The 110228-nt window shown below is 41.3% G+C and overlaps 11 protein-coding genes across 15 annotated transcripts in view; 5 read left to right on the forward strand and 6 right to left on the reverse strand.

The window, feature by feature from the left end:
* aatka (apoptosis-associated tyrosine kinase a) overlaps positions 1 to 6691 on the reverse strand; it is a 39302-nt gene extending 32611 nt beyond the window's left edge. The window contains exon 1 of the mRNA XM_079366896.1: positions 6041 to 6691. Coding sequence (XP_079223022.1) covers positions 6041 to 6122 — 82 coding nt within the window. The 5' untranslated portion in view covers positions 6123 to 6691. The remainder of the gene's footprint in view (positions 1 to 6040) is intronic.
* Positions 6692 to 16819: 10128 nt separating this feature from the next.
* Positions 16820 to 19061, forward strand: LOC306838091 (immunoglobulin lambda-1 light chain-like). Its single transcript, XM_079366048.1, has 4 exons — positions 16820 to 16948; positions 17037 to 17365; positions 17669 to 17702; positions 18496 to 19061. The coding sequence occupies exons 1-4, from the start codon at positions 16909 to 16911 to the stop codon at positions 18822 to 18824; spliced, it is 732 nt and encodes a 243-aa protein (XP_079222174.1). The 5' UTR covers positions 16820 to 16908; the 3' UTR covers positions 18825 to 19061.
* A 2373-nt stretch (positions 19062 to 21434) lies between these two features.
* Positions 21435 to 27633, reverse strand: LOC306838682 (immunoglobulin lambda-1 light chain-like). The gene is made up of 4 exons (XM_079367002.1): positions 26937 to 27633; positions 26523 to 26844; positions 22795 to 22826; positions 21435 to 21997 (listed from the first exon to the last, which is right to left on the reverse strand). Exons 1-4 carry the CDS (start codon positions 26974 to 26976, stop codon positions 21669 to 21671), a joined length of 723 nt encoding a protein of 240 aa, XP_079223128.1. The 5' UTR covers positions 26977 to 27633; the 3' UTR covers positions 21435 to 21668.
* A 3120-nt stretch (positions 27634 to 30753) lies between these two features.
* LOC306838519 (immunoglobulin lambda-1 light chain-like) lies at positions 30754 to 41354 on the reverse strand. Of its 2 annotated transcripts, XM_079366726.1 has the most exons (5): positions 40646 to 41354; positions 40241 to 40557; positions 32410 to 32425; positions 32065 to 32094; positions 30754 to 31274 (listed from the first exon to the last, which is right to left on the reverse strand). In XM_079366726.1, exons 1-5 carry the CDS (start codon positions 40683 to 40685, stop codon positions 30946 to 30948), a joined length of 732 nt encoding a protein of 243 aa, XP_079222852.1. In that variant the 5' UTR covers positions 40686 to 41354; the 3' UTR covers positions 30754 to 30945. The 2 variants fall into 2 exon arrangements, with proteins under 2 accessions (XP_079222852.1, XP_079222853.1); XM_079366727.1 differs by lacking the exons at positions 32410 to 32425; positions 40241 to 40557; positions 40646 to 41354 and adding exons at positions 34687 to 35008; positions 35101 to 35731 and having other exon boundaries at positions 32065 to 32096.
* Positions 41355 to 42798: 1444 nt separating this feature from the next.
* Positions 42799 to 47689, reverse strand: LOC306838520 (immunoglobulin lambda-1 light chain-like). The gene is made up of 4 exons (XM_079366728.1): positions 46514 to 47689; positions 46103 to 46421; positions 44104 to 44135; positions 42799 to 43320 (listed from the first exon to the last, which is right to left on the reverse strand). The coding sequence occupies exons 1-4, from the start codon at positions 46551 to 46553 to the stop codon at positions 42992 to 42994; spliced, it is 720 nt and encodes a 239-aa protein (XP_079222854.1). The 5' UTR covers positions 46554 to 47689; the 3' UTR covers positions 42799 to 42991.
* A 6693-nt stretch (positions 47690 to 54382) lies between these two features.
* Positions 54383 to 56894, forward strand: LOC306838373 (tetraspanin-10-like). Of its 3 annotated transcripts, none has more exons than XM_079366509.1 (4): positions 54383 to 55033; positions 55143 to 55263; positions 55474 to 55735; positions 55816 to 56894. In XM_079366509.1, exons 1-4 carry the CDS (start codon positions 54944 to 54946, stop codon positions 56120 to 56122), a joined length of 780 nt encoding a protein of 259 aa, XP_079222635.1. In that variant the 5' UTR covers positions 54383 to 54943; the 3' UTR covers positions 56123 to 56894. The 3 variants fall into 3 exon arrangements, with proteins under 3 accessions (XP_079222635.1, XP_079222636.1, XP_079222634.1); XM_079366510.1 differs by having other exon boundaries at positions 55143 to 55245; XM_079366508.1 differs by having other exon boundaries at positions 55143 to 55735.
* A 47-nt stretch (positions 56895 to 56941) lies between these two features.
* Positions 56942 to 58820, reverse strand: LOC306838374 (retinal rod rhodopsin-sensitive cGMP 3',5'-cyclic phosphodiesterase subunit gamma-like). Its single transcript, XM_079366511.1, has 3 exons — positions 57535 to 58820; positions 57411 to 57451; positions 56942 to 57312 (listed from the first exon to the last, which is right to left on the reverse strand). The coding sequence occupies exons 1-3, from the start codon at positions 57681 to 57683 to the stop codon at positions 57236 to 57238; spliced, it is 267 nt and encodes an 88-aa protein (XP_079222637.1). The 5' UTR covers positions 57684 to 58820; the 3' UTR covers positions 56942 to 57235.
* Positions 58821 to 60233: 1413 nt separating this feature from the next.
* ccdc137 (coiled-coil domain containing 137) lies at positions 60234 to 62970 on the forward strand. The gene is made up of 6 exons (XM_079365985.1): positions 60234 to 60454; positions 60663 to 60808; positions 60906 to 61131; positions 61738 to 61820; positions 62175 to 62254; positions 62342 to 62970. The coding sequence occupies exons 1-6, from the start codon at positions 60384 to 60386 to the stop codon at positions 62537 to 62539; spliced, it is 804 nt and encodes a 267-aa protein (XP_079222111.1). The 5' UTR covers positions 60234 to 60383; the 3' UTR covers positions 62540 to 62970.
* Positions 62971 to 64689: 1719 nt separating this feature from the next.
* LOC306838879 (G-protein coupled receptor family C group 5 member C-like) lies at positions 64690 to 71179 on the reverse strand. Its single transcript, XM_079367282.1, has 4 exons — positions 70744 to 71179; positions 68556 to 69557; positions 66246 to 66349; positions 64690 to 66158 (listed from the first exon to the last, which is right to left on the reverse strand). Exons 2-4 carry the CDS (start codon positions 69526 to 69528, stop codon positions 66060 to 66062), a joined length of 1176 nt encoding a protein of 391 aa, XP_079223408.1. The 5' UTR covers positions 69529 to 69557; positions 70744 to 71179; the 3' UTR covers positions 64690 to 66059.
* btbd17b (BTB (POZ) domain containing 17b) lies at positions 70684 to 78117 on the forward strand. 2 transcript variants are annotated; one of them, XM_079367281.1, is made up of 3 exons: positions 70684 to 70767; positions 75881 to 76166; positions 76468 to 78117. In XM_079367281.1, the coding sequence occupies exons 1-3, from the start codon at positions 70752 to 70754 to the stop codon at positions 77540 to 77542; spliced, it is 1377 nt and encodes a 458-aa protein (XP_079223407.1). In that variant the 5' UTR covers positions 70684 to 70751; the 3' UTR covers positions 77543 to 78117. The 2 variants fall into 2 exon arrangements, with proteins under 2 accessions (XP_079223407.1, XP_079223406.1); XM_079367280.1 differs by lacking the exon at positions 70684 to 70767 and adding an exon at positions 74187 to 74495.
* A 291-nt stretch (positions 78118 to 78408) lies between these two features.
* Positions 78409 to 93458, forward strand: LOC306838092 (dual specificity mitogen-activated protein kinase kinase 6-like). Its single transcript, XM_079366049.1, is given in 13 exon segments — positions 78409 to 78699; positions 78702 to 78774; positions 83158 to 83227; positions 83979 to 84027; positions 84115 to 84228; positions 84394 to 84513; positions 84633 to 84749; positions 85923 to 85974; positions 86064 to 86191; positions 88776 to 88853; positions 90473 to 90612; positions 90882 to 90927; positions 91217 to 93458. Coding segments are annotated over 13 exon segments (1083 nt in total). The 5' UTR covers positions 78409 to 78681; the 3' UTR covers positions 91295 to 93458.
* Positions 93459 to 110228: the final 16770 nt, after the last annotated feature.

The following is a 110228-nucleotide window of genomic DNA, read 5'->3' on the forward strand; positions in this document are numbered from 1 at the left end:
CTAAGGTAAATGCTGCTAACCTCCCGGGATCTGGGTATTAAAGATGCTAGTTTAGGGATTACAAGAAACAATAATACTTTCAGACATTTTTATTAATGTGAGGGGTGTTAATGTTTGCAGCGGGGACTGACAGGCATCTGTTCCGTATTTCCATCGAGGGCTGTTTGGTTGAATTTCGAAGGAAATCTGCTGAACTGGGTGATTATTATGCAGCACAAAACGAACCCGAGCTGCTGTTCCTTCAGCAGAAATGGAACAAAAGCTGTTCACAGTTTATCACACTGGAAAACAGGCATCTGAATGAAAGAATGAATGGGATGGAAATGTGTTTATCCTCTTGAGTCGAGGAGGAGAGGGGACTTGACTGAGCACTCAAGGATTCTCTTTATTTATAAAAGATGTAAATTCTAAAGAGGACCGGCTGTAATAATCCTGAAGGCTATACTGTAAGTGATGAATACCTTTATAACCAGTTTGGGAGAAGCTGTTTTCAATTACATACAAATGAATTTAAAGGTCACATATTTTCGTTTCAACGTGTTTTAAATAAATCACAGAGTTCCCAAAACGATGGCTATTGGTGCAACACCTTGTTGGTTTGCCGAAACTGAGAGGCATCCAAAACAGTCATGAGGCAAGACTTAGACCCGCCCACTTTCTCTGGTAAAAATAAATAAATAAATACAGTCCTGGAATCAAAACTTAGAAGAAGGACAGACTGCACCACAGCAGGTTTTCTTAATGGTTGATGATATAGTAAGGTCTTCTTTCGACCAAACAAAGCGCTTTAAACTGTGCACGCTACTATCACCCTTATACAAGCTAAAGGGGGGGTTTCACACCAGGGACCCGGGCCTGGATCTGATTAAGTTTGGTCCATTTGATCAGTGCACACAAACATACTAAGGAACCGTTCCCGAAGTCCGCTATAAGAGTTTGACTTGAGTACAGTCCATGCTCAAACAAGGAAGTGGAACTCTCATGTCGCTTTAAAAACCATCAGCAGCACAGGCCTGTTTCGTCCTCTGAGCGGCACAGTAGATGTTGAAGCAGGAAGAGAGTTATTATTGGCTTCTCAGAAATAATAAAAACATCTAAAGTTAGCAGGATGGACTGCCAGTGGTTGCCATGGTTGCTTCTTCTTCAATCTGCTATTTGGCAGATATGCAAATCAACTGTGTGCATACTGCCACCTGCTGTATCGGACTATTTACATCCACAAGTGTACTTTTTACTGATGTGAACGTAGACCAGCAGGATAAAGGGGAGGGAGAGCAATCACGCTCGGGACGGTACGAAACAATCTCAGGCCATTTTGATGTGCACTTATAATGCACAATACCGTGATAACAATATACAGTGCAATAAATGATCAATTAATGTAAGAGTACATCGTTATTCACTATGACTCGGTGTCTTGATTTAGCATCTCTTCTTCATCTTGTGTAAAAAAACCTATCCATGTGAAAAATCTGTTCTGAATCCAAAATTAATCCACAGAGCAGTTTTTTTTTACACTTACTTGACTCTCATTAATCTTCTGTGTCATGATTAAAATAAAATAAATGCTCAGCGAGGAAGCAATGCAAATATTTCTTCTTATTTAATGTGATGAATTTTGGATTTTGTGACATGTAAATTCCTAATGCCAATATCGGGGGAACAATGAAATTGCAATTTTTCAGAGCAGCCCTCTTCTGGTTGTACAATTTGGGTTTTATTTTGACATGAGACTAGCAGCAGTAACAGATTAGCATACACACTGTAAAGTCTACTGATGCATTTATGAAGTTCAGCATATTCTAAACAGCCACATAACTCATTGATGTGATTGTTAACTTAGAGTAAGTAGGCAGACATCTTTGCTTACACATTTGGTTGCATGACAACATCGACAGACAATGGATGCTATTGATTTACTTCCCAACTGAACAATAAACGACCTTATAACAATTTGTTTGTACACACACAATGCTGCGTTGGCAGGATTTTTCTCGTTTATAGGAGAATATTTGTGTTGTTGTTTGGTGCTCGAGTGGAGACGATCTAAAAGTGCTCTCGATTTTAATTGTCTACTTAAAAAGAAACCAACCTTTTTATACAGTAAAAGATCAAAGAAGCAAATAGAATTGATTTCTATACAATAACACAAAGAGATGTGCCATACTTATCACGTCTCTCTGTCTTACAAAGATAAAGACTACATCAACACATCTGTTGCTACGACTTCTTTTATTTGCAGTCAACAAAAATCTGGATCGTAGAAAATAACCAAAAGTTGTTTTATTCCATTCCTGACAACATACTTGACGTGCACGTCTGCAGTCCTATTGCTGATAAAGACATCTGAGATGCATGTGCAAACCATATGCAGACATATAAACGATGACATTCAAGCCTGGGTCTCAGGAGGCTCACAATGACGCAGTGTGCGAACATATGTGTGGAGAATGTCAGTGAATTGTTCTGTGTGCAGAAAACACAATTGCACACAGACGTGAGGAAAATACTTAAGTGCTGCTATGTTGGTTACCCTGCACACATTTTCTATTCGATTTATCTTTGATTTCCTGATGCTGAGTGTAAACTCTTTCGCTCTGACACACAGTCTGTCACACGTTTTACAAATGTCTTTGGTGAACCAATCGGAAACACTTCCTTTTCAACATCAATTAATCTGCCATTTGCCATTAACAAAAAAAACTAATTTTTGATACATGCCTCGTGCCAACAAAATAACTCAATGCACCGATCTGTGTGAGTCAATGCTTTGTTGCTATCACTAAATAACTCCCGACTAAAGTGGTCCCAGACTGATAATCATATTAAACTTGATTGAAAACAAACAGCAGTGAATTTCTAGAGGGGAGTGCAAGTGTTTGGTATTAAAGTTAGCAGAAATACAGAGAATCATTCATTGAATGTGTTCTACGTGGCTAAATCTAATTCTGATCTGCCTGCATCAAAAGGGTGCAACACCAGTATACACAGTCCTCCATCCAATTCATCCATTGTTTTCTTCATCTATTGTGATGAATTCAGACTTCCATGATGCCTTTTTTTGAAATTGCTCGTTTTGTGACGATAAACTTGCAACCTCTTGTATCAATATTTCTGACATTTAACGTTTCTTATATCAGTCTGCAGCACCTTGCATCACAATTGGCACATCTTTCCACTTCCATTTACCAACATGGGTGGTGTTGCTAAATGTCACTCAGAGTTTAATTCCACAACTGGAAATGAAACATGGTGACAAGTTAAATACTGCAACGGGATAAAGTGTGTATGCAATTGCACACACACACACACACACACACACACACACACACACACACACACACACACACACACACACACAAACCTTTAACACAGTAGACTCAGAGAAAACCCACATCTCCCACATCATCACACAGAGCGCACACATAGAGGAGCCATAGATGGTTCCCCTTGACTGCTTGAGTCCACTTCATTCTTATTCTAGTTCCCCCGGAGGCAGAGTTATGTAACTAAAGTGCTCCGTATTACACATGGAGAGATAAATAATCAAACAGTCAGCGGTGGCTGTTTTGTACTGACCGAGTCAGTGGGAGGAGCTTTGAGAGCAAGTCAAGATAAAACTTTCAAGATCTTTCCCTCTGTTATATCAGTAGCAGCGCAATCGCAGCCTGCAGTGGCATACACGTGTGTAAGGGAGGACACGTGTAAGCTTCCCTGCATGTGCATTATGCATAATGCCAATGTGTGTGCAAGGGGCAGAAAATGTGTGCATGCATTGCATTTACATCCAGATATGGTGTGCTACATGCACACTAGCTGCTACCGCCACCTCCAGGCACCAGAGGAAGTTGCTAAAAGGCCGTCCCGCCACAGTGCTGCATTGTCACCTCGTTGGTTGGTATCAGTGTCGCGTTCCGGGTCAGCCTGTCTCCTTTTTGCCCTCACAGTCAAGTGATGCACATTAATTCTGCAAGCAGCCAGGTATTTTTATCCTTCTCAGAGACAAACACACCCATGCCTGCCCCCTCTCCTGATGGGAGAGCTGTCCATGGTGCTGAAGCAGTGGTAAACCAGGTGTAGGCTGCAGTTCCCTGGTGCAGGATGCCACACGTACTCGGCCAATACACACAAACCAAGCCCCAATAAAGGCATGAGAGGGTTGATAAAGGGATCTTTTTACCTTGTGCTCTCCCCTGCTGATGTCTTTTATAATTCTATGCAAATGTGTCAAGTGACCCAGCGCAATATTTTCCTCCGTCTGCTGTGTTCACAATTAGAGCACACTACAGTATTTTTTTTAACATGCAGTCCAACGAGGAGGAAGTGCAGCTATTAAGAAAAAAAAAAAAAAAGCTTAAAGGTCCTAGATTTCAAATGTTGGGTTTTTGGTAATCAAATGCAGCATATTCAGCCTACTCATCTGATTGAATGTCCTGTGTCCCTCCCCTTTAAGGGACTCTTGCATTTCTCTGTCCTTAGCACTGGCCATGAACATGATAGGTTCCTCCTCATCCGCCCACCTCCATCGCCTAGACAACATTGATTCTCAATGCAATTACCAGGAAAGAAGAGGGTCGCCTGTCAGGTGCTGCTTAAAAATGTATGATAAATGTAAATCATTATAAGAGCTAAGAAACTAGACCCCTCCCTGTTGATTTCATCCTGACCGTCACTGAGGCTTTTTTTTTTAATCAGCGACTGTCAGTCAAAGAAAGGGAATATGAATGTAGCGTTGCACATTCCTTACGGGAAACAGTCCTCCAGGGGGGAAAAAAAATACCAAGACAGTTAAATGAAATTAAGTAATGCCCCAGAAGAGCCACAGTAAGCAAGGCATTTTACCCGTAAGTCACCTGGGAACCATTTATCTGTCTTCAAATTAAAAGACTACACTCCTAGGTTTGTATCGTATTTCACTGCACAGAACAAGGTCTCGCCTGCTCAGCAACCTCTTCACACTGAAAAATGCTTTTGTCATGGGTTTTCCAAATATATGTGTTCCCCTTTGCATTACATACCTTAAATCAGAGTACAACATGTAAAGCATTATTTATAAAAAATGCCCTTTAGAGTTTTGCATAATACAAAAGCTATAATGTTGCACAATGTTGTTCCAACTCTGAGCACAGAAATGTCCCAAATCCACAGGGACAGCATGCATCTTATAAATAACCCATTTGGCTTTAAATGGAGGAGCCTTTTAGTGTCACACTCTGCTGAATGATAGAGAGGAGATATAGGAATGAGAAGTGGGGAACCAAAAGGAAGGTAAAAGAGGGTGGACTAATTGGACAAGGAGGGATAAAAAAAATCAGTGAGAGCGTGCGGTTTTGGGAGAACAAATAAGGCCCGAAACTTGAGAGTCACTCAGCTCGCCGGCATTTGTATGCTCAGCACACTGCGCTCAGTGCACGGACTCTCTCAGTCCTGTTTACACTTGCACACAGTTTATTTATTCTGCTCCACTTCAATCCCTCACACAGCAGCAGCAGCAGCAGCACATCCATGACTTTCTGCTCGGTGGTCCCGTAGCACTGCAGCAGCACCTGGGTCCTCATTTGCCAATCACTGGAAATGAATTAGACGCTGCATTCAAATTTAAGAGCCGCAACCTCAAGAAGCAGAGGCACACACCTCTGTCAGGAGGTCACCTCTGTCATGTTGTTGTCACTACACACACACACACACACACACACACACCTTCATAGAACAAACACACTTTCACAATCAGCTGCAGGGATGTAGGACTATGCAGAATCTATGCAGGCACTTTTAACCCTCTTGTCACCAAACTATGGGATTAAATGTACAAAATCAATGTCTAATCTGAGCCTTGTGTTTAGAGCACTGCTGTTGATGACGATGATACAATTATGCTGCTTTTGATGACTAAGAAAATCATGTATCACTAAAAGAGCACCACTACATCATGTATGGCCTTGCATCACATGCAGCAACCATTTATCCTGAGAGAACATACAAACACAAGATGTCCAGCAAAAGGCAAACCCCCCTCTCATTCATTCTGTTTGACCCTTACCTGTGTCAAAGTGGGAGCTGAAGGCAAAGCTGGGATTGAAAAACGCCGAAGACATGACAATCACATGAAGGGCAAAGACCATCCTCCTCGTTGCGTTGCAGAAGACAGCAGAAGCCTAAACAGCAAAAAGGTCGAGGATAAATCTCCGATTTCGGTGCGTCAAAGATTCAAGTAATCTGTCGTAGAAGCAGTAATGCGCAGCATTTTATTCCATCGCACTTCACAGAGAGACCCAAGGAAATCCTGCTCTTTCTTCGGCTCGAACGGATTCGGAGACAGATGTTGACATTTCACCTCATCTGTTTGTTGTCTCACAACTAAATCCCAACCTCGCGCCTCCTTTGTGCGACAGTTGATCTGACCAGGTTTAGTGTATACCTACTCGGTCACCCGGCGTTTCCCTTTTTTTTGGGGGGGGGGGACAGATTTTAGTCACTGTAAGATCTTGACTGCTGCAAATATTTGGCATCTCACATTTGACTTCCTTTCAGATTATTTATCTGGTAGCTCGTCGTCCCTTATCAGAAGTAATATGTTCGTTTTTTGAAGAGCAGCTGGTTGGTTTTAACAAGATGCGTCGGTAAAGCGATGCGCATTTGGGAATCGGCTTCTACACAGTGAGCGACATCTTGCAGCAGTGTAAAGACACCACGCACAGCATAGAAGTGCTTCCGGTTTCAAAATAAAACATACTAAATCCATCACAATACTTGTTATTTTTAAAGAAAAAAACAAACAAACAAATCATCCCGTGGTGTGTAGATGACTCCTGTTGTACAAACGCGCGGATGGAATTTGAAGATGGGAAATGTCCCAAAGAATCTTTGTTTAGTTTTTCATTAACTTTTATTTTTGACATTCTAACGAGAAAAAAAATAAACAGAGGACTGAACTTAACTGAATGCACCTGACCCTAATGGGCGCCAGCATAGAGACCACTTTGGGGACTGGAGAAACCAGGCCAGTAAAGCAGTCTGTTGAGACAGAAGTAGCAGGTTGTTCTGGTAATAACGTCGGAATTAGCTGGAGACCTACTTTGAGTTAGAACATTTGATTTGGAAGTCCAATTCAAGGTGTGACGTTCAGGGGCGTTTCTAGAGTTTGAGGAGATTAGGGGTTTAGCCCAGACATGGATTAATGTCCCTCGAATAAAAAACAAAACAAATACGATGCTATATTCTGATCGAGAGAGGGGAGGACACTTCATGAGTCATGATTCAGCATTAAACTATAGTCTGTCAAGTTAATAATTATTGTAAGTGCCGGAGCATTTAAGTTGAAGCACGATCTCTAATGTGAGGGTTTGTGAAGTCAGATCACCTGAAGAGACCCTGGATATGTTAAACTCACTTCTTAGTACAGGCCCCAGCTTCTCTCCTGTGTTGTTGTATCTTGTGTTCATCCTGTCATATATAACATCCAGCCTGTCCTCTGTTTTGAGCACATTGTTTCCTAACAAATACTGTATTAACTAAAATGGAGGCAGTGATGTGTTATTTTCAAAAAGTAGAAAATGCTAGACTTTTTTTTTTGTCTCTCAGATAAACAAAGATTATTTTTTGTTATTTGTATTTCAGCAAAATGCTGAAATTATATTTACTGACTTGTCATCAATCTGTAAAAACATTACTAAGATTAAAGCCTTACTATCTTAATTAGCATAAAACATGCATTTATAAATGTAATGAAAACTGAATCGTGAAGGCTTGAAGTAGAACTTATTACAGGTTGTAAAGTTAATCTTATATAAAAGAAACGCTGTTATATCTTCTTGATATGAAACGTTTTCAATGATCTTTCGGCTACCCAGTAGTTTAAAATTCAGATGGATTATTACACTTGTAATAGAGCATCTGCCTATTTTTAGGAGGAACAACTTCACAGTGCCTACACACTTTATGGTCAAATTAGTGAGTTTCAGCTTATTATTCATTATTATGAATATGTGATTTAGGTGAAAAATTCTGCTAAAATACAAAGGAAGGGTTAGGGTTAGGGTTAGGGTTAGGGTTAGACCTCTAGCTTAAATGCACCTCCATTCAAATCATCATAAAGACTGACAGTCGAATATGATTCTTCATATAATAATAATAATAATAATAATGATAATAATAATAATAATAATAATAATAACAATAATAATATATTTTATTTAATGGCGCCTTTCAAGCCACCCAAGGTCGCCTTACAGTGGATAAAAACAATACATTAGGTTAAAACCAAACAAAAGACAGGTGTAGTGTGGAGTGAACAGTTACAGTGAGTATGCCAGTTTAAACAGGTGGGTTTTGAGTTGGGATTTAAAGGTGGAGATGGACTCTGACTGTCGTATGTGGGGGGGGAGGGAGTTCCAAAGTCTGGGTGCCGAGCAGCTGAAGGCTCGGGCACCCATGGCACTGAGGCGTGGTGTGGGGATGACATATAAATCAACACTGAGACGTTACCACACAGGCTCACAGCTTTTGCTTACCGTTTCGTCTCTTTTGGAGAGATAATTGTTTTGCTTGTCCCCTGTCTGCGATCTCCAAAGCTTGTAAATGTAACCACCAGCTCCCGCTGAAATTTGAGTCGCCGTCTGATACGCTGGCGTAACGTTAATTGCTCAGTGCTGTCTGGATGAGCATGTGACTGGCCGAAGTGAGAACACAGGACAAGGCACCTTGTGGTCAGGTGAGGAAATAGCAGGCATGAAAATGCAATGGTTAGATTGGATTGGAAAAACTTTATTGTTCTCGAGGGGCAATTTGGTTTACAACAGAGGTCCATGTAGAGTCAATAGACATTCTTAGAGCAGCACAAAGACATAAATACAGACAAGACAAACTTTACTGCCATGGATTTCTTCATTGAGGACGTGAGAGGGATGAGGGACACAAAGACCTCCGGTCAACAGTAAAAGTGTACAGGCAAAGAATACCTAAAGTTTATTTAAAACCCAGCAGCTGAAGGGACAAACACTTTCAGATATCTGTTAGATGTGGCCCTCTTAGTGAACCTCATCCCTGTTGGCAAAAGTCTAAACTCTGGATGCAGAGGGCTGCTGAGGGTCCCAAGATGGCTTTAGACTTTTTAATGGCTCTTACTTGAAAGATATGGCCAAGATCATTCAAGTTAACTCAATAATCATGCAACGTTTTGATGGAAATGTTGTGCTGTTATTAAAAATGCAAAAACTGGAAATGAAAAAAAAAAAGTATGTGAATTCATTTCTAATGAGCATTTTGTGTTCATGCGAGCACAAAAGAACAAAACTCCTCATTTGGAAAGCATGATAAACCAGTATGCTAAACATTCAGGTAAGCATAAGGTAAAATGAGATTCATCCTTTTATCATGTACACAGTCATTTGGTTCAGATAATTATGCAATGCACATGCACCAGTTGTCAGATACATAGATGAATTATTATTGGAATCAAGTCAAAATTTCACAGCCGTTGTAGACATAATCACATTGAAGATGCCACATCTTACATCAAAACATTTAGACTTTTTCTTTCTCCTTTCTCTGTTTTACACACAGTGTGGTCTGCTATACTGTACGCCCTCTGCTGGCGGTCAGCATTAAATTAATGATTGCATTTCAAAGTAAAACTTTACATTTCTACATACCATCCATAATTTTCGAAAAGCATAACTATTTTCCCCATGTTTGTTTGACCCTTGTTAATGTACTGAGATGGTCTATTGATCTAAATTACACTTCTTTTGGTAAAAAGAGAGGTAATCACCAAGACAGCCAACAAATACAGTATCTGTGTCTTTTGAGAAACAACATATTTCATTAGGCAGGCTTCAAGTGAGAGATTAGAGAGGAATGGGTCAATCAAAAATTGACAGTATGGGGTGCCGGTGGCCTAGTGGCTAGTGTGCTCGCCTGATGCATGGAGGCCAAAGTGCCTCTAAACTGGCAGGTTCAAATCTGACCTGTGAATCTGTTCCCACACATCATTCTCTCTCTCTCTCTCTCTCTCTCTCTCCCTATTTCCCGACTCTGTCCACTGTGCTATCTCTAAAAGAAATGCAGAAAGACCAAAAAAAAACATTTAAAAAACCATTGTCATCATTTCCATATGGAAAAGCTCTAGTAAAATTCAGCAAGCATTGATGAATAAATCTGAACACTCAGTCATTCAAAAAGCAAAGTTACCAACTATTGATGCCTACGACTTTCTCGCTTTGTATAGTTGTATCGATATTGGTGTTGTTGAATTTTTGCTAGAAGTGAGTTAAAGTTTAACATTCTGCATCATGTCAACCTTAGATTAAAATCAATTGATCCCTCAGATTGTTGTCACCAGAGAGCATTCCCAGAAAAATCCTGAAAAAGAACCAGCAGCCTTGGCAGAAATATAGGATCAGCAATGAAGAGTATTGATTTAGATCATTGACTGCAGAGCCCTGACATGAAGTCAAATTACAGTATAGTGGGTTGTTATTCTGTTGATAGGCACTAGAGAGCAGCACTGGATGACAGTTGGAAAGACAAAGGGGGAACTGTTGATGATTTTTTTAAGAGAAACGCGCACGCACACACCAACACAGAAGCCAACCTTGGTTTCGACAGAAGCAAATTTACAGGATGCACCTGCATGCCTCTTGTCTTTAGTTAGAATCATGCAAATACTTTGGTTTAGTATCGTCTCTGTGCTTGACTGGAAGAAGGCAGATGGTTCATTGAAAATCATTTTTCAAACTTTTGGTTTTTGTCATTATACACGAGCCAAAATTTTATTAGATTATTTCCTATTTTTCTTTTTTAAACTACACCAAATTTAATAGAAAGTACAAATGTTTTTAAAAGTAATGACTTCATCTCATTAGAATGAATAGGATAATAAACCTGACCTGTAACCTCTCCCTTTTTTCATTTTGGGGCGGGGGGGGGGGGAATATGGCGAACCCTTCAGATTGAATCAAAGCTCCTCCTCCTGTCACTCACTCTCAGTCTCAGTGCTGTATTAAATGACTCCTCCAGCACCTCCTCTCCTCATCCTCCAAAGCCTCTAATCTGTCAGCAGTGAGCTCACTCTACAAGCTCCAAGAACATTCTCAGCACACACTGACAACATGCTGGGGACCCTGTGCACTCTCATCACTGCTCTGACATGTAAGGAGGCTGACTTACTGCAGCTTTCAGCTCATGTTGGATTCATCAGTCTGTGTGTTTCTCTTCACTCCATGTCATCTTGTTGTTTCCAGGTGTGAGTGCTGTGACGCTGGTGACACAGAAGCCTCCTGTTGTGACTGTGAGCAGAGGAGAGACAGCCACCATGGACTGTAACCTGGGGACTGTGACTAACTATGCTGTTGGTTGGTACAAACAGATTCCAGGAGGAGTTCCTCAGTATATTTTAATAAACTATCACAGCTATAGCTCTCCATACTATGGCTCTGGTTTCTCCTCTCCAAAGTTCACATCCACTCATCAGTCACAATCAGATTATCGTTTGATCATCAGCACTGTGGAGGAGAGAGACTCAGCAGTTTATTACTGTAAAACATGGGACAACTCTGTCAATGAGTACGTATCACAGTGATTTACACCGTGACAAAAACCTCCTCACTGAACACTTCTGCTTTTTGACTCTCTTTCACGTCTAACACTCCCTGTAACTGCTCCACTCAAGAAGTTGTATTAACATCCAACAAGCATCCTAAATGTATTCTTAAAGGGCAGAAACCTCATCACATTTGAGAAAAAAAACTTTGGTCAGTGTCTATAGTCATCTTTTCTGCAGTGTTGATAAAGACTGTTGGACTAAGCTCACTACAGAATCACCCCAGTGACTGATAAATAAAAAGAAACACAGATTCATTCTTTATCTCTGGAATCATTGAAAACCAAGAGGACCTTGCACTTGGAATATAAATCACATAAGTGAAGAGAAAAACTAACAAATCATCTTGTGATGTTGGTGCTTTGAAATCATGACAGACATGATCACCTCCAACTGAACGTGACATGAAGAGAATATTAGTGTGTTCTGAGTAAAGGGAACTCTAATACAATGTAGAAGAAGATCATGATTGTATCACTTTTTGAGTTTCTGTTGAGTTTTATGACTAAAAACAGAAATAACAGGACAGATTTACAGATGATAGAACAGATGAAACATTAAATCAGCTAAATGAACAAAGATTCAGTCATATTATTCATATGCTAAGAATGTGTCTTAAAGAGAAGACAGCTTTTGAAAGTGCAGCTAACACAAACATGAAGATACATTGAGCGTGTCATCATAATGACTTTACTTTTTATACCTCAACATTTGTTTGACCATCTGGTTATTTACTGAATTCAAAGAAGATCTTCAGAAATCCATTGATATGACAAACAGGAACAAACACACAGAAACCCTATCTCTTAAGAATGAAGGAAATCAGTGCTGAGTGTGTAAACTCCTCCTCCTCCTCTCCTCAGTGTCTTTATAAGCTTCAGTGTCTCTTCTCCTCACACTCCAACCCTGCTCACCTCTCAGCTGGACAGTGAGGGACGTTTACAGCACACACTGACAACATGCTGGGGACCCTGTGCACTCTCATCACTGCTCTAACATGTAAGGAGGCTGACTTACTGCAGCTTTCAGCTCATGTTGGATTCATCAGTCTGTGTGTTTCTCTTCACTCCATGTCATCTTGTTGTTTCCAGGTGTGAGTGCTGTGACACTGGTGACACAGAAGCCTCCTGTTGTGACTGTGAGCAGAGGAGAGACAGCCACCATGGACTGTAACCTGGGGACTGTGACTAGCTATGTTGTTGGTTGGTACAAACAGATTCCAGGAGGAGTTCCTCAGTATATTCTTAAGAACTATCACGGCTGGAGCTCTCCGAGCTATGGCTCTGGTTTCTCCTCTCCAAAGTTCACATCCACTCATCAGTCACAATCAGATTATCGTTTGAGCATCAGCACTGTGGAGGAGAGAGACTCAGCAGTTTATTACTGTAGCACATGGGACGGCTCTGCTTCTGAAGCTGTATCACAGTGATTTACACCGTGACAAAAACCTCCTCACTGAACACTTCTGCTTTTTGACTCTCTTTCACATTGAATAATGCTCTCTGTAAAGACACTACAGATGACGTGTCATTACTTTAAAACAGTGTCCTCAAAAGATTCTAAAAATGCCAATTTAATGGAAAGAAATACAAATGTGTCTCATGACCAAACATGAAGAAACCACTGACCAGTTTTTTTTTCATGTTCTTTTTCTTCTTCACATTTGGAACCTACAGCAATGTGTAACAAAGAAAAGTGAAGGACGAGCAAGGAGATGAATGCTTTACCGCTGGAAACATTATAAAACAGGTGCAGCTGGAATTTAGAGTATCAAGAACACAAGGAGAGATGAAAGGTGCACAAAGTCTTTCTATGATTATTTTCTATAAATTCATAAAGTTAATCAAAACAATTTGAACTGTCATGACTCCAAAATTCAATTAGAAATAAAGTTCACACTTCTGTCTTTGTGTGTCCAACGTTTAGATAAGTTCAATCAGATGAAACAGGAGATAACTCATTGTGTTGACATCATGTGCTGCTTATTATTTGATAGCCATGGCAGAGACCACAAGGCTGTTTATAGCTCAGAGAAGAGATTTCACATTGTTTGATTAGACTGATGAAATCCTGATTCTGTTTGATTCATCCTTCAGTCTCAGGTCAAATATTTGTCTGCAAACAGAACATCATGTCAAACTTCATTTTATGAAGAAAATAAAAAGAATCAAACTCTTCATGATGTTGGAAACATGTCACAGAATCCCATGAATGATGTGTTTACAATCATCTTAAGAGTCAATATCATAACAGAAGATGATTTATTAGAGAGATAACATTTCATGAGAAGTGTGATGAAAGTGAGAGAACCTGAGAAACATTTATCATCAACCTGTTTACTACATCAACTCAAACACACGTGTGAGAACACATCAAATCATGTTGACTTTATTAGATTATGAACACTGATCTCAAAGACATGAGGAGAACTCTAAAGACAACAGGAACAACAACATGACAAACTGGAACAAACACACAGAAACCCTGTCTGTTATGAATGAATGAAATCAGTGCTGAGTGTGTAAACTCCTCCTCCTCCTCTCCTCAGTGTCTTTATAAGCTTCAGTGTCTCTTCTCCTCACACTCCAACCCTGCTCACCTCTCAGCTGGACAGTGAGGGACGTTTACAGCACACACTGACAACATGCTGGGGACCCTGTGCACTCTCATCACTGCTCTAACATGTAAGGAGGCTGACTTACTGCAGCTTTCAGCTCATGTTGGATTCATCAGTCTGTGTGTTTCTCTTCACTTCATGTCATCTTATTGTTTCCAGGTGTGAGTGCTGTGACGCTGGTGACACAGAAGCCTCCTGTTGTGACTGTGAGCAGAGGAGAGACAGCCACCATGGACTGTAACCTGGGGACTGTGACTAATCACGCTGTTTTCTGGTACAAACAGATTCCAGGAGGAGTTCCTCAGTATATTCTTAAGAGCTATCACGGCTGGAGCTCTCCAGTCTATGGCTCTGGTTTCTCCTCTCCAAAGTTCACATCCACTCATCAGTCACAATCAGATTATCGTTTGATCATCAGCACTGTGGAGGAGAGAGACTCAGCAGTTTATTACTGTCAGACATTTGTCAGCTCTCCTGATGCGTGGGTGTCACAGTGATTTACAGCGTGACAAAAACCTCCTCACTGAACACTTCTGCTTTTATAACTGTTAACTTTGACCACAAATGAACCCACAAAAGAAATGATATACAGCTGCACACGATGTGGTCTATGAGTGCATACAACATCACACACTACAAACCATCAACATTTTCACTTTAAGTGAATGCATGAATCTAATCAACAAGTTACAGCTTTGAATCAAACTTATTAAGGAGATGCAAAACCTTATTTTATCTTCTGATGACAAAGAGTTCAGGGAGTGACTCAGCTCAGATGTTTTCATTATTTGGGTGTATTCTGCACTTTGAATGAGTCTATTTATAACCAATACTGAAATCTTGGACATTTCTGCTGTTAAGTGTAGAAACTTTAATTTTTGAAAAACGTAGTATCACTTGGAGGCCTCATTCCTCCTTTTTTACGCCATTTCCTTTCTCATGGACTCATACACACACTCTCTGTACATCTGAAGCTAAGTCAATAGTGGTTTAGTGTTCATGCTTCAGGGTTGAGATGGGATCTGGTCTCTGTGACTGAAGGAGCTCATTAGACATACTTGGTACACTATCGGGCCCAGGTGGAGAAGGCTTGGATTCCAGCGTTGGCCCTTTCTGAGAAGTGGAGTGCAGACTTTTCAGTCAGAGGTTTCAGCAGACTGAACCCTCATGGTCATTCAGTGGGCCCTTTTTGGGTCCACCTCAGTTCAATCAGGAGAGACAAGTGATACTAAGAATTAAGTGAAAGAGTGAATGACAGAATGAGATTTTACAGAAAGTTTTGGCGCTTGGACTCTATGGGGTGGAAGATGGGATTAAGTGATGACGTTCTGCTCGTCATTTGGATAGATCCCCCCATGGAGTCCAGACCCTGGTGGTGGAGGACTGATGATTTGATGAGACTGAGTGGGAGAAGAATTGATGGGATTTAACTCTGCTTCTGAATATGGCGGTGATGGAGAGGTCGAGGGGCGCAGGAAGCCAGCTTAAAGGAACTAGGGAAGAAAAAGGATCATATTTAAAACGAGAGCTGAACGATGATAGGCCGAAAATGAAGGAGGAACGCTGCGCCATTGGTTAGATGAGGTCCGGTGACAGAACAGCTGATTAACCCACAGACGGCCCAAACTGACAGCTCGAGAATGATAGCGGAAATGAGATGGCGTGGAAAAAAGGTGACTGAGAAGCCTGATTGTGGATCACTTAAGTCTTCCTTACTGAACTGTCGCTAAGCTTCATCAGAGTGAATATTTCAGCATGGATAGTAACTTCCAGGATGTGTGCAGTATGGTCTTGACACATCATTTCAGGAAATCAATTGTATTTGAACACCTAGAATGCTGTGCAAAATCAAATGTAAAAATTTCATGTGCGCCTCCAAACAAGGATGGAATCAGATTTGGGTAACCATAGTAACGTAGTAAACCATATTGCACATAACCTGGAAGTCAGCAGCTGCTTTTGCATGTAGAGTTCCCCTCGTGAGCCGCCTTCTTCATGAGCATGGAACGACCCCCGCGTGTGTCCTGTCTCTCTAAATGAAGAGGTTTGTGCGATCAAACACCGAGATAGATTACATATCTGCAACGCATCAACTCGTCTGCTTCAGTATAAGACCCCAGGTTCCTGTTCCACTAATAGACTGATAGGATGTTCCTTCAGTGAATTACATCTATATCTAAATTCTTCAGACTCCTTCACTCAGCTCCAACCAACCAGCCTGCCAGTCAGTCAGTCAGTCAGTCAGTCAGTCAGCCTTCTGCCCAAAAATAAATCTCCTTTAAACCTTCCAATTGCATCTGTCTACACTTCATGGTTCCTGTCAAACAATGAGATGTGTCATATTCTTGAAGAACTCCTCCGAGAGTTTTATTTATACCATGCAAGAATGAAAACTAAATTTGTACAATTTAACTAATCAATTTATCTATTTGATTGAGGGTAAATAAAATGGATAAAAGTAACATTTATCTTGCATCTTTTTAACAGTGAGGTAACTTAACGTGAATTAGTTGAGAAGAGGAACAACAACAGTGCACACTAGCTGATGAATGAACACAGTGCTGAGTGTGTAAACTCCTCCTCCTCCTCTCCTCAGGGTCTTTATAAGCTTCAGTGTCTCTTCTCCTCACACTCCAACCCTGCTCACCTCTCAGCTGGACAGTGAGGGACGTTTACAGCACACACTGACAACATGCTGGGGACCCTGTGCACTCTCATCACTGCTCTAACATGTAAGAGATTCTTCTCAGTCCTTTCACACACCATCATTTCACACACAAACCTTTCACTCATGTCTTTTTCTCTGTGTGTGTGTTACAGATGTTGATGCAGTGATAGTGCTGACCCAGACGCCTGCTGTCCACACAGTTTCTACAGGACAACAAGTTGTTCTTCAATGTAACATCCAGAGATATGATAGCAATTATGTCGGATGGTACAAACAGGTTCCTGGTGAAGCTCCTCAGTATGTTCTGAGATTTCACCACTCAAACGGCTACCCTGAGGATTTTGGATCAGGATTCTCCTCAGACAGATTCAACTGTAAATCCTCATCAAACGTAGATTACCAGTTCATCATAAAGAGAGCAGAGACAGGAGACTCTGCTCAGTATTACTGTAGCACATGGGACAGCTCTGCTTCTGAAGCTGTATCACAGTGATTCACACTGTGACAAAAAACTCAGTGACAGACTGACTGCATCATACATGAGATGTTGAGGAAGTCAATCCAAGAAAATCTGAATAAAGTGAACAAAACACGAAACTGATCTTCCCGGGTGAAAAGAGTTTGATACAAGTCCATCAGTGTTGTTGTAATGTGAGCAGACTGATGACAGAATGAGATGATGACAGTGAAAGTTGGTCTCGACAGGATGTTTCACTTCCACTCCCCTCATTAGTGAGAGTCAGGAGGTTTTTGTACAGCCATGTATACAAACTGAATCACTGTGGTATTCGGACAAGGCACCAAGCTGACTGTGACGAGTAAGTACTTTAAAACTCCTCCTGAAATCACACAGATTTGATCATTCTTATTCAAAATGATCATTTGTTATCATTTGTTATTGAACTCATTGTTCAATATATTTTTGTGTCAACAACAGACATTTATATGTCGCTCTCTTTCTGACACCAGACTATGTCTTGGAATGAAACAGAAAGATTTAAAAAAGATTTCAACATTTGGATGAAATAGTTTCTGTCAATTCTGAAGTTTGTTGATGTTTGAGGAATGTTGAAGAGTTCAGATCAAATTAGATGATGTGACACTTCATGTCCAAACATAAACTGCATGCTTTATCATTTCTAAACCTTTGTTGAATCGTCTTTAAAATGGATCTTACGATGGGCTATGCAGACTTCAAATTTATCAACTTCTTATGTTTCAAATGTTTCACCTTATTGATGGTTTATTTATTTCTTCAAGTAAAACATGCTCTGGATTATTTCCTCATTTCTAAGTGTTAGATAGTTGGTGAGAAAACAGTCTGAATTGAATTCTTCACTTCCACACAGTTGTTTCATATTTCACAAAGCATGTTTCATGGTACACAAAGTGTCTTTATGATGTTCCTGTCATCAAAAATGATCCTGATTGATGAAGGACTCATTATATTGATAATCATTTCATGATGTTTTTACATGTGATGAAAACATTCTTTACTGCAGCCTGTTTGTTCAACTGTGAACAAAACTAATGAGTTGATGGTCTCTGTCATACTTTGGATTGAAAGACTTCACTTGTCGTCATGTGTTGACTGTCCTGTGTGTGTTTCAGGCTCCAGCCTCCCTCCTCCTGTCCTCACAGTCTTCCCTCCGTCCAGTGCTGAGCTCCAGTCCAACAAAGCCTCTCTGGTCTGTCTGTCCTCTCAGTCTGTGCCTTTTGCAGATGTGAGCTGGTCTGCTGCTGGGAGTCCACTGAGCAGTGGGATCTCTACCAGCACGGCTGTTCAGCAAGCAGACCAGACTTTCCAAATCAGCAGCTATCTGTCCATCCAGACGTCAGACTGGAACATGGACAAGGTTTACACATGTCGAGTGTCTCTGGGCTCCCAGACTTCAGAGAAAACCATCAACAAGTCCCAGTGTCCCACTGAAGAGCAGTAGAGGAGCAGAGGGACCATTTCTAATCTGCTTCTTGACTCTTTGTGCTGTTTGCTCATTCCAAGGTTCACATGTTACTAAAGACGTCTGCATGCTTGTGATACATGTTGTGACCTCTAGGTGGAGGTGTTGGATCGGCTTTGCAACTGCTGCTTTACTCAAAAATCCAATACAAAATGTGATAAATGAAGAATTTTTATTATTTTAATGCATAAATAAAAAACCAAAAAACACGAAAAACTGTCACACTGGTTCTTTCCTCATGTTGAAAAAAAAAACAATTCAATTTATTGTACATTTGCCCAGTTTTATTTTCTTACATAAATGTTGATATTAGACTTATCTGATAAAACAAAATGAAACTGAGATTTCATCCTCCATCAGTGAAGCATCACCTCTCTGCTCCTTCCTCTCAGGATGCACCTGCAGGCCTCCCCTCCTTATTCATAGCTGCATGCAAATCAAGAGGTCAAGGGCCAGCTTCCTTTAAAATCATTAACATGTTAATACACACTGTTTATGAAGTGCAGTTCAAGAGTCAAACTGCATAACATGCAGCAGATATGTCTTAAAATATAGATGTAAGACATCTTGCTGTCCATTAATCCTTGTCATTGGCTCGGGGGAATTTTTTCCACATGTTAAGTTTCTCTGCTCCCACACCTCAGTCACATCTCTGACTGCAGCACAGACGATGAATTGATTGATCAACGTTTATTATGCATGTCTGCTGGTGTGAACACAGCTTTGCTTGATTGTGCATGGATTGTTTGAATAAATTGAGAAAATGCATTTGTTTATTTAGCCTGTTATAAAAAGTCATATGCATGTGTAAACTTGTCATCGTAAGTAGGAAAAGACGCACATGTAGTTCAAATAGAGCAGGTCTGCCCCAAAGACAAATCAGACTGTCTGATGAAAAAGCAGTCATGCTCAAAATGTCACCCTGGTGAAATATATTTCTGAATTTTAAACCCATTTTTGGTCTTCTACTTTTGTATAAAAATACATCAAATACAAAAATTTTGAAATCAACAATAATGAATCTTTAAGTTAATTGACAGCACTTTAACCGACTCTCTTCTTCATACATGAATGAGTCTGGCTCAGTGGATATACAAGGAGTTGTCTCCCCCTTGTGGTTGAAGTCAACATGAGATAGATAGATAGATACTTTATTGATCCCGAGGGAAATTCAGGGCATCCAGTAGCAGTATACAGACAGGCAGGACACAAGACATTGGTTACAATACACACCCGCAGTCCCCCCTCCCCTCTCTATACAATAATCCCCCAAACAAGGTTTAGCAGCCCCTATGTGACTGAGAGTAAAGGTTAAACCTGTGCAGTTAGCATTAAACTTAAAACTTATATAGCATAATGTACCTAACCCGTGAGGAGAGAAAAACATGTGTGATGTTTAAAGGAGACCTGTAGACAGTTAGAGAGCCTTGGAAAACAAGGGCTGACCTTCTAGAAACTAGTTACATGTGCATGTACAGAGGTCTTTGAGCTTATGCCAGAGGTGTGAGTACAGTCGTTAAGCAGTCAATGCAGGGAGCAATTGTGCTCAGCAACATACAGAAGCAGTGATTAGCATTAAGTGTCCATGACAATAAGGTGAAACCAGGAGTGATTAGGGTGATTGCCATTTAAGTACCCAACTATTGAGGAGCAGATTAGCATTAAGTGTTGAAGACAATAGAGTGAAACTTGACCTAGTTAGGGTGGTCATGTCAACCATTACAGATGTAGCATAACAATACAGTAGGATGAAACCAGACATGATTAGAGTGATTATCTTTAAAGTGACCTGTGCTCAGTAAGTGACTATCAACAGCATTAAAGTGTCCAACCGGGGGCTGACTCTGAGGTCAGCAGTGCAGATGAGGAGTGAGAAAAAAGAAAAGTGAAAAATAAGTCCAGGGTTCACCGTGTGCTTCTTCCCTGCCGTGACAGTGAAGTGTTGTACAGCCTTATGGCCAGGGGGACAAAAGAGTTCTTGAGTCTGTCCGTGGAGCACGACTGTGACAGCAGTCTGTCACTGAACATGCTCCTCTGCCCGGTGAAGGTGCTGTGCAGAGGGTGTTGTGTGTTGTCCATGATGGAGAGCATCTGGAGAACATAACATATACCCTGAGTTTTCCTTTCTTACATATTTTATGTTGAAGAAAACCAATCTGATGACAGAATGTGATGTATTGCAGTACCGGTCATGCACCTACTGTATGTCCATGCATATTTAAACCTATCCAACAAATATATTGTCAAAGTATTTTTCAGATTAACAGAGTGATCACGTATAAAATCAATGTCTTTAAGGTCAGAGACCACTTTTTAAGAAGCTGACCCTTGACCTCTTTGATTTGCATGCAGCTCTGCATAAGGAGGGGAGGCCTGCAGGTGCATCCTGAGGAGGAGGAGGAGGAGGAGGAGGAGGAGGAGAGGGAGGCTCAGAGAGCTGATGCTTCACTGATGATGGACAAAATCTCAGTTTCATTTTGATTTGCCAGATATTCTGACAAAATTTATGCAAGAAAATAAAACTTACCAAATATACAATAAACTGAAAACGCAACTTTTTGATGCATGAGGAAATAACCAGATACACTGTTTTTATTGTTTGTTTTTTTATTTATGCATTATAATGAAGAAAATTCATCATTAACCAAATTTTGTTTCGCATTATTGAGTAAAGCAGCAGTTGCAAAGCTGATCCAACACCTCCGCCTAGCGGTCACAGCATGTATTACAAGCATGCAGACATCTTTAGTAACATGTGAACCTTGGAATGAGCAAACAGCACAAAGAGTCAAGAAGCAGATTAGAAATGGTCCCTCTGCTCCTCTACTGCTCTTCAGTGGGACACTGGGACTTGTTGATGGTTTTCTCTGAAGTCTGGGAGCCCAGAGACACTCGACATGTGTAAACCTTGTCCATGTTCCAGTCTGACGTCTGGATGGACAGATAGCTGCTGATTTGGAAAGTCTGGTCTGCTTGCTGAACAGCCGTGCTGGTAGAGATCCCACTGCTCAGTGGACTCCCAGCAGCAGACCAGCTCACATCTGCAAAAGGCACAGACTGAGAGGACAGACAGACCAGAAAGGCTTTGTTGGACTGGAGCTCAGCACTGGACGGAGGGAAGACTGTGAGGACAGGAGGAGGGAGGCTGGAGCCTGAAACACACACAGGACAGTCAACGCATGACGACAAGTGAAGTCTTTCAATCCAAAGTATGACAGAGACCATCAACTCATTAGTTTTGTTCACAGTTGAACAAACAGACTGCAGTAAAGAATGTTTTCATCACATGTAAAAACATCATGAAATGATTATCAAAATAATGAGTCCTTCACAAATCAGGATCATTTTTGATGACAGGAACAACATCATAAAGACACTTTATGTACCATGAAAAATGCTTTGTGAAATATGAAACAACTGTGTGGAAATGACCATTCAATTCAGACTGTTTTCTCACCAACTATCTAACACTTAGAAATGAGGAAATTATCCAGAGCATGTTTTACTTGAAGAAATAAATAAACCATCAATAAGGTGAAACATCTGAAACATAAGAAGTTGAGAAATTTGATGTCTTCATATCACATTGTAAAGATCCATTTTAAAGACGATTCAACAAAGGTTTAGAAATGATAAAACATGCAGTTTATGTTTGGACATGAAGTGTCACATCTTCTAATTTGATCTGAACTCTTCAACATTCCTCAAACATCAACAAACTTCAGAATTGACAGAAACTATTTCATCCAAATGTTGAAATAATTTTAAAAGCTTTCTGTTTCATTCCAAGACATAGTCTGGTGTCAGAAAGACAACGACATATAAGTGTCTGTTGTTGACACACAAATATATTTGAACAATGAGTTCAATAACAAATGATAAAAAATGATCATTTTGGATAAGAATGATCAAATCTGTGTGATTTCAGGAGGAGTTTTAAAGTACTTACTCGTCACAGTCAGCTTGGTGCCTTGTCCGAATACCACAGTGATTCAGTTTGTATACATGGCTGTACAAAAACCTCCTGACTCTCACTAATGAGGGGAGTGGAAGTGAAACATCCTGTCGAGACCAACTTTCACTGTCATCATCTCATTCTGTCATCAGTCTGCTCACATTACAACAACACTGATGGACTGTTATCAAACTCTTTTCACCCGGAAGATGACTTTGTTTAGTATCCTTTCTTGTTGTGTTCAAGTTGTTCAGATTTTCTTGGATTGACTTCCTCAACATCTCCTGTATGCTGCAGTCAGTCTGTCACTGAGGTTTTTGTCATGGTGTGAATCACTGTGATACAGCTTCATCAGCAGTCGTCCCATGTCTGACAGAAATACTGAGCAGAGTCTCCTGTCTCTGCTCTCTTTATGATGAACTGGTAATCTACGTTTGATGAGGATTTAGAGTTGAATCTGTCTGAGGAGAATCCTGATCCAAATTCAAGTGTACTGCTCTTAAATTTCAGAACATACTGAGGAGCTTCACCGGGAACCTGTTTGTACCATCTGACAAAATTCCCATCATCTCTCTGGATGTTACATTGGAGAACAACTTGTTGTCCTGTAGAAACTGTGTGGACAGCAGGCGTCTGGGTCAGCACTATCACTGCATCAACACCTGTAACACACACACAGAGAAAAAGACATGAGTGAAAGGTTTGTGTGTGAAATAATGGTGTGTGAAAGGACTGAGAAGAATCTCTTACATGTTAGAGCAGTGATGAGAGTGCACAGGGTCCCCAGCATGTTGTCAGTGTGTGCTGTAAACGTCCCTCACTGTCCAGCTGAGAGGTGAGCAGGGTTGGAGTGTGAGGAGAAGAGACACTGAAGCTTATAAAGACCCTGAGGAGAGGAGGAGGAGGAGTTTACACACTCAGCACTGTGTTCATTCATCAGCTAGTGTGCACTGTTGTTGTTCCTCTTCTCAACTAATTCACGTCAAGTCACCTCACTGTTAAAAAGATGCAAGATAAATGTTTCTTTTATCCATTTTATTTACCCTCAATCAAATAAATAAATTGATTAGTTAAATTGTTCAAAGTTCTTTTTCATTCTTGCATGGTATAAATAAAACTCTAAGAGGAGTTCTTCAAGAATATGACACAGATCATTGTTTGATAGAAACCAAGAAGTGTACACAGATGCAATTGGAAGGTTTAAAGGAGATTTATTTTGGGCAGAAGGCTGACTGACTGACAGGCTGACAGGCTGACAGGCTGACAGGCTGGCTGACTGGCTGGTTGGTTGGTTGGAGCTAAGTGAAGGAGTCTGAAGAATTTAGATATAGATGTAATTCACTCAAGGAATATCCTATCAGTCTATTAGTGGAACAGGAACCTGGGGTCTTATACTGAAGCAGACGAGTTGATGCGTTGCAGATATGTAATCTATCTCGGTGCTTGATCGCACAAACCTCTTCATTTAGAGAGACAGGACACACGCGGGGGTCGTTCCATGCTCATGAAGAAGGCGGCTCACGAGGGGAACTCTACATGCAAAAGCAGCTGCTGACTTCCAGGTTATGTGCAATCTGGTTTACTACGTTACTATGGTTACCCAAATCTGATTCCATCCTTGTTTGGAGGCGCACATGAAATTTTTACATTTGATTTTGCACAGCATTCTAGGTGTTCAAATACAATTGATTTCCTGAAATGATGTGTCAAGACCATACTGCACACATCATCACATTTTTCTTCCCTAGTCCTTTCAAGCTGGCTTCCTGCGCCCCTCCACCTCCCCATCACCGCCATCTTCAGAAGCAGAGTAAAATCCCATCAATTCTTCTCCAACTCTGTCTCATCAAATCATCAGTCCTCCACCACCAGGGTCTGGACTCCATGGGGGGGATCTATCCAAATGACGAGCAGAACTTCGTCACTTAATCCCATCTTCCACCCCATAGAGTCCAAGCGCCAAAACTTTCTGTAAAATCTCTTTCACTGTAATAAATTCATTCTTAATATCACTTGTCTCTCCTGATTGAACTGAGGTGGACACAAAAAGGGCCCACTGAATGACCATGAGGGTTCAGTCTGCTGAAACCTCTGACTGAAAAGTCTGCACTCCACACTGAGCTTTGACTTCTCAGAAAGGGCCAACGCCTGCTGCTGCAGAGCTCCTCTGCTGTAATATTTAAATGAAACCTTCATTGTTCTGAGATCCTGTGGTCCCAGTCTGACTCACACAGACTTCATTCTTGTATACAGGATAACTGATGTCTAGGCTCTGTGCATCATGCAAGAAGCTGCAGTCTATACTGAGCAGTAAGCTGGATGTGATGAAGAGTACATTTGTTCAAATCGATGGCAAACTCCATTCATGTTGATGGACTGAAACTGACCCTGATCGTACCCAGACAGCAGACAGGATGGGCGAAAAGAAGAGATGACACCTCTTTAAAACAACATGTTCAGGAGGTGTTTGGTTCCTTTCATCAGTCTGCTCAGACTCAATCTAAGATCACTAAGTGGTATTACATTTTAATCAAGGCATACAATGACACTGAAACTCTTTTCTTTATGTTTCTGTTTCATGTAAAGCTTCTCTGTGAGGTCAGCTGGTGCGGGAGAAAGGGCCAGACAAGGTTCCAGACAGTCGGCGTGACAGATAGCAGAAGCACATTTGAAAAATTAATACAAAACACAGCACGTGTTCCTTTGAATCTATCTGCTTCGGGAACGTGGAAATGTGATGTTTTTGCCTTAGTTCTGGGCCCGTTGATGAACTTGTATGAGGTAGATCAAGAGCTGGAGACACAACATAATTTTTTACCAGAGAATATTTAACTCAAATTAAACAACTCAGACTAGATTAACCGTAACCATAATAAATATATGACATGGACGAGGTGTGGTGATAAAGGCATTCAGTGGTGGAGCGATTTCACATGTGATCAATGGGTGGGTGTAGGGCTTGGATTGTTGCTCAATTAGCATTACAGCAACAAGCAGAAGAAACAGTAAGCAAGAGAGGTCCTGCTGTCCGAGAGAGAGAGAGAGAGAGAGAGAGAGAGAGAGAGAGAGAGAGAGAGAGAGAGAGAAAGAGACTGCTGAAGGCTGGAATCCAAGCCTCCTCCACCTGGGCCCTATAGTGTACCAAGTTTGTCTAATGAGCTCCTTCAGTCACAGAGACCAGATCCCATCTCAACCCTGAAGCATGAACACTAAACCACTATTGACTTAGCTTCAGATGTACAGAGAGTGTGTGTATGAGTCCATGAGAAAGGAAATGGCGTAAAAAAGGAGGAATGAGGCCTCCAAGTGATACTACGTTTTTCAAAAATTTAAGTTTCTACACTTAACAGCAGAAATGTCCAAGATTTCAGTATTGGTTATAAATAGACTCATTCAAAGTGCAGAATACACCCAAATAATGAAAACATCTGAGCTGAGTCACTCCCTGAACTCTTTGTCATCAGAAGATAAAATAAGGTTTTGTTTCTCCTTAATAAGTTTGATTAAAAGCTGTAACTTGTTGATTAGATTTATGCATTCACTTAAAGTGAACATTTTGATGGTTTGTAGTGTGTGATGTTGTATGCACTCATAGACCACATCGTGTACAACTGTATTTCAATTCTTTTGTGGGTTCATTTGTGGTCAAAGTTAACAGTTATAAAAGCAGAAGTGTTCAGTGAGGAGGTTTTTGTCACGGTGTAAATCACTGTGATACCCACGCGTCAGGAGAGCTGACAAATGTTTGACAGTAATAAACTGCTGAGTCTCTCTCCTCCACAGTGCTGATGATCAAACGATAATCTGATTGTGACTGATGAGTGGATGTGAACTTTGGAGAGGAGAAACCAGAGCCATACTCTGGAGAGCTCCAGCTGTGATAGTTCCTCAGAATATACTGAGGAACTCCTCCTGGAATCTGTTTGTACCAGAAAGTGGCGTGATTAGTCACAGTCCCCAGGTTACAGTCCATGGTGGCTGTCTGTCCTCTGCTCACAGTCACAACAGGAGGCTTCTGTGTCACCAGCGTCACAGCACTCACACCTGGAAACAACAAGATGACATGGAGTGAAGAGAAACACACAGACTGATGAATCCAACATGAGCTGAAAGCTGCAGTAAGTCAGCCTCCTTACATGTTAGAGCAGTGATGAGAGTGCACAGGGTCCCCAGCATGTTGTCAGTGTGTGCTGTAAACGTCCCTCACTGTCCAGCTGAGAGGTGAGCAGGGTTGGAGTGTGAGGAGAAGAGACACTGAAGCTTATAAAGACACTGAGGAGAGGAGGAGGAGGAGTTTACACACTCAGCACTGATTTCATTCATTAATAATTACATCATGCAGATTTCTAACATCACCTTGGATCATCTCTTAAATACTTGTTCATATTGTTAACAAACCAACATGTTTTCATTTCACTACAGAAGTTTGCTGATGTCCTGATTGTGTCTGTCCATTTGCATTCATAGTTAACAATAAAAATGTTTAATTCTCTGTGACCTTAAATGTTAAATTGTTCCATTTCTTGTTTCCTTCTTCATATCAGTGTGTAAACACACTCAGAATACAACAAACACAGCATAAAATATATAACAGAAAACTATTTGAATGGTGGCTTCATGGTTTGTAAAATGACTTGTCAAGAAATTTAAAGAAAAGGAGTAAAAATGTTCTGTCCTCATGTTTAGTGATGATAAATAAATGGTAAGTAAAGGGTTTTTATGTAGAATACACTGAGGACACTGGCTGGTAGTTACAGGAAGCTTCAGTTCATGTGTCAGAGAGTCAAAAAGCAGAAGTGTTCAGTGAGGAGGTTTTTGTCATGGTATGAATCACTGTGATACCCACTCTTTAGCAGAGTCGTCCCATGTGCAACAGAAATAAACTGCTGAGTCTCTCTCCTCCACAGTGCTGAGGATCAAACGATAATCTGATTGTGACTGATGAGTGGATGTGAACTTTGGAGAGGAGAAACCAGAGCCATAATATGGAGAGCTATAGCTGTGATAGTTACTAAGAATAAACTGAGGAACTCCTCCTGGAATCTGTTTGTACCAACGAGCACCACTGTTTGTCACAGTCCCCAGGTTACAGTCCATGGTGGCTGTCTCTCCTCTGCTCACAGTCACAAAAGGAGGCTTCTGTGTCACCAGCGTCACAGCACTCACACCTGGAAACAGCAAGATGACATGGAGTGAAGAGAAACACACAGACTGATGAATCCAACATGAGCTGAAAGCTGCAGTAAGTCAGCCTCCTTACATGTTAGAGCAGTGATGAGAGTGCACAGGGTCCCCAGCATGTTGTCAGTGTGTGCTGTAAACGTCCCTCACTGTCCAGCTGAGAGGTGAGCAGGGTTGGAGTGTGAGGAGAAGAGACACTGAAGCTTATAAAGACACTGAGGAGAGGAGGAGGAGGAGTTTACACACTCAGCACTGATTTCATTCATCAGCTAGTGTGCACTGTTGTTGTTCCTCTTCTCAACTAATTCACGTCAAGTCACCTCACTGTTAAAAAGATGCAAGATAATTGATTCTTTTGTCCATTAGATTTACCATCAATCAAATAAATAAATTGATAAGTTAGACAGGGTTTCTGTGCGTTTGTTCCAGTTTGTCATGTTGTTGTTCCTGTTGTCTTTAGAGTTCTCCTCATGTCTTTGAGATCAGTGTTCATAATCTAATTAAGTCAATATGATTTGATGTGTTCTCACACTTGTGTGTTTGAGTTGGTGTAGTAAATAGGTTGATGATAAAGAATGTTTCTCAGGTTCTCTCACTGTCATCACACTTCTCATGAAATGTTATCTCTCTAATAAATCATCTTCTGTTATTATATTGACTCTTGAGATGATTGTAAACACATCATTCATGGGATTCTGTGACATGTTTCCAACATCATGAAGAGTTTGATTCTTCTTATTTTCTTTATACAATGAAGTTTGACATAATGTTCTGTTTGCAGAAAAACGTTTGACCTGAGACTGAAGGATGAATCAAACAGAATCAGGATTTCATCAGTCTCATCAAACAATGTGAAATCTCTTCTCTGAGCTATAAACAGCCTCGTGGTCTCTGCCATGACTATTGAATAATAAGCAGCACATGATGTCAACACATTGAGTTATCTCCTGTTTCATCTGATTGAACTTCTCTAAACGTTGGACACACAAAGACAGAAGTGTTAACTTTATTTCTAAATGAATTTTGGAGTCATGACAGTTCAAATTGTTTTGATTAACTTTATGAATTTAAAGAAAATAATCATAGAAAGACTTTGTGCACCTCTCATCTCTCCTTGTGTTCTTGATACTCTAAATTCCAGCTGCACCTTTTTTATAATGTTTCCAGCGGTAAAGCATTTATCTCCTTGCTCGTCCTTCACTTTTCTTTGTTACACATTGCTGTATGTTCCAAATGTGAAGAAGAAAAATAACATGAACAAATAGTGACATCAGTGGTTTCTTCATGTTTGGTCATGAGACACATTTGTATTTCTTTCCATTAAATTGGCATTTTTAGAATCTATTGAGGACACTGTTTTAAAGTAATGACACGTCATCTGTAGTGTATTTACAGAGAGCATTATCCAACGTGAAAGAGAGTCAAAAAGCAGAAGTGTTCAGTGAGGAGGTTTTTGTCACGGTGTAAATCACTGTGATACAGCTTCATTGACAGAGCCGTCCCATGTTTGACAGTAATAAACTGCTGAGTCTCTCTCCTCCACAGTGCTGATGATCAAACGATAATCTGTTTGTGACTGATGAGTGGATGTGAACTTTGGAGAGGAGAAACCAGAGCCATAGTATGGAGAGCTATAGCTGTGATGGTTCCTCAGAATATACTGAGGAACTCCTCCTGGAACCTGTTTGTACCAACCAACAACATAGCTAGTCACAGTCCCCAGGTTACAGTCCATGGTGGCTGTCTCTCCTCTGCTCACAGTCACAACAGGAGGCTTCTGTGTCACCAGCGTCACAGCACTCACACCTGGAAACAACAAGATGACATGGAGTGAAGAGAAACACACAGACTGATGAATCCAACATGAGCTGAAAGCTGCAGTAAGTCAGCCTCCTTACATGTTAGAGCAGTGATGAGAGTGCACAGGGTCCCCAGCATGTTGTCAGTGTGTGTGCTGAGAATGTTCTTGGAACTTGGAGAGTGAGCTCACTGCTGACAGATTAGAGGCTTTGGAGGATGAGGAGAGGAGGTGCTGGAGGAGTCATTTAATACAGCACTGAGACTGAGAGTGAGTGACAGGAGGAGGAGCTTTGATTCAATATGAAGGCTGGCACATTTATTGGTCTCTAGATTTTGTAAAAGGAAAAATCATGTCTAACACGTGATTTTCATTTGGGACAATGTGAGCCAAACTAAAAATGAACAGGTTAAATTTAAATATTGTATGGTGCTAAGTTAGTTTTGTACCACTTGATGTCTTACATCTATATTTTAAGACATTTTCGCTGCATGTGATGCACTTTGACTCTTGAAATGCACTTTAAAGCAGTTCATTATAACATGTTAATGATTTTAAAGGAAGCTGACCCTTGACCTCTTGATTTGCATGCAGCTCTGAATAAGGAGAGGAGGCCTGCAGGTGCATCCTGAGGAGGAGGAGCAGAGAGGTGATGCTTCACTGATGATGGATGAAATCTCAGTTTCATTTTGATTCGTCATTTGATCTGACATCTCTGTCATCCGAACTACTAACGACAACAACATGACAAATAACATCAATCCGACCTTCTTCAAATCAACACCTAATAACCTTTCTTTTATTTTGAATTTCAAATATAGAGTGAAGTAGAAAATAAACTGAAATATGTCTGTTATTTGTGTTTAAAAGTACTTTAATTACACTGGAATGTACATATCATGAAATATAAAATGCTTAAAGAATAACATGATAAATGATACTGTCAGTCATATAACAATAATAAATACCAAGACTTGTTTCCTGAGGTTTTATGATTTTTATTGATTGAAAGTAAAGCAGCAGTTGCAAAGCTGATCCAACACCTCCACCTAGCGGTCACAACATGTATTACAAGCATGCAGACATCTTTAGTAACATGTGAACCTTGGAATGAGCAAACAGCACAAAGAGTCAAGAAGCAGATTAGAAATGGTCCCTCTGCTCCTCTACTGCTCTTCAGTGGGACACTGGGACTTGTTGATGGTTTTCTCTGAAGTCTGGGAGCCCAGAGACACTCGACATGTGTAAACCTTGTCCATGTTCCAGTCTGACGTCTGGATGGACAGATAGCTGCTGATTTGGAAAGTCTGGTCTGCTTGCTGAACAGCCGTGCTGGTAGAGATCCCACTGCTCAGTGGACTCCCAGCAGCAGACCAGCTCACATCTGCAAAAGGCACAGACTGAGAGGACAGACAGACCAGAGAGGCTTTGTTGGACTGGAGCTCAGCACTGGACGGAGGGAAGACTGTGAGGACAGGAGGAGGGAGGCTGGAGCCTGAAACACACACAGGACAGTCAACACATGACGACAAGTGAAGTCTTTCAATCCAAAGTATGACAGAGACCATCAACTCATTAGTTTTGTTCACAGTTGAACAAACAGGCTGCAGTAAAGAATGTTTTCATCACATGTAAAAACATCATGAAATCTTTATCAATATGATGAGTCCTTCATCAATCAGGATAATTTTTGATGACAGGAACATCATCAAGACACTTTATGTACCATGAAACATGCTTTGTGAAATATGAAACAACTTTGTGGAAATGACAATTCAATTCAGACTGTTTTCTCACCAACTATCTAACACTTAGAAATGAGGAAATAGTCCAGAGCATGTTTTAATGTAAAAAATCTATCTCATCAATAAGCTGACACATTTGAAACGAAAGATTAGAAGATTGAAGTCTTCAAATCACATTGTAAGATCAATTTTAGAGATGATTCAATAAAGATATTTAAAGGATAAAACATGCAGTTTATGTTTGGACATGAAGTGTCACATCTTCTAATTTGATCTGAACTCTTCAACTTTCCTCAAACATCAACAAACTTCAGAATTGACAGAAACTATTTCATCCAAATGTCGAAATCTTTTTTAAAGCTTTCTGTTTTATTTCAAGACATAGTCTGGTGTCAGAAAGAGAACGACATATAAATGTCTGTTGTTGACACAAAAATATATTTCAAACCATGAGTTCAATAACAAATGATAAAAAAATTATCATTTTGAATAAGAATGATCAAATCTGTGTGATTTCAGGAGGAGTTTTAAAGTACTTACTCGTCACAGTCAGCTTGGTGCCTTGTCCGAATACCACAGTGATTCAGTTTGTATACATGGCTGTACAAAAACCTCCTGACTCTCACTAATGAGGGGAGTGGAAGTGAAACATCCTGTCGAGACCAACTTTCACTGTCATCATCTCATTCTGTCATCAGTCTGCTCACATTTCAACAACACTGATGGACTTTTATCAAACTCTTTTCACCCGGAAGATGAGTTTGTTTAGTATCCTTTCTTGTTGTGTTCAAGTTATTCTGATCATCTTGGATTGACTTTGTCAACATTTCATGTATGATGCAGTCTGTCACTGAGGTTTTTGTTGTCACAGTTTGAATCACTGTGATACAGCTTCAGAAGCAGAGTCGTCCCATGTGCTACAGGAATACTGAGCAGTCTACATTTGAATTATGAAGATTCACACAAAAGTTTATGTATAAAATTTAATTCATTATGCTGACACGCTCAATGTAACTTCATGTCTCTGTGTTAGCTGCACTTTATAAAGCTTTCTTCTATGTAAGACACATTCTAATAATGAGACTAATATGACTAGATCTTTGTTCATTGAGCTGATTTAAAATGTTTCAGCTGTTTTATCAGCTGTAAATTTGTCCTGTTATTTCTGTTATTAGTAATTGTTACAGATAGATTCCTAAAGAAACTAGGTCACAGGTTTCCTTGCTCGTTAGAAGCTATTGACTGCAGCTGTGACGCTCTCCTCACCTGATGGCTGTTGACAATCAGCTGGGCTGGGAGATGATATAAGGAGGTGAAACGCTTCTTTCCTCAGTTGGTTGTGTGTGTCCAGAGAGTCAACACCTTCAGTTGGCTTTCTGTGATTTTGTTTTTGAATGAAGCTCTCAGTTGAGTGTGTGTTTTGAAATTACATTTTTATTTCTTTCATTTTGTGCTTCCCTCTGTTCTTTGACACACAGATGGGATTTATGGCTCCTTGAAGGGAGCCGAATCTTGTTGATCTGTTCCTTTTAAAGAGCCGTTTAAAAGACTGGCTCATTTTTGTGTTTTAATGATGCAAAGTAGGGGGTTATCCATTTTAGCTGGGGAATATTTACTAGAAGGAATGACCGTGTCAGATTTAGCTCATCCTCCGACTTTAGAGACCGCTCTGCTGTACACGTTCACGTGAAGACTGTGTGCATAACCCCGATGATCGTCCGCTTCTGGACACATGTTGCTTGTGCATGGAAAGGAGGGGTGTGGCTTTTGAGCGAGCACGGAGGGGAGAGGGTGGATGCAGAAGGAGCATGGAGGGAATGCTACTTTCAAATCATGCTAGTTTTTTAAATGTACCAATCCTGACATTTAAAGAAACCCAAAGCCCACGTGTGTGGTACCTTATTGTAAAGGTGCAGTGTTTTGTTAGTTCCCAACTTGCAACCAACAATGTTCACATTTTGTTTACTGGGGGAAACCTAACAGTAACACTCAACAGAAACTCATAAAGAGACATAAACACGATCTCCTTCTGTATTATTTCAAAGTTCCCTTAACTCTGAACACACTAATATTATATTCTGGTCACATTTGTTTGGAGGTGATCATGTCCATCCCTGCCACACACGCTCACTCACATTTCAACTGTCATTTTTCTGGGACTATCATTGGGTGATCACATCAAAAATCATTAGCCCAACTATCCAAAACCTCCCAGACTTCAACTTCTACACACAAACTTACAGAGGACTCACCACAGAGCTCTTACCCACTCAATCCACTCTTTTCTTTCCTGTCATCAGGTCAGAGACAATGGACTCTGACCTGGAAGAGGGCACAATCAAAAAAGAGCTCTGAAGCTCCAAATAAGCTTCCACTCTGACTGGCCTATTATATCATTGCCTATCTGTTTGTCTTTTTGTTTATGTTTTCTTTAAGTGCCATCTCATGATATATCGTTAAGTGTTCACCACATGTTTAAAGCTGTGACAACAAATTTACCCCTGGAGGAAAAGAAAGTATGTTGTCGTCTGTGTGTAATCAGGTGTCTCATCAGCAGTACTCACCTGACCGACTTCATGGCGTTCCTCCCTCATTTTCAGCCTATCATTGTTCTGCTCCCCTTTTAAATATGATTCTCTTTCTGCCCGAGTTCATTCATGCCGATGTTTCTTGCACCCTTCCACCTCCCCATCACCGCCCGTCTATGAACAAGCATCATCCATCAAATCTTCACCCATCCGTTCTCAACAAGTCATCAGCTTCACCACCAACAGTATCTGAACTCCATGGGGTTAGAGAAATCACATTAACGACACAACAATGACCCCATAGAGTCCAAGTGCCAACCTTTATCTTCCAAATCACATTTCCATGCTGTCTATTGTGATAAATCATTTTCTTCTGATTGAACAGTTTTTTTTATCAACACTGCACAAAAGATGAACATAGACACAGACTGACTACATTTTGTCCTTCTAATGTGTAGTAATAAATGACAGAAGGTTTCTGCCCGTTAAGAATACATTTAGTACACTTGTTGGATGTTAATACAACTTCTTGAGTGGAGCAGTTACAGGGAGTGTTAGACGTGAAAGAGAGTCAAAAAGCAGAAGTGTTCAGTGAGGAGGTTTTTGTCACGGTGTAAATCACTGTGATATGTACTCTTTAGCAGAGTCGTCCCATGTTTTACAGTAATAAACTGCTGAGTCTCTCTCCTCCACAGTGCTGATGATCAAACGATAATCTGTTTGTGACTGATGAGTGGATGTGAACTTTGGAGAGGAGAAACCAGAGCCGTAGTATGGAGAGCTATAGCTGTGATGGTTCCTCAGAATATACTGAGGAACTCCTCCTGGAATCTGTTTGTACCACCGAACAGCTTTGTTAGTCACAGTCCCCAGGTTACAGTCCATGGTGGCTGTCTCTCCTCTGCTCACAGTCACAACAGGAGGCTTCTGTGTCACCAGCGTCACAGCACTCACACCTGGAAACAACAAGATGACATGGAGTGAAGAGAAACACACAGACTGATGAATCCAACATGAGCTGAAAGCTGCAGTAAGTCAGCCTCCTTACATGTTAGAGCAGTGATGAGAGTGCACAGGGTCCCCAGCATGTTGTCAGTGTGTGCTGTAAACGTCCCTCACTGTCCAGCTGAGAGGTGAGCAGGGTTGGAGTGTGAGGAGAAGAGACACTGAAGCTTATAAAGACACTGAGGAGAGGAGGAGGAGGAGTTTACACACTCAGCACTGATTTCATTCATTCAGAACAGACAGGGTTTCTGTGTGTTTGTTCCAGTTTGTCATGTTGTTGTTCCTGTTGTCTTTAGAGTTCTCCTCATGTCTTTGAGATCAGTGTTCATAATCTAATAAAGTCAACATGATTTGATGTGTTCTCACACTTGTGTGTTTGAGTTGGTGTAGTAAACAGGTTGATGATAAATGTTTCTCAGGTTCTCTCACTGTCATCACACTTCTCATGAAATGTTCTCTCTCTAATAAATCATCTTTATGTTATTATATATTTTCAAGGGGCTCCAGTACAAACACAATCAGTACAATTTAATACAGACACAGTTCCATTCAATATACACACACAAAGGCTCACGCTCACCCTTCCGCCCTTGTATCCCGCCCGTAAACCCACAGCACCCTCACAAAATCATCAGAGATAGATAGGCAAGACATACTGTGCCATCAACAAGACAATGATACTGTATGTTATTAAGGTAGCAAAATGACATTAGAAGCAGGTGCATGTTTTTGTAAAATGTTTCCAGAAGTACAACATTCATCTCCTTGCTCCGTCCTTCAGTTTTTCTTTATTACACATTGCTCTTTGTTCCAAATCAAAAGATGAAAAAGAGCATGAAGAAATATTGACAGTGGTGTTGTATTCTGGCTAGCCATGTGCCCCGAACAAAGGACTCAGGCCTGTATCCTTCTTTGAAAGTCTAAGTAAATTTCTTTTGGAGGGAAAAACCGAATGGAATTCACATAGAGCACCCCCCACCGAACACATAGGTGTGAAAAAAGGAGGGGGGGGGGTCTTTATTCTCTATCCTCATTGGAAGAGGCCCAAACGGAGACCACAGTCTGTAAAAGCCATCACCTCCTAAGATTCAACGTCTTCAGATGCTTTTAGCTTTAGAGGAATTAGCTTTTAGAAATAGGCAATAATTGTGCATTATTGTTGACGAGACGTCACATTTATGTTGTAAGCTGCTGAATTTGTTTTATTGTGCTGAACCGCTGTGTTCACCATTGTGTTTTATTAAGTGCTATGCTAGTTTACTTTCAGTAAACTACTTTCACCATCAGAAATACCAGAGTACTGTTGAATCAAAGTCCAGCCAATGGCTTTCTGGTGTTTAAGTAATAGTGTCATGGTTTGGTTTCGTTTAGGTTGTACTTCAGAGTTTTGAGTTCGGTTTTATTTATTCCCTCGTGTTTTTCCGTGTTACCGTGTTTCCCTGCCTCTCTGGTTTGTTGATTGTTTCATAGTCTTGTGTTTATTTTAGTTTTCAGTGTGTTTCCCTGTGTTCTCCTATGTTACCTGGAAGTGTATTTCCTGTGTTGTGTTTTAAATCTTGTCTTTAGTGTTTCCTGTTTTATTATGTATATCTGGTTTTGGTGGTGTTGTCAGTGTTTGGTTTTACTTTGTACGTGTCCTCTAGTGTTCGAGGCTGGATCCCAAGTCCCTTATTTGCACCGAGTGTCCTCCGTGTTGTCTCCTCCGCTTGCGTCTTAGTCCCGCCCACCAGAGATGCACGGAGGAAACGAACCCGAGGAGAGAGGACCGAGGAAATCAGCTTTAAGACACATGAGACATCGTTTCCTCAACAGCGTCACATGACGCGACATCAGCTGATCACGTTCAGCTGGCAATCAGCCGAACAGCTGTTTATGTCCACACAAACACGCACTGTATTATTTCTAATCAAACACACACACTGTATTATTTCTCATCAAATACACACAGTGTTTTGTCTCTTTACCTGATAAAAAAAAACACCTGAAGAACAACCTGCAGTCTACTCATAACCAAAAGGACAGTTTGTACTGACTAAAAGATTTCATTTTGAATTGTCTATAACTATTTATTATTATTATTATTAAACAGTTTGGACTTAAAGGACAGCAGAGACGTGCAGAGCCTGTGGCGTGGTATCCATGTGCTGAAGGACTGTGCAGAGGAGCTCAAAGATGTCTTCACAGACATTTTCAACACTTCTCTGAGGCAGACTGTTGTTCCAACATGCTTCAAAACGACCACCATCATACCCATTCCAAAGAAGCCATCACCATCCACTCTCAATGACTATAGACCCATTGCACTGACCCCCAAAGTGCTTTGAAAGATTAGTCATGGCCCACATCAAATCCTCCATTCCCTCCACCCTGGACCCCTACCAGTTTGCATACCGGGGCAACAGATCAACCGAGGATGCAATCTGCTCTGCTCTTCACCCAGCCCTCACCCACCTGGACTCCAAAAACTCATATGTCAGAATGCTGTTCATAGACTTCAGTTCAGCATTCAACACCATCATCCCTCAGCAGCTGATCGGCAAACTGGACCAGCTGGGGCTCAGCACTTCCCTGTGCAACTGGCTGCTGGACTTCCTTAGCGAGAGGCCTCAGACTGTGCGGGTTGGCGGCAACGCATCAAAAACCACCATCCTGAGCACTGGGGCCCCCCAAGGCTGTGTGCTCAGCCCCCTGCTCTTCACGCTGCTGACCCACGACTGCACTCCATCCTTCAGCAGCAACCACATTGTGAAGTTTGCGGACGACACAACAGTGGTCGGTCTCATCTCCAACAACGATGAGACGCACTACAGGATGGAGGTGGGCCAACTGGCCACGTGGTGCAAAGACAACAACCTCTTCCTGAATATCGACAAGACCAAGGAGGTTGTTGTCGACTTCCGGAGGGCCCCCACTCCCAAACCCCCCCTGACCATCGACGGTGCTGCTGTGGAGAGAGTGAGCAGCACCAAGTTCCTGGGGGTCCACATCAGTGAGGATCTCTCCTGGACAGCAAATACCAAATCACTGGCCAAGAAGTCCCAGCAGCGCCTCTACTTCCTCCGTAAGCTGAAGAGAGCACGAGCATCCCGACCCATCATGTGCTCCTTCTACAGAGGCACCATCGAGAGCATAGTGACCAGCTGCATCACTGTGTGGCTGGGGAGCTGCACTGCTGCCAACCACAAGACCCTGCAGCGCACAGTGAAGGCGGCTGAACGGATCATCGGTGTCCCGCTCCCCTCTCTTCTGGACCTCTACGGCACCCGCCTCACCCACAAAGCAACCCGCATTGTGAGTGACCCCACCCACCCCTCAGACAGCCTCTTCAGCCTCCTGCCATCGGGGAGACGGTACCGCAGCCTGCGGGCCGGCTCTACCAGACTGAGAAACGGCTTCTTCCACCAAGCTGTCAGGAAGCTGAACTCTCTTCCCTCCCCTCCCTCCCCTCCCTCCCCTCCCTCCCCTCTGCCCCCATGAACACTGAACATTGGAACGTCCTCCTGTTTGAACATTGAAACAGAACCCTGGTCACTTATTGCACATTGCACGCATGCACAAGTTCACTTTTCTTATAATCTGGTTCTATACTCCATTTTATTTAACTTAATACTTTTGCACATTTAGGTTTATTAATGTAAATATTATTTATCTTTTTACATCTTTTTTACCTCTTTTTACCTTGTTTTATTTTATTAACCTTTTTCTTATCTACATTGCACAATGGGGAGGGGGGAAACGTAATTTCGATTTCACTGTATGTCTGACATATTTTGGAATTGACAAATAAAGAACCTTGAACCTTAACCTAGCCTGTATTTAGACAACAAACTCTGTATTTTATAAACACAGATATTTATGTGTCAGGAATACTGAAAATGATTGATTAGAATCTAAATGATGAAACTTTCAGAAGATAAATAAGTGAGAATATAAAATGGACTCCCGCTTCATCAAACTGTCATCCTCATCATCTTCAGACATTCAAACAGTCTGAGGGATGATGAACAGAACATGAAGGATGTATTGATTTGATAGAAGTTATAGAGCTTCATATTTGGTTGTTAATCTTCACGTCAGACTCTTTTTAATCCCAGCTCATCACAGAGCGACTCTTTACAAACTCACTGATGTTCATCATCTGTTTAAATGTCCCACGCTCCGTTTAGCCTCTTTTTAATGTCCGTCTTTTCTCCGGTATTAAACTCTGCTCATGTTGAGAAGTTTCACTAAAGTCTGATCCTCTGCAGCGTCCAATCAATGAGTGATATACGAGAAGGGGGCGTGTCTGTCAGTGAAAAGACTTCCGTGAAGTCGGCTCTCGTGTCTCCTCGGTCATCGCTCCTCGGATCAGCCTCCTCTCTCCTCGATCCTCTCTCCTCCGTTTGCTATAAGAGCTTTGGGACGATCCTCAACATGGTGGCTTTGGAACTACTTCCGGTTCGGCAGAGGACCGAGGAGACTGGAAATAAGACACTTGGGATCCACCCATGGTGCTTTGTCCCCCTCAGCCATCTTGTTCTCTCTCTCTCTCTCTCTCTCTCGCACACAGTCTGTCTGTTGTTTATGATAGTTATTTGTTTGATTGAGTTTCATTGATTAACTTGAGGTTTCTTTGTTAAATGAATTCTGTTATAATTTAAAGAGCAGTTGTTTGTGGTTACTGTCTATTGACATTGTGACTTAGGCTGGGTGAAAGGGCTTTGTGTTCGGATTTCACACCTTCAATTCAATACAGATTACTGATATTGGTTTTTAATTCATTTCTTTACTGATATTGTATCCTTTGGTTGTTCTGTGATCTCAGAGTGGTGCCCTGAAGTTAAAGAAACAGTTTATGAACAAATTATTAATTTATTGTAATAATTCAATAAAGTTCATTATTAATGCTAATTTGACAACCAAAAATTCACTTTATGAAACCCAACCTAATTGTTGGCCAAGTATTCGCTCCTGAAAACCCCAACAGTGGTTTCAATATGTTTGGTAATGAGACACATTTGTATTTTTTCCATTCAAATGGCATTTTTAGAATCTATTGAGGACATTGTTTGATAGTAATGACACTTCATGTGTAGTGTATTTACAGAGAGCATTATTCAATGTGTCAGAGAGTCAAAAAGCAGAAGTGTTCAGTGAGGAGGTTTTTGTCACGGTGTAAATCACTGTGATACGTTCTCTTTAGTAGAGTTGTCCCATGTCCTACAGAAATACTGAGCAGAGTCTCCTGCCTCTGCTCTCTTTATGATGAACTGGTAATCTACGTTTGATGAGGATTTACAGTTGAATCTGTCTGAGGAGAATCCTGATCCAAAGTTATCAGGGGAGCTGTGTGAGTGGTGAAATCTCAGAACATACTGAGGAGTTTCACCAGGAACCTGTTTGTACCAATCAACATAATAGCGATCATCTCTCTGGATGTTACATTGAAGAACAACTTGTTGTCCTGTAGAAACTGTGTGGACAGCAGGCGTCTGGGTCAGCACTATCACTGCATCAACACCTGTAACACACACACAGAGGAAAAGACATGAGTGAAAGGTTTGTGTGTGAAATGATGGTGTGTGAAAGGACTGAGAAGAATCTCTTACATGTTAGAGCAGTGATGAGAGTGCACAGGGTCCCCAGCATGTTGTCAGTGTGTGCTGTAAACGTCCCTCACTGTCCAGCTGAGAGGTGAGCAGGGTTGGAGTGTGAGGAGAAGAGACACTGAAGCTTATAAAGACACTGAGGAGAGGAGGAGGAGGAGTTTACACACTCAGCACTGATTTCATTCATTAATAACTACATTATGCAGATTTCTAACATCACCTTGGATCATCTCCTAAATACTTGTTCATATTGTTTACAAACCAACATGTTTTCATTTCATCACAGAAGTTTGCTGATGTCCTGTATCTGTCTGTCCATTTGGATTAATAATTAATAATAAAAATGTTTATTCTCTGTGACCTGAAATGTTAAATTATTATTGTTCTTGTATTCTTCTTGATGTCATTGTGTAAACAGACTCACACTAAAACAAACACAGCACATAATATATTACAGAAAAGTTTTCGAATGGTGGCTTCATGGTTTGTAAAATGACGTTTCAGGCAGTTTAAAATTAAAAAAGAATCTGAAAACACTGATATATGTTCTTTCTTCATTTTTAGTGATGATAAATAAATGGTAAGTGAAGGGTTTTTATGAAGAATACACTGAGGACACTGGTTGGTAGTTACAGGAGGCTTCAGTTCATGTGTCAGAGAGTCAAAAAGCAGAAGTGTTCAGTGAGGAGGTTTTTGTCACGGTGTAAATCACTGTGATACGTACTCATTGGCAGAGTTGTCCCATGTTTGACAGTAATAAACTGCTGAGTCTCTCTCCTCCACAGTGCTGATGATCAAACGATAATCTGATTGTGACTGATGAGTGGATGTGAACTTTGGAGAGGAGAAACCAGAGCCGTAGCTCGGAGAGCTATCAGTACGATAAAAATACAAAATATACTGAGGAACTCCTCCTGGAATCTGTTTGTACCAACGAGCAGCATTGCTAGTCACAGTCCCCAGGTTACAGTCCATGGTGGCTGTCTCTCCTCTGCTCACAGTCACAACAGGAGGCTTCTGTGTCACCAGCGTCACAGCACTCACACCTGGAAACAACAAGATGACATGGAGTGAAGAGAAACACACAGACTGATGAATCCAACATGAGCTGAAAGCTGCAGTAAGTCAGCCTCCTTACATGTTAGAGCAGTGATGAGAGTGCACAGGGTCCCCAGCATGTTGTCAGTGTGTGCTGAGAATGTTCTTGGAACTTGGAGAGTGAGCTCACTGCTGACAGATTAGAGGCTTTGGAGGATGAGGAGAGGAGGTGCTGGAGGAGTCATTTAATACAGCACTGAGACTGAGAGTGAGTGACAGGAGGAGGAGCTTTGATTCAATCAGCAGGTTTTGTCAAGTTTGTTGGTCTCTGAATCTCTGTCAAGATGAAACCATTTGATGTTTTGTTGTGTATTTTTTTTTTGCATGAAGGCGACGTCCTGCAAACAAATAAACATAACATAACAGATTCGATATTAATTTAGTTCCCACAGTATTTGTGGAAATACTACACATGGTTTTTATTCTTGGTCTTGATGCTTGGGAATAGAAATTACAATGTGCATTTGAGATCAGCTTTTCAATGGTTATGTTTCCAGATTATATATTTGTTATTTTGAAAAAAAAGAGACTTTTTCCAGATTTTATTATTACATTTCAGAAGCATCTACTGGTTGTTGAAAGTCTTAATTTTTGAAATGTGAACACTTTCATTCACATCTGATCACATCTGGATGATTTTAAAGAGAGGGAACATCTAACCTCTTGATTTGCATGCAGCTCTGAATAAGGAGCGGAGGCCTGCAGGTGCATCCTCAGGAGGAGGAGCAGGGAGGTGATGCTTCACTGATGATGGATGAAATCTCAGTTTCATTTTCATTCTTAATTTGATCTGACATCTCTGTCATCCAAACTACTAACGACAACATCATGACAGATTACATCATTGAGACCTTCTTCAAATCAACACCTCATAACCTTTCTTTTATTTTGAAATTCAAATATATAGTGAAGTAGATAATAAACATATATATGTCTTGTATTTGTGTAAAAGTACTTTAATTACACTGAAATAACATATTATGAATGATACAATCCTGAAAGAATATCATGATAAAGTATATTGTCAGTCATGTAACAATAATAAACACAAAGACTTGTTTCCTGAGGTTTTATGATTTTTATTGAATGATTAGAGTAAAGCAGCAGTTGCAAAGCTGATCCAACACCTCCACCTAGAGGTCACAACATGTATTACAAGCATGCAGACATCTTTAGTAACGTGAACCTTGGAATGAGCAAACGGCACAAAGAGTCAAGAAGCAGATTAGAAATGGTCCCTCTGCTCCTCTACTGCTCTTCAGTGGGACACTGGGACTTGTTGATGGTTTTCTCTGAAGTCTGGGAGCCCAGAGACACTCGACATGTGTAAACCTTGTCCATGTTCCAGTCTGACGTCTGGATGGACAGATAGCTGCTGATTTGGAAAGTCTGGTCTGCTTGCTGAACAGCCGTGCTGGTAGAGATCCCAGTGCTCAGTGGACTCCCAGCAGCAGACCAGCTCACATCTGCAAAAGGCACAGACTGAGAGGACAGACAGACCAGAGAGGCTTTGTTGGACTGGAGCTCAGCACTGGACGGAGGGAAGACTGTGAGGACAGGAGGAGGGAGGCTGGAGCCTGAAACACACACAGGACAGTCAACACATGACGACAAGTGAAGTCTTTCAATCCAAAGTATGACAGAGACCATCAACTCATTAGTTTTGTTCACAGTTGAACAAACAGGCTGCAGTAAAGAATGTTTTCATCACATGTAAAAACATCATGAAATGTTTATCAAAATAATGAGTCCTTCATCAATCAGGATCGTTTTTCATGACAGGAACAACATCATAAAGACACTTTATGTACCATGAAAAATGCTTTTTGAAATATGAAACAACTGTGTGGAAATGACAATTCAATTCAGACTGTTTTCTCACCAACTATCTAACACTTAGAAATGAGGAAATAATCCAGAGCATGTTTTAATGTAAAAATCTATCTCATCAATAAGCTGACACATTTGAAACATGACAGTTGAAGTCTTCATATCACATTGTAAGATCCATTTTAGAGACGATTCAATAAAGATTTTTTCAGGATAAAAAATGCAGTTTATGTTTGGACATGAAGTGTCACATCTTCTAATTTGATCTGAACTCTTCAACTTTCCTCAAACATCAACAAACTTCAGAATTGACAGAAACTATTTCATCCAAATGTTGAAATCATTTTAAAAGCTTTCTGTTTCATTCCAAGACATAGTCTGGTGTCAGAAAGAGAATGACATATAAATGTCTGTTGTTGACACAAAAATATATTTGAACAATGAGTTCAATAACAAATGATAAAAAATGATCATTTTGAATAAGAATGATCAAATCTGAGTGATTTCAGGAGGAGTTTTAAAGTACTTACTCGTCACAGTCAGCTTGGTGCCTTGTCCGAATACCACAGTGATTCAGTTTGTATACATGGCTGTACAAAAACCTCCTGACTCTCACTAATGAGGGGAGTGGAAGTGAAACATCCTGTCGAGACCAACTTTCACTGTCATCATCTCATTCTGTCATCAGTCTGCTCACATTACAACAACACTGATGGACTTTTATCAAACTCTTTTCACCCCGAAGATCAGTTTGTTTACTATCCTTTCTTGTTGTGTTCAAGTTATTCTGATTTTCTTGGATTGACTTCCTCAACATCTCCTGTATGCTGCAGTCAGTCTGTCACTGAGGTTTTTGTCACGGTGTAAATCACTGTGATACAGCTTCATCAGCAGAGTCGTCCCATGTGCTACAGAAATACTGAGCAGAGTCTCTTGCCTCTGCTCTCTTTATGATGAACTGGTAATTTACGTTTGATGAGGATTTACAGTTGAATCTGTCTGAGGAGAATCCTGATCCAAACTGATCAGGGGCGCTGAGTGAGTGGTGAAATCTCAGAATATACTGAGGAGCTTCACCAGGAACCTGTTTGTACCAGGAGACATAAGATCCATCATATCTCTGGATGTTACATTGAAGAACAACTTGTTGTCCTGTAGAAACTGTGTGGACAGCAGGCGTCTGGGTCAGCACTATCACTGCATCAACACCTGTAACACACACACAGAGGAAAAGACATGAGTGAAAGGTTTGTGTGAAATGATGGTGTGTGAAAGGACTGAGAAGAATCTCTTACATGTTAGAGCAGTGATGAGAGTGCACAGGGTCCCCAGCATGTTGTCAGTGTGTGCTGTAAACGTCCCTCACTGTCCAGCTGAGAGGTGAGCAGGGTTGGAGTGTGAGGAGAAGAGACACTGAAGCTTATAAAGACACTGAGGAGAGGAGGAGGAGGAGTTTACACACTCAGCACTGATTTCATTCATTCATAACAGACAGGGTTTCTGTGTGTTTGTTCCAGTTTGTCATGTTGTTGTTCCTGTTGTCTTTAGAGTTCTCCTCATGTCTTTGAGATCAGTGTTCATAATCTAATAAAGTCAACATGATTTGATGTGTTCTCACACTTGTGTGTTTGAGTTTGTGTAGTAAACAGGTTGATGATAAAGAATGTTTCTCAGGTTCTCTCACTGTCATCACACTTCTCATGAAATGTTCTCTCTCTACATCTTCTGTTATGATATTGACTCTTGAGATGATTGTAAACACATCATTCCTGTGATTCTATGACAAGTTTCCAACATCATGAAGAGTTTGATTCTTCTTATTTTCTTTATTCAATGAAGTTTGACATAATGTTCTGTTTGCAGACAAACATTTGACCTGAGGCTGAAGGATGAATCGAACAGAATTTCATCAGTCTCATCAAACAATGTGAAATCTCTTCTCTGAGCTATAAACAGCCTCGTGGTCTCTGCCATGACTATTGAATAATAAGCAGCACATGATGTCAACACATTGAGTTATCTCCTGTTTCATCTGATTGAACTTCTCTAAACGTTGGACACACAAAGACAGAAGTGTTAACGTTATTTCTACATACATTTTAGATTCATTACAACTCAACTGGTATTGATGAACTTAATGAAATTAAAGAAAATGATCATATAAAAACTTTGTGCACCTTTCATCTCTCCTTGTGTTCTTGATACTCTAAATACCAGCTATAATTGTTTTATAATGTTTCCAGTGGTAAAGCATTCATCAGCATATAATATGAATCAGAAAACTATATGAATGCTGGCTTCATGGTTTGTAAAATGACGTTTAAAATAGAGTCTGAAAACACTGAGATATGTTATGTCTTCATGTTTAGTGATGATAAATAAATGGTAAGTAAAGGGTTTTTATGTAGAATACACTGAGGACACTTGCTGGTAGTTACAGGAGGCTTCAGTTAATGTGTCAGAGAGTCAAAAAGCAGAAGTGTTCAGTGAGGAGGTTTTTGTCACGGTGTAAATCACTGTGATACCCACTCTGTAGCAGAGTCGTCCCATGTTTGACAGTAATAAACTGCTGAGTCTCTCTCCTCCACAGTGCTGATGATCAAACGATAATCTGATTGTGACTGATGAGTGGATGTGAACTTTGGAGAGGAGAAACCAGAGCCATACTCTGGAGAGCTGCTGTGATGGTTCCTCAGAATATACTGAGGAACTCCTCCTGGAATCTGTTTGTACCAACGAGCAGCACTGCCAGTCACAGTCCCCAGGTTACAGTCCATGGTGGCTGTCTCTCCTCTGCTCACAGTCACAACAGGAGGCTTCTGTGTCACCAGCGTCACAGCACTCACACCTGGAAACAACAAGATGACATGGAGTGAAGAGAAACACACAGACTGATGAATCCAACATGAGCTGAAAGCTGCAGTAAGTCAGCCTCCTTACATGTTAGAGCAGTGATGAGAGTGCACAGGGTCCCCAGCATGTTGTCAGTGTGTGCTGAGAATGTTCTTGGAACTTGGAGAGTGAGCTCACTGCTGACAGATTAGAGGCTTTGGAGGATGAGGAGAGGAGGTGCTGGAGGAGTCATTTAATACAGCACTGAGACTGAGAGTGAGTGACAGGAGGAGGAGCTTTGATTCACTTTAACCGCATTGGCACTTTTTGCCCCTCACTAAACTGAAATGTATACAGTTTTTAAGTTTCTACTGATAGTGAATCATGACATATCTCTCTCAAATGTTTATGTTCTCTCTCTAAAAGTTTGCAAATATATCTCTGAATTATTTCTTACATGATTACATGCATTGCTTCGGCAATATTATCAACCCAAACATTTAAAATATTTGAATTCAAAGTTCAGCATGTTTCCAGTCAAGCATAACGTTTCAGAAAGCTGATACTCAACCCCTAATTTACATGAGGCTAAATGAAGACATGAGGCTTGCAGGTGCATCCTGTAGATGAGAGAAGAAGTTACAGAGTGACAACTTCTGCTGAAGTCCAGATTTGCTAATCACGTGTGTCTGTAATCACATGCGTCATGATTTGGTCTTGTTTATAGTTTGGTATTTTGTGTATTTTTGAAGTTTAGATTTCTTTGTCTTGTTTTTAGTCTTATTCATACTTCAGTCGCTTGTTTTTCTTGTGTTACCTTAATCTTTCCTAGTTTGTGTTTATTTGGTCATATCGTATCCTTTTGTTCCTTTTGTTGTAGATGTGTATTGTTAAATGATTGAGTGTGTCTTCAGTGTCTCCTTAAATCTTTTGTAGTTCTTGTCCCCAGAGTTTCTCGTCTTGTATTTATTCCTATGTGTTTCCCTCCAGTTTGGATTGCACTCTTTGTCTTCACCTGTGTTGTTTCCCTCACAGTGTTCATTGCCTTGTGATGTCAGTTCATTGTCAGATTTTCCTCATGACAGATTGCCAGATGTCTACGTGGCTTCTTTTCTGCTTTTGTGTTTTTCGTTAAGAAAGTACGTTTTTGATTTTGGACTTTTGATCTTTCATTGTTAAATATTATTTTGGTTTTCATGTTGGATCGGGTTCCAGTTCCTAATTTGTCCTCATATGTGACAGACTGGCTGAAATAAGACACGGAAAAGGACAGAAACAGTTCCTTAAATCCTATAAACAAGTATAACTATGAGAATATAATCGACTATAATAAAGAAACAAGCTGTGCACATTATTATTTTTCTTTTTTACTGGATGTTGATTTCCAGCATTGATGGTTGACCTCCAATCTTCAAATGTTGGACTGTGATTTTCACACTCTTTTGATCAAATGATTCCCATTGGTTTCCAGCATCTGGAGCTTTGCCTTATTAACACTGAAAGTTGCTTTGTTCATTATGATGCTCTGTAAGCTTATTCATTTGATTTGCTCATTAGTCTACACAGAATGAAGTCAGGAAACACCTGTCGTCGTGTGATAAATATTTATATATCATAATAAACAGCGTTCTAGACCAACTTTTTATGTTCCTTTATGTCACTCACAACAGCAGGATAAAGAGTCAGATGACTAGATAAATGCTGCCACCTTGTGGTTAAAATCGACTTTGTATAAAAAGATAAATATTTTTCAGATTTAAAACCATCATATTCATACACCATGCATATACATTTTCTATAAAATATACAATCATATCTCATTTTTTGATACACCAGCATTTTTGAGAAGACATTTCTGCACAAGAAGACTAAGGTGTCTGTGGTCCTCTCTTCCTCGCTCTGACCAGTATCGGGCCCTTTATAATTGCCCGTACAGGAGCTCTCATCTGTGCTCGCAGTGGGGCCCTGAGTCCAACGCTGGGGGGGAGCCTCTGCACCGGCCGCCGAGGCAGAGTGAATGTACCGCTCCTTATGTCGTCCACGAAACCCTCCACGCTGTCAAACTTTGCAGAGAGCCCCGCCAGCTCATCTTTTAGAGTGTTAAACTGCTTGTAGAGATCTCCCAGAGCTTCTGACAGGGGCTGGATCCTTGACACAAGTAGAGATATAAAGGAAAAAACAAATGAGTAAATAATTTCAAATGACCGGATGACCTGTCAAATAGCTTTGGCCCTGTGATTTTCCATAAGCTCACATTAAATTGGAACATTGTTTACTGGCAAAACATGAGGAGAGCCAATTTAACTGGCAACTTGAAAGTCACGCCATGCTGTTAAGGAAGAACAGCCTCATCATCTGAAGGAAACATAAGGACAACAGACATAAAGAGTGGTAGTCCCTTCAGAGAAGATGAAAGCTTTTAAAAGAGCGCTTTTTTTGGCCCAAATCTCAGAAAAGACACCTACGAGTGAGCCAAAAAGTGATGTAAACATTTAGCGCAGTCTCTCTCTCTTTTTTTTTTTTTTTTTTTTTTTTTATAAAGAAAAGTTAAATGACTTGGAGTTATGTTTGCCAGAAACACTCGTCAGAACTTAAGGCTGAAACAGTTTCCCGTAATTTACTGGCTCTGTCTCCTTAGTGAGGTCATTCACAAGACACACTAGGCATTGCGTAGGCCAGTGCAATCACTGATCACATGACTGGCCCTGACAGGTCACTGGTCATGTGCAGAGCAGCAGAGCTTACATAATCCCTTATTTCCCATGAGTGAGAGGAGCAATAAAATGTTCACTGACATCATCGACCTGTTGTTATTCACACATAATTCGCTCGTCTGTTGCACAACATGTTAACTTTCCGTTGTTCCCTTCTTCTTCTAACTTTAATTAACATCTGAGACGAGATTGGCACACACCTGTTGTATTCAGGTAGGACAGATGCATGGTCATTAATCAGCAGATCCTTCACTTGGGTTATAATGGCGAATTTCCAGTTGTCCAGGACCTGGGTCATGTTTGAACAAGTCTTGCCGTTGTTGTTTTCTGCTGGCATTAGAGACTTACTTTAGAATAATCCAGTATTTAAAAGTATATAATTTAGGTCTTTTAAAGGAAACTTATAGGACTGGGGTGAGCAACGAGGGACACATGAACAGAATCTGCCATTAAAGGTCACATATTATGCAATATGCTCTTGTTTTTCTAACGCTGTGTCCTTAGTCTATATACAAACCCCCCCCAATTATGAAAAAAGTCCATCCTTTTAGTCTTTTGCCTGCTCCACTTTTCCAGAAAACAGGCAGTTTGGCGATTTTCCCTCTTTGACATCACAAAGGGCAGTAACCCCTCCCCCATTCTGAGTGATACTTCCATAGCTAGGTGTTTGTTCTGCCCTCTGTGTCTGCTTTCTCACTATAATAATATAATAATAATAATAATAATAATAATAATAATAATAGTAAGAAAGTCTGAGCCACACAAGCCCTTCCAGAGAGGGGTGTGGTCAGACAGCTCATTTGCATTTAAAGCTACAGTACAGACACAGAAACAGTCTGATCTGAGCAGGGCTGTATGGGGGGATTTATAGGCATGATTAAATATAGAATTAGAGTGAATTTAGAACAAAGAAGTTCACATACATTTTTGGGGAGCTCTGAGAGTTATTCAAACTGGTTGAAAAAGAGAATGATTTGTACCCTTTAAGTATTTCAACCTTTGTTGCCAAATAAATATAAAGACCAAATGCATTAGAACATGACATATGGATATGTCAGTTATTTACATCCATTTCCATTATTGACAGTAAATGATTCTGTATGGCTCTTTTATGAAGCAGTAATAAAAGCATTTGAAAGAAAGATGCATGTATAAATGTATATGTTTAATGACTCATAAATACCCTGCTCCGGCTTTAATTCTGTATTTAGCTCATTCAGTTAAGCCTTACCCTTTAAATTTCCATTTAAACATATTCATGTTTAAGAAATCTGATGAAGGCTTTATATTTGTTCATTTAGTTTAATCCTAAATTCTTATAATTATCTAAATGAGGGGTTATAGTTGGCAATAAGTTGGCACTGAGAATAACATTCATGTGGCCTTCAAGTGTCCCTCTGTGTTACCAAAGTTGCCCATCCCTTGCATGGGATAATCACTGACTGATTGCAGAAAGTCAAGCATTTCGACACATTATTCCTGACCTTTAGGGTCCCAACGTGATGTTTCCTGTTTCCATTTCTGAGCTCCACATGTGAGAATCATGGAAAGCAGAACCAGAAAAATCTCCATCCTTATCTTCCTCACCTAAAAACAACAGAAATAGAATGTGCTAGTGTTGAGAGACATATTAATAGAGAAGTGAAGCACCCAGCAACAAAGACAAGAATTTACTTTACTGTCAGTGAAACACATTGCAAAAAAAAAGGATCATCCTTGATCATATTTTCTCCTTTACTGTACCTGTAAATGGAGTAGTTCCAGAGTTCTTTCTGTGTTACAGCAGCAGGATACACTCTGCGGTACAATCGGTCAACAGTCACACATAAGAAAACACAACACTGCCAGCACTCTCTTATAACTGCCTCCTTCTTTTTTTCTCCCCCACCTGCTCCCACCCATCTCAGTGATGCAGGCCTGTGTCACACTCTCCTCCTTCACAGCATCTGTGCACACTTGCTGCCTGCAGGGTCACATAACGTGGCACAAAATGAGTCAAAGTTCCTCAAACACATGCACGCATCCACACACACGTTTTCCACATCTGTCTCTTCTTCAATATGTCTTCCAGACAGCTGCATCTTCTGCAGCTTTAAATGAAGCCCAAACCTTAAATGGGAGATCCTGATAATCCTCGATCTAAAGCCCCATCTATCCCCCACATGTTTGTAGCTGCTGTGAGTGGTGTAAGTGGACTGCACACTTCATGGGCTGTAATCCAGAGGAGGTGTTTGATGTAGCCGTATGGCTGCAGTGTAGCATTCCTACTGCCTACTGTAATACAATCTGCGCAGCATCTGGGCTGCAACCCCATCCATCCAAAAATGGTCCCTTTAACTGGCAGAAGTGATCAACACTTGGAGAGACACAACAGCCTGATGAAGCTGAAATAAAGGGGATTAAGTCATACATTATTTACTATTAGAGATGAATCAATTTTCCTTAATATTTGTATTGACAACAGCTGTTATGGTGATGGGAAAAATATACATCCCCAAGAGATCTCTTCTCCCATAAACTGTTGAAATCTCTAACTCAATTAAGCTGCTGTTGTCTGATGTATTCCACTCTTCCCCCTAGCTTCAACTTTGATGAGTGATAATTTATCATTAATATGATTTATAATATGAGTGTTGATGAAGGATGAAGACACTTCATACTAAATACTAGGCAAAAGAAACATTTTTCCAAGTCAGCTCTGAAAATGAAATGGCTTTTGTCACTGGAAATTCCAGGTCTGATCCATCCCAGATCACAAATTCTCCTGACCTGATGTCTGCAGACAGAATTGGAACCTGGCTCAAGCTTTTTATCACAGCAGAAAAGGAATCTGTCCGGGCTATGATCCATGCCACCTGTACCAAGTTTAAACCCAAAGACAACACATTGCATTGCACGTGTAAGGGTACATTATGCAATCAGTAATTATATATCATCTGTGCTGACAAGCAAGACAGAGTGAGTTGGATTGCGTTCACAAAGTAGGTAGTAAATTATCTAAGGTAGCAAGAAATGTGTATAGCAAGGAAACAGCGTGATGTGTGAGATTTGTTGAAAGAAAACCAGACACTGAACTGATAATCCAGTCATCTGCAACCAGTCAGTAAAGTATCTTTGGAAAGCAGGTATGATTCTTAGCTCATATCCAGAGTATCAAATCATTCCTCTCTATAATCAATGACATAGAGAAATGAGCAGTAGCAGTAAGAGAAGTTAGGTTTCTCATGTGCAGTAAAACAAATTACAATAAAACCTCATGATGGAAAACTTGAAGTGCAAGCCATGCTTTTCAAATGAAACAGACTTCAAACTCAAAATATTCAACAGGAAAGAGTACCAAATATAAAAGTGTTCATCGTGAGAAACAGCTTTTTGTAGATTTACTAATTGTTGCTGTTTATTCTTAGCATTTTATGCCCAAGCCACATTAGAGCTAAATGTACTTCTTTGTTATATTACTGGTATTCAAACTGTTAAGTGCATCTTAGTGTAATAATTTGTTCAGTATTTTTTTCACTTAATGCTCTCGTGTGGAGTTATAAATAAACAGATGAAATATAGGTATCACACAAGTCAGCTACTGCATGCTGCAAAAACAGCCTCTCTTTATATTTTCCATAAAAAAGATTGATAAATTTGACTGTTCCAAGGAAGCAGGTTGAGATTTTTTTAATCAGAAATCACAACTTTTTTACAACATGCAGGACAAGCGCCGAGAGCAGCAGAAATGTGATGTAGTGCTTCGTCAACAGGGGGCGCAAAAAATTGACAAAAACTGAAAGTTCCCAACAGGAGCTTTAAACTCCTCAATATGGATTACTATGTTTTCCTTTGAAATGACTTTGACTCAGTCTGGAGGGTTACTAGTTCAAGTCCAGGTGCCGACCAAAGTATGGAAGTTGGTCTGGCAGCTGGAGAGATGCTGGGTCCTGTTTGTCCGTGTGTGTGTACTTTAGCCTATGTGTGTGTAGCATGACTCAGTAAAGGGGCGTAGCTGTCATATCACCTCATGGGATTAAGAAAGTATGTAAAATGTTATCACTTTTTTATTATGATGTAAATAAGTGTCGTAAAAGATCATAACAGCAATATTCAGGTGAAATACTACTGCTTTATGTATGTTTTTGTATTTCATCTGAAACTAGTAGAATAAACAGTATCCAGTATTAAGTTCACAGAATACACATCTGTCATGTCAGGAGGCTAACACTGATTAAAATGATTATGTAAATCAACAACAAGGTCCCTAAATTAGACTCTTGTTGACTGTAATTTAACATAATCGAAACTGATTTGTGGCAGCACAGTTTAGACTTTATATAGCGTCATCTAAAGTTGACTGCCAGCGAGTGAAATTACTTCCTCCATCCAGCACAGATGAAGCACAGCCAGAGGAAAAAATGACAGCAGCACATGAGAGGAGCCAGAGAGTGGGATAGCCAGGCCTCTCTCTGTCTGCCTGTTTCTTAACTCACATTTGTTCCCTCACATGTTGCTTGGTATTGACTCCCAGCTCCTCGTCACTTCATAATGGCTTTATCAGAGCAATTTAAAGGAGACAGTTAAACTGAAATATATCTGCTGTTGTCTTTAAGCACTCAGAAGGAGCACCATGAGAGATCCCACTGAATCATACAATAGTCAGTCTTTATAGTACTTTATTTACCATTGAACAATTTTCTTGCAAAAGCTTGGAAAGAGAGATATGACCATGAGAGTCAGAACTTACAAACAGAACAAAAGACCAACATGATCTATCACTTTAAACTTGTTGACTTAGACTGAACACACAGTAGTGCAGAAGTACAGTAACTCAGTAACTACAGTAGCTCTGTGTGTGTGTGTGTGTGTGTGTGTGTGTGTGTGTGTGTGTGTGTGTGTGTGTGTGTGTGTGTGTGTGTGTGTGTGTGTGTGTGTGTGTGTGTGTGTGTGTGTGTGTGTGTGTGTGTGTGTGTGTGTGTGTGTGTGTGTGTGTGTGTGTGTGTGTGTGTGCATGAGATTGTGTGCTCCTGCTGTTTGTGTACATGTCACGCTTGCACAATGCTGTAAACAACATGTAAAAGCACATGCTATGGCACCGTTATCACACCGTTTCGAAGTGTAAATGCAAAGGCGGCATTGACATCTGAATTCTGTGTCCACACTGCTGTGGGCACACAGTGTAAGAAAAGTGTAAGCATGCCTACTTTACCTCATAGCAATGCTATGCCTTAGCACACAGCCCTTCTGCTAGCATGGCTTGCCAGCTTTTTTTTTTCTGCTTTGCTGTTGATCGTCTTGATCTTAAAAATGTATCCTCACACTCAATGCGGTAACATAAACCAAACTCAACAAGCTGAATTAAAGGCTGAAAGAACTCATTCATGAACCAAAAATGTGCACGCGTGAACTGAAGGAATCTTTTCTTTCCCCTGTTGTTTCATTGATTCAGTTACAATCAGTCAGGCATCACATTCCTCTTTAACTATCCACTTCTCTAATCGAAGGTAAACAAATGGTTGCATAATTATGTTGACATTCAAGCGGTTTATTTGAGTGAACCTCACATCAGAGCTTTCTTGTTCCAGGCAGAGCCCCCCTCTGGTGTATCTGAGCCTCTCTTACATGCTCTGATAACCGTAATCTCCTCACTGTGACTCTCACATGATGAAGAAATCCCACGGCTCGCAGCAGCCACAGGCTAAACACTGCATAGTATCTCCACCTCAGCTCACATGCTCCTCTGTTCCCCCTGTAGTGAATGTTCCTCCTATGTTCCACTTTAATTTGTATCATTCTGAGCAGTTGAGAGCAAAGGGAGAATCATCTCCCAGAAGTTGTCGACATGAAAAAATATTTGTGGATGAAGAAGATTTCTTTGCCATGGTCAAAGAAGGACACCACACTGGATGAATCCAGTCCTCTCATACCAAAGGTAAGGGGTAACATTTGACCTTCTGTTTCATTCCTTTCGATCCTTGTCTAAAAATCCAGTACCGCTCTGTATTTTTTTTTTTTGAAGTTGCTTTTCTGTGTATCCAAAGGCAGGCTCTGACATAGAGGATTCAGCGGATCTACATTTCACCACAGAGTGCTATGAAGCAGGGCCCACCTTTGGACAGGACCAGACCAGACCTGGTTTTACAGGTGTCCGACCCCGCTATGGTTATACTTTCATAGACTATTTCCTAAAATACGCCCTGTTCCTAGGCAATCTGCTGTTCACCGTTGTGGGCCTAATGGTTCTTGGTGTAGGGATGTGGGGCCTCGTCAGCAAAGAATCATTTGCCCAGGAGAAGATCGGCAGTATTGGAAGCGATCCGATGCTGATCATTGTGGGAATGGGCCTTCTGCTGACTTTGCTCTGTCTGTCAGGCTGTGTGGGTGCCATACGAGAAAACTGCACCTTACTGAGGCTGTTCTCTGCCGCTGTGCTCGTGCTCATCACACTTCAAGTGCTGGCCACCATTGTGGCCTACAGTCTACAGGATCAGATTGGAAGCTATCTGCAGTCAGGGATGATAACGGCAATGGTGCGCTACCAGGATGATCTGGATCTGAGGTTTATCATGGACGAGATTCAGACAAATCTGCAGTGCTGTGGGGCGGATAACTATCGTGACTGGGAGATCAACGTGTAAGTAGCACCTAAAAAAATACAGATGTTATGTTTTGATAAGGAAAGTCTGCAGCTTTTATTTTTTTATTTTTCCTCAGATATTACAACTGCTCAGCTCCAGGAGTGCTGGCCTGTGGCGTCCCTGCGACATGCTGTGTAGACCCTTTGGAGAATGGCACTGTGTGGAATTCTCAGTGTGGTGTAGGTGCCCAGCAACTGGATGAGTTTTCTGCCCAGAGTTTGATCTTCCTTGGCGGCTGTCTAGGGGGAATCTCTCGCTGGATCGAGCTGCACATGGGTCTGATAGGAACCATCGCAATTGCCTTACTGGCGATCCAAATCATGACTCTGTTTATCACCACCCGACTCTTAGACAGCATCTACTGGCACAAACTTTGCAGCTAACATGACTGTGTACTGGTATTTAATGAATGCACACTGATATGTAGGGCTCCATCTTGTTGGTTACTTTTGAGAAACAAGCTATAATCAAAAAAAAAAAATCTTCACTTATAGTTTATTGAAAAGATTGTGCCTATGTATCATACTGTCTTGTGAAAACTGGCTTCTTTGGGAAATTATTTCAGATATTTATATCTAAGCAAAACAACCCCAAAAATGTTTTTTAACATTTTACCCTAAAACCTTGTTTTCTACCCCCCAATGAGCAAAGGAATAGTGCAGACAATGATTTAACCCATGAAACCAGGATTTAGAATTTTACAATTACAGCATGTTAATTAGTGAGCTTTGTTGGCTTTCAATCTGAGCCAGGATAGCTGTTTTACCCTTTTTTAATGTTATGATATGGTTGAAGTCCAGCTGGTTGCAGCTAGTTTAACGTTAAACTAGAGCGAGCTAAGTGGTTGCTTTATAGTTAACTAGCTAGCCTATAGCTTAAAGTTTAGGAATTAAAGAGAGCTGACTTTTGGCAAAAAACACATGTGTTTAAAAAGTCAAACTATTCCTAAGTATTAGCATAGTGTCTGGTGTAGGATGTAGTATAAATTCAGAAAATGGTTTAATTGACTAGAAATTCTACATGAAGAATAATCTGTGTTTTACACTACTCTTTTCTTTAAAAAAAAAAGGGAAAAATTAAGATGTATATTTGTGATCATGCAATGTTAAACAATACTGGCATGATTAAAAACACATTATTTGAAGTTGTTTTAAAAAATACAGGTTTTATTCAGTGATTGATTAAACATGAGGCTGTGAATTTGTGCAACAACAAAAAAAAAATCCAGTTGCCACTTCAACTGCAACCTTATTGAAGAAGAAAACATTTCACATCAGTGGGTTGTGGACATAGAAAAGGGCTCCTCTTGAGCATTGTATAGAAAAAATATGAATATAACATTGGAACAAAGAACAGCATCTGTATGGACTTAACCAGCTATAATGTTATTTGATTTAAGTTTGACAGATTTTTTAAAAATCCAGTATTGATGATCCAGGTTGCTGATTGACTGCTCCATCAGTTCCCTTACAGGAATAACTTCTTAGCCGTGACTGTCAGATGATACCATACTGAGCAAGTTCATGTAGCTCTAGATGGCTGTATGCTTCCCATGGGCAGATTACAGTGATATCTGGACAGGAAGAGAGAAATAGTGAGTAACAAACAAGAAAAGATTTGTGTCCAGTTTTTCATGCTGCAGTGTTCTAACTTTGGTACATCTTCTCTTACCTATGCCAAGCCCTTCCATTCCTGGGATGTCCTCTCCAAATCTGATAGGAAAAAGGAACTTGTAGGTTGCCTAGATATTTTTTCTGGTAGAGAAACTTCCTAGATTAAACAAAAACATGCTTACCCAATGACACCCCTCTTGGGAGGTTTGCTCTTAAACTGGCGGTTGCTCCGCTGTTTGAACTTGGGTGGGCCGGAGGATGCTTGGCTGATGACTCTGAGGGGAGCTTTGGTACCAGTTTTTACTTCAGGTTTGGCCACATCCAAATTCATTCTTTTTTTTTTTTTTGCTGCAATGGGAAAGTCAATGTGAAAATACCATGCTATTTTTGAGTAGATTCACCGAATTTAATGAAGACAAATACACAGGTGTGGTGATGATAACAAAGAATAACATTGACTTGTGTACTGACAATTAAAGCTCTTCCAATCCCTCCATAATGCCTTCACAGCACTTTCATAATCAGATTAGTGAGAGGACATGCTGAATTGGCTTGAGATCCAAATCTGACAATACATCATGAATCATTTGGACTGTCATCCACTGAAAAGACTTTTTGAAACCTTACACAGCCAAATGCGAAAAATACCACAGTGTTATTCAATAACAACGACGTAGCCAAGTGATTGCTTTTGAAAGAAAGTCAATACAAAGAAATGTTAGTGAATGTGTGTGAATAATTTAAGATAATTTGAAATAGATTGTGTGACATTCAAGTGCAATGATAAATGTTTAAATTCAAAGATGGTTATCACTGATATCAAAGTTAAAGGGGGTGTAATACTGCACTATATTATTATATTGACCTGAATTTATATAGGGTTTTTTTGCATTAACCCTAGGTTTGCCCAATAGAGTTTGTCTGTCCAGAGTAACATGCAATGGAACCTTTTTAATTTGGAACAACATTTCAGCCAATGAATACCATGTGAAAATACAATATTCACGCCAAGCACTCGTGCAATATTTTTTTTATTGTAATATCTACCATTATTATTGATATACCGTGCTCTTTGTTGCTGCAAAGCTGTAAGTTTCCCTGTTGTGGGATTAAGGTTTACCTAATCTTATCTAAACTGCTTTTTTAAATCTAAAATGAATACAGAAACCTCTTGTGTGGAAAGCACTTGAACAATAAACAACTACATTTGCAGTAATGACTATAGAAATCTGAAAATAAAATATGAAACTGCTTTAACTGTCACAAATATACAAGCTATGAATAACAATAAAGCACACGTTTGTTACAATCCGCCTTCAGCTCAAAAACATCATCTAAATTGCTGCGTACACTTACCTCCTTTGCTTCTGCGTTGTCAATGTTCGTCTTGTTCTAGAGATCTGCTACATGATGAGTTGTGCATTTTGAAGCTCTCTTATACGCCAGCACCCCGAGAAGATTATGACACACTGTAGGTCAAATATGGAGCGGTAGAATCATAAGGGGAATGGCTGACAGGCAGTGTTGGTCCTGTTAAAAGAAGTACCAGTGCAGATGAGTGACAGTGAGTGGACACAATTGCAGTTGACATGTGCCAGATTGTGCATCAACAATCATTTTGTTATGTACAGAAGCTTTTAGTTCTTTGGGGTTTATGCAGAATATGTCCCATGATGAGGGTGCTGATGACGCAGTCGTAAGTGCGTGCGTTCCCATGTAGGCTATCTGCGGGCGGCCTGGGTTTGACTCCAGCCTGTTGCTCCTTTCCCGCATGTCAATCCCAACTCTCTTTCCCAGATTTCCATCTCTGTCCAATGTCCAAGCTCTCCAATAAAGTCACAAAAAAACACAAAAATAAATATTTTTAAAAAACAAAAAAAAAGAAAAAGAAAATGTCCCATGATCATCAGTATCCCTCCATCAACTGTGGTTGCAAACAGCAAGATATTTACCTTCCATCTGCAGTCTCTAAGATTAGGTTACATTATATCTCACTGCTAATCCTGATCTTATTGCCACAGCTCCCATATACTTAAACACATAATTCCTCTGATGGTTTACTTCAGCTTCTCTCCATCTTCCTGTAAATGTAGGGAGAAATGCTTACACACAAACTATAGCCTACTACTGTTATTTGTACTTATGTATAAAGTCTTTCACAAATATAGCTGCATATTATTTAAATCTTTTGAATACATTTCAGTTGAGAACAATCTTGTCACATAGGAACAATGTGGCCTAACTATGGTGCACAGATCTGACAGCAGGATAGTGTTGGTGCATTGATGAAAATAAGTCAACATGGGCCATTTTAATCCATTAACTGAATAATACAACAATACGACTTTGTAAAATCGTAAACACTCTTAGAACCTCTCCAACTGTAGTTTGGGTTGTCAAATAGACATAATATTTGACATCGACGCCATCTAGTGGTTTCAGATAGAAACACCATTGCTGATTTCAGTCAATTGAAGTGACGTTTTCGGCAAAGATCGTTGGTTTTAACAGCGTATGACTCTTTTTTTTTTTTTTTTCAAATCTTCGCCTGATAAAATGTTTAATTGTCAAAAGAGGATTGTGTATATTGGTTTTCGACATTGCAACGTTCAAGTTCACTTTATTAAAAGCAACAAAGCATTTGGTAAAACATCAGCACAACAAGCGGCGCAGCAGGACAACAGCAAGCCAATAAAGCTGTCACGTTGCAACCTCGGCTACTTTGTGCTTTTCATTTGTAAAATGCAATATGAAACGTGTGAATATTTTTTTTTATTTTCTTTCACACCTTTCCACCACGCTCTGTCTTATTTTAAAGAGTTAAGGCTCATGAGTGCGGAGCATAGACATGTGAAGAGGAGAAGCGTCCATGGTACCCGGAAAAAGCTATAGAGTGAGAGCTCTTCTTTCCTCTTACTCGACCTATCCATTAAGGTTAAAGTTCGTGGGTTAAAGTGTACACACGCTGCATCACATGTGTGATTGTTTTTGTTAAGATAACTTGATATGTGTTAAAGTGAACTGAAGCAACATGGGAAAGAATAAGAAGAACAAAACTGACGAGTCGGGGAAAAAAACAGTCAAAGCCGGACAACATTCAGGGTAAAGCGAGAATGCTAAAACTATAGAATACCTCGATAACAGCAGGCTAGCTACTAGCTAGCTGTTCTCGAGTCTCTTTATATGATTGCGAGTTTTCAAAATAAGATGAGGTTACGCATTTCGTGTATTTCAACAAGACATTACTGGTTCATACATTGTGTCCAAATGCTAGTGTTTACTAAAATTGTTACACTTTATTTCACTTCAGTGACAAGAAGCTCAAACGAAATGGAAAACCCAAAACAGCCAGAGAAGAAGATCACTTTAAAGACATCCCTTTTAAACTTAGAGAGATTATGAAGAGCAAGGAAAGAATGAGCGCGGGGCCGAAGAGGGCCAAAAAGCTGAAAAACGGTGAGAAGTGCATAGTTATTGTACTTATGTCGATCACACTTGTGTTGGCTGTCATATCATGAACTATAGCGTCCCTTTTTTGTTTGTTTGTTATTAGCCATTTTCCCTAAAGATAAAGCTGGGGACTCCCAGGGTGGAGATATACCTGTCCCACATTTCAAGAGGGGAAAGAAGGAGAGTGAGAAGGCTTACGTGCGGCGCATGGAGAGTGAGACCAAACATGTCCTCTTCCTCACCAATAACCAAGTGGACAGAAAGCCTGAGCTGGAGGCAGACAAACAAGAAAGGCCAGTAGACAGTGGAAAGTCTGAGAAAAAAAAGGAGTGAGTACTCTTCTTTTTCTCCGCCCCCCCCCCCCCCCCCCCCCCCCCCCAAACTGATGTTTTGTGTGTGAGTCAGATAAAGCCCTTTGACTACTAAGGACCCTCTTTGGGTTCAGTGCATAGAAATAAGTGTCCCATGTGTTTGTTTGTGACTACTGTTTCTAATGTTTGAGTTGATGTGCAGCATATTATGGTTGCTGGATTTAGAGCTAAAATCTTTATCTCAGTTATTTTGATTGATTATTGAGATCCCGATTAAATGTGATTATACACTGATTTTAAAACAATTGCATCACAGGCTCTTAAAACTTTGTGCACGGGGGCTATAATCCTCAAAGCAGTAAGCCCGGGTTCAAATCTGACCTGTGGCTTTTTTTTAACTTTTACTTTATTATTCCCTGAGGGATATTCTGGTTTACACTCAGAGGGATATAGAGACATGTTACTCAAACACCGGCTCGAATGACACATGCTCAGACCAGCATGTCTCTAAAATAATATCAAAACCCCAACATGTAAATAAACAATAGGTATGCCTAAACGGTAAACGGACGACTGGATGAAACATATAACATTGTGTGTTCTACTTTTGACTCTTTTGCACAGGTACGACAAAATGAAAATACAGAGGCTACAGCAGAAGAAGTTGGACAGAAAAGAAGACCTCCTGGAAAAGGAGATGTTTGTCGGTAAATAAAACACTTTCTTAGGATCATTGTGCTCGATAGAAAGGAGCGTTTGTAAGTCAGTTAAGGGATGTACCAGACAAATTTTAGATGGATTTTAAAAGGATATATTCTGAGTAGATCTTTTAGAACCTGACACCCAACAGAACTGTTCTCCTTAACTCCAACAAGGTTTTTAAACTTTATTTGGAGTATTTAAGGGGCTGTGATTTACCTGCACAGAACCAAAAGGTTAAAATGAATAACTCGTGGGTGAACAAAGCTGAACATGTAGTTGCTGAAGGGCCAGCTGTGTTCCATAAAGCAGAGCAAAGAACAAAATACCAAACACTGATGTGATTGATTTGTGTTTTGCAGATGATGTTCCTTTTGGGGAAGTTTCAATGGCCCCACCGACATTCAGCGCCAAACCCAGGAAAGCTCCAGTCAGACCTCAGGTAGTGCTGCTCTGCTTCTCTTCATGTCTGTGACCCTCGTGGTCGAATACGATGCTAACTTCCAGCTCGGTCTCCTTCATCCAACAGGCATCGAAGGGGCTGCTTCTCAACTCCTTGTTAGGCCACAATCCGACCTCCACAGCCAAGCCCTCCATGGCCCGTCAGAGAATCATGGAGGAGGAGAGGCAGCGAGCCGTGGAGGCCTACCGTCATCTCAAGAAACAGAAACAGCTGCAGCAGGAGGCCAGGACTGCCGGTCTAGAAAAGCTCAAGAATCTTCAGTGATGTTTTAACGTCAGATACACCGAGCTTCAGACAGGTGTGAAGTGAAAAAAAATAAATAAGAGAGGAACCGTCAAGAGAACAACCAGCTGACGGACTGGCTGTTTAAGAAACTCTCGAGCTGACTGCAGAAGAACTCAACACAAAGTCGCTTACTGAATCAAAGGAGCAAGCGTCTGCATCCTCAGGCCCATAGTGTGTAAGCTGAGTAGTTAGCTCTGCTTCCACTAGATGGCAGTCCTCCTGCAGAAAGCTGATTTCGTAGTGTTTTTGCAGGCGAGACTTTTTTTAAAGTAAAAATGTCTTCATGGTGGCACCTGATGTCACGTTGAATGTGTGAATGTATGACTGCAGACTTTTACTATATTCCCAGCTGTGCGGGTGAAAATGAGCATAACCTGTATTGTGAAACATAAAGAAAACATTCAAGTGAACGCTCTCACTGTGGAGTCTTTTTGTAAGTATTTCTGTTGAGCTGTGAACGATTACTGGCTTCAAAGATGCAAACAGCTGATCAGAACAGCAGGTAAGAGCTGTTGAAGTTTTTTTTTTTTTTGCCTTTGTCAAGATCTTAAGATTTTTTTATTTTTTTTCAGCTGTGCTAACTAAAGTCAAGACTGGACTTTTGGTTATTGGAGAACATTTAAACAACTGTGACATGTTTTAATGATGTTTGTTCCTCCATGTGAGCATGAGTCCTGGGATAAATAAATCACATCAGCCCTTTTCAAATGCGGAGCACTTATTAGAGCCTGGCACAGCTAATTACTTCTGTAATCCTTAAAAGGTTTACCGTCATGAACACGGCCTTTGTGTAAATACTGGCTCCGGGGACAAACTGTTCAAATACAGAGAGGTTCTGTTTAGTCGGACGGCTGCGTCTTTCTTAGCGTATTAGATCTAAAAGCAAACAAATTATTGAGAACATCCTCCACATGCTATAATCCTTAAAATACTGAATGTCTGTCATCTGGTCCGTAGGTTCACAGGTGTGTGTTTGTTTTCTGCTGTGTTCGTCCACTGAAGGTTGTCACAGTGACAATGAAATGCGTTAAGTGGGGACAGCTGCTTGTGATTGGTAGTCCTGACTCCCATGAGCTGAACCACCACTGGTCATGTAACCACCTGTGTGTCCATGTGCACAAGACAGCTACTCATGTCACCAGGGGGTTTAAAGGTGCTGCCTGGCAGACAGAGACTTGAACAGAGCTCAAGGCATTGATCAGGAATTAATGTCTTCTACATGATAAACAAACCTACTGCCAAGATTGTGTATTGAGAAGGTCTCCTAAAGAGCTGACACCTTAGCGTTTAACTCCTTATTTCATGTATGTGTCCAATCGAGCTCCTCTGGGATAGCCTAAAGTTTGACCATTAATCCAGAGTTTATCAAAGCAGCAACAAGGCAGTTAATATAAGTAAAAAGGGAGTAGTTAGAAATGCTCAGAAAATATCGTCAGCTGTCTGAAAGCCTTTTGTTTACATTTGGATACACTGTTCCTTTAGTGTTCACTTCTGTTTTTTTTTTTTTTTTTTTTTTAACGCTTTACATCTGTTTTGCATCCAACAACTACAACAAAGAGGGGAAAAAAGGTGTAGGCACAAGGAGTTAAATCCTGACAATCTACATACAGGATCGGTTGAATATTTCTAATCTGTGTGACTTTCAGTTTGTGAGCTATTTTTCTCTCCTGACAGCACAGGATGGTGGGAGTGATCGAGAGAGAGAGCCTACTCAGCCTGCTGCTAGGCAGCCTCCACTCACTCAGAAGCTCTGGAAGTGTGTGTGAGCAGGTGTGTGCGACATCATTTGTGAATAATTGTTCCTGCTTTTGTAAAGGAAAGGAAGCATTCAAAGTAATTTCCTTTGTCCTGCACTAATATTTTTGGGATTTTATTTTGAAAAACTGCACATTCAGGAGCAATTTTTAACTGCTCTAATATTCAGACTACATTCAGTAATCATCTCTCTGCATTGTAAGCCCATACACAGCAGTATGAGAAGCTTTTATAGATGGTCAAACAAACATTATGTAAATAACTAAGCAGCATAAAGACCATGGTAATACCTGTGACACTTCCTCTTGCATCGCCCCACATCTGCCTGAACCTGCAAGTCTGCAACAACCCACAGATCCAACAGCCACACCGGATTTGTTAGGAACCTTTACAGGTTTAATAAGTTAGAATTTGACAACTTTACATGATATTACACTTCTATAAGTCCAAAAAACCAGAAAGAGTATGTCCTAATCAAAGTGTGTTTAACTGCAAACAGATTACAAAAATCAGCAGAAAAAAAAAAAACGATTACAGAGAATACAACACCTGTGGATAAAAACTAACATATAACAGTCAAACGTTTAATCCTTTATCCGTGCCTAAAGCTTGTCTATTGTGTCTCTAGCATCAACATACAGAAGGTCAGCTGTCACCTAAATGTTTTTACTTGTTGTTCCAAGTTGTGAGTTGAGTTTGTAGATGTGTAAAAGGCAGAGAGAGAAGAGTTGCTGCTCTTTCACCTTGTTAAAAAGTGAAGGGCCGAGAGTTTTTGGGGCAGATATCGATATCAGGAAGAGAAAAAAAAAACCAGCAGATATTTTTTAATCTATGTTGGATCCTTAGATATACACATTTATTGTTTATCCCTCAAATGCAGTTATCAAACAGCTGTGGGAAAGACAGATTAAGGTTTATAATGTAGACGAGATGAAAGTAACTGCACATGTAGAGAGTGAAGATGCTTGTTTGCTGGTCAACAAGAACTGCGAGTGTTACACAATAAAACTCAAACAAAATGCTTTTTGACTCGTAAAGTTGATATAGCTGCAATAAAACTAGCTGATAGTCACTTGATACGGCCGATACTACCAGTTGGCCGACTAATAGGTCGGGTCGGTTTCTTCACCATGAAGATGAACATTTGTTGACATCTTGTCTTCTCCTACTGAGCAAAGCAACATGCGAAAAGCTGGTTTAACATTCAGCAGGAGGTAAGGGAGGGTCGGAGAGCATAGAAATGAAATAGAGGAACTAAGGCACTATATTTCAAAATAAAATATTGAAGGCTATATGCATTTCAGTTGTCAGGACAACAAAATGTAAACGCAAATATGATACTCGCAAAATTTAAACTATCGATGTCGATTTTTGATACCACTTCAACAAAAGTCGAAATCCTCGGCACTCCATATTGGGTCATTTTTAAAGTAGCAAACATTGAGCAAGCCCTCCTACACATGTTTATATTGGACTATGAAATATTGACAACATGATTGTGCAATTTAGACAGCGCTGTCTGTCAGTCTCTCTGTTGTAGTTATTTTGAGTTATTTCAAAGCTTCAGTACTTTTTACGATACTGCCGATCGTTAAATTAACGGACTTTGTAATGTTTGAAACACGTGTAACATGTATCCAAACACACAAACTAGTCAGTGCAACGAAACCTTAGTGGAGCTTAATCTGATGGCTTTAAGTGTTGGTAGCCCTCTTTGAGACCTACAGCCTGCATGTGACAGTCCTTAAGACGGTAGGGACACGTGTGAACGAGGCAGGGAGCCCACACATCCCGGATTCAAGGACGGGGTTCTGGCTCGGGGCAGCATCGCTTCCTGGTTCATCTGCAGAAACACACACAAAGAAGTGATGGATGCAGACATGTTGGAAGAGATGTTTAAAATAGTTAAAGATTCAGTGCACATACTTACCCTTGTTAAGCCCTTAGCCATTAGTGCTATTTCAGTGGGCTGGTACACACAACTTCTCAGCTGACCATTAAAAGAACCGTACGGAGACTCCGGCCTTATGGAGACTGGTTGAAGGAAAGGCAGAGTATTTGGTTTTTGAAATCAATTATGACACTTAAAAACAGTTATTAAAAACACACATTTAACGCATCTAATGTTGTTTCAAAGGTAAATGAACTTGAGCTTGCATAATGCTTTTCTAGTCTTCTAACTTCTCAAAGTGCTTTAAACACTGCATGTCACACCTACACTTTCCCACCCTGAAGGCAGAGGCTGTTATGCAAAGTGACCATCAGTATTAGTTAATCCACTCGTACACAATCAAACGCCGCTGACGCAGCAGCGCGAGCAATTTGTGGTTGAGTGTCTTTCCCAAGGTCACATCGAACTTGAATGAACATTTACTGCATAGGTTGAAAACAGGTGTTCTGTACTCTGTTGGATTTATGTAACAGAGTCACTCAAAGACACTTTCTCCATTGACAAGCACACATGTTGCTATTTATCTTCCTGACTAGTTACTGCTTTGCATCAGTGTCATGCACCACAAGCATAAAAGGCTGCTCATTAATGCTGAATGTTTAAAAGAGTGATAGTATTATTTTTGTCTTTTTCATATTGTGTTGAAGACTTGGCCAAGAGAGTTGTGAGGATACCAGATCTTTAATTTACGATTCTAGGGAAACTTCAGGCGATACAGAAGGCTTCTGACAAGCTTTAGTATTTTTCAGATAGTGTCAATCATTAAGGTAACAGAGAGTGTATTGAAAACACGTGGTGGCATCAAAAGGTATCAAGGTCAACGTTTGGACAACCTAAGTGTGTGGATTGTTGCTCCTTCCTGACTTTGCCAAAGGACACAACCTTCATAAAGTATGTCAGACTTTTTTTTTTGTTTGTTTTCTTTTTTTTTTTAGAAAAGGGGTTAATTATTTCTAAATGGCACTTTATTATGTTTGTCTTATAAGTACACTCTCATGGGCTCTGCAGATGTGTTCAACATCACATCGTCTACAGCTCTGACGTCTCGAGCGGCGCAGTGCAGAAGAGAAGGTAATGCATGTGTCACAATGCAGCTCTTGTGTTGTCTGCTTATTTTTTTACAGACAGGAACGAACATCCCACAGACAAAGTTTGCATGGCGGACGTCATGCAATTAACTATGTGGAGCTACGATTGGTCAGTGCACTTGGAAAAGTATTCCATCATATCTGACGCAGGCAGATACTGCTTTAGTTGACGTTGGATTCTGTTACCCTTCACAGAAATGATAATGAATAGTTAATGAATAGGCTAAATTCCTGAATATTTGTTTCTCATTTCTGGAGTATTCTGTGTTCTATCTGTTGATCGCTGTCACCTGGCTTGAACGAACACAAACACATTTCCTGCTGTTCTTTGTTCTTGCTCCAGCGCTGATCACATTAGAATTCAACAGAACCCTCCAATTGAATCGTCAAAACCAGTAATTATCATGTTTTACTGCTTCACTGTTTTCAGTTTGTGAGTGAATACAAAGATGATTACAATCTACTGACCACTCATGACAGGAAACATTTAACCTGCTTGTAAACTGTTATTCTAATGGATTTCATGGTTATTGGTGAGAAGCTCTGTGCTCAAGGAGACTAAACAATTTGCGGATTACCATTTCATATGAAAAACAAGCAGCTTTTTGGCTGTAATCCGCCGAGTATTTCTCAATATTTCTTCTTGTCCTCTGGGAAACTGCAGATTAAAAGAAACTCCCACTCGCTACTTTGTTGTGCTTCATTATTTCATCAGTTGTTGCTCTCCAATCAGGTAAAAAGGATGACGTAGAAATGGTGGACAAAGCAATGGAGTTTGACGCTATAATGAGTTTCTGCCCTTAAAACAATAATTAGAATCGGGGTGAATTTCCAAGTATTTCCTGCAGGATTCATCAGCTCCCCCCGACTTCTCACGGAAATGTTACAAGATTTATTCCAGGTAAAGTCGGGGGAAAAATGTTGCCTTGTGTATTTGCACATGCATCTCTTTTTTTTATGCATGTGTTTTGAAGCACCATAAAGCCATTTTTACATATAATCTCCTGAAAACGTCTAGAAAATTCAGACAGGCTAGCTCTGAAACCTTCCTGAGGAAGCTTTCACACATGAAGGGGGAAAAAGAAGGATGTTTGTGTTCGCACATCCAGCTCACCCCAAAGTTTCTGGAAATGTTCAGGAGTTTTAAATGCACTTATAAAAACACTATAGGATTACGTTAAGGAAATGATGTGTAGGCTACCTGTAGGCTCATCCATAGAGAAGGCTTTATTTTCTATGTACATGTTCTGCGGGCGTGTCTCCGGCTCCTTCAGGATGTTGTCATACACCAGGCTCCTGGTGGGATAAACATGATCCCCGTCATCCAGCGGCTCCTGGTCTGCGTCTTCCTTGGTCAGTAAGCTTATTTCTGGGATGCTGTAGAAGAAGAGGAACACCCAGGCATTTGAAACCAAAGCTATAGCCAGAGTCGGATCATCCCAGCTCGGACTTCCGACCACTTGGTTACCATGGAGGTACATGACAATCCAGGTCACCCAGATGGCCAAGGTGAAGATCCCGGTCACCAGAATGAAAGCTCCGTCTAGCCGCCATTGCTTCTGCTTGTGTGTCAGCGTGGGCACAGACATCACTACAGCAGCAACCAGCAGCACCATGACGTAGATCAGAGCCATCACAAAGTCGAGACTAGCAAAGCTGCAAGAGAGGTCAGGGGCGGCTTCATCTTCAGGGTAGCTCCTGACAACAGTGGTGATAAGCCACTCTGTGTTGATGATCACCTCCACAATCCACAGACCAAGCGCACCCAGGCAGAACATCCAGCATCTGGGACCCCTGCCGCGCTGCAGCAGGGCCAGCCACAACGCGTGCATCATCAGGCAGGACAGACAGCCTGCGAACAGCACACCGAAGAGGAACCTCCGTGCAGCACAGCTGGTCGAGTACCGACCCACGACGAAGGCGAATGTGAGTCCAAAGAGTCCCAGAGTACAGACCAGAATTCCCGCCTGCAGGGCCACCATAGCCTTTCTTTTCTTGTCCGTTACAAACGGTAAGCTGGCCATGAGGACAATGAAGAGAACGAAGGAGGTGATGACACCAGCAGCGGCTACAGCCTCCACCACGACCCCCCACACTGTGGTGAGGTCACACAGGTTGTAATATATGGAGCTGATACTGGAACCACAGCCTTTGGGAGGGCTGGTCGATCCCATGGTTTCAATGCAGGTCTGAATCTTAAATCCTTAAAAAAAAAACACATTATCAAAATACACATGCAAATCTGTTGCAAAACTGTATTTACATTGGATAACTTGGAGGACAGTGCAAGGGCTAATGACTTTGCATGCACTTTAAAACAAATTATCGCACCCATATTGTGTTGTGTGGAAGGAATACAAATCATTCGTCACATACTGTACAAATCACTTGGATTCTAACTGTCTTATGCTGTATAGTTGAAATAAATCCATCAACTTCTCTAAAGATTCCTCCAAATTGTCCCGTCTGTCTTTAATTACAACATGATGTCATGATGTAATCACAGCTCAGTCTAGTCTTGCTACAGCATCTAATTTGCAGAGGCCTCATTATAAAACTTAACGGGAGACTTTGCAAAGCAGTACACTTAGGATGTAGGCCACCATTACATTTCTTGTTTTAGCATTTTTATTGTAATGGGTTATACCATTCCTTTTGGAAAGCCTCTGATTTTGGATGGTTTTATTTCACAGCCTGACAACACTCATAAGCAAAAAGTTAGTGTCATGTGCTATGCAGAATCTTGAATATCAAATAGGCAGTATGGAATCACCTGGCAAAAGAAAGACTTGTAAGACAGCCTAAAACGAAAGAAGAACTGCTGAAGGAAGCTTTGTAATAAGTGATTCCTGAAGAAAACTTAAAGACAGTCTGCCCAAAAGAGTTCAAGATGTGCCAGGTGCAAACAAAGGTCGCACTAAATACTACATTATTGCTTGCATAAACCATTTGTTCTTTTTTTTGTACATATTTTCTCAAACTTAGGCTAATCGAGAGACTGAGAAATAAATATGGTTAAAATGTTGTTACAACATTGAAGATGGCAGGTTTAAAGTACAGCTAAGTACAGGCTATTGTATTTATTCCACTAATTTTAATTAGGCATTACGTTTTCTTGCCAAGGTTGATACCCCCCCACCACCAAAAAAATAAATAAATAAAAATAATAATAATAATAATAATAATAAAATAATTTTCTAAATGGGCAAAACATTTGTTTCATGGAAAAGCTGGTATTTTGTCTAATATTTCATTATAAACTTTAATAACACTGTGATTTCAGAAAGTCATATCGATAGTTACTCAAGCACAACTTTAAACAAACAATGAAAGCATTACAGTGGTATTGGAGGTATGAGAGTAACACGGCTCCATCAGGGGCTTCTTACCTGGACCGATGACCGCTCCAACAGGTGAGTAGAACCTACGCCGGCAAGACACAAACAAGCTTACCCGATGTATTTTACTTGAGTAGGCTTTTAACGAATTTTGAAGCTTGGTTCGATCTATTTTTTTTTTTTTTTTTTAAATCCTGCGTGTTTTTCCGGGTACAACCATGGACAGTCGTCCACCTGCCCACTCGTTTAACTGCTGCTACTGAACCATGCTATAATGGTCTCACTGGCAGAGGCTTCAGAATGGCTTTCCTGTCATGCACAGTTGTTGTGTTGATGATCTGGCGAGTGTGTGTAACTTTCTCCAAGGACCCAGCTCAAACCGCTCTGTGTCTTTATCCAACCTCTCTCCAGCTTTGCATATTCTGCGAGATTAGCAGCCAGCCTGCTTATTTGTTTCAGGCAGCTTACATTCAAACAAAGGACCCACTCACCTCTTAAGTGAGACATGTTCACTTGTGTTAGTATGCCGTTGGACATGGTCTGGCCTGTTTTGACAGAGACTTTGATTCCAAGCACATAGGTGATTAATAATTAACCGTTTTAGTGATGGACCCACTGTTTGGTTGCACTTTAAAGGTGATGGAAGATGTCTTTGTGCTGGCCTATTTTTTTTAATAATATAGGGGGAAAGGGTACACATGTAGAAAGACATTAAAGAAAATCTTCAACAATTTCTTCCATTTTTTTTCCACCTAATGTATATGCAATCATTTGCTCAAAAACAACAACGCTCTGTTTTACTTTCATAGTACTTTGGGTCTATTTCCTCTTCACGGAGCAGACAGTGACATGGGAAACTGTGCCTCCAGTTTGCAGAGCCACCTGGTGGAAAATGTTATTACAGGAGAGATGGAGTCCTGTGTTGCATAATCAAATAGGATTGAACAACAAACCAGGCCTTTTATCGATCTGTTGTCACCATGCCATTTAACAACCATTTGATTAAAAGCAATATTGATTTGATCCATTGATTAAACTGCCTTTAGTAATACTGAACTATGGGTTTTGTCTATATATAAGACCACTCATCTGGAATTTGTAAAAACACAGTAAAAATGATGACACTGCACAGTGCTAAAAAACTCTGAAGCATTGTATTTTCTGTCAGATCAGAACATATCTGAACAGACGAGCGCAGAATGAAATCTCCACAAGGTTTAGTAATCTGTCAATAGGAGACAAAACAGTTTGCAACCACTTATTAAAGTTGCCTGTAAGATTACTGCTAAAATAATCTGATCTGTCTGTCCAGGCATTTTACAGGGTTTGATGACCCTGATGACTGATGATGGCTTTCTTTTCTGGTTTTATGCACATTTTGGTACATTCTCAGTTTCCTGCTGTTACCTTATGAGATTAAAAAGCTTAAAGAGTTGAAGTTGAACAGAGTTAAGTAAGATATGAACCAATCCCTTTGATTTGTCTCTCTTTCTGTCTGTTTGTTCAGATTGGTTGAGTGGTTGAAATGTGCAACTACAAGCCAACGCCACAACAGAACTAAAAATACGGCTGATTTAAAGATTAGTACTATTTTACTTGTTCTACTACTTCATTACCAGATATTTGATGCATTCAGCATGTAAAATGTACATTTTATATCAAAAGTTGTTAAAGTGGACCAGATTCAAAGGGCATGCACAGGAGTTAGGTCATGAAGGACACCTTGCCCAAACTAACTCTGGCATCCCGCCTGCACTAAACACACTGTTTATGCTGCGTGATGGGCCCCCCTGCGGTGCATCGATCCCTCAATGGATCTCATCCCGAGGGGTGCTCTCACGAACCCAGCAGCTCATCAATCCATCCCTTTGCATAGCAGATTCTTAATAGGGACCGATCTCAAAGGAGAAAACAATGTCACCTTCATGAAGGGCATTCTCCTTTTTTGAAGGGGGGCTTTGGATACAGTCTGCTCATAATATAGCTGAACAACAGATTTCTACAAGCTGCAAACTGATGTAGAATAAAGTATTACTACCAGGTAGACATTTAATCATGCAATTCCCATGATTTGTATCTATACAGGTTTATTGCATTCACATTCCTGAGTCTCGTTTGTGCACATCTCCTCCAGAAAGTCAAAGAATTAGAAGAAGCTTCCATACACTGTGGAATCCGATGCCCTGTCTATGTTGTCTGGTCCAGTTTGTTGCAGCTGCCGTCATTAGGGCTCCTCAGCAGCCCCGCTATCCTCAGGGAACCTGTCAGGTTATTCATAGCAGTTGCTCAAGTTGGGGTCTCACAGAGCGTCTCTGCTCCTGCATTGTTACTGCAGCCTGGCAGGCCTGAGGCTTCACCACAACCCAAATCCCTCTAAAATGTCTGTCCTTGTTTGTGTCTCTAAGGCAGATCCTATTTTCAACACTTTTATCACATTGCAGCATTTCAGTATAAATATCTCGATTGGACTAATGGCCTTGTTTGATGCAATGATTTTTTTTTATAAATCAATTTACACTGAGCTTATCTTTTTTAGAGAATATAACAAAGACATCAGCATTGACTGACCCATCTCAGACTGACAGATCATTGCTATAGGCTCATATATAATTGGCACTGTCAAAATGTGTTCCAGCCCCAAGCACTATGTATGACCATTTCATTGCTGCAGCTTTACATTGAATCAAATTCCTGCAGTACCACAGTTACATGGTTAATGTAGGGTGTATGCTTCCATTATGCCATGGGGCTGTTAAGCTCAATTTGAGCCGTTACAGCATTTTATATTGATTTCCACAGCATGGATCTTATTATGACAGACCATTAGATCCATATGCAGCCTGAGTTTGTTTCATACAACAACTCAAACACATGCAAAATAGTTGTATTTATATTCAATCTTGCACAAAGATGTTTTTTTTTTGAAGTTTATTTTGATCAGCTGGCATAAACTTTATTAATTTAGATGCCAGTAACATGACTTAACAAAATCCTGATTGGCAGCTGATTTTGATCGGAAGAGCTACCATTAAATTAAGGAGCAGATCAGGCACCATAGAAATTATCCTCCCATTAATGCGATCAACATGCCATCAGAGAGATAATTAGCTCTTAGTTGAGAAAACTGTCCAACGAAATGAATAAAAATGTGATTGACTGCCGTTGGTCACACACACACAAGAACCTCAATTACTCTCGGCCTGAGTGGCAACCTGCTGTAATTAATTGAATAATTAGATATAAACCAAATTCAGCAGTGCGGATATTTGCAGCTTTCTGAGTGCCACAAAAGTATGAAACTGTGTTATTATTGATTGTTAATAGTGCCTAACTCCCCGCACTTTAAAAAAAAATGAAACAAAAACCATTAAGCTGAGTCCTCGGTTGGCCCTGTGCCACTGATCAATACCATGTAACATCCAAAAGGGAGAAATTCAAAATCAAAGCTGTCGCTATAGCAACGCCCCTGCCAGATTCCACCAATCAATGGAGCCCGTGGGGTTGCGAGATGCGCCAGGGAAAGGCCAGCGTCCTACATAAAGAGTGCCGGGACAGGGAGCCGGGCGGCACACACAAGGGGGGCAACGCACCTTACGGCTTCACACGCGGAAAGACGCACAAGAAGTCAGAGGAAGAGTCAGGAAAAGAGTGGCACAGAGTGAGGAAGAGAGGGGGAAAGGACAAAGGAAGAGAGGCAGGAAAGAACTCAGAAGAAATGGTACACTCTTTGGAACAAGGGATCCCTGCTTGGGTCTTTGTGGGCACCCTGGTCATCTTAATCAACTCGATGATGGTCAGAGGAGGTAAGTTCACTCATGTCTTCAGCACTTTGAATTGTTCACTTTTAAAGACTTGAATCACTTTTGCATCTTTTTTAAAAATTGTAGAAGAAGCTGTGTTTTTTATTTCACTCCAGCCTTCCCTGAATTTATAGAGGATATAGGGCACATCATGAATGTGTGGCTCGTGCCCAGCCTCAGGGCAGAGGATGGGTATTATTTATCTATTCTACTCATCCTGTGCTCATCTATCTGTCTGCTGGGTGCAGGGAGAGACAGGCAGGTCCATTTGCTGCCTGGCTTTGTGCCGGCTCAGTGATACAGTACAGAAGGAGCGCCGAGGGAAAGCTTTTCTTATTCATGAAAGAAGATCTGACTATACCTGATTTTAAGTCAAAGCTATTGAAGGCCACATTCCTCTGCTGTCAGATTAACATTTGTATTATTTCTTGTGAGCACAGACTCATCTGATCCTATATTTAGCCACAGTGTATAAACTGTTTTATTTTATGTTTTCAGCTGGTGTTAAAGAGACTGAAACATTCTTTATTTATGTGTTCCTTTTAGTGTACTTTGATGGAAATCACTCAGATTTTTTCTGGCAAGATTTGGAAAAATAGATCAATGATGTAACAGATACAACTGTTTCTACAGTGATCATAAATTTGGTGACTTTCCAATTGGCTACAGTGTGCCAGAATCATCTGTCAAGATGCAACCCCCTCACACCACTGTGCTGAGCTCGCTCAGGGTCTTGGCTCACTAATTGGAAAAAGGTTACTTTGAAGAGAGGGCTTCTTCATTGTGGCTTAGAGAAGCCTGTGAAGCTTTCTGGGGAGCCAGGAGTTCTCCCCAAGTGTCTCATTAAACCCCCAGTAACAGGCCAACCAGGCTGCTGACGGCTGTGGTGGAGCAGAATGGAAACAGTAACTTGTCACGCTGGGTCTTTCATGTGTGCTCCTCCAATATATGCCACTTGTACTTGCGCACAAGGGAGTGCATAGAAGCAGCCATCTGCAATTTGCGCTGCAAACTCAGGATCCTTTTTGAGAACATGTTAGCGGAGGGTTTCTGTCAGCCACCTGTTTTGTTCTCTTTCTTGAATAATTAAAACCAGAAAAAAAAAATTGAAGGATGTGAAAGTCAGATTTCTTATCTGTTGTGGTTAAGTCAAAGAGTTTCTTTTTGACATCTTTTCCTGTGTCAAATCTGTTTAAGTTTTAAGAACAAATGCATGTGAATCCTGCTTGAAAGCAGAGTCAAGTTGTTGCAGATGGTGGTGATGAAAGTAGAAAATAAAAATGAATGTCGCTGCAGCTCCAAGGCAAATTCTTCTGCACTAAAAAAAGGTCTGATTGTGTTTGCAGTAAGTGCTTCTTGTCCATCTTCTCGCTCTATTTTCTCCACAGCTGCCCTGAAGCAGGAGGCAGGCCTGGACAATGGGGCCACGGTGCTGAATCACTCCATGAGTTTGGTGCAGCGTATGGAGAACCTGTTGGCCATGGGGAACAGCAGTGATGTCACTCTCCGGGTGCAGACCATCAACACAGATGAAGTGAAGGTGATCCAGGCCCACAGCCTGGTTCTCACACTGCAGAGTGACGTGTTTGAGGAACTGCTGCTCACTCGCAATAACAGTCATATTGTGCTGAGGGAGACGGCCGACTGTGCAGCCGTCTTTGACAAGTTTGTCAGGTGAGGGTGACTGAGAGTTCACGTCAGGCTCAATAAAGTTTCAGACACCTTGGAGCTCTAGTTGTAGATGCAACTGTATTTTTCCACTTCGGTCACCTATAGAGCTCATCCAATAATTTGCCTCCCTCCTTTGCAGAAATGAGAAGCTCCAGTTTTTGAAGTATTCTAAAATTACATTGGCTGTTTTAGGCTCACTGCTGAAAACAGACGGTGTGGGTTTATTCAGTGACTCACATGTGAGAAGAGAACACATGTTTCAAATATAGCATGCTTTACCAAAGCAACCGTTTTCTTCCTGCAGGTATCTGTACTGCGGGGATATCTCAGTGCGGCTGGATCAGGCTATTTCTCTGCACAAGCTGGCCAGCAAGTACCGCGTGTGGAGTTTGCAACAGGGTCTGACCCAATATATGACCCAACATCTGTCAAGTGATTCCCCCACCGGCCATGTGATTGGCTGGTACAACTATGCTCTGCAAACTGGGGACATGATCCTGCAAGACAGCTGCCTGCAGTACCTGTCCTGGAACCTGTCTTCGGTGCTCCAGAGTGGGGAATGGAGCTCCATCAGTGAAGACCTGCTCCTCTCTTTGCTCCAGCGTTCTGACCTTATTCTGCAAAGTGAGCTGGAGCTGTATGAGGCCCTGGAGACCTGGATTAACCAAAACCAGCCCATCAGTAAGACTGTAGAAACCGCTCTAAGAGCTGTTCGATATGGTATGATCCCCCCTCAACACCTGTTCCGTCTTCAGAAGCAATCTGCCCTCATGCAAAAGCACTACGAGTCTATTCGAGATCTTCTCTATCTCGCTTTCCAGTTTCACTCTGCCTCACCTATCCAACTGGCCAAATACTTTGACGTCAACTGCAGTATTTTCACTCCCCGTAACTACCTTTCCTCCTCGTGGGGTTCCCCTTGGGTCATCAATAGCCCAACCCGTGATGACCGCAGCTTTAGCTTCCAGACCCAGCTCGGCCCCAGTGGCCACGACTCAAGCAAGAGAATAACCTGGAACGCTCTGTTCTCCCCTCGCTGGCTCCCACTCAGTGCCAGGTCAACTTATACTGAGCTGGGTGCCATGCAACCTACACGCACCGACGGAGGTCGACCTCGCATCATCGTGACACCAGCCACATCTAGTCCAGACTTTGCAGGTGTGAGTTTCCAGAAGACGGTGATTGTGATGGCACGACAGCAAGGCAAGGTGGTGGTTCGCCATGTTTACAACTTCCATCAGAGCACAGAGGAGGCCGGGGATTTCCTGATGGATGCAGACCTGCAGCGCCGTGCATCAGAGTACCTGATTGACAGCTCCCTCTATCTGCACGTTATAATAAAACCTCTTTACCATAGCCTCCTTGTTGCCAGGAAGTGAAGGCAGAATTCTGGCGTGTCCCTACCATCGCTAATCCACTATTCTACTCGCACAATCACACACACACACATATTCCAAAGTAAACTCATATCACAGCACGTTTATGCATCAGGTCTGCAGCATCTCCATTATTGAATAGTTTGTGCATTTTGTTGTCTTCAAACTATTCAGCAAGGAGGTGATTAGTTCATTAAAGGACTCACAATTCAACGGTCAGCAGTGATAATCTCAACTATGATGGTGGGTGTTTACGGAGAGGAAAAACTTCAATGTACTGTATTATTTTCAGGTATTTCATGACCAATAGTTTTTTTCTTGACAATGTAAATGTCATGGTTAATGTGGTTTTCATAGTTAATGTAGAACACTTTTTCTTCTTCTTCTTCGAATCAAATGTAGGCCTAATTGTTATCGATATGATTGGGTTCAGAATTCAGCAGTCAACCATAGATTTTAGTAGATGTTTAGTTCATTACACTTTTAAAGACTTCCCCCCCCCCCATAAAATATGTGGTTTCTCTTAACAAACCCAGGTGTGTCAAATAAAGGTCAATCCCTTCAATGCTCCTTTGTAATGGACCTTCAAGACAGTCATTGCTGCATTTCTCTTTTTGGTAGCCTCTTTCTCTTTACACTTTCTAGCTCTGAAAGACACTAGGCTTATGTGATTTTTATTCTGAAAAACACAAGAATAACAATAAAAGACAATACTATAAAAAAAATTCTCCTCTGGTAGCCTTTGTTGAATTTAACAAAACTTGACAGGTTTGAAATAGGCAAAATGATCAGTTTGAAATGTTTTGTTATAGAAATTGTTGAAAAAGGCGGAAAGGGTTTTAAGAGCTCACACTCCACCTCCCATGTTGCCTAGCCTGACGCGCTGCAGGAAATACGTCATCGCGTCGTAGTTGGAGCCTTCAGCTGTCAGACTTTGGCCACCCTAAAAGTGCAGGTTTTGTTAGCAAACTAACTCGAAGTGTACAACCCGCGGCGACTTTATTTAAAGTTGTGCATTTATCTGCTGGTCGATCTTTGAACGCGTTAGCTGCCGATTGAAGCGCAAACATTGCACGTAGAAGGAGCATTTAGTTTTTTTTTTTTTTGCACAAGCCAGCGATCCTGAGCGGCTGTAAGGCTCGATGCAGGGAGGGAGGGAGTAGAAAAAGGCAAAAGTCTTTGTGCTTCCCTTCCCCCTCATCAAAGCAAAGGGGAAATGTCTCTGTCTAAAGGAGGTAAGAGTTTTTTTTTCTCACTATTTTTTTTTTTTTTTTTTACAAGACCGTGCATACACTTTGAATACTGAGTTGCAGTTTATTTGGCTAACCATGTTTGAGAAACGGAACCTTGCCAGGTGGAAAGCTGCATGTATGAGAGGAAGGAAAGAGAAGCTAGCCAGCATGTCTTTTCTACTTTCTATCATTATGTGAAGTCTCTCGTCGTCCTCGGTGTTTAAAGATATTTAGCATAAAACATATTTGTTGTGTGCTGAAATAAAAGTTTGTGCAATTTATTTAAGCTAGTCGCAGCGCTTCTTGTAAGTTCCCGTGTTGTGGTTACCATTAAGCTAACCCCACTCTCACGACAATAAAGGACTTTTTGCCAAGCTGTAATTATGAAGCAAGTTGCCCCCTTAGCTGGAAATCACCGCCCTGGATCAGTTTCTCGCTTTCGGGGAAAGTAAAGCACAGTGGGACCACAGGTGTTTGTATTTCTCGGCCTCCTGACTCATGACTGATCAATTGTGTTGGGGCTTTTTGGTGTTATGTATGTTTTTATTTTTAGCGCCTCGTCCTTTTTAAACGCATTTATTATTCCATCTTCCTGCTTCCAAATTGGACGTTGTGTTATTTTTGAATGCTAAGAAGCCATGGTGCTATCACATAGTGTGCTTCCGCCTGTTCTGTGTGATCATTACTGCACCGTGATGAATAAAACGCACACCTTGGAAAAATCAAGGTCCTTCCTCTGCGTCACACACACACGCACACACACACACACACACACACACACACTGACAAACACACATAAGAGGGTGATGATGTCAATTTACATTTCAAGTTCACCGCTTGTGCTGTGTTACACAATCATACTAGCGTTGCCATGGTCGGGAGTACACACTGTTTTGAGAGGGCTGTGCAGATTGGCTGGGTCGCTGCTCACAGGCAATCACAGCCTTTGGCCTACCATGGCATGTTTTGACTTGCAGCACCAATACCGAGAGCAGCCTCTCTCTTTGTTGACAGTTCACTAGCTGCAAGCATACACTCTATAGCTGCTACACAGGTTCTGTGCTGTAATTATTGTGTGCACAGATGTAGGCCTGAGCTGTCTATGTAGGGTTTTTTTTTCTTCTTTTCAGGCCATTTTACAGAGTTGTACCTTGGGTGGTCAAGGTTGGAGTGGGCCTTTAGTATAGTGCATTGCAGTGCTGCTGTGCATGGTATTGCTGAGGCATGTTTAGAGATTGTGTTCTCCCTAGTAGCATAGCCGATAGGGTGGTGCAGAAGATTATCTGTGCATGAGTCATCTGTTTCTGTATGGACCCACTCCGAGGCTGGAGCTTCCTGATGGTGACTCGCCACGCAGCTATTGACACTTTGATCCCTCGTGCACAATCCAGAAATTCTTGTTCACATGACGTATATGCAATTATTCCACCCTGAATACTTTCCATGGAACATCTTTGGTTTTACAAGAAAGGCTGCCTCTCCTGTCGACGTGCACCACTGAACTGTCTGGAGCAGCTGATACAAACTCGAATACATGTAAATCCAGCATCAGCAAACTACTCGTTTTATGGAGACACTACGATCCACACACTGTAAATGAAACATGTCTGCTGTGGGGAGTTGTGTTGCACTTAGGTATGATATGTTTTAATCGCATGCAAGCGCTGGCATTGTCTGCATAATCCTGTCCCATGAAATGCTAACCACTGAAATCATTGTTGTCTATACATGTAGTTACTTTGACTTCAGCTAAGGCTGATGTCATAGGACGATTGTGCCCTGACTCGATGCATTGTGGCTATAGGGTGCCATGTGAATCTGGCCTTAGTTGGCCCGACCGGGTAAGCGAGCAGCAGGCAGAGTGAAGTGACCTCATATTTCCCAATGGGGTCGTGGCAGTTGTTGTGTTTTAAGAGGATGTGTCCAGTCTGACTTGGCTGACTGTGAGTCACGTCCCACCCTGCAGTTTGGACTACAGCGTAACTGCACCTCACACTGCTACCTCAGAGACTATCTAAAGCATAATTAGATTTCTCTCCTAACAGCTTTAAAGCAGATGTGGCACGCCACATGTTGTTGCTCTGCACCAACCATGTCCGCCGCTGCCCTAATTGTGTTAACGTGAACAAAAAGGTTGTCTCATTGGTCAGGTCATCGGAGGCTTTGAGTGCTCTCGCTTTATCCCAAGCGGAGGAAACGCAAAGTCTATTTTGGACCGAGCATGTGTGAGTAAATCACACTTCAATCTCTCCCTACCACATGAGACTGCCGTCGTTGCTCCAGACACTGTGGCACTATTTTAGGGCTGCAGCAACAACATGGAGCTGTCTGACATTTCAGAGGTGTGCAATCGAATCTAAAATCTTAGTCGAACTTTTACCAACTTCCTTTCCAGCTTGATCAAGCAAGAAGGGGTTTACCCAATCGACTTCCTCCACACAGGAGTGGTGCAACTCACTAAACGGCAAATACAGGCCTGCAGCTCCAATGACATGATCCATTGCTAACTTTTACCTCCGATGAGCTTGTTGCATTTGTTCCACAATAAAAGGGACTTCCCTGAAAATGAGACCAGTTTCTCTGAACTCTGGTGGAATAATTCCACAGCCTGGTGTGAGCTTGCACGCTGCGAGACAAGAACAGGAAACAACCAGCCAGTTCTAAACTGTTTCTCATCATCATATCCCAGCGGGCCGGACTGTGGCCAAGTCCTAGCACACACACACATGGATGAGGGTCAAGCAAAGGTCTCTGTATTTCCCGACGACCTTGCGACGAGAGCGAACACGCTGAACACGAGCGTCCAGAGGTGCGTTTCCTGTGTTGCGGCTCGTCGGCCCGGTAGCTGTGTCATTCTGGCAGGGTTTCGCGGCCCCTTGTGGGAAGTCCCAGAGCCTGCTGGGAAAGTGTGTTTATGAATGGGGCTGCTGTCATTGATTTAACACAGAGAGTCTCCAGGGCTGCACAGTTTACAACACCTCGCTCCAGATGATTAGAAAAAGTGCTCGGCTATTAGAACTTCAGAAAGAGACTAACACAAACAAGTTTTCCCTGGTAGCAGTGATGATTATTAACGTGGACAAAAATCATGACAGGAAGGAAAGCTCCATTCTCTCTACCCCTTCCGACCCCCCCCCCCCCCTTAATTTTTGAGTCATCATACCAATGTCGATTAGTCATTTAGTCCACCTTCCTTCCATTGCTGGGCTTCTGCTTTGAGCTTTGAGTACACCTAATCTCCACTTAGATAACACATCATTTGCTACAGTTCGTGTCAGAGGCAGCTGCAAATTGATTCTAACCTTGAGAACAGTCGTCACTTCGCCAACAAAAATAAAATCCCCTGTCGCTAGGCAGATGTGGATGCACGATAACACGCGGAGCACTTTACATATATGCACTGAATGCTCGCAAATAATACCTGTAAACATCTGCCCATGCACTTGTGAGGTGAGCCAAAGAATCAACAGCTGTATACATAAAAACACAATGAGACCCCGACCGATCAATTGGCCCGCCGATACTATCAGACGATATTAGCATATCACGTTACTATCGGTATCGACTCCTGTTATTGCAGATTTGCGCCGATATTAGTAGAATTTCTTCAACCATTCAAAGAGGATTTGATTAGAATGTCATTATATCCCACGAGCAGTCTTCTTTGACCAGCAGAGGGAGCTGTATGGATTACAACAAATGTTCTCACCCTCTACAGAGTGAAACGGTGGTGCACGTTACTCTCCAGTCGAGTAACCGTCCTGTCTTTTCCGCAATGGTTTGCTCACTGCATTTGAGGGATCAACGCAAGAAATGTGTGTCCTTCTATCTCTACAGATTAAAGATAAGATCTAAGAAAGATGTCTGACAATATAACGGTACCAATTAGTTTTCTGTCCTTAATAGGGGCACCAGTCGCGGACCCAAAAACCCGGGTATCAGTCGTGCCCTCCTTTACCTTTTCAGGTTATTCCATATTCTTCACTCAGTCACTCATTGGGATGTCACTCTCCTTTTGTGCTTGCACAGCCAGCTGGTTGATTCATGCACCCCATGAACAGAGGCTGTTGTCCTCAAGGTGTGCAACCCGGGTTCGAGGCCCACCGCCTGTGGCGCCTCTCTCTCTCTCTGACTTCAGATTCTACCCAAATATCAATCATCGCCAAATTGCTGTATCCCGATGTTATTGTTGTCCTTGTCCACTTATCCCATATCGTGTCGTGAGCTACCCTCCGATCCCAACCCCCCATCTGCTCTTAACTCAGAGTCAGATTGGGAATGGGCTCGGACATAAGCCCTGCTGATCGTACTCGCTCGTCGTGAATGCTGAACACATCTTGAATGAGCTGTGATAATCATGTTTTATTGTTTTTTTGTGTCTCTCAGGGAAGAAAAAGAACCCGGGGCTGAAGCTGGCCAAAGAAGTGTTTGCACAGCCCGCACCAGCAGCAGCAGCGTAAGATTACTGATCTTCTCTCAATAGACAAACATGTCCCATCCTAAGCTGAGAGGGCCCTAAAGCTGGGAGGTAGAATCCTTCAATGAGTCAATTTGTCATCTCTGTATTTATAGGCGAGACGAGATAGTTTTTTTTTTTTTTCCAACCGTGTAATTCACATTGAAACGGCTAATGTGGAGTTACTTTGAGTTCTCTGTTAGGAGATGTTGTGGCTTTAAAGTTTCCATGAAAGGACTTCGAGAGCTATTAAATTCTGCAGAAATGCAGGATTTTCCTCGAAATCCAGGGAGCCTTAAAGGGACTGAACACAGTTATTGATTAGTGTTTACCATGGCCAACACTGTTTCCCTTCACTGTCTTTATATTTTTCTCTTCCGTCAGGCTTTGTCCACGTCCATCATGTTTGCTGGTTTTAAAATGCGGCCGATAGATAGATAGATAGATAGATACTTTATTGATCCCGAGGGAAATTCAATTCAATCGCTTAATTGTATCTGATGTGTCAAAGGGGTGGGAAGTTTTCCCGTGAACGTATTCATGTTTCTTCCCATAAATTCCTGTCAATTCTCATGGAAAGTTTCCAACTTTGAATTTCTCATCCCTAATTGTATCCACCCCTCAACTCACCCATTGCACATTTTCAATGCAACACAAGAATCCTGGCAGAGGACAGGCTCATAGTTTCTTATCATGTGATTTGATGTAACTTAAAGAGTGACCTCTGCTCGTTGATTTCTTTTCTCTGCAGCCCCCCTCGAGATCTTGACTCAAAAGCTTGCGTTACTATTGGAGATCAGGTACATTTTGCTTCTGTAATCCTTTGACATTGACCCTCCTATTTTCTTTTACTCGGGTTCAAGTAACATCTGATTCCCTTCTTGCAGAACTTTGTGGTGAAGGCCGATGACTTGGAGCAGATTGCGGAGCTGGGGAGGGGAGCGTACGGGGTTGTGGACAAGATGAGACATGTGCCCAGCGGGGTTATCATGGCTGTCAAGGTAAGCCGGGGGGGGGGGGGGGGGAGGAGGGTTGTTCAGCACCTGTTTCAGCATTCCTTTAAAGTAAATGCACCATGCTTTGCTTTAAAAGAGTGCCGTTCTGATTCATAGATGTGTTTCCCTCATGAGTTCAAGTAGTAAAAATGTGGATGTGTGTGCCCTCAGAGGATTCGTGCCACAGTCAACACTCTGGAGCAGAAGAGGCTCCTGATGGACTTGGACATTTCCATGAGGACAGTGGACTGCTTCTTCACCGTCACCTTCTATGGCGCCCTCTTTCGAGAGGTGAATAAACAAAGACATGCACGACTCGTACCCATGTCACGCGGAGCGCGGAATGATCCTCTTTCATATTCATGGTTGACTTTTTTTTTTTTTTTTTTTTTTTTTTTTGTTTTGTTCAGGGCGATGTTTGGATCTGCATGGAGCTGATGGACACGTCTCTGGATAAGTTCTACAAGAAAGTTATCGAGAAGGGCCAAACCATCCCCGAGGACATCTTGGGAAAGATTACAGTAGCAGTACGTCCTCTCCTGTATTTGACTAACGCCCAGTAACGTGTGCATCAATAGGACAGTCTTGAATTTATGAAACCTGCTCATGTACCGTTTGTTGACATGACTTCCTGTAGTGGTGTTATCTCTATAAGGCTGCAGACGGTTAAATGATGTTTCCGGAAGAAAAGAAAAAAGGAGTTGCATGATTAAACTAGAGGCACAGCAGTCAGCTGGTTGGGGACCAGAATCTGACATTTATCACCTATTCGCTCGTGACCAGCTGATCCTCTCAAATATATCCGATCTGTGCCGACGTTAAACACATACAAGCCACATGCTTCCCGCCTTGTGCACAGCTACTGAAAGACAAGCGACAGCGTGGTTGTTAGGTGCTAATCAGCAGAAGTCTGCAAAGCGTTGACCTACTGGAGGATCCCTCTCTACCCAGGGTTAGGGGAGTGCACGTTTTATTTGTCGTGAAAAATCAATTTCATCTTTGCATCTAGTTCAGCTGAAGAAGTTAGTTAGTAAGAGAAGAGGTTTTTAATTGGGCAGAGGAAGTCACCTGCTCAACAAACTCGGACTTCTGTCCCTCTCTACATTGAACTATTCTTCCTGTTGTATTCTTTGGTGTCAGTGGGACACTGAAATGATAAAACCAGATTAACGCATATTGATTATTAACGGAAAAAAAACAAGATCAAACTCTTTGTAGTTCTAAATTCCGTTCGGAGAGGCAGCAAGAAAGACGGGATAGACGGGTACGGGATGATCACCAATCATAGATCTTTGATGATTCATTCAGGAGTCTGGAGGAGTGAGGCAAGTCTCACTTTACGGGACAGTGACAGATGGTCACGTAACCTGGAAACGCTTTTCTTCGTGTTTTATGAACACAAAAATGAAGTCTTATTTTGAGTTTGTCAAAGAAAGAAAATTAGAAATCAGTCAGATGTTGCACATGCTGCATCTCTTAAGGAAATGTCTGAAATCTTTCTTTTTTTTAATTTAGATACTGTAAAATTCTGTTTTGAGAAAATATGTGTGACTCAAGAGACAAGACGATAACAAGCGTACCTATCAAAATGTAAATGTTTTATATTTTTCAAAACATGCATCTTAAAATAGTCCTTTTAGTTTCCTGAAGACATTGAACATATTCACCCAGTTATTCAACATTTCACTTTCTCTCCACAGATCGTCAAGGCATTAGAGCATCTTCACAATAACCTGTCAGTGATTCACAGAGGTAAGTAGACCATGTCAACAGTTTTTGTACGGTTAACAGTTTCCTGTTGTGTTCTACCCTCATCATATTCGTCGATGTCCTCTCTCCAGATGTGAAGCCCTCCAATGTTCTGATCAACACCGAGGGCCAAGTGAAGATGTGCGACTTTGGCATCAGCGGCCACCTGGTGGACTCGGTGGCCAAAACTATGGATGCAGGCTGCAAGCCATACATGGCGGTGAGTGGGTACAGCAAGGGAGAAAAACAGGTCTGCTGGTACCAGCTGGCTGAGCTTTCTGGAAGGATTCTCAGAATCAGACACTCTGTAAGCCTAGTTTATCCTTCTGCGTCACGTCGACTCTGTACCCTCGATGGGGCCCGACGCCGTCGATGAGCATTCATAGTTAGGCGCCGAGGCAACGCGTTAGTCTGCAATTGATCGCCAAGCCGCTAGGGGGCAGTGGCGACGAAGGAGACATTTGTGGAGGTGGTCTGCCCGACAGCTAAACCAATTGAGGCTGAAAACGGGTGAATTTAACACACTTGTTAGCCCGCTGAGGAAACTGGATGAAAAAATGCACTTTCACTACTTTCGAATGTCAACGGATCCGTAGTCCGGATTCTTTGGAAGTGTGCATAGGGCCACTGCGTAGGGGTCCACGTCGACCACATAGCTACGGCATCGACACGACGCAGAAGTATAAATTAGGCTTCAGTGTTCCAGCTCCTTCTCGGGGGGGGTTTCACACGAGGGACCCAAGCACAGAACCAAAGTACCGTAAATTCCGTACTATTGAGCGCACCTGGATATAAGCCGCACCGGCTAAAAATAAGTAAATACCGTAAATTCCGGACTATAAGCCGCTACTTTTTTCTCACACTTCGAGGACTGCGGCTTCTACTCCGGTGCGGCTAATGCATGGATTTTTTATGGGGGACAATGAGCTTCTGCCGCAAAAACATTTGACTTCGTCACGTCGGATCTTAATATCAGTCATTTTGCGCTTCATGCACGCACCCTCATCATGGAAAACACACGGAGAAATACATATGATGCAGTTTTCAAGTTAAAGGCGATCGAGCTGGCTGTCAAAGAAGCTAACAGAGCTGCTGCACGTTAAGATGACACTGACAGCGACAACAGAGACTGAGGAAGTGAGTAATGAAGTCATTCTGAGGCAGTGAATGGATGGACTTTTTCTTGTGAAATATATTACGGTCATCTTTTTCATCAGCCGTGTTACAGACACCGTCGGCTAGGCTTCGTATTGTAACGGTTCATGTTGTAAAGTCAGTAGTTGATAATGTGTTCATAATTCCGATTATGTGGAGAGTCAGTGAATGCACCAGCGAGAACGTGTTGAGTGGCTGTATGAGAGAACGCTGGGGGAGAGAGTTGGATTGTTACGGCAAGTTATGTGTTGCTCTCTGCTGTAAACGGCGTGGTCACGGCCGACAGTGACCGGGTTATTAAGTTATTATTTGAACGCTCTCGCCGTCCTTTAACGTCCGTACGGACGCTACAGTATTTGCGGATGTTACCGGTAGCCTAGGTCTGTGTAAATAGCTCTTGTTATAGCGTGGACACCTGCGGCTTATAATCAAGTGCGGCTTATATATGTACAAATACATTTATTTACTTATTTTTAGCCGGTGCGGCTTATATCCAGGTGCGCTCAATAGTACGGAATTTACGGTAAATGTATTTGTACATATATAAGCCGCACTTGATTATAAGCCGCAGGTGTCCACGCTATAACAAGAGCTATTTACACAGACGTAGGCTACCGGTAACATCCGCAAATACTGTAGCGTCCGTACGGACGTTAAAGGACGACGAGAGCGTTCAAATAATAACTTTTAATAACCCGATCACTGTCGGCCGTGACCACGCCGTTTACAGCAGAGAGCAACACATAACTTGCCGTAACAATCCAACTCTCTCCCCCAGCGTTCTCTCATACAGCCACTCAACACGTTCTCGCTGGTGCATTCACTGACTCTCCACATAATCGGAATTATGAACACATTATCAACTACTGACTTTACAACATGAACCGTTACAATACGAAGCCTAGCCGACGGTGTCTGTAACACGGCTGATGAAAAAGATGACCGTAATATATTTCACAAGAAAAAGTCCATCCATTCACTGCCTCAGAATGACTTCATTACTCACTTCCTCAGTCTCTGTTGTCGCTGTCAGTGTCATCTTAACGTGCAGCAGCTCTGTTAGCTTCTTTGACAGCCAGGTCGATCGCCTTTAACTTGAAAGCTACATCATATGTATTTCTCCGTGTGTTTTCCATCATGAGGGTGCGTGCATGAAGCGCAAAATGACTGATATGAAGATCCGATGTGACGAAGTCAAATGTTTTTGCGGCAGAAGTTCATTGTCCCCCATAAAAAATCCATGCATTAGCCGCACCAGAGTAGAAGCCGCAGTGCTCGAAGTGTGAGAAAAAAGTAGCGGCTTATAGTCCGGAATTTACGGTACACTGGTCCGCTTTTCATTTGACCAGTGTGAACACAAACATACTGCGCCCCATCTGCTTGAAGAGATGTTCTGTGGCACGATTCAGTCTGTGGGAGATGAGAATGCATCTGTGCTCAAACAATGAAGTGGACCGCATTATAATTCATCCCACCAAAAAAATCCTACTTCTTTTCTGATCGATTTATAGTCTAAGCAATCACAGGATCAGAATACATTTTTCCTTTTTAGTCATTCTTTGTTTTTGTTTGGAAAGTGTTGTCATTGACTTAATAGTTGCACTATTAGTTGCAGGGGTGTTTATCTATGGTTTCTGATTCTGTTCCAGCCTGAGCGGATCAACCCTGACCTCAACCAGATAGGCTACAGTGTCAAGTCGGACATCTGGAGTCTGGGTATCACGATGGTGAGTGACATCAGTGTCTCAGCTTGTGTCATTAGTGGTCTGTTTCAGACGCATGCTACATGTTATCGCTACCTCTCTGGCTGTTGATCTCCATTCCATCCCGAGTGGAGGATGGCCGGGGGAGAAGATGGAGAAATGCACGTTGGACAAAATGTGGCTAAAAGAGGAGAAATACAGGGGGGGGAACAATAATTACAAAGCGACTTGCAAAGAGACGAAGGCAACGTTTCTTCTCCACGATGAGAATCAAAATCGTTGAGTTCCACATGAAATCTGAAAACGGCGAGACGACGCAGTGACATTTGTTTATTACATTTAAAAGTTTTCAATGGGATTCAGAAAAGGGTGCAGCAACCCTGTTAAGAGAATATCTTTTTCTTCCTCTTAAATACTAAGACGACGTACATGTTAGATGTTGTAATATTCGATGTTGTTAGAGGCTACAGTTTGACCTCCAGCCCTCAAAATTCTTCTTTAATGGTATTAACATGGTTCGTGTGCACTCGTTTTCTTTCGGCAGAGCATGAATGTCTTTTCATGCTTTTCAATGTTTTCTGTTCAGCCAATCCTGAAATACATTGTCAGAGTATTTGCGTTACAGTTCAGAGCTTGTGATGTGCACAGACGTCGACACACGCCCAGCGCTCTGATGTCTGAACTACAAGCTAAACAAACAGGCTTGTCCCTCACATTGAGTGAATCAGCTGCATGTGCCGAGCTCTGCGTGCTGCGCGTTACAGAGAACACTCCTTTCCAAAAGTTAGTCCTCAAAGTTCTGTGATAAGCAGAGCGGGACTCTTAGTGTCAGATCACGCACGCACACACGCACACTAATGCACATGCTGTGCATTGCAAAGATGGTTTAAGCAAACAAGGAGTCTCACTTGTGTTCATAGAAAAATCACTCATTCATTCATCATTTGGATTGAAATGTGCTGAAGAGTGTGGTACCGGTGGCCAACTGGTCAGTTTTGTCTTCGGGGTGGGCAGCGCGGGGTTCGAATCCCTGAATCCCCACTCTGTCTCTCCAATAAAATCAATCTAGGGCTTAAAAAATTCTTATGATGTGTTTTAAAAGAAGAAGGACAGAAAGTGTAGTTTTCATCACCTCTAAGTATTAATAATATTCAGTCCCCTCTTGTTCTAAGCATGTTAGCAAAAGCACAACATGCTGCCATATTGTATTGTAATGTAAACTATGAAAATATATTACTGATACATTTTTAGCTTAATTAGTTAAATAAACAAAGGCTCAATGTTAAAATCTTCTTTCCATAATCGTTGTTGTTCCATATCTTGTTGTTTCCTTCTTTCATTTATTTTTCCTCCTAAAACATGTGATGAGGAAAGCAGAGAGAGAATATTTGGTTTTAGTCTTGTAATGTTTGAAAAACAAGGCCATGGTGGAGCCGGGGGTCAGGCCATGAAACCTCAGCGAAACGCTGCCTTAATTACCCCCTTTTCAAAATAAAAGCTCAAACGTGACCTCAGTGCAGGCAGCTTATGTTTCATAACGAGGTAGGAAGGATGAAGTCAGTGGTTAATCACATGCTCTTGATTCAAACTTTGCTCTAACACGTAGTGGTCCTTGTTTAATCAGCTCGTCTTATGCCTCACAGATTGAGCTGGCCATTTTGAAGTTCCCCTACGACTCCTGGGGGACCCCGTTCCAGCAGCTCAAGCAGGTGGTGGACGAGCCGTCCCCACAGTTGCCAGCCGACCGTTTCTCCCCAGAGTTTGTAGACTTCATCTCCCAGTGGTGAGTGTCTGCACTCGGTGATAGTGTGTGTGTGGTTTTGTCCCCCAACTCGATGCTACTCACACACGTCAGTGCAGAGCAGCTGAGAGGCCCAGCAGGGGGCAGTGTTCCCTCGATATTTCCTGAAGAAGGATGTTACCTCTTATCTGTGCAGCTCCAATGGTGTTAGATGAGGATATGGTCACTAGACTTTCTAAGATGTTTAATTTAAAATTCATGATCAGTTTTGTATCAACGTTCCCACTCTTGAATGCATCTCTTTTTCACAGCTTAAGAAAGAAACCAAATGAGCGGCCAGCTTATACAGAATTAATGGTGAGTATGTTCTTTTCTTACCCTCTCAAACAATCTAAAAATGATTCTCCTATTCGGTTCTCTCTCCTGCATATATCCCTGATTTAATGTACTGCGAGCTCTTGTTGGTTTCTTTTTTTTGTTTTGTTGCGTTTGTCCACTAGAGGTCAGGCTTTCACAATTAACCACCCACATAGTTGCATGTAAAGCGCCACATGTTGGTGCTTTACATGTAAACAACAACAAAAGAATCGGTAAAAACTTGATTTGTCCCTCTAACTCAAACTGTCTTTTCTTTTTTTCTTTGCAGCAACATCCCTTTTTCACCCTGCATGACTCCAAAGACACAGACGTGGCCAGTTTTGTCAAGGTCATCCTGGATGACTGACGTGCTCCCACCTGGCTCCGCCTTCATCAGGGTAGGCGGGACTTCTCAGCAAAACAAACCAATGGCCTACCTATTTTTCTTCTTCTTTTTTTAACTCACTGGAATGACAGACTCTCATGCACCCACACACAACAGGGTTTGGGGGGATGGGAGGGGGGGGGGGGGCGATGACCCAAAGACTGACAGCAACAAGGCAGCACTGGAGCAGGGGTGTGGCGGTAATATGAACTTATACGGTAAAAAAACAAAAACAAAAAAACAACTGGAGAGGTTTTAATTTGCTCCTCTTAGCTTCCTATGTGCGCCATCATTCAACACGGCAGATATGAACTGAACCCACTTTATTTTTTGTCCTTTTCTTCTCCTGTTTTTTGCCCCCCCGCCCTCTTTTTCTCTCTCTCTCTCTCTCTCTCTCTCTCTCTCTCTCTCTCTCTTTTTCTCTCTCTCTCTCTCTCTCTCTCTCCATAAAACGGACAGAGCCAGCCATTTTTTCCTTCTGAAACATATTGTATAAATACTTTGAATTTTTGAATTTCATCTGCAAAACCATCAGTTAATGTGTATGTTGTTGTGTATTGAAAGCTATATTTGCATATGCGTTTGTATGTTTTTCTCATTATATGGAGTTTTTGATACTGTATCTCTTCGACAAGTGTGAATTTTACCGGACTAGGGCTTATTTGTCACATTGCATCTGGTGAGCAGTCTGACCTGCTTCTGCTCCACATTTGATTGGTCAGCTTCAGTTCGAGCCTTGGGAACTCCAGCAGAGACGAACTCGTAAGAAATGTCAAGAGGTCACATTCTGGACGGGACGAGTCGCAAGTCGTTCCTAGATCTCTCGGTCAGGAGAGGCAGGAATGCGAAGCGTCCGACGTCATCCGAATGCATATTGATCCGAGTGGAGGCCCCTTCACGCAGTGACCCTTTCAGACTCTTTTTCTGTCTTTTGGTATTTACGAGTCGGCGTCAGTACTGCCATCGTGGCACCCTGGAAGTACTCAGCTCTAATCAAGCTTACAGCTTTATCTTAACCTCTGTGCCATTTTTCAAATCGTTCTCATGAATTTCTGCATTAATTGTATTTTTTTCTCTCTCTCTAGTTTTAGACTTTATCTGTCTTGCAATTTGATTTTATTTTCAGCAGCGTCTAAATCTTTATTTTTGTCTATTTTTCTCAGTTGTCCAGTCAGCATGGTCTTTTCATCCGAGGCACTTATGTTTATGTGTTTCCCCCAGATTCCTGATTATTATGCATTACACAGACAGTATGTTAGGGAAATAATTTATGTGTTGAAGATGTAAATACTTTCTCCTTTTACTTTTTTTTTTTTTTTTTTAATGTAACATGGCACTGCCTCAACCTAGCAGTGCTGCTGAGTGGTAGAGTGTATTAGTTAGTTTTAATGCAGTGTGACACATCATACACAGACACTTGGACTTGGAGGGCCAGCTGACCGTCATTTTTTTATTTTTTTTTGGACTGATGTGCTGTCAGGCGCCGCCGCTCAGGTTTCTTCGCTCCCCTTCGTGCGGAGATGACCTCATTTTATTTTTCCCTAGGTCATACTCTCCTTGAGTGCTGGACCGAGATCCTCTTTTCAGTCCTTGGTGGGCAGCCATTATCTCTTCTGTATGACCATACTATGCAGAGCCTCCTCGCCTTGGACACAAAGCAAAGGGGTCTTTTGCCATGTGGCAGTTTTTTTTTTCTCCCCCCCGCTTCAAGTGTTCAGAGACTGTGATGATGATAATGGTGTTGAGGATAGTGATGATAACTGCCATGCATGCGTCTGTTCATGGCTAGCACTCGTCACCTCTCTGGTTTACACTGTAGTGCGACCTTTATCAAAAGTCAGTGAGTCAGGAGTATTTATGATTGTGAATAATAAGGGAAAGTTAGCAACACCACAAAGAAGCTGCTGTACTTTTTTTTTTTTTTTTTTTTTTTTTTTGATTTTCTTCTTTTTTTTTGTTTTAGTCGGCCTTCTTTGGATGGCCATTCCCTTGGTGTGTAAAAGTGAGTTTTTACGCTGATCACAATGAGAATGGAACACTTGCTCTACCTCTTACTCCTTCACTCTATTTGCCACCTTTTCATTGGGTGGGACTGACAAACTTGAACTATGGAAAGACAAAAAAATAAAGGCTTTATTGTTCAGAACGTCCTGTTTGATAGCTTTCCTTTTGAATGACTGGCTGTAGGTTCAACAGTGGGGGGGGGGGAAGAAAACCCTTCCTCCTCCAGGGATCTGGAATATCAGCATATTTCATTGCAACTTATCTGATGAATTCAGGATATTTCCACTGTAAAACTGGAACCGATCAACGTCTTGGTGGGGCTAGAGGAGAAGCAAGGCCATGCCTCGAGTCATTGGGACGTCCTCTTGGGAACAAGTTTCTTGAAAACATTCTATCATATCCAACATTATTCAATTTTAACTCTCTTTACAAATGCTTTAATCTTGCAGGTTTTCTTATCTAGCAACCAAAATAATGATATTTAAGGTATCTTATTTTTAAACTTTGTTCAGCTTGATTCGTTAAGGAAATCGCATTAAGGGAAAACCACTTGCTTCCTCACTCACTTTTTGTAAAGATTGCGTGTTTCAGGCAAAAGCTCCTCTACCCACTTTAATTCAACTGCATGCTTTGTCACTTACAGTTCCACTTAGGACTCTGATTCCTGCAACCTAACGCTGTAATCGAGAAACAGGAGCTGACTTATCCAGCTGATTAAAGGAAGCCAGGTCTTTGGGTTTCAACCTGCTGCTGTCTCTAACTCTCACTTTGTCTCCTCGCACACCTTTCAGCAACATTTGTTTTTCAGGCTCGTCGACAATACTTTAAGGAAGATGTGAAGAAGGTTGACTATCCGTTGCAATGGCATATGTCAGTGGGTTGGGTGTGCTAGTCAGTGTGTGACCATTTTGTCATCAAAGCTGATCTGTTGGAAGCACGAAAAATCGGAAGGGATGTCAGGGACTTTGCCATGGGCCAAATTGTGATCGCGAGACGACTGGCTCAGAGCGTCTTCAAAACTGCAGCTCTTGTTGGGGGTTCTCATTCTGCAGCAGTCTACCAAAAGATGACCAAGAAAGGGGGGGAACAATGGTGAACCATTGACTTGGTCATGGGCTGCAAAGGCCGTGGTTTTCATGTAAAATGGCCATCAGAAGTAACTCATCCCATTCATAAACATCCATGTGCTGCTGACGAAGCAACAGGAGTGTCTTGGAGTTAAGTGTCTTTCTCAGACAAGGACACTTTGGACATGTGGCTGCAGGAGCTGGGGATTGAGACGCAACCCTTCCAACTGCGCCATAGCCGCCCGGTCAGATCCAATAGAAGAGCGACCAGAGGTCAAGTGCTGAAAACATGAAGTCTGGTTCTGCTAGAAGAATCCGAACTGAGTCGCTGAGCAATAGGAAATGTAGCCTCGACGAACACCGCAGTGAGTTCAAGTTGTTGACTTGGCCTCCGTGTTCCCCAGATTTCAATTCAATGGAGCATCTGTGGGATGAGCTGTGCAACCAGTCTGATTCATGAAGGCCCCACCTTGCAACCAATGGGACTTCAAGAATCTTCTGCTTAAGTCTTGGTGCCAGATGCTGCATCACACCTTTTTAAAAGTCCTAGTGGAGTCCATGGCTCGTCACGACAGGCGTCTTTTGGCCCTGATCTAATGAGGGGCACTTGCACAGTATTTGGCATGTTGTTATGGCTGACGATCTGTGTATAATGTTAATGAAGCCAAAGACTGAAATGATGCACCTGGAGTTTGCACAGTTTGCATACAAAGCCTTCTCTATTTTATACTGTACCTGCTTGTATGAGGCTGAACTCAAGTTAATTAAAACACTTAATTCAGAGACAATTCTACAAATCAACTACAGTAAATACAGTTCCAAAGGTCGAAACATGTTCCAGTGCAGTCTTTCTTCTTCTTCATCTATTACAGTTGATGTGCTTTTTATATCCCAGTTTGCCTTTTGCTTGTAAAATGACAGTTTCTCTTCGTGTAAACATTCTTATATAAGCCCACAGAAGTTCACACACACGCAACTTGACAAGTTGTGATTCCTCAGGATGTGTGATGAATAGACAAAAGAATCTCAGCTCGATCGCTCTTTCTGGAGTGCTTTTTTTTTTTTTTTTTTTTTCCTGTGAATGTTAACAGCAGAGGCTAACAAAAGCTCCCGTTGAAGAGGCTACTCGCTTGAGTGTGTTCGTCAAAGACTTCATGGCAGGATGAGAAAACTCAATGCCAGCAGACTGCAGGCAGTGGTCCAGAGTTGTGCAGAAGACACATAAAAGACACTCTTTTTTTAGGAAGGAAGCCCTTTGATGACTTACATAATGCTGCTAAAAAGATCGTCATGTGGGGGCTAAAGTAGAAAAACATCTATTCCAGTTACTGCCACGACGCTCGATTCAGCGTGGACTGTGATGCAGAAGGGAATCCCGACGACTCCTGATGATAAATGGACATTTGAGGAAGTCAGAAGAGCAACAATGGAAGTTAAACATGTATTTATTTACACCAAATGAGATTGTGTAAAAGCAAGCCGACAATAATATTGAAGCTCCTGTGAGGAGCTTTTTGAATGAAGTTGACTTTGGCGACTCCTGTGTTCAAAGTCTTACATCTCATCTCTCTGCTGATGTTATCCAAAACATGTTGAAGTTGTTTATTTAAGCTCCTCACAGGAGCTTTATATCAAGTGTAAAAATAAATATACTTGCTATACATCAGCTACAGAACAGTGACTGCTTCTTTTCCAAAGTTCCACCCATGATACAGGCAATCATTTGATGACTGTTTCCAGGAAAGTTGTTATTTCATTGGTTGTTATACTTCAGTAATTTATATCATGGGTCAAGAGAGCACAGTGCGATACCAGCAGGACAGCTGTTCCGGAGACGGAGAGACGATACTGTGACTAGTCATCACACACTTGTCTTTTAGCAGCTCCCTTGATTTATAGTAAGCTGCTAGCGAAGCAGGTTGCAGCCCTGTGCTATTTAGTTTCCACTTCCACACTCTGCTCAGCCTAACAAACAAGACCAAGTTTTGAAATTCATGCCTATTTTTTGCTTGTTGCCCCAAGGGGATGTAGAGATCGAGGAGTACCCTACTAGACGTTGCATACTATGCGAGCTTCTTTTTGGAACGATTTCCGAAATCTTCTGCCAGATCTCACGGTCTCTTGACCTGTCCGTGTCCTGGAAATGGAAACCCAGAGGCATAGTTTGCACGCCACCAAACTTCCCATTAGAGTGATGCATGTATAAAATGATCCATACAATCATCCTGCTGCTCACTGGACTGTGTCCATTAAAGTTATTTCACACTGTGTTTTTTAATGGATGGATTTTGTTGTGGGAGAACTCATCCCTTGTTGACCCTCTATGAATCTGTACCTCCCACCACCACCACCTCCTCTCTCCTTCCTGCCAAGGAAAACGAGGCCTGAATCGTGCCCTTAGATGGCAGACCTTAAAGCAGCAGATGTTGTATAAGTTTCTCTTCTCTCGACGTGACACAGGGTGGCCTGGGGGTCCCTTTTCTGAGCAGGGTACATGAGGCTTTGTGGACCTAGATCTCCTTAAGCTCTGGGCTGACACTTCACTACCTTACGCAACATGCTTGTAAGTCCAGGTCTGAGTGGTGGGGAGGAAGGGGTTCTAAGTGTTGACATGGACTTGGAAAGACATGACAAGTCAAGTGTTCTTGAGTAGTCTCATCACAGTCCAAACTAAAGTGTGTCTGATCTCTGCTCATACACACAAACATGGACTTATTGTTTGACCAACATTTCATCTTAGTATCCTATACAATGCTTTTTACGAATACAAAACCCTTACATAATGACACCTACTGAAATGTAGTTATACTTAATCATTTTTATTCTGCCTTTGATATACCCCAGAACAATGTTTCTTGATATTTCCTAGTTCATTTTGAATATATTTTTATCACAGAGAGTAATCAAGGAGCATTACGGAACATTTAAAGTCTTTGTGAGGATTTTTTGATTCAGTAGATTCTTTGCTGATTTTGGCCTTGGACAAATCCTGCCATTCTTTCCTCCTAGCCTCTGGTGATCTTGGTTTATTATTCTACTTAGTATTTTCACTATAGCCACAATTTTGTTGATGGAAAATGATGTTTCACGTAATTCATGTTGACTGTAGCATGCTAAATATTACTTGAAGTAGATTTACAAACCGTTGAACTATAAATAACCGCTGTACACAGCCACATCTCGACCTGAATTCTACTTTATTGTTTTTTTTTTTTCTTCCTTTTCAGTTTCATTGTCAAGTTTTCTCTTCTGTGTTGTCCCTCTCTGGGTTTTGTTACAGCTTTTATGTGCCGTTAGATAGCTCCTCTGGTTCACATGTCCACATCATGTTCTCCACAGGAAGTGTCGGCAGTCACTTGCACACAACTGTAAGGCAACAGGCTTTACGAATGGACAAAAGAGCAAACACTTTGTGCAGGTAGTGCTCATAGGAGTGTAAAGGTAATCCAGTGTATACAATACCAGTATAAAATGCAAACTCGTCATTTTAACCGCGGATGCAGCAGCCGCTGCCGCCATCGCTGCATGCAACCTGTTTCTATTAAAAATACATCCCCATTCATTGTGTTTTGAAAACTGATTGCAAGCTGTGCTGGGAGAGTCAGCGGCACAGACCAGTCTGGCTGCTCGACTTTTTTCTTTTTTTTCCCATGACGAGGTCATTAAAGTTCAAGAAAGACCAGCAGAGTCAGGCAGAGAGCTTGCAAGCTAGGCTTCTGGGCTTCACACTTTCCACTGCAGGCTCAGAGTACTGCAGCTAGTAGGAGTGCAAACACCGAAGAGTGAAAACTGAAGAGTGACACAGCTGCACACAAACTGCACGATGTGCACTTCGCTGAACGGAATAGAAATCGTCGGACAGGAAGTGCAAACCTTTCCTCTCTCTTGAGAGATCTTTGAAAACCGGGTGTGCCTTTTTTTACAGTAGTTTATTATTTCCGATACCTCTACAATTGAAAATAGAAATTTCAACCCGTCAAAGCGGCTAGTGGGACTGACTGTTACACACCGTTGCTAAAATCTGCCTGCATTTGACAGTCTGGCCGGTGTTCCTGTCGAGGCCTAAATGTATCATCCAGAACCTTTGCTACAGGAAAAAAAGGCTTCTTCTTCAGTGTTCTATTAATCACCTTGTTGGACACCTATCCTCCACCTTTAAGCATTCAACATATCAACACAGACATCGTGAATCTTTTTGCTGCTGATCTTGTTTGATTTTGAGCCTCAGTACTTCAGGTGATGAAGACCCTGAGGAGAGGACTCCAACAAGTTCTGCAGCATGATGCTGTTGCTATAATGCCAATGCTAAAAATAAAGTATGTCTCTAATGTTGGAAAGTAAACTTCCTTCCTTCTACAGTAAGCCTTAAGGGTAGTGCTGTGCTCTCTGGACTCAAAGGATTTGGTGACAAAGCAGAGCCTAGTCCAGGAATAAAGAAAATGTCTCAGAAGGACTCAAACTGGAAACGGCAATTACATAATTACATTTTGTTGACATCCAGGGAAGAAAAAAAAGGAGCTAGGGGCTTGGGAATGTACTACTGTATAACATCAAACTTCCTGAATTCTTAACCCAGTTGGCAAAGATATGATGACAGCTCTTACATGCCTCTCAGATATTAGATCTGTGTAACTCAAGTGAGGCCAATGCAGGATTAGAGATTCAATTAACTTTACCTTGGAAACGTAAAAGGACAAAGTGCTTCAAACATATCTCCCAAAACTGGACCTACCTTTAGTAGAGCTGTGTAAAGTACGCTGGATCCACTGTAAAATACAAGGCTGTAAACTTCTAATATGGCGGCTCAACTTTACTGGTGTGCTCTGAATCAGCCCCTCCATTGAAAGTGAGCTATTATGTTGTCTTTTAGAGGTTGTACTGCACAGTTTTGATAAGTCTGGATCAATCCATGTCGTGAGAAATCACAAAACACTGTTGCCAAGCATCAAGCTCAAACAGCAGATCTAAAGCAAAACCTATGAGGAGATCTAACCTCTGCGTAGCGCTCATTGGAACGACACAACGGAGAAATATTGATTGGAAAGTGTGTGATCGCTAGCTGACGTTATGGGCCTAACGTTGTCACATAACTATTTGGCCTGTTTTTTTTTTTCTTTGAAACGATAAATCATGAGATGCTGATTTGGACAACTATTACATAACCGCTTTGTTTGGTGAAATATGGTAGGTAGTTTCTGGTGGAATTTTTACTTTACAAGTCGAGGCAGATTCAGAGTCAGGGGATTAAGATCACAAGCGACCTTCACTTTTATCACAAATGACTTCAGCTCCCCAGGTAATAGTACCAGGACTTAAAGGAGACCGATAGAGAGTATGTGTTTGCACGTCAATTATCAGATATCATTAAAATGTAATCCCAATGACCGCTCGTGACTGATGTTATGTGTAATATTTAGAGACCTCAGTCATAGTTCAGTCCTGTTTGGTGTATTGTTTGTCTGTATAGCACTGGTAAACAAACCAATTCACAAGATCCAAATTTAGAGAGTGAGTAGCAACAGTCGTCACTGCTTCGCATTTAAAACCCCCCTGACTTGAGCTGTGGGACTCCTTGAGGGAACAAGATTTACTTCAGCCACCATATACAGTGTGGAACATTAATATAGACCATAAGTATCAATAATAGCCCGCAAAATGGCTGCCATTTCAGTTTCAACATTCAGGAGATACTGCAAGCTGAACAAGCAGGGTGTGCGTTGTTTACAGCATGATTCGGAACATTTGGACTATTTTAAAACCTGGGAAAGCCAAAGACGGTGAAATGTAATATCTCCAACATTCAATGCTGCAGAAGAATTGCTGTGGCTCCGTGTCAGAGAGAGCAACAGCTGCAGCCAAGTCACCCTCTACTGTCAAAGCCCAGCATTGGGGCAGAGGCCTCACCAACAGTAGTCTGATATTGTTACAGTTGAATAAGTACTCTGGACCTGGCTGTTCGTTTGATTCTCTAATTCTGGACTTAGATGTATTTATTTTATGCTCCTGAGCACGTTTTTTTGTTTAACTAAATCTAAAGACGAAGAGTATCGTTCGTTTCTGATGACCTCACATCTCCCTTGCTTGATTACATAAATGTGTTTCCATGCTTCCATTCATGACCTCCAGCATTAGCAACAAGCATCTATCGATCCTGCTAGCTTTGTTGTTGTAGACAGCTCTGCAAATGAGCAGACAGAATTCTCATGCCACTTAAAAAACCAATTTCTGCAATATACCAGGGGGGAAAAATCCGAAACCAAGCAGAAGCTAAGAAGTTTCAGCTAATAGACGCCCACAAGCAGTACAGCCCTGGAGGTGGAAGTGTATGTCAGGCTATGTAGGCCCTAAATTTTTGCACTTGTTCCTGCAGCCACATGTCCAATGTTTCCTTGGGCAAGACACTTAACCCAGAGTTTCTCCTGCTGCTTCGTTGGCAGTGTGTGCATGTGTGTGAATTGCATTAGTTTCTTCTTACAGAGCAACCTCTGCCATCAGTGTGTGAATGTGAACGACATGTAGCAGTGATATAAAGTCAAATATTGTCATTATAGCATCGCATAGTGCAGTCTGTTGCATCTTTTTTTCTTTTTTTTGGCATCATGTCTTACCTCAGGAGACCCCTCAGATTTGTACCACTGAAAACCACAAATAAAAAAGGAACCATTAAGTTTGACTGTGATCACTCACTTCCAAAGGCCAAAACATACTGATCTGAAATGGGTGTCAGTCATAGATCATGCTGTAATGGATCTGCTCTAATTGTTAGTAGTTGGCCAACTCTGGATCATTCTGCAGGACAGATGATATTAAGTATAGAGAGTATTTCTTCACCAGTGTTATTGACTGTTGAGTGAGCTCAGCTGATTAACACTTTCTTAACTGCCATTACGAGATTCCTGGTTTCTCATGGTCAGGAGGAAAGTATGCCGCAGGGGACAGAAGAAGTAAAGAGAGAAGCCCCCTTTACCAGGTCTGTTTTTCCAGAGTAGAGTCGATGCATTTAGAGCCCAGCTGGTCGAATGGAAACATGCTCATCCCCAGTGAGGCTGAGTGTGGAGAGACACTTCTCATCAAGGCTGTTTCTCTGCAAGTCTGTGCCTGTTAATACAAAACAACCTGGCCTAAAAAAAGAACCAGACCACTGAGACTTAATTTTAAATATAATCCTCTTCTCGTCTTCTAAATGTGATGAAGCCTGATCTGGTCATGAGGCTATCCAAACGGTGTCCCCCCTGGGGATTGTGTCTTTTTTTTATAAAGCCACTGTTACCATACCTCTGCATCATACTGTGGCAGAAGATGCTGAAAACGTCCTGCATGGTCACATGCTTAACTACTTTGTTTTCAAAAACAAGAAAAGTCCCCCCCCCCCCCCCCCTTTTTTTTTTAAGCTTTTGGGAATTTTTGTGAAATTGGCCCGGTGGCAGGTGTTGCTGTACAGAGGGTAGGTGTGCAGTTTGTTGAAGTGCCTGACTGTGAAAGAGGAAGAACTTTCTTTCCAATCACAAGAATTCACTTGCAGGGAGAAAAAGCAAAACCAAACACGTCTGCTCCTAAGGCCCGACGACACCCATTGGGGAGTAATTAGTTTACATATTCACCCACTAGCCCAGCAATGGAATGAACTCATGAATGGGATGATGTATGTGCATTTGACTTTTTTTGTCTGGATAAATTCCAAGTCCTACTGAAATATCACAAATAAACTGACTTCCGAGGAAGGGCTGATGTCCTATGTTGAGTTTCGGAGTCATCAAAGTAATCTATCAAGTTGGCAAAACATTGCAGAGGATCACATGCACAGAGAGCAGAGTGACGGGAGCACAATTAAACTGATATATTGGCTCTACACCAACTTACATCAGCGCAATCTGACCCATCTTGACTTTTTTAATTGAGAAGTCCACACAACGCTTGTTTGGATTGTAAGTTTTAAAGAAAGTCAACAGATTAGAACAAGGCATCGATTACCTGAGCCCGACAGGTGTAACATTGAGCCCTCTCTCTGGCCCAAAGACGTCTTTGAGTGGCGCACATCTCCTCTCCTGTTACCTGTTGTTCTCATTGGACACGTAAAACTTGACCTGTTTTCAATGCTCCGCTAGCATGGAGATGGCTTCCGTTACACTTGTGGTTCTTGTACATTGCATTAATTAAAACACTCGACAACCAGTTCTTCCTCTGGCACCATGCCAGGAGTGGAACCTGTATATTGGTTTGGTGTTTATAAAAGCGCACAAAAATGAGTCGGTACACTCATTTTACAATAGTTGCTCTGGTTTATGTGCATATTAAGTTGTGCAGTGAAGAACAATTTGGTTGACTCTAATCAGTTTGTAATCAGGAGCATCATCTTCTGCAGGTTTTCTGCTGCATTGTCTTCTTACTTCAGACCTGTTAAAGCTGAGCATGAATCACATCTGTAATCTCAGGACAGGCGGGTCAGAAAAGAAAATTGTGTTGTGACGCAAGGAATAATCTTCCTGTTGGGGGAACATGCAATCCAAGCAGAATTGTTATTTATAGAACACAGTTGCAGATTGCTTGATAACAATTAAATTCAGTTATTTAATAGAAATTTGCGGATAAATGTATAACTTTTAATTGTCTTTTTTTAAACAGTACACTTTTAAGTCTAAAATATTCTATTGTGAAATATAATATATCTGGTTAGTTTTCATCATGTAGTCTGTCCTGTAAATTGGGTCATTTACTCAACACAGGACATGATGTAACGTTCATGGCACCAAAATAAGACGTCATCTGCCTGTATGTTTTGGGGTTCAGGTAGCTTGACACCATGTGAAACTCAGCATCAGCATCCTGCAGCCGGATGGCAGAAAGGCCACTGCCACAGTGCCAAGGAGATAATCTCAACCAGAAAAGGGAGAAGTTTGATATCGGCCATCTGCTTCGTCTGGAGGGGATTTGATTGGCTTGCCACAGCAGAGCGGAGCTGTGGGGATGATTAGGCCTCCCTGGTGTCCTATTCCACTGGGTGCCCGGCTCAATGTCACCACTGATTGGATCCTCTAATCTTGTTCTGGGTGAATTAAATCTGAAGTGAGGAGGAGGTTCATCACATTCGCTTTGCCTTGTGCTCAGATTCTGTGTGTGAGTGAGTATGTTTGAGTGTGTGTTGCTGTTACTTACTTCTCTTATAATTAACTTGTACAGTAAGAGATAGCTCTCCTGGCTCTGGACAGGAATCTATAGCTTATACACCTTTGGTACCTTACCTTAATCCAGGGTGATCTAGATTTAAAGATTTTTGTCACATTATAGAAACACCAGTAAGCGAGAAGATAAATATACAAAAAGTGAATAAATTCATGCATTAATACTTTAGAGCCAGAACACACATAAACATACAGGGCAGAGGATTTGTAAATCATATTATTGATGAAAGGGTGAAAAGGGGATTTTGCTTGTAGGACATCCCTTACAGTACATTTCCCAATCTCATAATAGGCTATGCAGTATTTTTTAAGCAGCATAATATTTACAATACTTTTTAGAACCCCTAATTTGATAAGATGAATGCTTGAGAACAGTTAGATTGCCTCTGAATTTTTTTTTTGTTTAATTGTAGAAAGTTATTTGACATCCCTGCTCTCATAACATTTGACCTTTCAGCCAGGGCAGTAGGACCAAATTATTGGGTTGAATTTCATCTGCATAACAGTGACATTGTTATTGTGATTCTGAATTATTTTTTTTTCTTGTTCTTAAAGCATGTAAATGGAAATAAGGATGGGACCATGGATTGAGCCTTGAGGGACACGGGTGAGATTGTACATGCAGGATAAGGGTGAAAGTTCTGAGATTAGTCAAATAGTGGGGCCAGTCCAGAGCCAAAGAGGAACTCCAATTCAATGACGTGATGAAAAAGCATTGCATCAGTTCCTGTTTCAAAAGCAATTCCAAGCTAAAATAATTAATACTTAGAAAGTGACCCTTATCGTCATCATAATTTGTAACTGTTTACAGTGTGGATTCTATGATGTTTTTGGATAAGTTTGTTGTGCTTTAAAGTGAACTGAACACATAGTTTTAGAATTACAAAATATTACTTTAATTCTCCAAAACTCCAAGGAATGGAATACTAAAAAAAACATTGCAGCTGCCCAGGCCGTCAAAACCGAACCGAAAAACCATGACCAAAAAAAACTAAAATACGCATTCATTGAATGTTGGAATGACTGATGATGCATCTCTAATATCAAGCAACAAAATGATCTCATCTACGTCTTTCGTCAAGTACCAAAAAAAAAAAAAAAAAAAAACACAATTAGGTTCCAAGTGTCTTTCTCTCCCTGTCTATCTGTCTCTTGAGGGATCCTCACCAGAGCTGCTGTTTCTAGTTGCCAAGATATTGTCATAGTTACCCTGGCTAAAGGCCTTTCTTGGCTTTAGGTGCGGAAGACGCTTCATCCTGTGGGGCCTTTTGTGTCACACACTTAGTGGAAAGGTTACAGCTCCATTCACAAAAACAGATTAAAGGATTGGACACAGTTCAGAAGTATCCATCTCCCCCAAGTTGCCCTCATAAACAAGCTCCTCTAAAGTATCCCTCTCAATTCTCCATTCTGGAAATCTTCCATGCTTTGTAAAATTTAATCTCATTATTACTTTCTGGGCTGTGGACAATAAGCCCCCCTAAGACAATACTTTTTTTTTTTTTAATTGAAGAATGGGGGGAAAAAGTCAAATTAGGAAACTTAGAGACAAATTTAGAAGTGGGGAAAAAAAGGAATAGTCCTTCATAAGTTATATGATTAGATGTCACTTTTGCCCATCACAACTTCTAATGGTTTTCTGCAGGTGGATCCACATTGCCAACAGGGCTTGTTATGATGGTAGAAGGCATCATAAATGGAGGTGGTTGTTTATTTTATTTTTTTTGGCTCATCTGCTTATATGACTCCTTTATAGCCAACATACTGCAACACCACACAGAGCCAAGTTCTCTTAGTACAAGGGTCTACTGGTCAAGAGCCAACGGGATAGAATGGGTATCACTTTTATTTCCTGGCTCTGGATGTACTTGTCAAGGTCAGAGAAGCACTAGCCAGAATGATAAAGGTCAGCAGCATGAATAGAAAGGCTGACAGACATACAGCAGTTGTAGGAACATAATGTGTTCTGCAGGGGACGATTAACATGTTCTCAAAAAATGACAGAAGCAGAGATACATTTAGCATGAAAACAGAAATATACACATTAAAGTGTAAGTGCACATGCTATTACATCCTAAGCTGCTGCATTGCTGCATCATTTTTTGTTGGTACTTGTTGGTCCAGCCTCACCCTCAGTAATAAATATGCATATTGTCTTTCAGCATGTTGGAGGAATTGAAAATTTCTGAATCTCATCCAACATATTGTACCTGTCAGATACTTCTATTCCTCCATTGAGTGTCATGAGACACTCAGCTGTTGGAGATAGAGCCAAAATAAGTGTTAGCAGTTGTGTGATCAAGAGCGTGCATTTGTTTTTAAGCATTTGTAAGGTTATCCAAGTTCAGAAATCACAATCCATTTTAGAAAGGCAAAAAGTGCAAATATGTAACAACTTTTAAAAGACGTTAAAACTGGGATCAGATATGGGATGAAATATGTGTTACTGTCAGCCATCAAATGTATTACTATTAAAGTTAAGACCAAGTGATGTATACAACTACTAAAAAGTTCAAAAATAGAAATTGCCATATGATACTAAAACAAATCAGAATACAAGCTATCAGAGAAGACCGATCACAAGGGTTTAACTGTCGCTTGTCAGGAATCCCATTTACAAACACTTACTCGCAAACAGCAGCAGCAGAAGGTTCTGGCAACCGTGTCAGCTGTTGGCTGTTTGGTTTAATCCATTCATCTGTGATCTGACACTTCAGTCCTGTTTAGGGTCAACTGTAAACCTTTATAGGTCTGACTCAAATGTCTGAGTGTATTCTAATATCTTACATCAGTCTCTGTTCATTTAAAAGAGTTGAATTTGTTCATCAGGCAGCTTTAAAACAACGCTTACAAGTTATTTGAACATACCCAGATCACATACTGTACTATAACTTTGTATGCTAACACCATACCACTATAGCTGCCTGCTCTTCTTTGCTTATTGGGTCATTGTTTTCAGATAGATGGCACCTGACCATCATTGTTGCTTGTTTAAGACTACAGATGAATAACTGTGTGTTGCCCCTGCAACAAAAGTCAGCCAATCATAGACCATAAAAATAAAAAAAGCGCTATGTCACCCATTGGTTTAATGATTGGTTTGATTGGTTTTTTTTGAAGCCTCAAAATAAGAAGCCAGGTTGTTTGCTTTTTTTGTTTTGTTTTAAAAATCCAGAAGTGACCTGATAAACCGGTAGGATCTGGGCTGGTGCTACAGCTTACCAAACTAACTCTAGTGCTAGCTAGCTTAGTTAGCAAGGTGCATCCATCATTCTTGTTAGCTGTGAGGCTAGATGGGATGCTTACTCAGGTTAGCACAAAACCAAACGCATCCCCATATATTATTTTTTGTTATTTGAAACTGAATTAGAAGTTTGGCTCACTAACTACGGTAGCTAATATTTGTGGAAAGATGCCCTCTTTTCACCATTTCAGAAGACGGAAGCCACTCCCTCCAACCCCCCTGAAATATCTGACGCCCCATCTGTGGAGGCCCACACCCAGGCTTGAAAACCTATGACCTAAGTCATAGAATACTTATCTGTTTTTCTCCAAATGGGACGATGATGCTTGACACCATACATTGATGTGGTTTGTTTTTTATATGTTCCTTGTACTCTTCTATTCAATCTAACTTCTTTTTCAACTTGCTCAGTTACCTGATGCTCAGTTTCAGAGCACTTTTTCTTTGCTCTCTTTTTAAACCTAGAGTTGCATTCACTTTTTTCATGCAGTCTGTGCCATCATTGACTGAACCAGCTGGCTGCATGAGACAGCTATTCTCCGCTGCATCACAGGCCTTACGCAATTGCCATGTCAGCCGAATTATATAATTACTGAAATTAATCCAATTGTACTCTATGAAGATGCGTCACAGTGACATTTCTTTTCATTGTGTTTGGGGGCAAGGGTTGAAATGAGGCTTTGGATGCCATCACAGAAATTCTGTAACAACCAATAATGGCATTGTGTTTATTTGTATGCCTTTATTTTAGAGACAGGACAGTGAATAACAGAAATAAGGAGAGAGAGAGTATCTCTATTAATGTTTTTTATCTAAGTCTAATGATTCTGTTTTAATCCTAAAAGCCTCGCCAGGGACAGAGGTTGTTCATTGCATGTGTCCCTCTTTTTTAAAATGGGTCTCCCTTTTAGAGGACCATATCCTCTGTACATGGAATGCTCACTCTAACCTCAAGGCTACTGGCGCCCCACACAATAATTAAAAAGATGAACTACCGGTAATAATTAAAAATTAACATTGTGGCATTCTGGGTGACCTGTGTATCATGTCACAGGCTTCAGTTGGCTGTTCGTTCCTACCCATCTCTTAAGAGAGCATGTTGCATGACTTATTTGATTGTTGAAAACAGGGTTGGCACTCCATTCAAGCACATTCACACACTTGTATTAGCATTTGTGCTCTGAGAAAAGTTTGCCGTCTGCAGGTCCTGTCCCACTTCCTAACTTGTGGAGGTAATAAGTCACTCTGACTGATTGGTAACAATGTGTGAATGTCAGTACCTGTTCTTTTTCTTTACTCTACGCCACACATGCACTCACTCTTGTCACAGCTCGAGTGAATTGAGTGGGAGAGAGACGTCACTGTCTGTCAGCTAGATGGAAACAAAATGTGTGATGATGGGCTGGTCCTGCTCGTTCTCAAGTTAGCCATGTACCAGTTGTTTTCCTTGTTTTCTTGTTTTCCAAACTTTGAACTGGAGATAGAACATTGCCAACATCATAAGCCTACCTAGCTTTATCCGCTAATTAAAGTCACCATGACCCATGAGTGGAATGTACCAGCTCAAATAATGGAAGTTGAAAATAAGTACCTATATTTACATTTTCATCAATTTATATTTGTATTTTATAACATCTCAAGCTGAGTTCCGTTTTTCAGGAATTGCTGATTTAATCTATTTTATAGGACTTCAATTAGTACTTTAGGATTTGTCTTCTTTTGTCTGATGCTTGTTGTTTTCTGAAAGAACGGCATTGTTGTAGTACAGTTGTCCAGAACTTGGACTCACATTTGACTTGAACACTGATTTTCAAGACTTGTGACTTGACGTTGACTTTACTTGCACCTGCATGTGTTCAAATAGGGAAATGTGTCTTTTTTCTTTAATGTGGATTTTTTCAGATTGTTTGTCTGAAGCCCATCTTAGAACTTAGCTTAGACTTGGTTTTGGACATGGACTCAAAGTGGGCCAAGGGTAAGGGAGACTAGACTCAGACTCTGACCGAGGTATTGAGGACTCGATCTGGATTCATCTTTGGTGAATCGTTCTCAAACATGAAAATTGGGGATTTCAGATTGGAAAAAAGCACTCTTTTTCTTGACTTTTTTTTGTCTTTTTGGTTTTGTTGATTCCTTTCTGTCCAACCATTCATTAGTCTGTGTGGAACCATAAGACCAGATTTAAGACATGCAAACCTAATTAAATCGCGTTGTCATCTTTGTGCAGAAACTTACATTTCTTGTATTTTGACTTTTTCTTTACAAAACGTAAAAAAGAAATCTCTCTCCTTTTCAAATAATTTTAAGTCAGTGACGTAAGATGACCTCAGCAGCTTTAATAAAAGGCTCATTTAGGCCAGACACGTACAGTTGTGCAGCTATTTATACAATTTCAGCAGTGTCCTACATAAGTTCAGAGTCAGATGATTTTTCTGATAGTATCCTCTCTTATATATCCTGGAGAGACTGTATCCAGGCTTCACGCACTTCCTCCTGAGCAATAAATATGTCTGTGATTGTAACACTCTCAAAAGTTATGTCTCTTAGTGACAGTCGCTGAGAAAAAGCAGGAAGGTTTTTTAACTTTTAAGAGAGAAAAAATGCCACGTTTCAACTGGTCATAATTTGATGTTTTATTCGTGCTGAGGTCTGGATAACTGTCTCCTGGCCTATAAGTGATTTTCCATCCAAAGGCTGGAACTATCACCTTATTTAGCTCAAAACAGATAAATCAAGTCCTTAACTCTGCTGATGAGTAACTCTTGTTTATATTCTACCATCTAATCTGAAGGTCAGTCTGATCAGCCTGTTGTTAATAAGCCAGCTCAGGGGAGTCGCCAACGAGAGACGTCATCAGCAGCATCGATAGGCGCTCTCCGGCCAACAGTGGCTGTCGATTTCTTTCAGTGACAGTCACACGGATTGAACAGCCATCAACTTTGTCCAGTTAAACGTCATCTCAGAGGTGTCAGGAGTTAAGGTGTTTCATTACTGACTTTCTGATCATTTTAGAAAGAAGGCTGGAAGTGAAGCCAAACGGTTCACAGAACAAACCTCAGAGCAGAACTCATTGAAAGCAGAGTAGTTCATCTGGTTATGTCATAAATGCTTTGATATACTGATTTAATGAGTATTAATTGAAATGTAGTTTCTAGGAGGAAAAGCAACAGTACCCATTTTTAGTCCAAGCCTGAGCTTTGTGGCAGTTTCATTGGCTAATGTGGAAAAAGCCCCGCGGCAGCACCCACTTCCTATGTAGAACCCAATCAAACCGGCTCACTGCTTTCCTCCGGACATGTCAAATCAATAGATCCCCGACTACGTCTCATGCAGGCGGAACGCAGCTCTGGATGGAAACAAACTCAGTTTATGACAGATGTATCATACTGCAAACCTTGATCACATCAGATAGAACACTATTG

This window comes from Symphodus melops, assembly GCF_947650265.1.
Source record: "Symphodus melops genome assembly, chromosome: 17".
NCBI classification, from domain to species: domain Eukaryota; kingdom Metazoa; phylum Chordata; class Actinopteri; order Labriformes; family Labridae; genus Symphodus; species Symphodus melops.

Bases quoted from the DNA above. Each gene is read 5' to 3' on its own strand.
- ccdc137 (XM_079365985.1), top strand. From the start codon at position 60,384: ATGGGAAAGAATAAGAAGAACAAAACTGACGAGTCGGGGAAAAAAACA. The intron at 61,132-61,737 runs GTGAGTACTCTT...TCTTTTGCACAG, and splicing joins AAGTCTGAGAAAAAAAAGGA to GTACGACAAAATGAAAATAC. The intron at 62,255-62,341 runs GTAGTGCTGCTC...TTCATCCAACAG, and splicing joins AAGCTCCAGTCAGACCTCAG to GCATCGAAGGGGCTGCTTCT.
- LOC306838682 (XM_079367002.1), bottom strand. From the start codon at position 26,976: ATGCTGGGGACCCTGTGCACTCTCATCACTGCTCTAACAT. The intron at 26,845-26,936 runs GTAAGGAGGCTG...TGTTGTTTCCAG, and splicing joins TCTCATCACTGCTCTAACAT to GTGTGAGTGCTGTGACGCTG. The intron at 22,827-26,522 runs GTGGGTATCACA...AATCACTGTGGT, and splicing joins TTTGTCAGCTCTCCTGACGC to ATTCGGACAAGGCACCAAGC.
- LOC306838374 (XM_079366511.1), bottom strand. From the start codon at position 57,683: ATGAATTTGGATGTGGCCAAACCTGAAGTAAAAACTGGTACCAAAGCT. The intron at 57,452-57,534 runs GTAAGCATGTTT...TTTTCCTATCAG, and splicing joins CCCAAGAGGGGTGTCATTGG to ATTTGGAGAGGACATCCCAG. The intron at 57,313-57,410 runs GTAAGAGAAGAT...CTTCCTGTCCAG, and splicing joins AATGGAAGGGCTTGGCATAG to ATATCACTGTAATCTGCCCA.
- LOC306838091 (XM_079366048.1), top strand. From the start codon at position 16,909: ATGCTGGGGACCCTGTGCACTCTCATCACTGCTCTAACAT. The intron at 16,949-17,036 runs GTAAGAGATTCT...TGTGTGTTACAG, and splicing joins TCTCATCACTGCTCTAACAT to ATGTTGATGCAGTGATAGTG. The intron at 17,366-17,668 runs GTATCACAGTGA...TGAATCACTGTG, and splicing joins ACAGCTCTGCTTCTGAAGCT to GTATTCGGACAAGGCACCAA.
- LOC306838520 (XM_079366728.1), bottom strand. From the start codon at position 46,553: ATGCTGGGGACCCTGTGCACTCTCATCACTGCTCTAACAT. The intron at 46,422-46,513 runs GTAAGGAGGCTG...TGTTGTTTCCAG, and splicing joins TCTCATCACTGCTCTAACAT to GTGTGAGTGCTGTGACGCTG. The intron at 43,321-44,103 runs GTAAGTACTTTA...TGTGTGTTTCAG, and splicing joins CACCAAGCTGACTGTGACGA to GCTCCAGCCTCCCTCCTCCT.
- LOC306838519 (XM_079366726.1), bottom strand. From the start codon at position 40,685: ATGCTGGGGACCCTGTGCACTCTCATCACTGCTCTAACAT. The intron at 40,558-40,645 runs GTAAGAGATTCT...TGTGTGTTACAG, and splicing joins TCTCATCACTGCTCTAACAT to GTGTTGATGCAGTGATAGTG. The intron at 31,275-32,064 runs GTAAGTACTTTA...TGTGTGTTTCAG, and splicing joins CACCAAGCTGACTGTGACGA to GCTCCAGCCTCCCTCCTCCT.
- LOC306838373 (XM_079366508.1), top strand. From the start codon at position 54,944: ATGAAAAAATATTTGTGGATGAAGAAGATTTCTTTGCCATGGTCAAAG. The intron at 55,034-55,142 runs GTAAGGGGTAAC...GTGTATCCAAAG, and splicing joins CCAGTCCTCTCATACCAAAG to GCAGGCTCTGACATAGAGGA. The intron at 55,736-55,815 runs GTAAGTAGCACC...ATTTTTCCTCAG, and splicing joins CGTGACTGGGAGATCAACGT to ATATTACAACTGCTCAGCTC.
- LOC306838879 (XM_079367282.1), bottom strand. From the start codon at position 69,528: ATGGGATCGACCAGCCCTCCCAAAGGCTGTGGTTCCAGTATCAGCTCC. The intron at 66,350-68,555 runs GTAGCCTACACA...TCCTTCAACCAG, and splicing joins CTCTATGGATGAGCCTACAG to TCTCCATAAGGCCGGAGTCT. The intron at 66,159-66,245 runs GTAAGTATGTGC...GTGTTTCTGCAG, and splicing joins TGGCTAAGGGCTTAACAAGG to ATGAACCAGGAAGCGATGCT.
- btbd17b (XM_079367280.1), top strand. From the start codon at position 74,201: ATGCGCCAGGGAAAGGCCAGCGTCCTACATAAAGAGTGCCGGGACAGG. The intron at 74,496-75,880 runs GTAAGTTCACTC...TTTTCTCCACAG, and splicing joins CTCGATGATGGTCAGAGGAG to CTGCCCTGAAGCAGGAGGCA. The intron at 76,167-76,467 runs GTGAGGGTGACT...TTCTTCCTGCAG, and splicing joins GTCTTTGACAAGTTTGTCAG to GTATCTGTACTGCGGGGATA.